At 38.4% G+C, this 135,453-nt stretch overlaps 8 protein-coding genes across 10 annotated transcripts; 6 read left to right on the top strand and 2 right to left on the bottom strand.

Annotated features, from left to right (window-relative positions):
• The first annotated feature begins 12,762 nt into the window (after window positions 1–12,762).
• On the top strand, window positions 12,763–13,722 carry LOC120766411. Its single transcript, XM_040091862.1, has one exon. The coding sequence runs from the start codon at window positions 12,814–12,816 to the stop codon at window positions 13,615–13,617; it is 804 nt and encodes a 267-aa protein (XP_039947796.1). The 5' UTR covers window positions 12,763–12,813; the 3' UTR covers window positions 13,618–13,722.
• Window positions 13,723–15,469: 1,747 nt separating this feature from the next.
• LOC120766410 (dynein beta chain, ciliary) lies at window positions 15,470–41,001 on the top strand. Its single transcript, XM_040091861.1, has 25 exons — window positions 15,470–15,604; window positions 17,609–17,782; window positions 17,854–18,113; window positions 18,544–18,883; window positions 18,951–19,213; window positions 19,273–19,843; window positions 20,136–20,248; window positions 20,308–20,599; window positions 20,795–20,948; window positions 21,025–21,479; window positions 21,545–21,917; window positions 22,243–22,517; window positions 22,579–22,755; window positions 22,819–23,028; window positions 23,088–23,252; window positions 23,316–25,415; window positions 25,474–25,806; window positions 27,425–29,097; window positions 29,151–29,370; window positions 29,929–31,967; window positions 32,029–32,167; window positions 32,219–32,385; window positions 32,515–35,277; window positions 35,350–35,544; window positions 40,709–41,001. Exons 1-25 carry the CDS (start codon window positions 15,470–15,472, stop codon window positions 40,806–40,808), a joined length of 13,686 nt encoding a protein of 4,561 aa, XP_039947795.1. The 3' UTR covers window positions 40,809–41,001.
• A 3,707-nt stretch (window positions 41,002–44,708) lies between these two features.
• LOC120778329 (dynein beta chain, ciliary) lies at window positions 44,709–96,345 on the top strand. Its single transcript, XM_040110125.1, has 35 exons — window positions 44,709–44,879; window positions 45,835–46,500; window positions 48,058–48,146; window positions 53,507–54,148; window positions 54,209–54,497; window positions 55,738–55,953; window positions 56,067–56,347; window positions 58,102–59,174; window positions 60,356–60,672; window positions 60,741–60,844; window positions 63,840–64,867; window positions 65,693–65,913; window positions 72,771–72,947; window positions 73,009–73,383; window positions 74,018–74,191; window positions 74,256–74,528; window positions 74,595–74,624; window positions 81,259–82,707; window positions 82,839–83,105; window positions 83,167–83,529; window positions 83,593–84,275; window positions 84,347–84,539; window positions 84,870–85,205; window positions 85,272–85,732; window positions 85,802–86,557; window positions 86,618–87,209; window positions 87,329–87,577; window positions 88,896–89,372; window positions 89,426–89,790; window positions 90,919–91,057; window positions 91,160–91,326; window positions 92,368–93,558; window positions 93,685–95,274; window positions 95,611–95,805; window positions 96,104–96,345. Exons 1-35 carry the CDS (start codon window positions 44,709–44,711, stop codon window positions 96,201–96,203), a joined length of 15,699 nt encoding a protein of 5,232 aa, XP_039966059.1. The 3' UTR covers window positions 96,204–96,345.
• Window positions 96,346–105,550: 9,205 nt separating this feature from the next.
• LOC120771514 lies at window positions 105,551–106,268 on the top strand. Its single transcript, XM_040099572.1, has one exon. It carries the CDS (start codon window positions 105,571–105,573, stop codon window positions 105,847–105,849), a length of 279 nt encoding a protein of 92 aa, XP_039955506.1. The 5' UTR covers window positions 105,551–105,570; the 3' UTR covers window positions 105,850–106,268.
• Window positions 106,269–106,393: 125 nt separating this feature from the next.
• On the bottom strand, window positions 106,394–110,248 carry LOC120771505 (adipocyte plasma membrane-associated protein). Its single transcript, XM_040099562.1, has 4 exons — window positions 109,971–110,248; window positions 109,703–109,908; window positions 109,336–109,636; window positions 106,394–108,454 (listed from the first exon to the last, which is right to left on the bottom strand). The coding sequence occupies exons 1-4, from the start codon at window positions 110,084–110,086 to the stop codon at window positions 107,266–107,268; spliced, it is 1,812 nt and encodes a 603-aa protein (XP_039955496.1). The 5' UTR covers window positions 110,087–110,248; the 3' UTR covers window positions 106,394–107,265.
• A 338-nt stretch (window positions 110,249–110,586) lies between these two features.
• LOC120773598 (max-like protein X) lies at window positions 110,587–113,037 on the top strand. 2 transcript variants are annotated; one of them, XM_040102607.1, is made up of 4 exons: window positions 110,587–110,740; window positions 110,814–110,912; window positions 110,971–111,380; window positions 112,355–113,037. In XM_040102607.1, the coding sequence occupies exons 1-4, from the start codon at window positions 110,701–110,703 to the stop codon at window positions 112,562–112,564; spliced, it is 759 nt and encodes a 252-aa protein (XP_039958541.1). In that variant the 5' UTR covers window positions 110,587–110,700; the 3' UTR covers window positions 112,565–113,037. The 2 variants fall into 2 exon arrangements, with proteins under 2 accessions (XP_039958541.1, XP_039958535.1); XM_040102601.1 differs by having other exon boundaries at window positions 110,588–110,740; window positions 110,793–110,912.
• Window positions 112,830–116,979, bottom strand: LOC120773590. The gene is made up of 4 exons (XM_040102588.1): window positions 116,774–116,979; window positions 114,621–116,711; window positions 114,402–114,564; window positions 112,830–114,337 (listed from the first exon to the last, which is right to left on the bottom strand). Exons 1-4 carry the CDS (start codon window positions 116,858–116,860, stop codon window positions 113,187–113,189), a joined length of 3,492 nt encoding a protein of 1,163 aa, XP_039958522.1. The 5' UTR covers window positions 116,861–116,979; the 3' UTR covers window positions 112,830–113,186.
• Window positions 116,980–117,321: 342 nt separating this feature from the next.
• On the top strand, window positions 117,322–122,601 carry LOC120782729 (RING finger protein unkempt). Of its 2 annotated transcripts, none has more exons than XM_040115158.1 (9): window positions 117,322–117,394; window positions 117,494–117,703; window positions 118,428–118,847; window positions 118,918–119,120; window positions 119,195–119,317; window positions 119,389–119,626; window positions 119,701–119,917; window positions 122,070–122,210; window positions 122,298–122,601. In XM_040115158.1, exons 1-9 carry the CDS (start codon window positions 117,333–117,335, stop codon window positions 122,493–122,495), a joined length of 1,812 nt encoding a protein of 603 aa, XP_039971092.1. In that variant the 5' UTR covers window positions 117,322–117,332; the 3' UTR covers window positions 122,496–122,601. The 2 variants fall into 2 exon arrangements, with proteins under 2 accessions (XP_039971092.1, XP_039971091.1); XM_040115157.1 differs by having other exon boundaries at window positions 119,195–119,323.
• The last annotated feature ends 12,852 nt before the right edge of the window (window positions 122,602–135,453 follow it).

The raw sequence follows: 135,453 nt of genomic DNA, 5'->3' as shown, positions 1-135,453 counted from the left end.
AGTTAAGCAAGCAAATATTTTTAAATACAACTTGCCACATTCTAATGATGTAATGTTTTACACATATGATATGGTATTTATCACTACTTCTTTAAAATTAGAAAAAAAAAGGTTAATGAACAGAATTTACTGATTCGCTTTATTTGTCTGTGGATTCCATGCTATAATACATATATACAAAAACAACAACAATTTGAAATCAAGTGAATTTCTTGATTAAATTGCTACCTATTGAATTGGCAAAGGCACTGTGGGACCTTCAAGTCCAATTAACATTTTAATTTTCCGATTTTTTTTGTCGGTTTCAGCGCAGTTTTCTTCTGCGCTTCATTGCATCGTTGTGGTGAGCGAAATCAAAAAGCAAACGAAGACAACAACAATCAGTACACAACACTGAAGACAGTCACTGCAATCAACTCGATGCAATACCATTACAATTATCGCCTTAATGCATGGAGGATAATTGTTGGAAAGTGACTTTAAATGGCGGATGGACAATAGCAATGGCTGGCTTGGCTGAAAGCGCTGGAGAATTGTGTTTTTTTTTTTTTTGCTTACTTTATTTTCGTATTTGGCTTGAGTGCTGCACGAAATGAGAAAAGTGTGCAATTAAGTTGCATTTAATAAGGATGTGTTCGCGCTTACATACATATAGTATATACTGGCGAGTACACGTGTGTTGCTTTCGCTGGGAATTGACAAAAGATGTCATTGAAAATGTGGCTAAGAGTGGTAGGATATATAGTACTTGAGATATACATATACAATATAAATACAGAAGTAGAACCCAACAAAAGAATCGTCAACTAAAATGCAAAAAAAAAACAAAATAAGGATTAGAAAAGAGGATATACTCATATTGAAACAAAATTTAGAGTGGGCTACACAATAGCTTCGCTCTATGGGCTCATGAAAAGTTCCAAGAAGATCAGACGTTCTCATTTGGGACGAATAAGAACTGTAGAAATTCAAGAGCTGCCATAATTAGGTTTAGGAATGATTTCATATGAATAATCATATGTTCAGGTTCGAAGAAATATTTTTTCAAAACCATCAATACCTTTTTATTGCGAACCAAGCACATATGTATTTCATAAAATATTCATATTTTTTTGATATCCAAATGTTTATTAATGTTTATTGTTGTTGCTACAAGATTTTTGTATATAAATTTAATTTTTCTTTTCGTTAAAAATATACATATATATTTTTTTACGATATAGATGAATAAGCGACCGTTTTGTAGTATAATATTACTCTAGTTAACTTACTTAAATTCTTAGAAACCATATTAATTAAGACTTGCTACCCGAAATGTACCAAATGTAGTTCTTAGAAATGAAATAAAATTATTAACAGATTCATAAACTTATTGTACTCACCTTAAGTTTGACTCAAAACGTTGCGCAAATCTTCAGCCGACTAAGAGTACAAACGAAGCTGTTGAAAAAAATTAAAAAAGTATGGATACAAAATTAAAATTAAGAAAAAATCAAAAAAATATAAAATTTGTTCGCTTTAAATTTTTTTTAAATAAAATATTGCTATAAAATCTTTAGCAATCACAGCTAAGCCCTAACAGTGTAGGCAACCACTTAACTGCCGCCAGCAGAACGAAACACTAACCGAACCGCACAAACTGTCTAAACTTAATGTCGCTCGAGAAGCGACACCAGCAACTAGATAACACTCGAAAAATGTATGCAACACACCAAAATACAAAAATAAAAAATATTGAAAGAAATCAAACCAACACGTGCAGCCGCGAGCAGGCGAATAGGCACACAACAAACGAGCAGCGGTCAACGCGGCGTATACGTAACGTGTCAAACAAACTCCGCTGACAGACTGACCGCAACGCGTTTACACTTGCTAGCCGCAAAGCCAGACTAGCTCAGGCTGATTGCGGCGGTCGAAGCAGTTAGCCAAGCCGAAAATTGAACCAACGCAAATACAACAACAATAATAATAATATGAGCGACAAGCGGTCGCTTTGCAAGGATAGCAATAAAAACAAGAACAAAAACAATAAGAACCACAATAGAATGAGGCTAAATGGCTAACTTGAAGATTTATTGAAAAGGCGATGAGCGCAACACACACACAAACGAAGGCGAAAGTGTGTGTGTGTGTGGATTTGAATATGTTTGTTCACACATACAGACACACATGTGCATATTTGTTGCTGTATATAGTACACTATATTTGTTATTTTTACACTTATGCCGTCATGGAGTACATACAGCTTTGGAGTGTGTGCTTTTTTATTGTTGTTGTTGTTGTTTGCCACATTGGCGCTGCGCAGCGCTTTGCTTTACCTTAAGCGCCACTCATTTCTTGAAGTTACTACTTCGCTTATTGTCCCGTGCTTTGCTCGAGCACTCAGCGACCACACAAAAACAACAACAAATCAAATACAAGCGCATGCAAATAAACTGCTTCATACACACACACACACAAGCCGAGAATGATTGCGGCGGCATCAGCTGGTCCCCATTGAGCAAATCCGACCACAATGACCCGCAGCACCTTTCACCGAAGTCAACAACCGAGCGGAAGAGGTATTTCAACAGCAAATATTAAACACGAGCAACAACAACAAGAAGAGAAGGCGAACACTAAAAATAACGAAAAATTTTTGTGTACAGAGACGAATTGGTTGCGCCACTTTCGATTGTTGGCCCAACAGCGCGCTTCGACTCGAACTCCAACTCCAACGCCGGCGCGAAGGTGGCTGCGAACGAGAACGCAAAAGCGCCGCGTGAGTGTAGTCCACATTTCGGTCGCCGCCTCAGCGCGCGTCTTAAGAGCGGCAGCGATGCGGAAAAACAAGAATTAAATGCATGTAAATTTGACCTGCTTTCGCGTACTCAATTCCCGGCCACAAAATACTACGCGCGCAACGTAAGCGCCGGCATTTCCGCGCCACCAGAAGCGCTCGTTTGGCCTTAGGCCGCGCCGCTGCCGCCGCCACCACCGCGACGTGTGCTTCCGTTTGCCATCTTTGCTTGGCCCACATTTTCTGGCTTGGCACTCTTACTTTCTTGCACTTGCCACAGTGTGTTCTTTTGTTTTCGTTAACGCTTTCACCTGCCGCGCTCTCAACTACAAGCAACTACTTGCAATGCTGGCAGTAAAACGCTTAGCTTGCGTGTCGGTGCCGGGCGGCGTGGCGGATGCGAAGGGGACACGCTGAGGTGGCAGCTCGGCTGTGGCAAGTGATATTGAAATTTTCAACGGCAGTGGACAAAAACAAAGGCGCAGAAAGTAGCAGCGCATTGACAACTAACGGTATCTGCTGCGGGTAAAGTTGTGCAAGTGTGGCAAGCAAAACTTTTACTTTCGTCTCGATTTTTTTCTTCTTCCTTTTCTGCTTTCTATTTTCCTTAATATGCACATGAAACGAAAACTTGGCCGCCGTCGGCGTTTGCATGCCAGCGCCGCTCGTCGCGCAGAGCAGGTGACTCGGTCAAGCGAGTTTGCGACTACAACGAGCGTTTTTGCTCACATTCATAATTTTTTTCCTCACTTATTATTTTTCTGTTTTTGTTTTTGTTTGCTGACGACTTTCTTCAAAGTGTTTTCAATTTTCCAAGTGAATTTCTTACAACACTGCAGGTATGTGTATGTGTGAGTGAGTGTAGGTGAGTGTTTTTGTGAGCGAGTGTGCAACAGTGTCTAAGTGTTTGTGCGCAGAAAGGAATTTGAATCCAAACAGACTTTAAGGGATATCTAAGCACACACATACACATACACATTTTGGCTTGCCTATGTTGCTTGAGGCTTACAGCGTTTGGACCTGTTGTTGTTGTTGTTGCTTTTGGCACTAGCAGCGCATAACACACATATTCTAAATTTTTTATGTGGCAGAGAAAATGCACAACATACACATATGCAGATTTAAACCAATTTCGAAGCTCGTAAAATGCCTCAAACATCCTACTTAAAGGTGCCGTAGGTGTGTGTATAGGTGAGTGTGTGTGTATGCGTAAATGAAGTAGTCAGTTAGTGTAAGTCGGTTAAGTATGATGCGCTCAATTTTGCTGACGACATTGGAGTCTTAAATCAATTTCCATTTAACTTCATTTGTTACTTGTTAGCCTAGAAGGGATAGAGGCCACTACCGCTTTCGGGTAGGTTATGTCAGGTAAGGTTTAGAGGTCGACCAAAAGAGGAAGAGAAGATAGGTTTAATGGAACTCAAAATGTCATTTCTCCCAAATCGTTGGGAAACAGGGAACTTCCTAACCTTATGGATCTAAGAACTCATAAAGATCAACACCCGGATCTTTAAGCATTATTATACCCGAAACAGGGTAGTATTTTGAGTTTGTCAAGAATTTTGTAACACTCCGAAGAAATAGGAAGGATAGGAGATCCCATATTCAAAGTAAACCCCACCAGATGCAGTACACTTATATCAACGATTTTTCCAGTCCTCGAAACCTTCTTTTTATTTTCATAAGCACTTTTGTTCCTTTAGCAAATTTTGTTTTATCTCCTCGATCGACTAAAAACGGGTTCTACGGAGCGGCAATTTCCTTCTGAGGAACAAGAAAAATTCACAAATCTGGTGTATATGGCAGTTTATAGATCGTATTCATTTCGTTTTCAACTTTAAATTTGGTCACAATCGTAGATTTTGCGATGGTCCATGAATTGTTTTTTCACAATTCCGTCCGTTTTCGATGGATGTTCTGAAGCAAACACCTCAATACGGCCAAATAGAACTCCTTATAAACCATTTGTCCTTCCGTAACAAATTCATGATGCACAAAACCACGAGCATCACGCTGATTTTTGAGTGGCTTTGGCGTGGTTTGTTTGGTTTCGGCTCGTTTCGTTTCTCTCCATTTCGATGATTGTTGATTTGTTTGCACGTTAAACTCATAAACCCAAGTCTCATAAGCAGTTATAATACTCTCCATGAATATGAGATTGGATTTCGTACGATCAAGCATGTCCAAAGAGACCTGTTTACGATATTTTTTTTGACAAAAACAGCTTTATAGAGCAAGAACGCGTTTCATACCTAAAATATACACCAAAATCATTCGAATGGACTCACGAGATATCGAGCTTTCTTGCCATCTCTCTAACACTTGCCTGACGATTTTCAAGCACCATATCCTACACCTTTTTTATTATTTCGGCAGTTTAAGAGGTTGTTCAGAACGAGGCATGCCTTCAACGATCTCTCGAACGTCTTTGAAGGCTTGGTACCACTCTTAGGCGTGCGTTTTTGATAAAACTGAATCACTGTGATTCCGCACATAAAATTTGGTTAGAAACAGAAAATTTGAGACAAATTCTCTGTTTGATATTTTCATCCATTGTATTTGAATTTGGTATTATAGCTTCCGGTCCTAAAAAGTTATATAATATATTCAGGTAATTATAATGACGCAATAGTTTTTAAATAAGTTTTACTATAAAATCGTTAAATTCTTCGGATATTAAGAGGTGCACTATGTGGCTTCATATTCTAACGACCCACAACAGGGAATCAGAGCTACAGTTTGCTTAGAGATTATTGTCAATTCTTGAACCGATGACACACCGAAGACTGCCTGAGCATTACCGAACGTACCTGAATGATTTCAAACTTCGGATATAAGCAGAGATGCTTTTCGAAATGACGTTTGAGTGAATTACTATTAAAAGATTTTGAAAAATTATATACATAAACCACTGAGTAAAAATAAACAAAGGAGAATGTACATCTCGAAAGAAATTTTTCTCCCACCATAGCGTACCGAACTCAAGCCTACAAATAAAAGTGAACTTTAATGACTCTATTACGTTTTTTACGACATGCTTTTTTTATTGCTGTTGTTACACTCTACCTCCTTTTAACGTTCAAAGGTTGGCTTTCAACTTCAGCGCTCGCCAACACACGCGTGCACTCACCAGCGCACCGTCAATGCCAGCTCAGGCAGCGTTGGCGGCGTCGCCTAGTGCCCTTATCGCTAGGCAGCGCAGAAAATAATGAGTTTCGTTTGTGGGTCAAGCGGCAACAAATCAATGTGGGCCAACAAGCGAACAGGTTTCACCCCACACACGCTCTCACACACATATGTACACCTACGTATGTACATGCATATGTCGTTATGGTCAAGTAGTCAAGGCGATATGTCTACGTATGGTTGGTTGGACGAAAACAACAGCGCCGACATGAAAGTCAAGTAGCTCCTAACTTCTTGTCGAATTTCTAGTAAATAATTGACTTATCTAAAGGATTATTTGTTAGCCGTCCAAGTCAGTTTTAACCTACTTTCGTCACTTTTTATTTTGATATTGTATTTGTTGTTGCCAAGCAGTGATAGTTGGCTGCCACATAAGATTTTGTTGCAGGTTTTTGGTATTCTTTCGCTTAAAAATTGTTTTGCCAGCTTTAGGTGCGCCAATGGTCAAGCGAGTATAAGCTACTGGGCGCTGGTGGTAAGTATAAATGGTCGAAGCAAAGGCGAAATTTGATTATTGTAATTACATTGGTATGCCTCAGTTCGGCCATGTCAAGGTTGCAAATTTACTGCCCTAAAAGCCAAAAGAAAGAGTGTATGTAAAAAAGATGTATTTTTATTTAATCAAAATGCCAAATTATGCCCTGCGAGTTGGTAAAAATTCAGGGTGTGAAATTTGTTACGAAAACTGAAATTTTTTAAAAGAGAGGAATAACGGAAAAATAAATATAAAGTAAAGTTAATATTAACGATATAATAATAATAATAGTAATTCACTGTTAATTTTTGCACTGATAGAAATTTTATATGAAAAAAGTTGCCATATGCTTATAATTTAAACATTTTTTAAGAAATAAGAAAAATAGTTACCAATTAATTTTTCATGAAATTGTATTATTTATTACAAAGAAAAAAATTTTTGGCGTTGCCACTTATTTCTAAAAAAATTAGAAATTGTAAATTTAAATTCGGATGCTTGTGGGAAATCTTAAGGGATGAAGAACACATGCTACTAGATGTGCTTCACATTAAAAAATAGTATTTTTTTAATTCTTTTATAATATTTTGAAATAATAAAGCCATTTATGGCAATGAGAAAGAAAAACAAATGTCCTTCTTTTTTAGCATTTAATCCATTGCCAATTAATCAAGGCCAAAAGTTAAATCATTTCATAGTTTAATGGCATAATTTTTTAACCCAAAGCGTTAGAAGTTTTATAAGAAAAATGTTGCCAGATGTTTAATATTTAAAAATTTTAAAGAAAAACAATTAGCAATTAATTTTTATGAAATTACATTATTTTTTATTAAGGAATTAAAAAAAAACTTTTGGCGTTGCCACTTAATTATAAAAAAAGTCAAATTCGCAAAGTCCGGTATTCATGGGAAATCTTAAGGGATGAAGAACACTAGCCTGACAATAAAAAAATATTTTTTAATTTTTAAATAATATTTTGAAATTTAGCTTCATTTAATATTGTTTTTTTATTAACTTCATTTGTATGCCTTTCGTCCCAATAAAAACGCAAAACAATTATAATTTTTTCTTACTTTATAATTTAATCCATTGCCAATTAATCAAGGTCATAAGTTAAATCATTTCACAGTTTAATAGCAAAGTTCTTATCTTACGGAGCAACTTAATTTTCATTTCTAAAATTATTTTTCGCCTATATTTAGCACCACATTATCAGCTTACCAGCTTAATGCTTCCCTCATCTTAAGAAATGCTACTCCCTATGCAAAGAAACTCAATGCACTTAGTTGATTACGACACTTCACACCTTCAAATTACCGTTAGCACCTCGATATTACTCAATTATAAATAATTCACGAATGGGATTTATTAACGAACGTTTATGTGTCACTATTAACAGGATTATGACATATGTGTTTGCTCAACAAATATCGCGTGCGAATGTGTATGTGTGCTTGTGTGTAATTTGCGCTCAATCATTTTGTTTGCATTTACGAATGTAAATAGACTGTTTCTCGGCGCTCCTTTCCTCACATTTACAAATGCATTCACACTCACATACATATGTATAATGAGAGAGCATATAGCGTAAGATGACTGCTTGAACATATGGCGGCGCGACTATGAAATACTCACCCGGCACTTGCTGATTACTCAAAAGGCACTTTCATTTTATTTCTTCAATATTTAATAATAAGTATCATGCGATATTGTCACGCGACCCAAGATGTGTGAGTTTGCACCATTTTTATGGTCTTGAACTTGAACTTTAAAGAAATGAGAATGAGGCATGTGAATGAGGCGCGATTTTAAAAATACTCATTGACATACATACATATGTGAATTAATATATTTTAAGAACACACGGAAATTAGTAAAACATTTTGCACAAATGGAATTTGCATGAGTTTTTTTGCTTAGGATATAGCAGAGGAGGAACGTGTTTCAGACGAGTAAGGATTTCGAAGTCAATATTGGACCCTATTGAGTCTAAAATAATCCAGTTTTGTAGTCGCTTCCGAATTGACACCAACTATAAAACTTTGTTTCTAGTAATCTATAATATTTTCTCTGCACTACTGTATGGTGTACCTCCAGACTAATTAAGAATCAAGTGTATGACAAAATAGGAAGGAAAACTGAAAACTACAACTCGGGCTAAAAATATTTAAGAAGAAAACGTCATCGTGTTAACTTTTTTGGAAAATCTAGAGCTTTTGACGAGTTAATATTCTGTCAAGGCTACCGAACCGTCAAGTTTCTCAATCGCCAACAACAGAGCCGTCAATGTAGCCTTGTCCAGCCTACCAAGAAAAGAGGAGTAAAACGAGGTTGGTCTTATGGTGAGAGAAAGCAAAACAAAGTACTTGGCCGCACACAAAGGTTACTCTCGTCTTGGAAACTACGTCACTGTCGACAATTACACACTGGAAATAGTAAAAGTTTTTAAATTTTTCAGAACCATCATAAATTCTACCAATAGCAAGCGCAGAACAACTCTTCCCAACAGGTGCTACTTTGGAATCGGTAGATTTGAAAAGCAGATCCTTCAGCGGACGAACAAAAATTACGCTCTATAAGTATCTTAATAGAGGAAGGAGTCATGTGTTGAAGTTCGCGCAAGTGAGGAAAGTTCCCTCAGCGCCATTCACTTGGGAATGGTCAGAAACGATTCTTTTACATATGGCTCAAACAGCTCACGACTTTCGGTCTTAGACCAAATATTCTCTAGGTAGCCAAACAACATCAGTTTGAAGGCGAGCTAAAGTGAGAAGAGGAAACATCCCTCCACAGGGATGTGCGCTAGATTTTAAACCCGCGACGTCAAAAAGACCTCCTATGAAAAAAGCAAACAGCCTCGGATGAGAGACGAGATATACGACGTCATTGACATAGTTCGGCGAATTAAGAGGCAGTGGCTACGCTGGCTTGGTCATGTCGTTCGAATGGAAGAAAACTCCGGATTTGAGACACTTGTCGCCAAACGACGAAAAGGAAGAACGATTGGGGCGCTGTTGTAAACTCGGCTATAACCGCGTAAGCGTTGTCTGCACCAATAAAGAAGAAGAAGTCTCTCATTGATCCCATCCTATTATACGAGGCAGAAATATGGACAATGACGAACCGAGATGAGAACGCAATTGGAGCATTCGAGAGCACTGTTTTCGCAAGAACTTTGAAGACTTCTGCGTGAGCACTGCATATCAAAGAAGATGGAACCACGAACTATATGAGCTCTATGTCGACATGGATATAGTTAAGCGCATAAAAGTCCTACGAATGCGATGGGTAAACCATGTTCATGAGTTCATGAGAAGATGATGCTCCATCGATTTAAGACCCATGGGTGGACAATAGAAGCAAGAGCACCCAAACATCCTATGGAATAACGAAGTGTATAGCGACCTAATACACTTGGGAAGCAACTGGCAAAGTTCTGTGTTCTCGAGCCAGAGCCATACACGGTTATAGTCCCAAAGAAGAAGAAGACTTGGTAATAGAAAGTTACATAACTCAAAGGGTTAAAGTCGGATCATAAAAGGTAATGATGAAGAACAGCTAGCCGAAGAGAATACACAGCAACCCTACGCTGTCGGAGTGGGCGGTCCAATATACATATTTAAAGCTTTGTTGGCGATATTCGGTCTCTCATTCTGAGGAACAAATAAAAACACTTTCAAACTGGAAAAATAAGCTATTTTTTTTATTCGCTGAGCAAAAGGAAAGGTCAGGTGATGAGTAAGGATGGATCTGATGACTTCAAATATAGACGCAGTACTATTAATCGCCATGATTTTTATCAAGACAGTTTTCTATGTATGCAACAGTTAATTTTTCTTATATAATTCGTTGCATATTGTAAACTTATTTCAATTCTCTTTTAGTGAAAGCTCTAATTTTCGTCTTTGTTTAAGATTTTTCTTGTTGTAAATGAAAGCTAGCACCTTTTTTCCTATATTTGTAAGTTTGCATTCTTCATATACCTTTCTCTTCTCACATAACCTAAAATATATGCTCTAACCGTAGAATAGTTTTAAGAAGTATTTAGTTCATCTAATAAAGTATGAAAATTAATGGAAATATGTCAAACACAAAACATGTCAACAAATATTTTCGTTCAACTCAAGTGAACTTAATGAAAGGCTTTAATATGTATGAGCTTACAAAGCGTTTCACAAACACGCGTACATACATATGTACATATGATATTACTGTTGCTTTTGACCTTCTTCAGTAGCCAATTATTTCAATCACAGCCAATTGCAGAACTGACCTGAATTCTCAGTCAACAAATCTTAGGTGAAAACATTGAAGACAGCAACTGGTAGGCCTCATTTAGATTTGGATTTGTATAACTAACGATAAATACTAAAAAATCAAGGTCTGCAAATTAAAACAAAGAACGCAAACTAAATTATAATAAACCAATTAATTTGAGAATAAAAAGTAAGAGAATAAAATTACTCTGATATTAATCAGCGCCTCATCAGTGCAATTACGAGTTAAATGAGGTCAACCAATGGTTTGCTTACGCAGAGTTGCATGAAATTTCGGAATAATTTATCAATGATTAGCCACAGTTGTTTTTGTAAGTGATTACTAGACGCTCTTACTATGAAGTGGCATACAAATCCTAAAACAAATATAACGCAAATGAGCATGCCCAACGATTGGAATTTGGGTGTGCTCTGCCCAATCCACAAAAATGGAGACCCCACAATCTGCACCAACTACCGTGGGATAAGCCTCCTCAACATCGCATGTAAGGTTCTATCGAGCGTATTCTGTGAAAGATTAAAGCCCACCGCCAATAAACTCGTTCGACTTTATCAGTGTAGCTTTAGACCTGGAAAATCAACAACCGACCAGACATTCACCGTGTACCAAATCTTGGAAAAAACTCGTGAAAAGAGAATCGACACACACCACTTTTTGGTCAATTCTACAGCTGCTTTTGACAGCACGAAAAGGAGCTGCCTTTATGCCACGATGAGCAATACCAAAAGGTCCGTTAGGATCGGGAGGGTTCTCAACAAGCCGTTCGATACCAAACGAGGTTTTAGACAAGGCGACTCCCAATCGTTCTTTTTCTTCAATCTACTCCTGAAGAAAACAATTCGAGCTGCAGAGCTGTATTGAGAAGTTACAATCTTCTATAAGAGCGTACAGCTGCTGGCGTACACCGGACATATTGATATCAATGGTCTTAATAACCACGCCTTTAGTTTAGCTTTCTTCAAAACGGATAAGGAAGCGAAGCAAATGTCTCTGATAGTAAAGGAGGGCAAGACGAAATATCTACTTTCATCAAACAAACAGTCGTCGCACTCGCGACTTGCCTCCCACGTCACTGTTGACATGACATGACAACGTCGTAGAGAATTTCGCCTATCAGCCTCGAAATCCATCGAAGAATAACTCTTGCCGACAGTTACTTCTGACTGATTAGGAATTAAGAAGTAAAGTCGGCGTTACGAGTTTTAGAGAGAAAAGTCATGTGGAAAATTGATGGATGAGATATACGTATACGATGACATTGACATAGTTCAGCGAATTAATAGACAGCGGCTACGCTGGTTAGGTCATGTCGTTGGAATAGATGAAAACACTGCAACTCTGAAAGTATTCGACGCAGTACCCGCCGGAAGAAGAAGAGGAAGAGGAAAACCTCCACTCCGTTGGAAAGGTCAGTTACATTAGGTGGATTCTGTTGAATGAATGTGAATGTGCCAATTGCAGGAACATCTACAATCACGACGTCAAACTCTTAGCAGTGTTCAAATGTAAAGCTGTCCACTTTTTTTTACAGTATGATATGTCTCAAGCAACCATTGTTACCCAGATCAAATGTAACAGTATTGCCTTACCAGTTAGGCCCCATATTTTTACGTCAGAGTCCCAACTAATGTCATATTATTGTGTCTAAGTGACTTTATTCGTTATCTCTAGATCTGTTTTCTCATTAAAAACTTTTGCTGGGATGATGAGTTCCACTTAAGAGTTCTAAGGACGTCTCAGACTCTTGCTTCAGAAATCGGGCTAGAAAGACTCCATATTTTTAAAAAGGCTCTCTCAGTGACTATTTTGAAGCAAGCCTTTATTTTAGTCTAGTCTTCGTTAATTACTTAGGTTAGGCTTTGTGTCTACTTCATCCTTATAAAACTCAAAAATGCTCACGTCTCCTCTTGATTCAATTATTCAGTCACCCAATAGTTACCACCGAGCCATTGTATGTTCAACTGGGTAATTATAACTCTCCACAAACTACTTTATTTCGACCAATTCGTACACGTAGCAAAATTGTTGATTCGGCGTTAAACGTCAAAAATATTGAATATTTCAAAAATTTATGTAGTTTTGACAAAGATTGAAAATGTTAGAAAAAAATGCAAAAATTTCAGTGTTGCGAACAATGATCGGCTTAGGCGAAGAGATTGAACCACATTTTATCGTACCGCAGAACTCAATTTCGAATATTCGCCAAAAAATGGGACTCAGCGAACGTACAGGTGCACAAATGCCAACACTTATACCGTTGGAGAACTCACTGCGAAGCACACAACCGGCAACCGTCAAGTGTCCGCACTGCGAGAGCATGGCGAAGAATTTCCTCTACCTCGAAAGTCTCATACGCAACAACTACAATCCTAAATCACAATGCGGCCTCTGCTACTCATCGCTCAAATATCTGCAGTATGTGAACAAGAGTATTATGCAAGTCTTTGGCAATTTCGAGAGCATCGTCAATGCGGCCAACACATTTACTGGTAGCCATCGGCCACGCTCGCCTATCACCGCTGCTCCTGTACGCGATACGCGCGCGATCGCAGCCAAGTCACCCACCAAGCTCGCCACCAAAGTCGCTGGCGCCAAAAAGAGCTCAACGAAGAAGCAATTGAAGGAGGGTGGCAAAATCTCGCGTCCAGTTTTGCAGACAAGCGCCAAGAGCATGACGAATGCACGCTTAACGGGTGGCGCAAAGCGTGTCGGGAAAGCACGTAATCATCACGCCACCGCTAAGGCAAAAGCTAAGAATAAGAAAGCAAACACTGGACGTCTGCCCGGTGGCTTTGACGGTAAGCGCAAGAAGTCCGTACTCGCAAAGCCGAACAGCGGCAAGCAGAAGAATGCGAAGTCGAAGCGGAACAAAGTTACTGCGCCACGAGCTGGCAAATAATGTGCCGATCAATTATCGTTGGGCTGTCACTGGCTAGTTCTAGCAGAGTTTGAAGATTGGTAGCAATCGAGTTTTTATTTTTTAGTATGATTTTTTTCTATTTTGGATGGCAAAATTAAAATTCGAATGTGATTTAATAATTTTTTAGTATGTGAATATATTGAATAAATTTTATTGAAACAAACGATTTGTGGTTGTGAGCCATGGCCAACTGACCGATGCCGATATCGATAATAGTGTTAGAAAATTCATTAAGATTATACGACCTCAGTCTGTCTCTCAGTTTCCGGAGCAGATTATAACAAAAAAGTATTGCAAAATTAACTTATCGGAACAATCATAAAACAAGTATGTTCCAAAGTCTTATATTGTAGTCCCTCAAGAACAGGTAACAACGAGGCCAATGCGACAAGGACTTGCTGCATCTTCTGCCAAGATTGATCCTGCCTAAATGCGAGGATCTCACATTTTGCATGTTTTTATATTTACTCATTCACGGCACCATTACGTCGCGAGTGAGCAGAGAGACAAGAAACCTTCACTATGTTCCTTAATTGGTGCTTAAGGTACCGAGTTTGGCTTATGATATTAAAATCTTGACACAATATTTTGTCTGATAACATAACCAAAGAAATTTCTGACACAAAGCATCCGTCTATATAATCTAGACGGGTCTGACTGAAAATCTTTACAACGTTTTTAAAATATTATTAGGTAGAAGATGCTAAAATTGTGTTACAAAGAATTTTCTAATAGCAAAAGATCGGATTAAAAAATCTGTGGGTCCAATTTCAAATTATTTCGTAAGTCCCACCGAATACGAAGTAATACTTGGAATATATGAAATTTAAAATTACCAAGATTTTTAGATGACAATTTACTTCCAGGAAAGTATTCCAAACTAAAATAAAGTTAATTGTGAGGGGAATGAGGAACCAACTTTTAATGACTTTGCACTAATTTTTGTGATTAATTGCATTATGTTAACTTTAAAGTCAATGGTCTTGGCTTCTAACTGGGGAATGTTTTAGACGAATGACTCTCTTTCTCAAAGGTTTTTATGATTTAAATGTCTATATGACAAATATTTAAGAATTATTTAATAGAACCAAAGTTCTTTATTTCCTTTTTGAATTTTTGGCCATTCAATAAAATGTATATATCCGAATTAATCAATTTCGTTGATCTGTATACTTTTGACTCTAACAAAAAGCATTTGAAATCAAGCCTTCAAGCCCTAAAACAAACGACCGATGACTTTGAAAAACATCAAATAAAAGTAAGCATAGAGAAACAGCACATAAATATTTATTTCCCAAATTGTCAATATTATTGTTTACAAATTATGTAATAAACAAAATTTTCAAAAACAAACACTACAAGGTCAATGAGCTCTGGAAAAAAGTAAATATTATTGTTTTCACAAAAGTGCGTACTCAAAAATATTCAAACTGTACGAACACAATTTTTTCCCGTCAACGTACAGATTGGAGTCGCCCGTTTTGAAAAAAATAGAAAAAATGTCAAAACGTTATGACGAATAATTTTCAAACCGAAAAATTTTTCAAGCTGAACGGAAGCAAATTTGCTCCGTGAAAATATCAAAAACCTACAAGAACTAACACAAAAATAATAGCAAAGACTAAATATTATACATCTATAAAAAAAAAACAGTAAATAACTTAATATTATCCAATAACTATAAAAGAAGGAGAGAACCCAAAGGAACAAAAAGCAGTATCCAGCATATTCGAAGCTCTTGCGCAAAAAGTGAAAAGGAAAGCCATTAAACTACACGCTCGTACCACTAAAGTAAAAACCAGCTAGTGCAGGACCTTCCTCGTCCACCACCATGGCGGCACCCGAAGAAAAGGAAAAGAAGGAGAAAGTCGACGATCGCTTTGACTATTTCAATAATTATGTCATGAAAACGTTACGTTTGAAAAATGAGCGCTGGGTAAAACTAATGGGCATGCCCGAGTCGAAAGTAAGTGCTTGCGAACATGTTTATGTAAATTAATTTTTGTTGTTTGTAAATGTTTGATTTTGCAATGATTTCTTAGATTTTTTAAATTTTTAAGAGTTTCTTAGTGTTAAAAAGCAAAGGATAGAAAAAGTTGATTGAATTTTAAACATGTCGCTCTCTCACAGTCTCTTGAAAGAAAAATAGTAGTTTGGGGTCGATCTGCTTACTCTGAACATTTATTTTTGTAAAACTGGTCAGTTTATTTTTATAACGGGTTTTCTAATAAGAGCGCCACAAAAGTTTTTTTCTAATAAAACAGAAAGGGGTATCAATGAAATTCTTTACTCCTTTGAAAGTATATTTGATGCCATTGTGTATGGAACTCAGCGGTACTGCTGCAATTTAATCATCGATATCCATACGAAGTTGATCAATTGTTGCTGGCCTGTTGGCATAGACCATAGACTTGACGTATCCCTGCAGAAAATAGTCTAACGGTGTCAAGTCGCACGACCGAGGCAGCCTATAGACTGGGCCATTTCGCGAGCTAACACGTTCACCGAACTTCGTTTTCAATATATCGATTGTGAAATTCGCTGTATAGCTTGTGGCACTGTCCTGCTGGAACCACACATTGTCCAAGTCCATATCATCTAATTCGGGCCAGAAATATTCGGTTATCATTGAGCGGGAGCGATACCCTTTTACAGTAACGCGTCGGTCTTGATCATCACGGAAGAAGTACGGCCCAATGACGCCGCTGGCCCATAAGCTGCACCAAACCATATTTTTTGCGGAATGCAGTAGTGACTTATGGAGTACGTGTGGATTACTGCCTGTTCAATAATGCATACTTTGCTTACTGACGAAGCCATGCACCCAGAAATGAGCCTCATCGCTGAAGATGAGTTTTCGTTGAAAATACGGATCAGTTGTTGCTCAGCCCAATTCACGAACATTCGACTTTTCTGGTGGTTAGGCGGCTTAAGTTTTTGCGTCAATTTTATCTTCTAAGGATGTAGGCCAAGAGCTTTTCGCGAAATTCACCACAACGAATGCCCACAGAGATGCCCAACGCTTGAGAACGACATGTGAGAGACTGATTTCGGTCTTCCTCAATTGATGCGCTAGCGGCAGCAATATTATCGATTCTACGGGCACTTCTTTATCTTGCTGGCACGGGAATATTTTGTACTGTGCCTGTGGATTAAAATTCTTCCACTAAACGCTCAATTGTTGATTTGATAGGAGGATTATGACGACCATAAATTGGACGTAGCGCTCTTAAAGTTGAGGCCACTGACTTCGAATTTTGGTAGTAACTTTTAATGATTTGGACTCGTTGTTGGATGGTATATCTTTTCATGATAAAATGGCAAACCATACTAAAGAGAAATGACGAAAGAACAGGAAAAAATTGGTCGTCGTTTGCTGTCCTATGGGTCAACTTTTGTAGTGTTTCTATTGAAACCCCCACGGGAACATTTTGTATTGTGCCTGTGGATTCAAATTTTTCCACTACACGCTCAATCTGATCTAACAGGACAATTATGACGACCATAAATTGGATGTAGCGCTCTTAAAGTTGAAGCCACTTGTCGGATCGTATATCCTTCCATGATGAAATAGGAAATCTTATTAAAGATAAATGTCAAAAGAGCGGAAAAAATATGGTGTCATTCGCTCCATAATATCGATCTACTTTTGTAGCGTCGTTATTGAAAAACCTGTTATAAAGGAAATTAATTGTAATTACGTTTATATAAGGTTCAGCTGGTTATTAAATATTTTAAAGTGATAGAAAAATTAGAAACCGTAAGCTTTTAGCTATTAGTCAAATCGATAAACCATTTACTTGGCCATTCTTTTGAAAAAGTTTTAAAACATTCTTCTGATATTAACACAAGGATCACTATGTTGTACACCTTTTAATTTACAAGATCAAAACAGTTAGAATTTTCATTCCAAAATATATTTCTAACATAAATTTTACTCTCATTTCTCTTCTAAACTACCTTCAACCAGGAAGTAATCCAAGTATTCCTCAACGACTCCAGCCACCCGCGTTTGGTATTCTACCTGAATAACGCTTCTATTTTGGTGCCCGCATTCGACTTCCCCGCAAAGGCGCGCAGTAAAATTGTTTACTTCATGCGCCGCGAAATACCATCCGATCTGTCGTTGCAGGATATGGACAGCGTAAGTGGTTGCCACATTATTTGGTTCTTTATTTAACATTTCAATTATTTTTCACCAACAAAATCGCACAGAAACTAATGATTGGCGATATACTACCAAATGTGCTGGAAAACCTCTCGGTGCTCTGCGATGATGTTATCTTCCCTGTGGTCAATAATCCCGTAAATCAAGACGGTTGGACATCGGTGATAGTTAATGATATGAAAACCGAATCACAGGATTTACGCAACGGCATTGCACAAATGAAGGGCATCGTTATAAATCGTACAATTCTACCGTTACCCATTTGTATCGACGAAGTGATGGATTGCGCACCACAAATCGCAATCGGGTGAGTGTGGTGAGGTATTCAAGGTGACGTGTGTGTTAAAGCTATGGAGTATTTACAATCACGGTCGGTCCGTATACCAAGACTTCTTACAACAACAATCTTAATCCACGATATAACTAAAAGCAGAGAAGCTGATCAAACTGTCAGACAAGTTATATATGTAACTGTACTTTTTAGGCGTGAGAGAACATTATAAAATATAGGAGCATTATAGAATATTTCTAGACCAGATCTTTAAGATCAGAAACTGAAGAATTCAAATCAAGTGTTCTTTATACTAAATATGCTCTGCATTTAAAATTTCTTCGGTATAATCTGACTTGGTTCGTAATTCTTAGTCATCTGCTTTTAGAACTTGATCACGGTCCGTTTTATTCCATTTTAACCATCTAACTAACTTTCATTAACAAATATATATCCATTAACCCAGTAACTTGAACAACTTCAACAACCTGCTCAAGCATTCATTGGAATTCATGGTGGTGAAATGGCTCGACTCGGTTGAAGATTTGGTTTTGGTAAAGGCACGCGAACGCATCTATGCCAAGGAAACACATCCGAAGCCGGATCTCCTCTTCAGCTTCTGGGAGTCACGCCTAGAGAACTTAGAGAATTTAGCCGATCAATTAGGTGATAAGCGCATAAAAACAATCGGCTTTGTGCTGGAAAAAATAAATTCCGTTTTCGAGTCCACGTATCGTAAGATTGTGGAGCTGGTGCTGCAGTCATTGGCCGAAGCACGCGATATAACCAAATACTTAGCACCACTGGTAAGAGCTCAACAAGAATTGTGCATTTAGAATTGAGAGTAAACTATTGTACAAAACCTTTCCATAGCGCAAAGTTATCGACTCTTTCGAAGTGAATCGAATGGATGAAAATCGCGCACAATTGCGTCCGGTACTCCTGACCATCGGGCTGGTGTGGGGACACTCCAAATACTTTCACACGCTGGAAAATATGGTTTTGCTCTTCGAACTGTGGCACAATTCGCTAATCGAGAATGTCATCTTAACCATAGAACCCGAGAGCTGTTTCGGTGATGTCGACGAGGCCTATAAACGCACAATATTGAATATTGATCACGTGGCATACTACAAGTAAGTGATATAGTGAGCACAATTGACTAAGGAATCATTTTGAACATTTCATCGTGCAGGAAAACTTATGATCATTGTCGCTCGAGTTTGAAGAAATTTAAAATTGGCACACAATTCAATTCGCAAGACTGGACATGGCATCCGAAAACGATTTTCGATCGCTTAGATCGTTTTGTTGAACGTCTTTATGTGATGAGGAAAATTTTCGATACCGGCCGTGATTTTCTAAAGCTAGAAAAGATCACAGTTGGCGGTTTGAAGGGTCGCCAGATATCAGCGGCACTAACCAAAATTCTCGAGGAATTCAATAACAAGTATCGTGATTGGACGAATGGTGTGACGTACAACGTGCTCGACCCCGACGAGTCTGTTGAACAATTTCAAAAGGATGTCGAGAAATTTCATGACTTCGCCGAAAAATTGGAGCGCCGCATTGCATTCCAATTCGAATTGGCGCTGCTGGACTCACATGATCTGATGCTTTGCGGCAGCTTGTTGTTACGTCCGATTATCAAGGAGCAATTGGATCCGCATATGCATATATTGGTGGATGATTTGGCCGAAGAGATACATGCAGTGAAAAAGGATTTCAACGTTTTCGAGGACATTTACAGGAAATCCGGTGTTAAGGTGACTCAGATAAAAAAAATAAAATTTTAATGATCGAACATCTTAAAGAAATTGATTTTTTTATAGTGAAAAAGTGATTAGTCTGGCAACAATAATACTATTTTTAAATTCAGCCAAAAACCTACACTTGATGGCACCGTAATTGGTGTGCAACTTGACTAAATTAACTGATTAGGCCTAAATGTAGGCAACTTTTCTCCCTCTTTTGAAAAAAAATTTTAATATTTTATTATTTCCACATTAATTTTTTTATAATTATGATTTTCTAACTTCTGATGTACATTTGGTCTAGGCTCTTCCCACTGATGATTGCTTTCCCAAAGTTTCTGGCGCTATCTCGTGGCTACATAAATTGCGACATCGCATCACTTGGATCAAGTCCGACTACGAACTCTACGAATATCCGTAATTAATACACTTTCATGCACTTACTATTACGAAATTGTTTTCTCCTTAACTCTTAGACTCTTTGACAATGAATATGGCGAACAAACACTGGAGATTTACAATCAAATGCAAAATGAAATCGACGCTCTGAAGCAGGCGATACTTGAGGAATGGTATACAATGGTGCGTGATCAGATTGCCTTTGGCATGCAACAGACCCTTTTGAAGAAGGACGATAAAGGTGTGCTCTCGGTTAATTTCACACAAGAATTAATGGATGCTTTGAAGGATATTAAAGTATTGCGTATCATGGAGTGCGAAGTTCCAGATGAGCTGATAGAATTCTACGAAAGAAGTGAAGAGTTCTGGGTAAATACAAATTATGCTTTAAATATAAGTAGGTGTAGTATTGCCAAGCTTTCTTCAGAAACCGATTTATTTTCAAAATGTATACTGATCTTTCATGCTTTATTCATTAACCCTGCAATAATTTCTTCCATTTGGTCTAAAGTTATGATCACATAAAAGCTATAACTAAAAGTTTCTTTTCCTGTTCTCACACAGCAAGCGCGTCTCAAGCTTATGCGCATTGCCGAATGGTATAACGATATTAACTCGCGATCGCAGCCGAGTGAAATGAATTTAATACGAGCCGAGTTGAGCGCAATTGAACGTTATATGGAGCCATTGATTAGCGATATTATCTGGATGTCGTTCGGTAGATAGAATTAAGATTTCGAATGGTTATCTGACTAATTAAATCTTGCTCACGTTCTCTCTCCCAAAAATTGTAGATCAGCGTTTTATAAACAAAGTATTTGGTAAAATTAGCCATTTACAAAAGCGCATCGAGAAATGTCAAGCCAATTTGGATGCGATCAAGCAAAGCATCAACGCTTGGGGTAAAGTACCATTATTCCAACGCAAAGACCTCAATCCAAAAGCACTGCTGGGAGTCGAGCCCCGCGCGGATATTATTGCCAAACGTGTCAAACAAGCAAATAATACCAAAGAACTCATCGATAAGTTGATGTACGAGAATGCAAAGCTCTTCTTTGACATACCGCAACGGTATGTAATTGAGGAGAGCAGCGAGGCGTTCGAAGAGGAAGATGATGAAGAACGTCCCACACCAAATATAGCGGCTGTTAGCGCTGCAGTTACTGCTGCTGAGAAAGCTGTGCCAGAAGCCAAGCGGTTCACGCAACAGATGAACGAGGGCATAGAAGAGGCATCTTCGGAGGGAGAGGTTTGTAAATATATCCTATTATAATCCACAAGGTTGAAACTGTCATTATTTTGGTATTTTCGCAGATCATTACGCCGCAGCATCGTTATGATCTGCTGCAGACGCTAACCGAGACAGAACGTGAACAATTCCGAGAATATGAGAAATATGTGGATACACAAATCGCCTCAGAACTCCTGGATGCTGTTATTACAAGTATTACATACTTACGTATGGAAATCGATAATCGTTACGAAAATGATGCACCGATTTTTGAAATTCTCATGGAGTTGCAAGAACCACTAGTTGTTTACTTTTTAAATTTGGATCCCAGTTCACCGTATGGCTTTACAATGCATATAGATAATTTGATTGATGATATGTATAATATGATGAGCATGTTGCCGCGTGTGGCACAGGATCCACCACAGGAAGGCGAAGAACCCGAAAATTTTATGGGTATGTTAGATTATTTTTCAAAGATATTCTGAAATTTTTCTATCGACCTAACTTATCATAAACGTCAATGACACTCACCAAACACTAAGAATAATAGTAAAGTCTCTCAACAAAATTAGCTATGGAACAGATCAAGCTTTTTAAAAATATATTTTCGACTTATTTCTTTCCGGTATGTATATTGGTAAGAATAATCTAAAATTGCTTTAACCTCTAATATTCTGCGACTTCAATAACTGAACTGACACGGCTATTTTCTTTATCTCCTTTGACATTTATTCAGCCCCCTAGATCTCACCAATATTTCTTTAATTTTAACCAACAGATGAATTGAAAGATAAACCAGAACTCCAGAAGCAACGTAATGAAATCATGAGTAGAGTTAAATTCGCTTTGCAGCAGATTCGTTCGCACTCCAAGCTCTATATGGATTATTCGTATTTGTGGCTCTCAGACAAACAACAATATCTTTCCGAAGTTAAAAAGTATGGCCGACCGTTGACGGTGGCCGAGCGTGAAGCGGAACTCGAAGGTGAAGGCGAGTCAGGTTTGAAGCCGATAAAAGATGATTATCCACCGCTAAATATTTACAAAGAACAGGTAAGAGTGTCAAAAATACGTTAATATGAATAATCTGAGAAGTGATCTTTACATCTTACAGTTGGACAAATTCATTGCTTTGCAAAATGAGATCTCTCAGTGGGAATCCTTCATTGATTTCAATGTCTGGCTGCGTTTAAATAAGAAGGGCTTCAAAAATGCAGTGCTTAATCAGGTTTCTAAGTGGATAAGCCTCTTTAAACAAGATCTCATCGATCGCGTTATGAACTCGCTGCAGGTGACTTGGGATTCTATTTTAAAATTAAACTTTATAATAAATATTTGTTGATATTGAAAACAGGAACTGGAAGATTTCGTAGAGGAAGCAAATGAGGCATTGAAAATCGAACTCAATAAAGATGATTTTGAAGGTTTGCTCAAGATTCTTTCTGTACTCAATACGATCAATGAAAAACAATACACATACGACTATATGTTCGATCCGTTACGCGAGGTTGTGGATCTGCTGAAACAGTACAATTACGACTTTAAGGATAGCGTCTTGGCGCAGGTAAGTTGATGCGGCAGACTAAGCTACTTGCGTTTCATTTCCCCGTTCTCTCCTTACAGCTGAACGAGCTACCCGATAAATGGATGAAAGTGAAGAAGAATGCTGCGGCGGTCAAGCAAACTATTGCGCCCATACAGTCCTACCAAGTCGATCTTATTGAAAAACGTATTATATTATGCGACACGATGGCGAGTCAATATCGTAAGCGGTTTCTACGAAAAAAGGTATTTACACTAAATTTTGGTATTAAAGTGGAAGCTTTAATTTTTGCCGTCTGCCACCAACAGTTCTTCCACGTGCCATGCAGCAATCCATATGAGCTTATCGACGAAGCAGACTTGGAGATAAGCGCACTGGAGGAGCGCCAAAAGTCGCTCTCTGAATCTGCTGTGCTATTCGAATTACAAGGTCCAGATGCAAGTAAGATTGAACGCTGTCGCAAGGACTTGCAGCTGCTGAAGGTGATGTGGGACTTTGCAATTACAATACAAACCACAATCGACGAATGGAAGAAGACACCTTGGAAGAAAATTGACATTGAGTCGATGGATCAGGAATGCAAGAAATTCGGCAAAGAGTTACGTGGTTTGGGCAAAGAAATGCGCTCTTGGGATCCTTACATACACACTGAGAATCAGCTAAAGAATCTGATGACTTCATTGCGTGCGGTAACGGAACTACAAAATCCCGCAATACGCGATCGTCACTGGGTTGAGCTGATGACAACTACTGGTGTTAAATTCAGCATGGACGACTCGACAACACTCAAAGACTTGATAGATCTTAATCTGCACGAATATGAAGAAGAAGTTAAGGGCATTGTAGACAAGTCAGTTAAAGAACAAGCCATGGAGAAAGTACTTAAGGATTTGGCGAACACTTGGGCCAATATGGAATTCCAGAATGATATACACGAGCGCACGGGACTGAAGTTACTTAAAGCTTCAGAGGAAATGATCGAAACACTGGAAGAGAACCAAGTGCAGCTACAAAATATGGCATCATCAAAGTACGTCGGCTACTTTCAGCAGGAAGTCGCATTATGGCAGCAAAAGTTATCGAATGCGGATCAAATCATCGGTTCGTGGTTTGAAGTGCAACGTAAATGGCAATATCTCGAGAGTATATTCATCGGTTCGGAGGATATTCGTTCACAATTGCCCGAAGATTCCAAACGTTTCGATTACATTGATCGCGAATTCAAGCAATTACTGAATCAAATGAATGCTGATCGCAATGTGGTGCGTTCAACTAACAGACCCAACAGCAAACTCTACGACACACTCGAAGGACTACTTAAACAACTGACAATGTGCGAGAAAGCACTCAACGACTATCTGGAGACCAAACGCTTGGCATATCCACGCTTTTACTTTGTCTCCTCCGCCGATTTACTGGACATACTCTCTAATGGTAATAATCCTAAAATGGTTTGCCGTCATTTGACAAAGCTCTACGACTCTATGGGTCGTCTGAATCTCATTGCCGGCACAAAACTAGCTGTCGGCATGATTGCGAAGGAACATGAAGAGTTCGTGCCGTTCTTAGACAATTGTGATTGTAGCGGCAAAGTCGAAGTGTGGCTCAATCGTGTTACGGACCGAATGCGTGATACGTTACGTGATCACTTTCGGCGCGCTGTCATCGCATATGAGGAGAAACCGCGACACATTTGGATATTCGAATGGCCCGCACAACCCGCTTTGGTGACCACGCAGATCTGGTGGACAACCGAAACGAACGACGCCTTCGCAAAGGTGCAACAACGCTATGAGAATGCCATAAAAGACTACAACAAAAAGCAAGTGGCGCAATTGAATAATTTGATTAATATTCTACTCACCGATCTCACACCAGCCGATCGTCAAAAGATCATGACCGTCTGCACGATCGATGTGCATAGTCGTGATGTTGTAGCGAAAATTATTTCCGCCAAAGTAGAGCTGGCCACGGCATTTCAGTGGCAAAGCCAGCTGCGTCATCGCTGGGACTTGAAATTCGACGATTGTTTTGCGAATATCTGCGATGCACAATTTAAATACGACTACGAATATCTCGGCAATACACCGCGACTGGTGATCACGCCGCTAACCGATCGTTGTTACATAACCTTAACACAATCACTGCATTTGGTAATGGGTGGCGCGCCCGCGGGTCCGGCTGGTACGGGCAAAACCGAAACCACTAAGGATTTGGGCCGCGCACTTGGCATGATGGTCTATGTATTCAATTGCTCCGAGCAGATGGATTATAAATCTTGCGGTAATATACATAAAGGTCTAGCGCAGACAGGCGCTTGGGGTTGCTTCGACGAATTTAATCGCATATCAGTTGAGGTGCTCTCCGTGGTGGCGGTGCAGGTCAAATGCATACAGGATGCCATCAAAGTGAGACTCAAGTCTTCAAAGTAACCAGACTAGAATTTAACCTTACTTTATTTTGCAGGCCAAGAAAGTGATGTTTAACTTTCTGGGTGAAATCATATCTCTGCGCCCAACTGTGGGCATGTTTATCACTATGAATCCCGGATATGCTGGACGTGCCGAGTTGCCCGAGAATCTGAAAGCACTCTATCGACCCTGCGCTATGGTTGTGCCGGACTTTGCGCTCATCAGCGAAATCATGATGGTCGCGGAAGGCTTCCAGGAAGCACGTCCGTTAGCGCAAAAATTCATTACACTCTACACGCTATGCAAGGAGCTCTTATCTAAGCAGGATCACTACGATTGGGGTTTGCGCGCCATAAAGTCAGTGCTAGTAGTAGCCGGTTCACTACGTGTAAGTTTCTATAAAAATATAGCTATATATATTTAATTATCGACACACACACAGCAGCAACTGAAACGACGAAGTCATGTCCTTAGCTTAGCAAATTTCCCAAAACTTGGTGACAAACTTAATCGCGTATCGCATACGCCAGAGAGGCTCACATCCGCTATTTCTTGGCTTCCGCAGGCTTATAGCCTTGCCAAAAGCTTTACACACATTTTCAACTAGCAGTTAAACTTTTCCTGACTCGCAGTTGTGTCACAGAGTTTGGAGTTGCCCGTAGCCCCATTAGCAGCACGAGTTCATTTAAGACTCGCCAGTTTTCGCCTTCGCCATCATCGTCATCATATCCTGTTTTAGTTTATTGAGTGTACAATTGTTTTCGCCACTGTCGATGTCCTTGATTATGTCAACACCTTCATTTAGCTTGGCACTTTACTGCCAGCGTCACGTCCATGCCGATTGCATGCCTCAGCTCACAGTACCAACTAATACCATTAACCAGTTACCAAAGTTTCCGTTGCACAATCTCGGATGCAGCACAAATATACTTGTATGTGCATACATACATCCGAATGTATGGCTCCAATGTCGAAGTGCAGCACATTTTAATTAAAACTTTCGTGTGCACGGTAATGCGGAATCCACATTCGCTAAATTAGTCCATGGCGACATAAACGATGTTCGACTCGAAGCCAGTGTCATTAAGAGATACTGCTAATTTAGTTACACATTTTCTGTGCCGAAGAAAGAATGTGTGACATTGATCTTTTAGCAGCGAAGTGCTTTTTCAGTTGCAGCTGATTGACCGGATTCTCATATTCGTAGATAGAAAGGTCTCAGGCAAATACATAAAGTATTTAATCAGGCTGTGAGGGCCAGACCGCAGGCGGCGCCACCTAGACCATCATTAGACCGTTCAATTGGTCTAATAATCCCGGGTGGTAAGCTAAACAAAACCTAATCCAGCAACTCAGTGGACTTAGTAAAAAAAAAAATTGATTTTTTCCATCCCAGCTGCCCAATGTCTCTTAAGTTCGAGCATTGGGAGCCGTGGAATGTGCTCCGTCTCGTCCAGCTGAACGCTGGGCATGGGTATAGATAATGTTCCAGCCTCTCAACGTCCTTCGCGCATACTATATATTTCGCCGGCTCCACTTTTTCCATTTTTTGAAGGTAGAATCCTAAGCGTAGGTAGCGTACAATACTAATAAGGTCAATTTGGCCTAGAAATAGGAGCTTTTTGATCTATCCACAATCGACAATACCCCAGGATAACTTTCTGATATACCCAGTGTTGCTTGTGTTCCAAGGCGTTATTTGTTCCTCTAGGCTCCATTGCTTCAAGCAACCCTCGTAAGAGGTCTAGGGCAGCCGAGCCAGCCAACTCGTCTGTCTTTCATTTTCATTTCTTTCCAGATAATATCATCTGCTTAAAAAATTGCTCCGGTTGTGCGCAGGCATTGACTCATACTTGACTTATATGTCAAGAATAACTTCCAGAGCCTTTGTTGAGGTAGTTCTCATAGCGCCCGTAACCCCAGGAAGCAGGACCGTTGCACCTATTGCTCTGGTTCGATAATGCCATCCACCATCACTTATGTAACATATCAACTTTCTCTTCCAGCGCGATGATCGCTATCGACCTGAGGATCAAGTGCTTATGCGTGCACTGCGTGACTTTAATATACCGAAAATCGTCACGGACGATGTGCCGGTTTTCATGGGACTCATTGGCGATCTATTCCCTAACTTAGATGTGCCAAGAAAACGTTCATTGGAATTCGAAGCTGTAATCAAGAGATCAGCTGTTGATCTGAAACTGCAACCTGAAGATGGTTTCATCTTGAAAATCGTGCAGTTGGAAGAACTCTTTGCTGTCAGGCATTCGGTATTCATAATAGGTTTCGCCGGCACTGGTAAATCGGAGGTTTGGAAGACATTAAACAAAACATATCAAAATCAGAAACGCAAACCACACTACAATGATCTCAACCCTAAAGCTGTCACGAACGATGAACTGTTCGGTATTGTCAATCCAGCGACGCGTGAATGGAAGGATGGACTCTTCTCCATAATAATGCGCGATCAAGCCAATTTAGGTGGCACTGGACCGAAGTGGATTGTATTGGATGGTGATATTGATCCCATGTGGATTGAGAGCCTCAATACGGTCATGGATGACAACAAAGTGCTGACACTGGCAAGTAATGAACGAATTGCTCTAACGAAAGAGATGCGTTTGCTATTCGAAATTGCTAATCTGAAAACAGCTACGCCCGCTACAGTGTCGCGCGCTGGTATACTTTACATCAACCCGCAAGATTTGGGCTGGAGTCCATTCATACAATCGTGGCTGAATACACGTGCCAATCAAACCGAAGTGGCCACGCTCAATGTGCTCTTTGACAAGTACGTGCCGCCCATGTTGGATGTTTTTAATAAACGCTTGAAGCGCATCACGCCCATCTCTAATATCGCCATGTTGCAAATGACATGCTTCCTGCTCGACTGTATGTTAACACCACAGAATGTGCCCAACGACTGTCCAAAGGATTGGTACGAAATTTACTTTGTATTTAGCATAATTTGGGGTTTCGGCTCGACACTCTTCCAAGATCAAATCATTGACTGGCGTAACGAGTTCCACAAATGGTTCATCAATGAATTTAAGGCTGTTAAATTTCCCCCAGGCAACAATGTGTTTGCCTACTACGTGGACCATGAAACAAAGAATTTCCTACCGTGGACCAAATTGGTGCCATCGTTCGAATTGGATCCGGATGTGCCACTACAGTCCAATCTGGTGCACACTTCAGAGACGACGCGTCTACGATATTTCATGGACGTGCTTGTCGCTGATAACCATCCGGTAATGCTGATCGGCGCTGCGGGCTCAGGAAAAACTATTATAATGGGTTCAAAACTAAATGCCCTGCCTACTGAAAAATATGCCATACAAAATGTGCCCTTCAATTTCTATACGACCTCGGAGATGCTGCAACGCGTGCTGGAGAAACCGTTGGAGAAGAAGGCCGGTCGCAATTATGGGCCGCAGGGCAATAAGAACATGTTGTACTTTGTGGACGATATGAATATGCCGGAGGTAGACAAATACGGCACTGTACAGCCGCACACACTAATACGGCAATTTATGGACTACCATCACTGGTATGATCGGGTGAAGATGACTTTGCGTGACATACATAATTGTCAATTCGTCTCCTGCATGAACCCTTCGGCCGGTTCGTTCACCATCAATCCACGCTTACAGCGACACTTCTGCTCTTTTGCCGTCAAGTAGGTGTATTTTTTTCCATTTTATTACTCTTTATTAAAATTACTTCCTTCAGTGCCCCCGCTGCCGATGCGCTCTTCCACATCCTTTACTCCATACTGTCCCAGCACTTGGCCACACCGCACCTTAAATTCGACAAAGCCGTAATAAACTTGGGTGAACCGCTCGTACACACGGCCATCTCATTGCATCAGAAGGTCGCCAGCACATTCCTGCCTACGGCCATTAAGTTCCACTACAATTTCAATTTACGTGACATTGCTAACATTTTTACGGTAATTTTCTTTAGATTAAATTTAGCGGCATAAAGAGTTCGGTAACATTGAGATAATATAATGAAGATTTATTGAATCTCTTTAGATTTGCACAGCCCCTTGAAAAAAAAGACCCCTTTTCCTCCAATTCAAAAATTCCAATAAAAATCATTGCATGTGTCTCGGTTAATAATCAGTATTCGTAATTCCGGTGAGACTTAAAAGCTTTGAAGAGGTCCCGCGACTCTAAGGACTCTATTAATATCATTAGAAAGACATCGTTAATGAATACCCGATTAGATTGCGCGAATTATACGTTTCTCCTTTCCTTCTTATAATAATAGTACACAGAGATCTTGGAAGCTTCTTTAACCTCTATACTGAAACCTCTGATTTCACTTTAAAGCGCAAGTTAGCCTTTAAAGTATTTTTTTCACTCTCAATAGTATTAGCTCTTAAAAAATATTCTTGGAAACCTAACCCTTACATATTTCTAGAAACGTCACTTACGGTTTGTTACTATGCTTTCTCTTTACCTCTTTTTTAAACTTTTTGAAAACCACATGCTTTTCCGTACAGGGTGTTCTCTATGCTAATTTCGAAACATGCCCCAATCCCAATATGCTCTTACGACTTTGGGTGCACGAATGCAATCGCGTTTATGGAGACAAGCTCGTTGATCGCACGGATATGGCCAACTACCGCAAGCTGATCGGAGACATGGTGCGCAAAGGCATCGAAACCTTCAGCGAGGATATTGTTTTTCACCGACCACATATCTATTGTCACTTTGCGAAAGGACTTTCCGATATCAAATATATGCCCATATCGGACTGGGATCGACTACATCGGCTGTTATCGGAGGCACAAGAACGCTATAACGACTTTGTGGGTGCATTGAATTTGGTGCTATTCGAGGACGCCATGGCGCACGTCTGTCGTATCAGTCGTATATTGGAATCGTCACGTGGCTATGCGCTACTCATTGGTGTTGGCGGCTCGGGCAAGCAGTCACTAACGCGTCTCGCTTGCTTTATCTCTTCGTTGGACGTTTTCCAAATACAACTCACAAAAGATTACAGTAATAATGATCTGAAGGCGAACTTGTCGACGTTATACATGAAGGCAGGCGTCAAATCAACACCCTGTTGTTTCTTAATGACCGATTCAGAGGTGGCTAGAGAGCAATTTTTGGTACTTGTTAATGATATGCTTGCTTCCGGCGATATACACGAACTTTTCCCAGACGACGAAGTCGAAAACATAATCAATGCCATGCGCAATGAGGTCAAGCAATTGGGTATTATGGACACACGCGAAAATTGCTGGAAATATTTCATTGACAAGGTGCGCAGTCTCCTAAAGGTAGTGCTGTGTTTCTCGCCCGTCGGTGCCACGTTGCGTGTGCGTGCACGCAAATTTCCAGCGCTCGTGAACTGCACCACCATCGATTGGTTCCACGAATGGCCACAAGAAGCACTCGAATCGGTATCGGCACGTTTCCTCAACGAAATCGATGTGCTGCCCAAATATTTGTCCAACCCGGTATCGAAGTTTATGGCCTACGTGCACAAGACTGTCAATGATATTTCAGCAGTTTATTTGGCCAACGATAAACGCTACAACTACACCACACCGAAATCTTTCCTCGAACTAATCAATTTATATGCCAAACTGCTGCAGGAGAAAGTGAAGGCCAACCAAGATCGGCGTGTTCGTTTGGAGAATGGACTAATCAAGTTGGCAAGCTGCTCGAAGGAAGTCGATGCACTACAAGATGTGCTCAAAGTGCAAGAAGTAGAGCTAAAAGCAAAAAACGAAGAGGCCGATCATCTAATTAAAGTTGTGGGTGCTGAAAATGAGAAAGTGTCCAAGGAGCGCGCTTTTGCCACCAAAGAAGAGAAAAATGTGCGTCAAATCGAGGAGGATGTCACGGCTAAGGCCAAGCTGTGTGAGGAGGATTTCCGTAAAGCACAACCAGCGCTAATTGCGGCACAAGAGGCGCTTAATACACTCAACAAAAACAATCTAACCGAATTGAAGTCCTTCGGTTCGCCGCCAGAAGCGGTGGTCAGCGTGTGCGCCGCCGTTTTGGTGTTATTCGCTTCCAAAGGCAAGATACCAAAAGATCGCAGCTGGAAGGCTTGTCGTCAAATAATGGGCAATGTAGATAAATTCCTTAGCGATTTGGTGAATTATGACAAGAAGCATATACATCCGGATATTATCAAAGCCCTACAGCCCTACATTAACGACTCAGAGTTTAATCCCGAAAAAATCCTATCAAAATCAGCAGCAGCTGCTGGCCTCTGTTCATGGGTGATAAATATAAATCGTTTCTACGATGTATATTTGATCGTAGAGCCGAAGGAGCGCGCACTCGTCGAAGCCGAGCAAGAGCTGAAGGATGCGCGGGACAAGCTACAAGCGCTAAACGATCGCCTACTCGAACTGGAGGAGCAGTTGAATGTGCTGCAAATGGAATATGATGAGGCCTTAGCCAAGAAACAAAAGTGCCAAGATGAGGCTGACAAGACAGCTTTCACTATTGACTTGGCTAATCGTTTGATTGGCGGCTTGGCATCGGAAAAAATACGCTGGACCGAGTCGGTGAAGAGGTAAAAATATGCTATCCATTCTTTTTTTCTAGTTTTACACGTTCTTTAATTCACTTCAAAGCTTAAAAGAAGGCCAAATTACACTACCAGGCGATATGCTGCTCATCTCGTGCTTCATTTCGTACGTCGGCTGCTTCACGCGCCCTTATCGCATCGAGCTACAGCAAAAGATGTGGCGGCCCGCTTTCAAGAATAGCAATGTGAGTGTAATTTTTAATAGTTTTGTAGCTAAATTAAATCTTTCTTCTTAGCCTAAAATTCCTGCTACCGAAGATAGTGATCCTTTCGAAATGATTTGCGACGATGCACAAATCGCCGAGTGGAATAACCAAGGCTTGCCGAGCGATCGTATGTCTGCGGAAAATGCGGCGATTTTGGTGCACTCTGATCGCTATCCGCTCATGATAGACCCACAACTGTAAGTTTGAGTTATTTTCGCAATAATTAAATCGATGTACATAGATATTTAGACTGAGAGTGTCAAGGCCATAAAAATATATTGAAATCTCAAGATACATTCTCAATTCCGACTTCTATTTCTTTGCAGACAAGGCATAAAATGGGTGAAACAAAAGTACCAAAACAATTTAATGGTCGTAAGACTCACAATGAAGGGCTATTTAGACATGGTTGAGAAAGCTGTCTCCAATGGCAATGTTTTGCTGCTCGAGAATATTGGCGAGAATGTAGATGCAGTACTCAATCCGTTGCTGGGACGCATGCTCATAAAGAAAGGCACATGCCTCAAAATGGGTGACCGAGAAATCGACTTTAATCCCAAATTCCGTCTCATTTTACACACCAAATTGGCTAATCCACATTATAAACCGGAAATGCAAGCGCAAACCACTTTGATCAATTTCACAGTTACACGTGATGGTCTCGAAGATCAGCTACTGGCTGAGGTGGTGAAAGTTGAACGTCCCGATTTAGAGGTTATGCGCACGCGTTTGACGCAACAGCAAAATCACTTCAAAATCACGTTGAAGTTCTTGGAAGACGACTTATTGCAACGCTTGTCTTCAGCGGGTGAAAATGTTTTGGAGGATGTTACGCTTGTGATGAATTTGGAGAAGACCAAAAAGACCGCAGACGAAATTGAAGTAAAGGTGGCTGAGGCTAAAATTACGGCGGTGCAGATTGACACCGCACGTGAAGCTTATCGCCCGGCTTCAGAACGTGCTTCAATCATTTACTTCATACTCAACGATCTTTTCAAAATCAATCCGATTTATCAATTTTCGCTCAAAGCTTTTACCGTTGTCTTTTCAAACGCCATGCAACGCGCTGTGCCCGCTGAAAAACTTAAAGATCGTGTAGAGAACCTAATCGACTCCATAACGTACTGCAGTTTTTTGTACACGTCACGTGGTCTCTTCGAGTCTGACAAACTCATCTTTCTAACTCAAATGTGTCTGCAGATACTTATTAGCGCAGGTGAAGTCGAACATGCAGAATTGGACTTTCTCTTGCGCTATCCCTACATGCCGAATCAGACATCGCAACTATCCTTCCTCACCAATGTCGGTTGGGGTGGCATACGCGCTCTAAGCAATCTGCCAGCGTTCAGAAATCTAGACAAAGATATTGAGGGCTCACACAAACGTTGGAAGAAATTCGTTGACTCAGAGTGTCCGGAGCGAGAAAAGTTTCCGGGAGAATGGAAAACGAAATCAGCTATACAGCGTCTGTGCATTATGCGTTGTATACGACCGGATCGTATGTCTTATGCAATGCAAGTATTTATTGAAGAGAAACTGGGCAGCAAGTATATAGATTCAAGATCTATGGAGTTTGCAAAAACCTTCGAAGAGACCAGTCCCGAAACACATGTATTCTTTGTACTCTCACCCGGTGTTGATCCGCTTAAGGATGTCGAGAAGTTGGGCAAAGTTATGGGCTATCATGGTGATAATGAGAACTTCCATAGCGTTTCGCTAGGTCAAGGACAGGAAGTTGTCGCCGAAAACTCAATAGACACAGCATCGCGTAAAGGTCACTGGGTTATATTACAAAACATACATTTGGTCGCACGTTGGCTACCGACATTAGAGAAGAAAATGGAAGCATCGCTTATTGATGTCAATCCTAATTACCGGCTTTTCCTGAGCGCTGAACCAGCGGCTGATCCCGCTTTCCATATATTGCCACAAGGTATTCTCGAGTCAGCCATTAAGATCACAAACGAACCACCGACCGGCATGCAGGCTAATGTGCACAAAGCGCTGGACAATTTCAATGAAGAAACACTCGAAATGTGCTCAAAGGAAACCGAGTTCAAAGCGGTACTATTTGCGCTTTGCTATTTCCATGCAGTAGTAGCTGAGCGACGCAAATTCGGACCACAAGGCTGGAATCGGGTTTACCCCTTCAATGTGGGCGATCTAACAATTTCGGTTTATGTGCTGTACAATTATCTTGAAGCGAATACGCGTGTACCGTGGGAGGATTTGCGTTATCTGTTCGGCGAAATCATGTATGGCGGCCACATAACCGACGACTGGGATCGACGTCTTTGTCGCACCTACTTGCAGGAATTCATGCAGCCGGAACTAATCGACGGTGATCTGGAGTTTTGTCCTGGCTTCCCTGCGCCCGGTATACTAAAATATCAGGGCTACCATGACTACATCGATGATGTTTTACCACCCGAAAGCCCCACCTTATACGGTCTACATTTGAATTCGGAAATCGGTTTCCTAACCACCGTTTCGGAGCGACTTTTCCGCATTGTCTTTGAATTGCAACCACGTGTTGCTGGCGCTGAATCGGGTGGCGGTGAGGCGCAGTCACAAGAGGATGTAGTCAAAGCCATGATTGAAGATCTACTTGACAAGATACCATCGCCTTTCAATATACCCGAACTAATGGCACGGGTTGAAGACCGGAATCCATACATTATAGTCGCCTTTCAGGAATGTGAGCGCATGAATATTTTAATGAATGAATTGAAGCGTTCGCTACATGAACTCGAGTTGGGCTTGAAGGGTGAATTAACGATTTCGTCCATTATGGAGGGGCTCATGCAATCACTATTTATGGATCAGGTACCCGAATCGTGGACAAAACTTGCATATCCCAGCCTCTTAGGTCTACAGTCGTGGTTTGCGGATTTGCAAATGCGTTTGCACGAGCTAGAAGGTTGGGTAGCTGATTTTCGTATGCCATCGTCGATTTGGCTTGGTGGTTTCTTCAATCCGCAGAGCTTACTAACCGCCATTATGCAACAGACGGCGCGCAAAAACGCATGGGCTTTGGATCGTATGTGCCTCAATTGTGATGTGACTAAGAAGACTAAGGAGGAAATTAAGTAGGTTCAAAGTCATGTTGTGCTCTTATGGTTTTCGTGAGACTATAAAATATTAAAATTACGAAATTTCAGTGCACCGCCTAAGGAGGGCTCCTATGTTAACGGTTTGTTTATGGAGGGCGCACGCTGGGACATGAAAATGGGTACCATTGCTGATGCTTTTCTGAAGGAGCTATTTCCCGCCATGCCTGTGATGTTCATTAAAGCGGTATTACTCGATAAACAAGATACGAAAAACGTCTATGAATGCCCTGTCTACAAGATACGGTAAGTTTGAATTTGCTCTTGTATTTTTATCTGTCTTTTTTCTGAAAAAGATACTCACCTAAAAGTTTTTCTGCAACGAAATTCACGTAGCATGGGTTTGACCAACTTCAGCATGCACCGAAATGTAGGCAACGAATACATATTTAAAAAATCGTAATCTACATCTAGGCGCAATGATAATTAAAATGACGCTTCTGTGTTTCCTTAATGTTATCGGAGTTCAATTTCTACTTTAGCCCACTTTATGCTCTCAGCACGGTTTATCTACAAAGCGAACTGATGATTAATTAGTGCAGAAGTAGATCTACTTGATTGCACAATTATACATTGCTAATTGTTATTTTGGTGGAGATTCCCAAATATTTCCGGGTCATCCGGATGGATGAGCTTCCTAATTGTGTGCAACATATGCAGTTTGCGGTTGAATATCTTTTGCACAAATACTCGCCTGGAATGCATGCAAATGCCGCACTGTGGGTCATTCTCACGTGAAATTGTTTGCACATAATATGAAGTACAGATTTAGGTTATTCCCGTCAGAGTGGACGAGACACAAACCTAGAATTACAGTTTCTTGAAAGAATATCGACGAAAACTGTGCCTTGGTTAGGAAGAAGTGATGAAGCAGTTCTGAATTTTTTAAATTTTTGAGTATCCAATAAACTACGGTTGTCCTGATTACTTTTGACTTTCACAATCCTGTCTTAACTTTTTAGTTAAATTAATTAGCTTTTCATTATCCATAACAACCACTTAAAAATCTCTGATTAAAAATCCATCCATTTTCCCTCTCTAATCGAAAATTGTATAAATTGAAATTGAAAATTTTCAACAAACTTTTTTTGCAATCACACCACTGTGCTTTGACATAAAACACTCGAATGCAAAGCTAGACCCACCCACCCAGTCACAGGAAACTAATATGCCTTTGCATGCCTTTCTAACCGCCATATGTCATCTCAAATGGTTAAGCACAAGCCCACACATACATATATGAGCTCGCAAGTATGTAAGTATGTTGGTTGCCTTGCTTGCATGCTTTTTCCGGAAAATTTTTACTTTTCTGCCCATTGCAATCGACCGCTGCCTCGCACACTCTCTCCTCTGCCAGCTCACTTACCGCATTTGCCACAAATTCCTTGTGACTTTTCATTGCCCACGCTCATTGCTTTGGCACGTTTTTGCATTTCAATTTAGCAGAGTGCCAGCAGGCTTCTTGCTACATTTCAGTCGATCCCTTGTCTCTCACCTAATTCTTATCTATGCGTTGGATGGGCTGCGTTGTTGCCGAATATGAAATGAAAGTATGCTGCCCATCGGCCGAAAATATGCGGTTATTTTACGGTAATCCGACAAAGTGTTTGACGCGGAACGCGCACAGCATGCCTTCCGTATAGCCGCCGCGTAAGTTGGCATAGATATTTGAGAAGGCTTAAGAACATGTTAGCTTTATTGTCATCAGAATATTTCACTTCCGAATAGAATCAGACGTCAGTTTTCGGTCCGTTAGATATAAAATATCCGACGAGTAGAAATACGGATAGCTAAAAGATTTTCCAGGCTTAGTTCTCACTCAGGTCAGATATATATGAAAGGCCCTACTTTTATTAAAAGAAAACACAGAAACTTCAAATTTAATGTTGGATGTTTATTACCATTCGAAAGAAAATTCTTTGGCACTTATTTTTTGAAGATTGTCTAGGCCACGTGTCAGATAATTCAGGAATCAAATAGTCGGTTATCATGGCGTGATAACGGTCGCCATTAACAGTTGTGTTCTCACTGGCATAATTTTTGAAGAAATATGCACCGATAATATTACGGGCTCACAAACATTACAAAACTGTTGTAGTTTTCTGGATTAAATGGCAGCTCTTGAATCCTGTTAGGTTGCTCTTCGGCCCGATTGCGGTACTTTTGTTTATCTACATACCCATTGAGCCAGAAAAGGGCCTCATTGCTGAACAAAATTTGGCTCGAAAACGTCAGACCTTCTTGGAACTTTTCAAGAGCCCAAGCATTGTCGCTTGGGATGGTCGAGCGGCTTCATATCAACTTACGATTTTGGCGTAAAAAGCGCCAAATCGTTCCATACGTCAGTCCAAGTTGCTGTGAACGCCGCCGACTCTCCACGGTCTTCGTGTACACTCTCAGCTACGCCTGCTATATTTTCTTCATTGCGTGCCGAACATGGTCTATTCGGTCGAATATTTTCCAATAATTATTGCTGGTTCTCAAGATGGGTAATGCTTTTGCGAATAGTACGCAAAGTAGACAGAATATGTTGACCATAAGTTTAGCGAATCGCGCGAAACACATTCTTTACAGAACAATTTGTACACGTTGCTCAGGCATAAATCCTTTCGTGATGAAATGCCAAACAATACTGAACAAAAATTACATGACAGCTTGGCACTACCCATGCGTGATCTGTCAAAAAAAAACTATTGAAAACAGTACCTCTACTTCGATCAGCCGTTACATACATAGAATTCCCTTTAACTTCGATTGGGGCATAGAGCCAGTCATTTACATCTTCGTAATACTTCTTCACTGAAACCCATATTGAACCAGCCGTTTAATAGTAATTCTTGTGGCTTTAAATGCTTAACTTGTAGATGAACCCAACTAAAGAGACCTAAAGTCCTAAAGTAGTATGACAGACGCAAATATATGTGCCTTTCGAGACCCTTTAAAGTTTTAGCCAAGTGGAAGTAGTATTTCGCAATTGCTTTAAAGTTCGCATGGTCTTCCCCGAAGAAAACACTCAATAAGTCATTCATTAACAAAAGCTGCTTTTTAGGAATCTGTGCAAAGAATACCTACAATTTTGGAAAGGTGAAAAGAGTGTATCTTAATATCAGCATTAGCTAATCAAAGCGTGTTTAACTGAAGTAGCAGATCCTCCTTTTTAGAAGACTCATATTTTTGCTTGAAAGAGGAGGATGTCGTTCTCTTACAAGAAATTGAAATGTTTCTCTAAAAGTAATATATTATTCATGCAGATGGAATTCAAGGATTCCAAAGGTCTCATGGGAATAATACTTAGAAGAAAAGTCATAGGAAAGTTCCTCTGAAACAGTGATCAATGTCTAATTTAAATTCTGTATTGGGCTTATTGTTCGACCACCACTTAGCCTTACGAGTTTGGCCCGTTGGTGATCTCTAAGACTCATCAGCACACAGTTCACACCAGAAGAAGCTGTGTGAGTCTTTGAACCTTGAAGCAGAAGCTTCCTATAAACCTGTTAGTAGCTCTGGATTTCAGAATCCATTCTCTCTTGTTAAAAGCAATCCAGTGATTACTTACTGCTCTTTTGTTTGACAAAGTATCTTCGTATCCGTATACTCGAGCACACAAATAAACATAAGTACATTTACGTATGTATGAGTAGAGACAACTAAACGCTTTTACGTCTGTACGTGCTTTAAAGCGCCGCAGAGTCTATGCTATGCCAGTGTTTACTTTTCGCTTTTCCTACACAGCTGCTGTTTCCGGACTACTTTCAGTTATCCCTCTTGTTGTTGTCGACGCTTTTATTTGTTTTTTTTTGTTTTTGCTTTTGCTGTCGCCGACATTTGACGTCGATGATTTGTGCGTCTTGATGAAACTCATCTTCGAACGTCGTCAACACGAACACACTCGTTACGTACGCGGCATTAGCAGGAACAACAAAGACACCAACACGAACATGAAGAAGAGCAATCACGCGGAGTGTGTCCAGTGAATGGCGAATCACCAACACAATGGAAATTCCACTCTTCCACTGAAGCGTGTATAATTGCATGCAACTCGCCCCGCCTCTTCTCATCTTGGCGGCAACATGAACATCATCAGCTGTCCGGCACTTTGCTCGCGCTTCCGGAAATGGTTGGCCAAATTTCATACACCAAATATATTTCATAATCGATTTGACAGCTTTTTTTAACCACTTTACTTATTTGGGTTTTAATGCGATTTCATATTTTATATTTTAGTTCTTCTCACACATACATACAGACATTGAGGCAGTCATACTTAGCGATGTGCACACGTAATATTTTTATGCATTAGAGTGCTTTGCTGTGTCCTTGTACGTAGGAACTTACCATTGTCCAAACAATTTCGGGTATTATTTCGGTGAAATAAAAGAAAAGGGTGCTCGAGGCTAAGCTGGAAAAAAGTAGCAAAAAGTACAACTGGAGAAATTGGCGGGTCATAACGGAATCGTCGATAACCGTAAAGCCGGAAGGGGGCTTCCTTATCAAAATCCCGTTAGAATGATAACAAGCAGGCGTTTCCCTGTCGTCGTGCTGTCGGGCCTCGTCCTAGCTCAGCAAGCGTTGGTCAACAAGCAGCACTTGTGGGGTTCCGAGAGCCTTCTGACCAAGAGTGAAACGCAGAGATATATAGAACTACTAGCTCTTGGCAAGATTCACATGGCCGCAATGATTGGTGTCCTAACTGGACATTGTCCCATTGTCACTCATGGGTTTTGGCTAAAGATTATGGAGAACGCAACGCGTCAAAGTTGCATGGAAAAAGATGAGGCGGAAACATCTAGACACATTCTCCTTCGCTGTCCAACTTTAGCCAGAGAAGGTTGAAGCATCTAAGTTGCCATAAAACCCGACGAATTTTTTCGAGTAGATATTAGCCAGCGCAATATACTCATGGCTGGCTCTAGGCGCTTTGTAGATTTATGACAGTCGTTTCGATCCATACTTAAGAGTTCTAGGCATCACCACAGACAAGCGCCTCTACCAATCAAAGAGGTCTTCATGATCTCACGAATATCAATCTACTTAACTTAACTTATTTAAAATTGAAGAGGGTAAAAGGAAAAACGGTAGAAACAGGAGGAAATAAAAGGTGAAGAACCGAACAAATTAATAAGCCTCTAATATCTGTTCGAGACGTGAATATCCCGCTTTTCTTAAATAAAAATCTGACATTTCAAAAATCATTTTTGTTTGGTATAATAACCGCAAACATCTTTTCAAGACATACGACATTACTTACTGGAACTTTTACTTCATTTTTGTTTCTTTCTGAGATGCTCTAAAATTCCTAACCTCAAAGAGCCAGTCGAAATTCACTCATTTTACAAATAACTTTTAAACTCATGTTATTTTCACTGTTTTTACTTTATTTTATTGTATTTTTTTTGTTCTTTTTTTGTAGCATGCGCGGCCCCACTTTCGTTTGGACTTTCAACTTGAAGACGAGAGAAAAGGCTGCCAAATGGACGTTGGCCGGTGTTTGCTTGCTCCTGCAAATCTAAAATGTGTTTACACAAAAGTACAAAAGCCAGCACAAAAGGATAACAGCTTTAATGGCATTGAAAGTGTGTGCTTTTTCCACTGGATCAGCGAGTGCGCCGCTACTCACGATGTCCTTTTGACTCAACTAGGACATTTATTTGTATTTCATATTCCTTTTATTATTATACAGACATTATGGAATGTCAAACTTGAGGCTCCAATTTTAACTTTTTGAATATATATATACATCCTGTATATTTGTGACAAATTTTACAAAATTTTCGGTTTATTAAATTCTAGTCTTGATTCTAATTTTGTATTGAGGTTATAAATGAAGTTGCTCATTATTCTCATATACCTTAGAAAGCCTTAGAGCAAAGTTTAGCAATTTAAGATGCATAACAGGCTGGTTATTGTTGTTGTAGCGGGTTTCTGACTTCAGCTTGGATGGGAAGTTCCATATGGTTGCCATCGAAGTCACTTACCGGTAGACCCAGAAAACATGTTGTTTGACGGATTCAGAACATAGCGAGGGGAGTGTTGGATGAGTGGGATTCACTGAGCATGCAAAAATGTTATTACCGTCATGCAGGGCCTCATTGCACGCTTAACATATATTTGGTATGCCGTTCTGGATAAAAAGGAGTTTAACCTCCAGAACAAGTTGCGCAAATGTCACTCTATATTCTCATGGCACCTCGAGATCTTCGTCTGCAATGAGTACTGGTTTGACTCCTAGTACTCCTTTCACTGAGAGGTCATGCCTAACTAATACGATTATAATATTATTTTCGATCGCGGACTTTGAAAACCCCACGCCCCTAAAAAAAATTAACTCTTTTGAATACAGAAAAGTTTCACCCACAGACTCTTACGAAAACAGCTACATGATGAATAATTTGAAATATCTTGTAAGATCTCAAAATTTTTTGGTAAAAGCTTGTACTGTCCAAGTACAGGAAATACGAAAATCACTAAGAACGATGTGCAACGAAATTCACGAAAGGTCTGACAGGCGGATCAGGGCGAGATGGAATGTATTAAGTACATGCGGGATGCCCAAGATCATGTGCTAGAGAACCTTAGGAAAACTCGCTTGTTTCTTACTCACACGTCCTCGAAAAGGACTACCGGACGGCTGTTGGCATCTCGATAGGTCACAATCTACTGGCATCACATGCGAACCGGATAAGTGATAAGGATATATGCTGAAAGTGCAGAGAAGTTAACATGAAAGAGATAGTGGAATACCTACTATGCCCTTGGCCAGTACTATCAATAATGCTATTCATGCATCTAGAAGCTTCGAAGTTCAAAGGACTAAACAAAGTATCAAAGGTAGTCGCTCTTAAAGTTTGCAAAAAACATTGACGTCCTGTGTGACGAATTCTCCACCTCAATTTAAACTCAACCTCCAACTGGCATTACTAAGGATCAGTAGGTCTATGTATGGCGTGATAGCCGGCCAGTATAACCTAACCTTACCTTGTACTGTCCGGAGGAGATACTTGATGACAATATTTTTCTTCCGGAGATATCACTCTTTATTACTCGGAAATAATTCTCGCCTCATTTAAAAAACTACCACCTGAGGTGGATCGGTTTCAAACACTTCGGAACAAAAAAGAAGAATACCTTTATCGGTAAAAAAAAACGTAAAGGGCTCTAAAAGAAGGATCAAAAACGGGAAAGGACTTCAGATAGAGTTAATTTTTTACCCAAAAATTTTAAACTAATATTTAATGGTATGACCTTGGAAACACATCTGCAAGATATGGAGATAAAAGAACTTATGGCATAAGAAGTCGCTGTGTCCGAATATTCTTTTTGATAGCTTATTTTTTTTTTTCAGACAAGGTCAAAGCTTCGATTGATAATATTATCATTTGATTTAATACATTTTTTAATGTCAATATATTTAGTTTCTTCAAAGTTCATAGGTCCACCAAAGGCCTAGATACCATTAAAGTGAGTCTAACTCAATTTTCATTGTGTTACATCATTGAAAAAAATTGATTGACAGGTTAGTAGTAGGTTAGTCCTTTTTTATCCCTGGTAAAACATCAATGTCAGTTACGCTGCCACACCGAAATCAATAATCGTTCAAATTTTATTGTCTAACTTCTTTTATTTTTTATTGTTATTTATTTATTATCATATGTATATATAAATGACTACTCGTTATTATTCACCTTGCCACGCACACGCGCCACGACCAAGAGTTAGCAATGCGGCACAAGAATTTTGACAAGCGCTCCATCCATAGTATCGTCAAGGCGTCACATGCCACTGACAGCGGTGACTGACACCCGTTGATTCACTCGGCGACCGCTTGACATACATGCAACAGTAGTGGTAGTAGTTGCTAGCATTAGTATGTGGCAGCAGAAGTGAGCGTCCAGTTAACAATGCCCAACCGCAAATTACAACATTTGTGGTGAGCGCCCGCTGGCGTGCGACCTACAGCGAATTATATGGTTAGTTACCGGTGAAGGCAGAGAAAAGTTAAAAAAGAATTGAGCAACGAACAAATGGAAAACTAAAAGTATGTGAGCCATAAGCCATGAGCCCATATCTCAGCGAATATAAAACTGCAGCTGAGACTGCTGCCGTTGGCGGTTGGGATGCTACGCTCGTATGTTACCCATGCCATGCCCATACACAATTCACACTACCCAACTAACCAGTAGTGCCGCCTAGCGCGCCGCCACCAACCCTGCCGGCGACACTGTCGCTTACGTCTGCTCAAGTGTATAATTTATATGCATGCAACACATTTATAACCGACGCGGCATTGCATTTGCGGCGGCGCTGCCCTGCGCACCGCAACGCTAGTCGAGTTCATTTGGCACAAAGCTGGCGCTGGCATTTATTGTTGCTGTTTGCCATTGAAGTTTATGGCGCGCTTACGGGCAAAGTGCACGGGCTTATAAGTAGAAGTGTGTGCGCGCGCGTGTGTATGCATTTACGTTTGTGCCACAACTAGGCTGTCTGCATATTTGTGCACTTTGAACTTAACTTTAATTTGCGCGCATTTCTCATGATTCTCGCAATTTAAGTGCCACGCCGCACTTGTGGCACATAAAACGTGCCGCGCTGGTGCGGCATTGTGCCTTGCCGCCGCCAAACATAGAGCGGCTGATGCAACAGAAAGAAAAATGCATGCTTTGCGCTTGGCTTATTGGCATTTTCCATGCCATCAACCAAACTCCCGTCCAACTTCCGACTTCCGTTGAGTGTTGGCAATAGCCGGAAATTGCTTCAAACTACATGCGCATATTCACAAACACAAACACACTTTGGTGGCGTCACATGCATATGCAACATACTGCCAGCGTTTAGTGGCGCAGCAGCGCATTGTTGCCCCAATTACCTTGTAGGCCTCAATTCGTCAGCGCCGTCAGTTCTAAAATTCTAATTTCACCTTTTAACTGGCGCACTCGCATCCGATTACCAGCCCGTTTGCAGTGCACGCACACACACACACATACAATATGTGCTCACATAGTTTTCAAATTAAAATCTGAAGTTTGATCGATACTATTGAGCAACGCCAATCGCCGTTCCACCGGCGCTGCTGGCAATGGCGCGTACAAAGCCGCCGACAGCGTGCATTGGCGCCGTCCACCAAGCCGCAACCTCCCAGCCCCTCCCTCTACTTGGCGCTGCTGTTCCACATTTAGCTCTGACTAAACCACTTACACTCCCTGTGGCCGGCTCTCATGGGCGCATTTATGAGCCCTGAACTGTGAGATCTGCGCCGCGAGTCACTACCACAAATGGCATTAGCGGTCACTTTGCAGTTAACAGCTCACTTGGCAAGTGGCGCTTTTGTGTTGCGCATCGTATTTCACGGTGAAAAAGAAAATTATTCATATCAAGCGTGTGCATGTGTGTGTGTGTGAAAAGGAAAACCGACAATGTCCACCATCGATGAATTGGAAACGGACGAGGAGGAACGTCCAGCTAGCGCAATGTCATCGGTGCAGTCCAATGATCCACGCCTTGAGTTCATCAGCTCATTTACATTGAGTTCATTGCGACTGAAGCAGGACAAGTGGCAGCGTATGATGGCTACCGACTCGTTTCGTGTAAGTTTGTTTTTCATAATGGAAAAAATGAGACCTTAGATTACTAGTTAGTTTAGTGATCTGCTAATAGAATGAAAGTAGCTGTCGTTGTGTTGGGGCAAAAATATTTTATCTTAAGCTTTCGGTGACGCTATTGTCATTAAATCAGTCTATCAACTTTTTTCATTTGTTTCGAGCATAAAAGAGATCAAACGAATTCCTTTCCAAAATACTAGGTTAGAGAGTTTCACCATTTTCATTTTACATTTCACCATAGATCAAGAGCTTGTTGAACTCGCAGAGCTTCTTAGCTCGGAATACAGCCAGGGTGCCATTAGTCCTTTCTTATACCTTACGACTGCGCATAGTTAGATCAAAATGAAACCACTGAAATCTAGAAAGCTAGAGAAGTTAATGAAGAGTGAACCAGAAAAAAATTTCGTAGTAGGAATGTCACCAACACCTGGCTTAAACTCTTGGATATCTTTAAATGTATCTTTTAGCAGATTAGATGTCTTATAGACCAACTAACTTCAACCGAAACACGTTCAGCCGAAGTGATTCGTTATATGGTTGTGAAAAACACAAAACATCGGTACAAGGAAAGGGATACAAAAGTTCGCTAAACGAGAAACTAGAAGATGGCGATTTAAAGGTCTAGATAAAATGGAATGTTAGCTAGGCGTCTCACAAATAAAGAACTTCATATATTCTACAATTCGTTGCATTAAACCCAAGTTAGCTGCAACAGATACATACCTCCAAAAGCATTACAAAAACTGTCAACCTGTACAAACCCTCCGAAAAGCGGGGAAATCTTCTAGTAACCGATTTAGATATTAGCAGTTTCACGCCAAAAACTAGTCTTCAATCAGTAATTTATCATAGAAAGACATGCACAGCTTTAAAAATCCAAAATTTCACAAAAAATATTCCCACTTGAAGCCGCTAAGCCGTAGCCTTCACAATTTTCCAGGTCATTATGTTTGATTGGTTGCACAACGCGCAGCAGCGTCTCTTAGTTATGACGCTCAATCATAGCGGATATTTGGTACCGAAAATTGCGCTCAGTGAGTTGCACCACAATTATGCGGCGCAATCAACCTTGAGCTCCACACCAACGCCACCAACAACAGCGAGTGTCATATCAGCAACACCAACTGCCATCACGGATCCGTACGCCGCGTTAGCCAATCCAGTTGACCACACAATGGCTGCAACGACAGCAACTTCGGAGCCAACAGCTAAATCTAATGATGTCGGCCCACCAAGCAAAGCCGCCAATACAACAAGCTCGACTGCCATCGTTGCTTCGGCAGCTGCTGTGGCAGCCGCCGCTGTGCTGACGCTGCCAATGCCACCAGCTTCTAGCAGCTTCTCCACACTGGACGGTGTGCCGCGCGGCAAATGCGTTTACTTTGTGCGTCGAAGCGCGAACATACCGTTAACCGCAGCTAATTTCCGTACGCAAATACTCTGTGGCGATTTGCCGGTGCACAGCAAAATAGAAACATTATCGCTGCTGTTCGATGAAGTCTTTCAGCCTTTGCTCGAGTGTCCGCCGAATCGGAAATCGTGGCCGAAGCCGGTGCAAAAGGATTTGCAATTACACATTAAAGAGGTGCGCAACATGCTGGTCGAGGTGAGTAAATTGTAGTGGAGAGTATAAAATTTCGTATAAAATTTAAGTGCACATTAGATAGCGAAGGACAAGTACTTAGCTTTAATATATTTTCCAAAATGTAGATCATTTAAAAGCATTTAGCTTTGACATCGCGACGGGGGCAGCTCTCATAGGTGCGCTCCAAGCGCTCATTGAAGACCTCTTTGGTCACATCGTCGTTCTCTTCCAACGGGGCGTTGGCGGAAATCAGCGACATATTGAAGAACTTGGGGATTCTGGCTAGATGTTCATTCACCGGAGTGAATGCGAGGACTCGGCGAAATAGTCTTTCTTCCATTACATATCCCAAACGGAATTCGCGCTTGGACGTGATGTCAGCCTTTACTCTCACGAGAACATCAACCAGCCGGCACCTTCCCAATTAAGGGACCGTAAATCCTAAGCGCATGGCCTTAAATCGTAATCCTTTTAAGGATGCAGTGGTCGTCATCAAAAGGGGGATCTCTCATCCGAGGCTGTTTTGTTCTTTTCATTGTGGGGTGGTTTTTTACGTGACGGGTCCCAAATCCAGCGTTTGTGCGGCACCCACTTTGCGCAGAGCTTTTTCATACTCAATTATTCGTAAATGATATGCTGTACACCTACACTTGATATATTTAGAGTGCCTGCTATCTCGGACAATTTCACTTTACGGTCATGCAAACTTAGTTTGTGGACTTTTATGATATTTTTGTAGGTAACAACCTCCTTGCGTTATTGTTCCAGGTGCCTTCCTCTTTCCGATTACGTAGAGCCGACTATCGTGGGAACATTTCACTACATCTAAACTTCAGTTTGGTTCCAATCAAGTTGACTATGAATATAGGCAGGCCCCCTTTTAGCATCCTTGCGGCCCCTTTTAGCATCCTGACCCCCTGTAGTTTTCCTATAGTTCATACACATGTTTTATAGTCCCAGCAAACAAGGCTTGCACACAACCCTAATTTAACTAAAGCTTTAATAACCGGCAAGAACAAGCATGTTCCCACATTATCTATACGTTCGTTTCTTTGCCTCCATGTATGTGTGTGTATTTGCATTTTCATTAATCTAATTGAGAATATTACACACAATAGAGAAGCTTCTGCGAAAGGCGAGTATGAAAGGGGGGGTGAGACGGGCCATCGCACACTTGAAGGAGTTGTGTGCGTGTCTATTTTTGCTAATTGGCAAAAGTTTTCCTCACTGACTTTTATATTATACCCGTTATTGTTCTATGGTTTGCTTTTGCCGTTGATGTTGTTGTTGACGAAAGTTCGAGCTGGAACATATTTACACGGATGTAAAACTAGTCAAATGAGCAGCTGCCTGTGTAAGTGTGTATATGTGTGTGGGTAATAATTGTTGGTGTTCGTGGATGTATGACACATGAGGGTCTCCATAACAATGCCGTTATTGGGTCGAGCCATATAGTTAGCCTTCGCACGCACGTGCTTAAACTATAACTCACGCAAACGCAGCATAATAAGCTCAATTCGTACTTATTCTATTTCCATTATGTAATTTTTCATATCTTTTTTGCGAGCGCCTCCATAGATCAAGGGAAAGACCAACAATCGCACAATTTTATCATTATTAGTTGCGCCGGCAGTCATCGAAGAAGTGGCAACACACGTTAATCAGGGGTAAGTGAAATGCCAAGAGAGGTAAACACATATGGTGCCCAAAAAAGGTAAGGTACCACAATTTATTTCTGTTGTAAATATAATTCTTTCTATTTTTTATTTAATCTTCAACACTTTTTTAACGATTTTATGGTTGCTGTCGAAATTTAATATTAAGAATAGTATTTTTAGTATTAGTAATGTTGAGATTTTATTGCTGTAGAATCATTGTTGAGATCTGCAGCTGTCATCCTGGTCCCGAAAACAATAACATAAACAATATAAATAGGTTACCATATCTCTATAAAAAGAACCAAGTTTTATATCCGAAATTTGTTTATATTATATGGAGTAAAGTGAGAAGATGAATTTCCTGAGTCTAATTTTATAGCTATTAAGTTTTGCTTTTAAAACAGCTCAATACTGAAATGTAATCTGGCTTCTATAACAATACTTTTTAAGCCAATAAAGTCGTCTCATAAGAGATAACCTCTTAAATGCAAAACTCTCTACAGAAATGTTGGACCAAGAGGTAGAATGTATACTATCATTAAACTAAAACATGATCCATTTCGAGGTTCCCTACTTTTTTAAAGAAAAAGTGGGCATCTTTGGCATTTATTTCTTGAAAATTCTCTCTTTCAAATGTTGACCGCGTCTACGTCTTAGATAGCCCATCCATTGAGTCGAATTTTCGATGACTCGTTCGAGTATTTGGACTGGTAAGTGGCGAATGACACATGTGATGTTTTCCAAGGCCTAAATCGAATCGGGGTTGGTCGCGTATACTTTAGACTTTACATATCGCCACTCGAAAGAGTCTAACGGTGTGATATAACACGATCTTAGTGGCCAATCGACCGGCCCAAAACGTGAAATTATCTGCTCGCCTTAGTGTTTTCTCAATAAATCCATTGATTGAAGAGATGTATGTGAAGTGGCGCCGTCTTGTTCAAACCAAATGACGCCGAAATCACGAGCTTCAATTTCAGTCATCAAACAGTCGGTAATCGTCGGGTAACGTTCCCACCGGCACCATTTTTGAAAAAATGTGTACCGATGATTCCAACGGCCCACAAACCGTACCAAACCGTTGTTTTTTCTGGATGAAATGACAGCGCTTCAATCTCTTCAGGTTGCTCTTTGTCACAAATGCGGCAATTTTTCCTTGTTTACATACCAATTGAGCCAGAAATGAGCCTCATCGCTGAACAAAAACTTGGCTCAAAAACGTTGAAAACTTTTCAAGAGTCCACAAAACGAAGCGATGTCACTTGGGAAAATCGAGCAGCTTCAGTCCTTGCATAAACTGTATTTTGCACGCTTTCAATTTAAGATCACGACGTAAAATGCGCTAAGTCGTTCCATCCTTCAGTCCGAGTTGCTGCGAACGGCATCGAATCGACTCTTCATGGTCCTCATGTCCACTCTCAGCTTCGACTGCTATATTTTTTTTCACTGCGTGCTGGACGTGGTCTATTCGGTCGAATATTGTCCAACAATGAATGCTGGGTCTCAAGATGGGTGAGGGTGTTGCAAGTAGTACGCTGAGTAGTCCGGTTAAGTTGACTATATGTTTAGCAAAGCGAGCGAAACTCATTATTTGCAGAACATGTGCGTTCGTATTAAAGTTGAACGATTTGTAAACGTGCTTCAGGCGTAAGCCTTTCCATGAGGAAAGCCCAAACAATACTGAACAAAAATAACATGACAGCGTGACACGACTCACGTATGATCTGTCAAAAAAGACTATTGAAAAAATGACCACTACTTGGATCTCCCGTTTATAGAATGAATTATGTCAGCCATAAAATGTTTGTTGGGTTTTATTTATATAATCGTTTTGAAGTTAAGATTATCCCTAGATGAGATGTCGTCAAGCTTAAATTCATAAAGGGTTGCGTTGAGGTTTTATAAATTTCTATGGGGATTTGTTTTCCTTAAAAGAAATCCATGTTACAGCCGAAATGCAATTTTTCTGTGGTTTTAAAGTCTACCTAAGTGAGAATCAAATTCATTAAATTCCGCTGTTAGTAACTCGATTCGGTCGATTAAAGCGGCCGCCAAACCATAACTTCTTTTTTCTTAACTAAGTATCCAAACCGAATGTACCTTATAAGTTAAGAACCCTTTATTTCTAGAACAGCACCCAATTTTAGTCTAGGCCGGGCGAACCACATGCAAAATATGTAAAGGTAATCTTTAATTGCAATTAAGTTGTATAATGCAATATCTGATTATTATTTAAGTAGACCTTTTCAACAGCTCATTAAATGTATGTGCGTTATATTTACATAATATTTATCGCTTTGAAATTTAGAGCCATCTTCACTACACAATCGAATTACGTAAATTACTTAAAACTATACACAATTAATTTATAATGCGCCCAAAGGTATGCTATTACATAGATATTGACGAGTGACCGTGTGGATTTTATAAAACTGACACCGTGAGATAACTAAAATTCTGATTTAATTTTAAATTATAAATTACCTTCGGAAAGCTTCATACTACTGACGAAATCGGAGATTAAGCTTGCATTTGTTTTTCCATTTATGATAATAATTTTATTTTTTCTTTACCGTTTTGGCAAGGGTGGCCGAAAGCGCTTTACCGACAGATAAGGCAGAAAAAACTAAAATGCTTGCTGTCCTAAGCCCTTACTACTGCAACTTAGCGAAATTCGGACACCAGAAATGTAAATTAATTGTAAATGGATTACTTAAGCAGACCGGCGGAGAGGAATTCAAAGTAAAAATAACAACAAACTTTGTTGTGGATATTACGAATTCACTTCGAGCTTGTACTATGGGATGTTTTTATTTGATAAACACATAAAAAAATGAATTATTTCATTTTAGTTTAGAGAGCTTAGATCGCAGTTCCATAACTAAAATTCTTATATAATAAATCAGAAGGCTTTTACACATCGTTCTTTTATTAATGGCTTGAAGTTCTGTATCATCATTATAGTCACATTTGAATTGTATGAGATGGGGTTTGGACCTTTCTAATCGAAATGGCTTCAGAAATAAATTACGTATTATTCAGTTACCAATAAAATTTGCCATTTAATGGTGCTAATATTTATTATTCAGGAAAGTTATTATAAATATAAAAAGTTATGACTATACCAAGGGCTTTGACACTTAAATTTAAGATTTTTCAAAAAGTTTAGTTAATCGATGTGTGCATTGAGCCGCTCAAATATGTCTCCTATGGTCGAAGGTAAGGTTGCCGAGAAGCTTCATCCTCAGTCTTGCAAAGGCTGGACAATGGAAGAGAAAATACGTGGATATTTTCACCTCACCATCCTCCATACAGCTTTGACAACTTGCGACCGTCAAAATTTTTAGTTTTATTATTATTATGAATGCTTATTTGACAATGTCCTTTAAGAACCTCCACGTTGCGGCAAGATGAACTTTGATAAGGGCTAGTAGTTCAGAAGATCTACTTGTACTTCGTTCTACTCTAAGGCAACTAAATCCAGCCCCAATCTGAGCGGGACAAGGGTGCCCTCTCTCGTTAGCTCGTCGGCTTTGCAGTTGCCAGCATTGCCGCTATGACCAGGCACCCAAACGAGTCTGATGATGAAGTAGCTTGATGGTCTAGCTTTAGCACAGCACTAGTTTTGCCGCTCTGCTGTCAGGCATACATTATTATTAACTCAAAGATTGTTCCAACGCTACAGCTTTCTTATCCTGATGCTCACTGTTCTAACACTATTTTATCGTTATTCTTTAAAACACAATTTTCTTTAAAATTATTTGTTGACAAGAATCAGAATCCACGAAAAGCCGTAGCCAAAAAATCGACTACACTGAACATCAAGAAAGCCCAGAGAGGTCTTAATTCCCTTAACTTTACCTAGGAACGCAAAGAGACGTTTACCAAAATTCTTTTTCTGATACTACTGTTTCCACTCATTTATAAGACTATTGACCAAACGTACGTGAGAAAGAAAGTCATTTTTCGTTTTCTTTACTGCGTTCACTTCAAGTATAGATTTGAAAGGTTATAAATCTTATCTACCATACAATTACATACCGATACACAAGGGCTTTAAGAGAAAACCGCGGCCCTTGGAGGATATAGGAAGCTGGTCTCTGTTCCATCAAGTATTGGAGAAAAAATGTGCAAAAAATTGTTGATTCCCCTTCTCTCGGCTATTGCCGATGTCCTTAAATATTCCATCTTTCTATGACATATTTAATCGCCACAAGACAAGGCTCGTGCAGTTTTACCAGCTCTTCTCTTACCGTCGCCACACTGTGCAATAACTAATGCAAATTTTAGTATACACAACAACTTCTCCGCCGTTCGCAACTACAAGCAACCAGGCACAAACCGTTTTGTCGGTTCTGACCAACTTTTAACAATAACAGAAAAGCACTCAGCGCTACAGCTTTTGATTCCATTCCATGCTAATCCCTGTTCCAATATTTATTTTTACTTTATTGATTTGCTTGAAATTTAAATTTTGGCTGCTGACACTGAGCCAACGGGAAAAGTAGTCTCGAACCAGCGCTGCTTGATGACAGTTGTGTAACCATTTTGGGCGATTAGACGAATCCTCGATTGACGAAACGTGCCTGAGTATTGGATGAAATGCAAATCAATCGAATGAAATGGCAACAGCTTAACGTTTAAAGCCGCATCCATCCATGTCCCCCATTCCATGCGGCCGTTGGTCACTTTGCACGAATAAAACATAAACAACCTTAAATAGGTCAATGAACATTTTGAGTGTGTGCAGGTTACGAAGCGCGCATTGACGACGGGTTAAATGCGAAGGACAAAATGCAATAAGCCAAAGGAGCATTTTTGTGGAGCGTAAACGAAACAGAAAGAGTAAAGTGAGGCCGAAGTTGTCAGAGTCGGCAATGTTGACAAAGAACAAAGAGAAAAACCAAAACACAACGTTTTGCCGTTTAACTCTTGCCGAAGTGAAAGAAGTTTGGGCAGACAAAAAGTAATTAACGGAAGTCCATACGAGTTGAATGACAATGGCCTAGGGATGGTGTTACGTATATAGCTTGATTGCCGCTACTTACCATATTTGAATCGCAGTTGGGAAAGTTCAATGACTCGACTTGTTGTTCGCATGAGACAAGTCTTGTCTTATGCTAATGAGCTCATATTTGTACTACATACACTGTGGCTAATCAGGGAGTCTTCCTGTTTTGCATGTTGCGTAGATAGAAGTACAGGACTGATTTTGTCAATCCGTTAATTCTTTTAGGTGGAGGCCTTACTTAGAGAACATAATTTAAATCAGACAACGAAGAAATGCGTTTTTTTCTTTTTCCTTAATTAATTCAATTTCGCCCCAAAGTTAATTGCGGTTCCTTCTGCACATTTCATTACATTCATAGTAATCTTGCACCAGCCATCGAGCCGAAGTTTCGCACATCGCTCGAGGAGATGTACATTAACTGGACAACACAGATGCACGATATAATTATCGAAAGATCCGAGTGCCACAGTGCTGTTCAGGCAAGAAGCACCAACCAGCCAATCAAGAGTGTAGTGCTTGTGACGCTCCCCGCGCACGAAATCGCCTACTGGTCTAACCGCAAGCAAAATTTGCAAAATATTTACGAACAATTACGCACACCGACACACAAAACACTCACACACATACTGCAGAGCATCGATTCACCCTACTACGAGCCATTCGTGAGGGTCTTCAAGCGCTTGGTATGCGCCTGGCATGAGGCCGAGGACAACACGTTGTGGCTGCAGCCGTTACTACGTCAGACGGCCGCTTTTAACGCTGTCAATTTTCACGCCGCCGGCGAATTGGTGAATCCGCTCGTGCATGTGCTGCATCTCATTTGGACCCATGCGCGCTACTACCGCAGTACGCGACGTATGACGGTGCTGCTGCGTTGCGTTTGTCAGTTGTTGGTGCGGCGCGCCAGCGAGGATTTGGATTTCCCACTGCTCTTTCAAGGTGATGCTGATGAGGGTTTGTCCAAGATAACCAAATCGATGGAGGTTATGGAGCAGCTTAAGTAGGCTATTAGTTGCTGAATTTGAAGGTGAGCGGCAAGTGTACTTTTTCCTCATTTCAGGTCTCGTCTGTTGGAGTACAAGGAGAAATATTCCAGTAATCAGCAGTTGTTGCCAGCCATACCCAGCACATCCCGTATGGCCGCTTCAGCTTCTTCTGACAACAGCACGGAAGCTTATGAGATCTGGCGTTTCTCGCCCGACGATGTTTTTGGTTGCACACTGAACCGGTTTTTGGCGCAGTTGTGCGATATGCGCACACTATTTGAGGCTGCCGTGTCGTTTCAAAATCTCGAGAAAATAGAATTTGGTGGTCTGCGTGGCAGACAACTGAACGAGCGTGTAAGACAGGTGAGTTATAGTTTATCTATTCTTACCACAATTCTTACGTAATATGCCTATATTGCAGAGGCTGTGTAAGTTTAATAGCCAACGAGCTTATAAGGTCTTACCTGTCCGGTTAATTTCTCATTCCATTCTATAACTTTCACTCTGATCGCTGTTTGATAATAATTCTATAAGGCGTTTGAGCTTAACATTATCCGACTTAAGATGCACGCTTTGTTTGCTGTTACAGAAAGGCCTTTCCACCTCTGTCAGAACTATCCATAACATTTCATATACTTAGGTCTTTAAGGTAATATTATGATTTAAAGATTTTTAAAAGGATAGTCCTTAAACGAACGGACCGCAGAAATATTATCTATATTGGCTGAGCTTCGTCGCTCACTTTCAACACATACCAAAGATGAGAGACTCTAGTCATTCCCTTTTCTTCTTTATTGGCGTAATCTCCGCTTATGGGCCCTCCAGGTCCTTCTCCACCTGGTTTTTCCAACGGAGTGAAGGTCTTCCTCTTCCTCTGCTTCCCCTGGACTGGAGTGTTTTCGTCCATTTGAACGGCATGTTCTAGCCAGCGTAGCCGCGGCCTTTTAATTCGCTGAACTATGTCGTCGTATATCTCGTACAGCTTATTGTTCCATCGACTGCGGTATTCGCCGTTGCCAATTTGCAAAGAACCATAAATCTTCCGCAAAACCTTTCTCTCGAAAACTCATAACGCCGACTCATCAGATATTGTAATCTTCCATGCCTCTGCACTTTATCGAGAGAGGACTTTACCTCTCATTTGTTGACAAGAGTTGTTCTGTCTTAGATTTCGAGACAAAGTTATCTACGACTTCGAAATTATGACTATCGGCGATTGTTTGTTTGATGACCCGTAAAATATTTCAACTATCCCTCGTTCACTACCAGACACGGCCTATCACAGAAATTAGTCTATCTTGGCTGAAATAAAAGCACGTTGCATAAAAATAATTAACGGTATCAGATAGGGAAGGCATTTCAAGATTCAATACCCTAATATTTGGAGAATTAGTGTAGGAAATCATTGACTTTTTTTCCGTCCGCTCTGTAAGACTCCGAGTTTCTTCGACTGAAACTTGGGTCGGCTTCCGGCAGCCATCACCAATAAGCCACTTTCATTTCTAACATTAATTCTGATCACACCATGGACAGAAAAAGTAAAGTCGATGCAGTGCACTCACACTCTCACAGTGAATGAAACATGATATACCTCTCGACGCAGGTGCACACACAATTCAAGGAGTACTTTGAGCAATGGACTCTAACCGAATTCGGTGCAGCACAGTTGGATACGCAATTGCCGAGCAGCAGCAATTGGACGCTCTTTAAGCGACAGCTACGTAACTTCTTCGTACATATACAAGCGCTGGAACAGAAGTTGGCAACGATATTCGTGCAGGCGTACAAGGATTGCCAAAACTGGGAGCAATTAACTAAGGTGTGTCTGACTTTAATGTTCAAATTATTTGCCATTTCACTATTTCTCCCTCTCTCTTCCTCTTTTTTGCCCACATTTACACCCGTTCTCTGATATGTTTGTGTACTTCCCAGCTAACGGTAATGCTTGGCAGTGGCATCCTACAGCGAGGCACAATTCTACCGGAACTTCGTGTCATTGAGTCACATCTTCTTCATATCTACGACGAAGAGTTGCAGCAGCTGGAGGCATCAGCGCATAAAGTGCTGTTAGAATTTGAATTTCGTGGTGTGTCTGCCATACCGATTCAGTGGGGATTTCCACCCATCGCCGGCGCTCTAATGTGGTTGGAACAGCATATGCAACGCATAGACGCCCTGACATCGCGTGAACTGCATAATTTTATGAAGACAATGTGAGTACTCAGCACAGCTATAGCTACTATACATACATACATATTCGTATACGTATCTGAATATATAACTTGCTGAAGCTCAATGGGCTGATGCAATCGATTGAAATTTGCACTCATTCGCATCAACTGAGTAGGCAACTACTTACTTGCTCACGCGTATTTTCAGCTGCTGTGAGTTTCAATAGCGTTCACTATCAGCACGTTAAAGGTTATAACGGTAAACTGCGCAAAGCTGTTGTAGAGTTTACTTATAGACCTGCGTTAGTACATATGATATATTTACATTTACAGCAAGGACAGAAATGTGGAAGGTCATACTAGTTGTCTTGTTTACCGATCTTTCAAAGGGAATCCCGACCAACTTTTCATCATTTTCTTTATGTGTTCTTTGATGTCCTCCATCAACCGCATGAAGAATTTTAAGACCTTGAAGCGATTCATATGTCAACTTTCATCGTACAGTGATTTGGAGGTGTGCTTTCTGATCAAATTTAGCCTGCAAAATAGGCTCCCTTTAAGCATTCTGTTTATGCTAATTTTCTCTCTCGGCTGGGATGACATTCAGTGAATTTTGATTTTTTTCGGTTTCGGCTCTTTTTTCATTCTTACGAATGGCGAGATTGTTAGGCGGTCTGCTCGCTAGTAAGGGTTTTCAGCTAAGTTGTCAAGCTTCACTTTTACGTCTTCTACATTCCCACCAGTTTGGTGGGATGTCCGAAAATATGCGCTCCCAAATGTTTAGGCCTTGACCTCTCAAACGCGGAATAGTGAAGAAGAATGTGTTGAGATGTATTGAGTTGTTTTTACCATACAGCTTCTGCAGCTGTTGTCTAGTAGGATTCCCAGCCTTACTGCGAGAACGCCTATAGAACAATGGCCTATTAAAAGCTTCAAAACAATTGAGTGGCTAGCCTTAATGAGAGCAAAGAGATCACTAGGTCTCTTGCGATAAATCTTGGCCGCAAACCCCAGCTATCTGGTAGTAGAACATAAGAGCACCGACCCGCTTCCATTCTATCGATAGCGGTTCTAGGGAACCTTTTTTTGTTAGCTCATCAGCTTTACAATTTTCTGCGATTCCGCTGTGACCTGGCACCCATACCAGTCTTATCGCACTCTTTGACCAGCCCTGAACACACTGTTAATGAGTTCAAGACTAATATCGCCGCTGTCTGAGTGGATGGTCACAATGGCTGCAATGTCGACCCGGAAGACACTGCAAAAGATTCAGATCTTCTCCTCAGCTATCTCCTTCATGCCAACACGACAAATTTCAAATACTGTTTCTTTGATTTAGCGATCATTAACAGAGGTGGATGGACGTCGCGCATGAGGCAAGTTTTCGACGACTCCATGATCTTCACTGAATGCTTTGTGCTATTTCTGTTCGTAATAAAGTAGACTCCACAAAGGGTCCTCTTATTTCTAAACACGGCAGTGCTAAATTAATATTAATAGACGTTGCCTACAATTAGGTGTACCTCTCAACATTAGCGAAGTCACACACCCAATAATTTGTTAATATTTTCAATCAGGAAATATAAATCGTGATTTTAATCAAGCATAATGTCTGCCAAAACTTAGTAACCCTCCTAAAAGCTCATGCAATAATTTGGAAAATGTATTAAGACATAAATCAACGAAACAACAAAGGCATTGATATCAGTCTTAGGCTTGCACTAGATCCTCCTTTCGTTATTTCAACAATCTTTTTTAGCTTTATTCACAAACGATTAATACCAAATTTTTCGTAGACTCTTTAACGCCGACATTTCAACCGGAAGCAAGGAAACCATTAGCAACAGCAACAACATGGAATACAACGAAACTTGGCATGAAGAAGGTGTTGCCGATGAAGGGACCGTTAACTCAGTAAATGCCTACCGACGACTAAATACGCGACGTGATATTTTGACAACAAAGCTTAGCAATTTGCAGTTGAAAATCTGGCACAATTGGCAGCAGACCATATGCAAGAGGATAGCCGACGGACTTGATGCACGTGTGATGTCCCTCGGCGACAACAACAGCAACAGCCAAAGCAACAGCAGCGACGGCAACGGTCATTTGAGCGGCGCTAGTGGAAATTACACCTTTGGCGCAAATTTTCGCAGTGCAATCACCGCAGCGTTGGCACATTCACGCAATCACAATAGCCGCAACAACAAAACTGACAGGAGTGTTAGTAACAACAACAACAACAACAATGATAACAAACAAAACCGCAGCAGCATCAAAGACGCACCGAAATCGAGTGCAAAGGCAAAATCACTGCAAATGAATTTCTCATCGGATTTATTTGGACTTTTGCAAGAGGTCAAGCATTTGCTGGCAATGCAGCAGGTGAGCGGGGTGCGGCGCGGCAGCAACGACATTAGCGTCAACAATCTATCAACGTTTGAGGCTGCCGGCGTTATGGCAACCACTCAGGCTCAACACGAGCTTGAAAATCAATCAGCGACATTGCGGGAGGCGGAGGCAGCGGCTGGGGGATTTGAAGATAGCGACAGCATGGAGTTGGCAGCAGCGGTAACTGCGTCATTGTCAGCCGCTACAAATGCATCGTTAACACAGCAACAAGGACCGAATGCGTTGGCGAGCAATTTGCTGGATTTGTACGCCGAAAGAGACGAGTTTTGGCAACGCAAAGTGAAACTCATCAAAATCTGCGAATTCTACAATGGTATTCGTGGTCTGTCCACTGATGACGCTTGTGTTGGCGGCATTATTGGTAGCGCTGCCGAGTTGCAACTGATTCGCCATGAAGTGAATACAATTGACGAACGTGTGGAAGTGGCATGCGCTACGCTCACATGGCGCACGTATGGTAAGTGATGCACGGCAAAAGCGACAGTAAAAAAAATTGGTTAGATAATCGTTTCAAAGGGTAATTCGGTGAAGATTCTGAATGGAATTCAATTTAGTATGAAACGATGTATAAAGAGAAGACTTTGATGAAGAGTTTTGAATTATCGTCTAGGAAAGTGATTATTTTTGTAGTTAGTTGTGCGAGTTGGATTTGGATTGTGACTCCGCATTCAATAGTATTTTTTTAACTGATATAATATAAATCGGCCCATCATCTGGTCGGGAAACCCCAGTCTTACCTAGAGAGCCGAAAGAAAGTTATATTTGTTTTAGAATATGTTAAAAGTGGGCGTGTCAACTCCTTTAGTAGATTTAACAAAAATACTTCATAAGCTATTGATATCTCATAACATCAAAATCCGACGAAAGTATTTCTCTAGACACAATGTTTGAAAGATCAAAACCAAATTTTACACATACCATTTTCATTAGGTTAGGTTAATCTGGTAGACCAATCAGCCTTGCATAGACTAATTTTGTTCCTTTTGCGATACCAGTTGGAGTTTACTTACTAGGTCCATGAGGAGTAGTCATCCTTTAGTCCAACGCCTCACTATCGATACCGCCTCAAATGTATCAAATTGAGGGGACCCCATTTGCTAACAGCGTAGTCTTGCCAATGCGGAACAAGAGCACAAAAGACTCTCCATTCTTCCCCTGGTGCCTTGCTCTAGACGCAGATAATACAGAAGTCAATCTTTCATCAAATCTCCAGAACGTATTTCGCAAAATCACTTTCCAAACTTTATTTCCACCGGACAAAAGCGACTAAATAAATATTACCACTTGCTGTGGTTCAAAAACATCATGCAGCTTAAAGATCAACAAATTCTTATATGTGTTCGTTAGTCCCACAATTTCTGACCATATAGAAAACATAAATATTTCTTCCCATCAAGCAATTCATTAGAAACAAAACACTACATTAAGCCCTTAAAACAAAGACTAAAAAGCGCATAATCTAAATTGGGAACCTCAATAAAGCTAGCTGTATTAGGCAAACAACAAATTGCACTTGCACACATACAGACAGACAACTATCAATCAGTGGAAAACTCTACTCCTCACGCTCCTACTACATTCCGATATCACATTTCAGCGATTCACGATTCACTCCCTTCAAATTTGCTTTCCACACAGATACGGCATTGATGCATGAAATCTATGAGCGTTCCAAACGACTCTATAATCGCCTCAAGCAAACACAGCACAATCTACTGGCCATCATACAAAGTATACGCCGCTGGAGTCGGGAGCCACTCTACCAACGTTGCGCCTACGGGCGTAACCTATTAGACACACAACAGCAGCAGGAACGGTTACGGCAACGGCGCGTGCAATGCGACGAGACACGGCGTCTATTGAATCGACTGTTGATTGCCAATTTCTGTTTATTTTTCGATTATGACCAGCAGCGCGGCGACTTTGAAGGGCATGACGATCAATGCATACAGGAGGTGAGTTTTGTTTTTGTTGTGTGTGTGTCTGGAAGTTTTGCTCTTCTACTTGGCAATTGTTTTTGTAGTTCTTACGCAAGTTCCCCACTGCTCAACGACGCAGCTACAACAAGTATTTAGCCGGCGTGGAGTCACTAATTAGTCAGGAAGTGCGCATGGCTATTAAAGTCAGGTGAACAAATATGTCACATGCTTCAAATTTTGACACGTCACACCGTGATATAATCGTTGTCAATTTGCACTTTGACATCTTGTTCTATTGTGTCACATCAACTTCATGGGGTTTCCTTGCATTTTTTCACAGTAATAATAAGTTATCATCTGATATCACATAATCATTTCAACGACATGACTATTAAGTCACATCGTACAGATATAATCATAATAACAAATCATAATACCAACATCTAAACGTCGTGACTACCATATCACATCATGTTAGATTACGTGATATCAGCACTCATGTGTCTGATCTACCTCATCATGTCGGCAAGTCACAATATCTATTAATTATTTTTTAATCCAATTATCAGCATCGTATCACATCGCAACATTAGTCTGCGCAAAGATGTGTCACCAATGCCGTATCGTCATGTTAATTCAACTCGCATCTTCAAGATAATCACCATAATCACGTGATATTAAATCACATCATTACAATAAATCTCTTAATGACAACAAGTCACTTAATGTTAATTCAAATCACATCTCCAATATAATCACCGATATCACGTGATAATAAATCACATCACATCATGTTCCATCAAGATTATTATTACCACATTACAACAAATAGTTGAAACAATTTTAGAGTTAAGCAAAGCTATCATGATCAAATGGATAATAATTTTTTATGATATCACCACATCCAAGTCAAATCATTCACCTCTCACAGAGCTTATTCCCTATGCACTCGCAAATACTTCGATTTTCACTTTCATTTATACTTGTAGCTAATTCACTTGACGAATGTTGTAGAATAACACTACTAAAACTTGATTTTAGAAAGAAGATTTTATCCCTTATTTGAATTTTTGCATCACCTATTAAATATGTATTTTTATTAAAACTGGGTAAATCAAATTGACATGTTCAACGAAGGAAAACTATGTACTTAACGCAAAATATTTAACTATTCATGAATATTTATTTTTTTTCGCTTCAAAGTAAATTTCTCCAGATGTAGTACCCGTACATGTATCCCAACGATTTTTCCAGTTCGAAACACTTTTCATAAGCACTTTTTGGAAAGGCCTTCAGCTTCTTCAGCGAATTTTGTTTTATCCCTTCGAACGGCGCGGCAATTTCAGTTTGGGGAAACAGAAAAAATCACACTGAGCCAAATCTGGTGCATACGGTGAATATGTTGGTTGATAGATGGTAATCATTGCATTTTTGGCTTTTAATTCGGTCATAATTGGCTCGATTATCATTGCATTATCATGGTGTAACAACCATGAATTGTTCTTCCATAATTCCGGCCGTTTTCGACGGATGTTCTCACGCAAACGACTGGATATGGCCAAACAGAACACCTTATTGACTGTCTGTACCTCCGAAATAAATTCGTTATGCACAAAACCATGAATATCGAAACAAAACATGAGCATCACGTTGATTTTGGAGCGGCTTTGGCGTGTTTGTTTTTCGTTTCGCCTGTCAAACTCATAAACCCATGTTTCATCGGCAATTATAATGCTCTCCATGAATGTGAGAACGGAATTCGCACGGTCAAGCATGTCCAAACAAACCCATTTTTACGGCACTCTTTTTGAAAAAAAGCAATCGGTCGAGCCCTCTTTCCATCTCTCTAACACTTGCTTGGGGATTTTCAAGTACTATATCTTTCACTTTTTGAATATTTTCATCATTTGAAGAGGTCGAAGGTGGTCCGACTCGTAGGCTTGTGTTTTTGATAACTGCACTGAACTGAATCACCGTATGCCTTTTCTAATATTCACAACTGCTCGAAATACAAAAGTTAAGACTATTTCTTTGTTCGATAAATGTATTCATTGTAAAAATCGCAACACACTACTGAGATGCACCGACTTAAGCAGCTGCTGCAAAAAAACTGGTTGACAGATCGCATTCATATTTGGCATGGTAATTAAGGACAGATTTACCAAGTTCGATTCAAATCGGCACGGGTTATCATAATACTATATACATGATTCAAACAAATTAATAGGATATACAATATATACTATAAGAGTTTTCCGTCGTTTCCTCCTGGGTGTTATATACTTCATGGCAAACTCAATATACCCTCTTCAGGATGCAAAAATTAGTACTATATATGGCAATACATTGAAACAGAATTATTGGAGAAATTTGAAAAATATAAAGCGTAAAAGGTTAAATCTTGACTTGACTGAATTAAAGTAAATATTTAAGTCTTTCGATTCATATATATAGTTTAATCACAAGTTTTTCTTCCCAATAAACAATTTTAGAAACTCCCAGAAATAAAAAGTAGAACCGCTAAAAGACCAAACGCACAATTATTTAATTAAAAAAATAATAAATTTACACTTTTTTCTTATTTTTTATGGCATAATCAAACAGCCATCAAGCTATTAAATCGCTTGGGGACTTCAACGTACTCATTTCAGTTGAAGCAGCGAAAAGCGCTCTTCAATCACCGGCCACATTATTTCGCTTTATTACAGTACTGCCTCCCGTTGTTATAAATTTAACAAGTTCAACAAAAAGTTGCAAATGTCCTTGCACAAACACCCGCATTCAAAATGGTTGGCCGCAAAAACCCAAATATGCGAATGCCAAAGCAGCGCAACGACATGCAAGCATGCAGCCTCACCCGCACAGCCGCTATTCTATTGCACGCTGTTGGCATATTTCATTTGCCACAACACCCCCAACACCACCTCCAACTGCACCCACCGTTCGCCAGCACACGGCAAGCGCTGATGTATGTCGGGCGGTGCTTTTATTTTATTTTAACACACTTTAATGTTTTCACATTTAATGCCGCGAGTTTTTGCCAACATGCCACAACGCCGCCGCCGCCGCCGCCGCCACTATGTTTGTTTGCAACGCTTGCGTGCAACTCACTCTATATGCACTCAATTTAATTTGCACATCACTCATACGCTCCGTCGCACGCGGCGGTCGACCGCCTGCTCGCCCCTTTTTCTTTCGCACAGTTTGGCGTATTTTCACAACCGAATGGTGAACACCGCCAACGAAAATGAAGAGTTGTCAACTCGAGCAACAACAACAACACCGCCAACAACACACTACACGGCAGCAAACACGTCAACCGCCGGCACACCTGCGCAGGTTGGCGCTGATGATGATGACGGCGCTGACGCTGGCGTTGCGGGTGGCACAGGTGCAGGGGTAGAGGCACTGTACGCGTCTCATAAACAACCAGTTGCGGCAGCCGTTGGCAAACAGCGATCGTTGTTGTCGCCACGCCCGCAAACACCGTTGCCGACAAAACCTGCACTGCCAGTGGCAGCAACGCCTACAACAATAACAACAGCAGCAACAACAACTACGAGAGTAATGTCTGCAATCAGTATTAGTGGCAGCAACAGCAGTGCCGCTATAATGGCGCACCAACACCTCAACAGGCCGTCTGCCGTGTCGGCGGCAACCGCAATGCCACTGTTTGAGGTGAAATTAGTGTTGCTGCCGGCTGAGACCGAGACGCAGTCGTCGGTGGCAGAGACGGCGTCGGATGTGTGGCATACAAATACGGAAATACGCTTCGTGCCATCATTCAACGTGAGTGTAGAAAATAATTTTCAGCAAATTGTCGAGCAGCTGCTGGAGGACATACACCAGACTAGCCACGGTTGCATGCCGCGGCGAATTGTTGACGACAAGACGCTGTCTGATGACAATGAAGATGACGACGACGATGGCAGCGCCGAGGACGTAGTTGCACATAATGGCAACAACAGCAACAATAATTTAAATGATGACGATAGCGCTGTGGTAGACACCGTTGAATGCAGTAATAATGATTACGTGTTGCAAGCAGAAAACTTGCGAACCTTCGCGAGACTGCAACACGGGCGACGCACGGAAGAGGACCGAAAACAGCAACAGACACGAAATGCGAGTTTATCAACGTTTCATGAGGTGGCTGTGGCGAAGCGTCTACAGCTGCAGGAACTAGCGTCGAAAGCGGGACGATCGCAGCAGGGTAACGGAGACCAAACAGGTGAAAGAACTATGAATTTCATATCTGAAACCGATACTAACGTCTCAAGTTTGAGCTTGGTTGGCAAAGTTGTTGTGGTCTGTCTCGGTATTCATACTTCATATTGATATCTAAATAAAGTTAAGAATGCGAAATTAACAAAGATGTCGTAGAGCTTTAGCCAAACTTAATAACCTCAAAATTATATTAGGTGACCAGATGTCATGAAACTTGAGTGTTGATGGATTTATAAGACTAATTGATGGAGTAAAAGTTTCCCCTGATCTTCATAACCTCAAACTTACCACAAAATTGATTTTATACCATGACACTTGGGTCTAGGTAAATTTGATAGTTCACATGAACATGCAAATAGAGCTTACAAATTTATCAGAAAAAGAAAGCCTCTTAATTTTTGTAAAGCCCTCATAGCGGCGCAATAAAGAGCATCAATCTTTTATTTGCAATAATTGCTCGGGTGAAATTTCCGTTGTCAAAGCCAACAAAACTCTTTCTTTCCTTCTAACAGATCTACGTAAACGGAATGGTCCCGGGCTGAAACTGGACCAACGAAAGCGGAAGCATTCCTAAAAATTATTTGGGAATATATTTTGTCTTTCTGAGATCGAAACCCCAACATCAGTGAGCAAAACTAAAAGAAAAGTAAATGAATTTATGGATTCAATTTCAAAAAAAAGTTGTCTTTTTTAGACAAATTCGGTTCAAGACATATACTTGTACATAGATTTATATTTCGTGCAAGTGTAACCAAGACTCAGCTCAGCTTTGCGCACATCGCGCTCCTTGGCTAGACATGCTTATTAACTGCTTTACTTTTGTCCGTAGACATCTCTGCCGACGAACTGCGTCTGCTGAACGCCAACATACACACTGCACTCACAACAACCATACGCGATGCGCGACTCTTCGCGGCGCAATTCAACGCATACGCCTTTCTGTGGGAACAGCAGCGAGAGCAGGTGCTACAAGCCACCTTACAAGGCGCACGCGAAAAGGAAGCTGTCGCTGGTAAAGGTTACGCCATCATGGAGGCATTCAAAATGCAGGTGAGTCACTATTACACATTTATATATGTATATATGTCTAGGACGATGAAGCTTTCGTGGCGCACTAGACATTATGAAGAATAGAAATAACCAAGATTGTCTACTCACAAGATTGGTGCACAAAGGCTTTTAACCCCTATTATTCTTGGCATGTCAGCATGCTTTGTGTGTAGTGTTTTTGTTCTCCAGTAACAGTACTTGTATGCAATGGGCTGTCATCAATGGCAAATTGGCTGTTTTTGATGTAACATAACTTCTGCAGCTTGATAACCTCACATTATTTAAGAGATAAAAGTAACAAATCACGTTCAATATTTTCTCATTCTTTATTGAAGTAATGTGCGGTAAAATTGTTTGTATTGCCGAGGGATATTTTCCATTGAAGAGAGCTTGAAAACGTACTTAGATGAAAATTGTGAACACTTCTTAAGTATCTTAACTGCTTAAGTGGAAATGTTTATCCAAGAGATGAACTTTCAAAAGCCCGAAACTGTATCGTATTTTGCGATAGAAAGCATTTGTATAGTTAGGAATATATTTTGGACTTATCTTAACCTTGAATTCCTCAAAGTTTTCGAAGTATCAGGAACTGTAATATTCCTCATTCTATATAACTTGGAATCATTTTTCTTCTTCTTTTTTATTGGCGTAGACATCGCTTACGCGGTTAAAGTCGAGTTCCTTCTCACTGTTTGGCGCCAAATGGTCAGCAGGTCCTTCTCCACCTTCCTCTTCTTTTGCTTCACCCGGCAGGTTTTGCGTCGATCAGTGTTTCAGTGTTTGCGTCTTTTAGTGCTGGAGTGTTTTCATCCGTATAGGAAGACATGATCTAGCCAGCGTAACCGCTGTCTCTTAATTCGCTGAACTATGTCAATGTGTCGTACTATATATCTCGAACAGCTCATCGTTCCATCGACATCGAAAACTCGTAAGGCCGACTCATGAAATGTCGACATCGTCCATGCCTCTGCACCATCAAACAGGACAGGGATGATAAGCGACTTGTAGAATTTGGTCTTTGGTCGTCCGAAGTACCACCTGTTGGCATGAGTTATTCTGTGTTGGATTTCGCAGCTGACGGTGTTGTTGATTGTTGATGTTAATGCCGGAAATAGACGAAATTATCTACGACTTTGAAGTAATGACTGTCAACATTGACTTGCTTGTGCGACGACTGTTTCTTTGATGACAGGAGATATTTCAGCTTACCCTCGTTCCCATTTCATCTTTGTTCGGTTCTTTGAAGAATTCGCTCGATAGAGAGTCGCCTTGTCTTAAACCTCATTTGGCCTATGGAATGGCTCGGAGAGTTCCTTTCCGATCCTCACGGAAATTTTTGTATTGTTCAACGTCAGTTTACACAGCCATATTAGTTTTGCGGGGATATCAAATTAGCTTTGGACATCTACAACTGTTTTTGAACTCACTTAGCTCTTTTCGAATGAAAAATTTTCCAACTGAGAAATGCTGTGGCTTTCGAAGAGCAGTATATTATCTAAAATATGTAACGTTTTTGGCTTTCCATTTGTTAAAACATTCGTATATGCACTTCACGAGGCATCAGATGTTATGTCCGGGTCCGACACCTTAGTTGATCAGATTGCGCTTTGCTACTTTTAGAAACTGAAGATAATATATTGAAATAATTATAATGGTACTATAGGTATATTTTTAAAATGCCGGAAGGTCTCTGTCCGTCAATTAAGTAGTCTAAAATTTGGTGTCTGAAAGAAACAGTTTATATAGTATAGTTATAGCGATTGGACGTCTTCAACTGTAGTAAAGCATTAAAAAAGTCAAAAATCTATCTGGACTAATAGCATTACTTCCGCAACAATATCGCTTCCAGCAATTCCAGATTCACACTACTCCCTTACTGCAAAAATATGTCACACAAACCTACATACATAAATAAAAGTTTGTATATAATTTTTAAGCCGCCGGCGATCCTTAAAATAACTGAAGCGATTATGTTTAGCACATCAGCATAATCAACCAAGAGTGATGTTAACCAATTTTCCAATTATCCCCAAAATTCGTTTATATGCATACTAGCCTATAAGCATTCACGCACACATACACATACACACCAACACCATTGACTTGAGGGTCAAAAGCAGCTATGAACTCTCATAACCACAACACATCATTCATCGTCCCTTCTTATGCTTTTCTTTGGATTAGTTCAAAGACTAATACTAATACAAACAAACAGCTACTCGAATATGCCAGCATTTTGTGTAGATGGCATCCCTGTCACTTGTCATCTTGTGGCCCATTACTGTAAATTGGCCGAGCATTTATCAAATGTAATGGGTCATCTGGGTGTGACTTAACGAATGCTGATAATCAATATGAGTTCCTGCAAATTCCAAAAATAACATAACTACTCGTACATCTGCAGTAGAACTTACTTGAAGTCGTAAATTGGCATACATACTCGTATGTAACCAAATTAATTATAACTTGCTGACAACTTTACTTCGAATGACATTTTGATAAGTTAAAAACCTCAGTACCGTCTGAAAGCTTAAAGTAACGGAATTTCCTCTAATTTCTATTGCAGTTTTGTGTTTAGAATTCAACCAGTTGTTATTCGTAAAGACATAAAAGTTGATTGGTTGACATGGCACCAGAAACCCATGTAATACATAAAGTGTAATTTTCCTGCCCTGTACGGCGACCTTGATTGTAATTTTGATTCACAATTGGACCTGAAACCGGTTGATTTTGTCGCTGATTCTGCTGATATTCGCAATGTAGTTTTGTTGATAGTCAATACATATTGGTGAAAAGATTTCTCATTTCTTTTGAGACAAGTTCTTCACCAACCACATATTTCACCATAGTCTGGAACAAGTCCGGACTATAAGGAGGATGCATAAGAACCACTCAACCGAGCACTCAGAACTTCTGAAAATGACTCTCCTAGTTAGCCAAGCAATGGTACGAACCCTTAAGTTATTTCTGGATCTCAATCAATACCGAATGCTGCCAATAGATGATGATAAAAAATTTGGTAGACCGAAAGAAATCGAAATGAGCATATTTAAGCTGAAGAATGCTGCTTTCAAATATTCGTAGCCCAAGATCATTGCAATTTCGTAACACTAAAATAATTTTGAGTTAAATTTTTTAAGAGTTATTGAAGTGTTTGGCAAGAGGTGACTATACCTAATACAAATTGGTGTTGAATCCGAGGACTTGGAAAAACTATTGGAAGACACGGACAAACAAAGTAAAGTAATATTTAGATTAGGTTAAGTTAAACGATCGAACCAAAAATGGATTCCACTTGAACAGCTGAGAACGCCGGTTCATTTTGATTTTCCTAAATATTGACTCTAAAACATCTGTATCTGGATTGATTTTTTTTTTTTCATCGGTCGTGTTTTTTCACGTGGCGGATCCCAAATTCAGCGCAGAACCCTGGAGAGGGGATGTTTCGCCTTCTCACTTTAGCACAGGATACTTGGTCTAAGACCAAATGTCGTGAGATGCTTGAGCGCAAGTCAATAGCGCTCAGGGAACTTTCCTCACTTGCGTAAACTTCTACACATGGCTCCATTCTCCACTGGTATTGAATGAGGGCAAGACCGAATATCTCCTATCAACAAACAAACAGTCGTCACACTCGCGACTTGGCTCCCACGTCACTGTTGACAGTCATAACTTCGAAGGCGTAGATGCTTTCGTCTATCTTGGAACCAGTCGAACGAAATCCAATGCAGAATAACTGTTGCTAACAGGTGCAACTTCGGACTACGGAGAGGCATGGACGATGACAACATCTGATGAGTCGGTCTGAGGAGTTTTCGAGAGGAAGATGTGCGGAAGATTTATGGTCGACGTAGTACCCGCCGGGGAAACTCCGTTGGAAAGACCAGGTGGACCAGAACCCGACTACACTTTAAATCTCTAATTGGCGCCAAACAGTAAAAAGAAAGAACAACTGGCTTGCTGCTTTAAACTCGGCTGTAACCGTGTAAGCGGTGCCAATAAAGAAGAAGAAGAAATCTGATATCGAATCCGACTTAGGTTGAAACAGTCAAAGATATTACTACCGAGACCTCAACCTTGAGTCTTCCAAAAGTTCTATACAACTTTTTCATAGTCCGACAAACTTTTCTACATTAGCCGGAAAGATCTCGTAGTCACACAGGAGTGTGTTGTAGAGTGAGTTGTTGACCAGCGCCTGCTAAGCTCACAGGAAGTTCAGAGGTCCAGCACTAGAACGCAAGAGGATAACGGAGACCCAACTCGTTCACAATTCGATGTCCTCGCCGTGAAGCAATAGTAGAAGATCTTGATATGTTGCAGTTCACTCGTATTATAGTATGGTGGTTTAAAAAGACCGAATTTCTGACAGAAGAATTATTTAATTTTCTTTCTAATTTATCTTTATGTTATAGCGAAATGACACATCCTCCTCATCAGCAAAGTCAATTCGAACTCAACAATATATTGTACAATATATTTGAGCGTGTCTAAATAACAAATTACAGTACAAAATATGCGTGAAGTTTATTTATTATAACAACTATAACGCAAAAAATTGCATTTACCATAAGAAAAAGGAAACAAAAAAAGCCCAAGAAATATCGAAAAGTTGATAGGCACCGCAGGAGCCGCTCAAAGTGGTGACCAAAAGCACTACGCTCCACAAAAAGCAACTGTTTGCCACCTAATTTATGACTGGTAATCGGTGCGGGTATTGACTCAGCTGTTCATAATGCATGCAATTTTAGTTGGCTAATTTCTCAAGAGGTGATGAGTTGGCCAATTTCGAGTTGCTGCTGAGGCCAGCTGCTGCTCAGTGTAGGCCCATATCGCAACCGAGCCGGAACCGCATTAGTATGCGCACTAAAACCACGCAGCGATTACCAAAAGGCAGTTGGATTCAAGCAACAAACACACACGCACACATACATCATTACATAACCGGCATGCATATTTTCCCCGCTATCAACCCGGCAGCTTTTCTCATTTATTTGCTAAGCTTAGTTATTGCATTCGCCAATAATATGTGTGTATGTATGTATGTGTATGTGCACCACATTTATAACCAACGGTCATTGCTGTCGAGTGTGTGATTGCAAAATGTATTAGCTGCGTGCGCATTAAATTAAAATACCCAAATGAAGCGTCCATTCCTCATATAGTCAATTGGATAAGTTTGGTAGGCTCTTCCATTAGGGCGATATGCATTAAGTGCAAAAACGTAAAATATTTTATTATTGAGGGTTATTATGGAGGGTTGGCTTCCGATGTGTAGGCTCTTAGGTATTTGAGGGAATGTTTTGATCACAGACCATTTGACCGTTATCATTTAGCAATTGCAAAATTGGTAAGAAATGCAGTTGAAAAATATGAACTACATAGGATTCGAAACGGAACTAAACTCTTGCATTCTAATAGTAATACAATGAAAATATTCATCTGCTTCTGATTGAATATTCAATAATGATAATTCGACCGAACCTACTCTTAAAAATACAGTAAGACTTCCTTTGATACAATGGTCCAAAATTAACATCTTTGCAAGACCAGAATTGAGACCAACGGCTTTCTCGAACTCAGCTCGTTGACGATAGCCAACCAATATGAATTCCAATGATATAATATGTTGTACAAACATAATTACCCCACTCCAGAGTCTAGAATTACGGCATCCTGAAGCTGCGCAGTTTTCTCGAACTGAGATTGTCCACCAGTAGCTAGAAACTCTATTCAACGTGTGCTTTACTTACACTACCTACCCTATTAGGAGTAAACAGAGATTGCATGTGGTTACAACGGTAACAACAGAAAAGAAGTTTTATGCCAGTTCTGTTTATAACATCATTCAAGTGGTCTTCAAGAGTTCTTTTTAAGGAATTCTATGAACCCAAATTTTGAGTACTTTTTCCACTAAATCAAGTCGTATGTCAGGAATAGCATTTTCAGTATTGACTTCTAAAGTTTGAAGAGAGTCTGACTTATTGCCAAAGACCAATGACTTCAAATAATCCCAGTTTAATGGTGTTAAATAACAACTTCTTGGAGGTCGTTCAATGTCAAAATTTCTTGAAATAATCGAATTTCGGAAGCAAGAAATTATTCTTTTTTAAAATTCGTTAGGTTGTGGTTTGAGAGAGTCCCAATTCTTGAAAACGTCTAGGAATCGACAATTTGCCGTCTTCAGCTATACTTTCCTAAACGTGAGCAAAATTTTCATTACTTCGAGCAGTTTTTTGTCTCATTGGGACTTGGACATTATGTAAAGAAAATGTTCGCTCGAAATTTTCAACAATTTAACGAATAGCGGGCACAGATCGACGATTATTCGACCACAAAATGGCATAAGCGCACGAAAAGATACAATTGGAGAACAATCATGTTGATAACAAAATTGAATAATTTGTAAACGTTGTTCTTGCGTTTATCTTTCCATGATGAAATTCTAAATATTACTAAGTCTACAAGTAAGTACAATAAAAGGAAAATCAATAAAGTCCCAAAAAAGCTTGATCGATGCGACTACCCTAGTACACATATGGTCACACTTGCATGTGTGTAACCAAACAGTAACGGAATTGACCAGTCGAGCTGGCATTTTATTGCCTTAATGAATCGAGCAGCAGCCAAAGCAACTGTGTCACAGCACATTTTCACGATATATTTATTCTGTATACCATATATTGGATTTTCTCTGCTTCAATTGCGGTTGACGCAAACGCAGCTGCGTTCAGAGGGCTTTGGTTAAAGGCGACTGCCAAAATGAATTCGTTAACTAATTTATGTGCTGCTATATAGACTTAGTTACATAAATGTATATGTCTAAATACTGTAAAAATTCTTAATAATTCTTTTGCCAGATTGACCGCTACAATGAGCATCACGAGGCCGTTGAGCAACTAGCAGGACAACAGCGCATTAATGGTTGGCTTAGCATCGACCTAAATCCACTGAAGTATGCGCTACTAAACCACGTCTGCAAATGGTCACACCTCCACAAACGCTGGCTGCTGCAGTACGTGGAACGCACCTTGAATGTAAGCGTCATTGCATCGGTGAACCTCTTTGTATATACACTTATCATTTTCTCTACACCAGGAGCTCACCAACTTCATCAGTCATGGTCTGGCGATTCTCCAGCTGCCCGTTGGCTTGAGACACTTTCGCCGCTTGCTACGCGTACTCGCTGTTATGGCACAAATCCAGAAACACGTCGCCTATGCGGACAACATGTTTAAGCCTCTCAAGGACATTATGGCTTTGCTGAAATCTTATAATGTGGAGTTTGATCAACAGTTGCTGAGAAATATCGATCATTTGCCGTTACAATGGAAGCATCTGAAGGATGTAGCGGCTGCGCGTTCGGAAGCGCTGGAGCAGGCCCAAAGTTATCAGAAGGAGCGTGTTAATTCCATGATTGTCATATTCATGTGTCGCGTACAAAATTACGCCAAACAATTTCCGCGCTTGCCGGTGAGTAAGATCTAACAATGTTGTTATTTTATTCTTTAACCCACCGAACTTGGTACTCATCTTTATATGGTTTTCAAATGTCGATTGGAAGTGCTCCAAATTGAACTTCCAACAAAAGTTTCGACGAAAATGAACACTCTCCAAACTTTCCTTACTCGGATACTGGAAATCTTTTCCTAGCTTTATTATATTAGTATTCCCCTTTGTAGTTTTCTTCAATTCTAAACTGAAGTCAGTTCCGCCATCACATGGTTCAACCATTACAGTGAACATCTCTCCCTTCCTAAATTTAAGGGCAAATCTTCGAAAACTCTAACAAGCTTATCAAGATCTATAGAACAAAAGATCTTGCTTCTGTAAGTTTTCGATAGTAATAAGCAAGTCTCCTCAAAGCCAATTTCTTTGAAGTGGTATTCATCTTAATTTAGAACCGTGATACCTCAAATCAAATACTTCGTGAAGCTCATTTTACTTCATCTCTATGAAATCAGCTCAGGTGTGTCCTCCAAGCTCTTAATATACTTAAGTCAATTGTTTTCGAAGCCGTAGAAATAGGCAACCGAGGGAAAGCTCGGCACACAAATCGTTGATTTTTTTAATAGATTATCATATGTATGTCCATTCTTATTTGCAGTTCTTTTCCGTTCCCTGCGACAAGGTTTATGAGCACTGCGATGCTGTTTGTGCTCGTTTAGACCACCTTGCTTCACTTCATCGCCGATACCTGCGCTATTCGGTACTCCTCGGCATCGATGCTGCGGATCCAACAACACTACAGCTGTGCAGCGCCGAACTGAGGCGCATAAAGGTGGGTGTACACGCATACTTTAGAAGGTATTTAGGCCCACTTAACTTCTTGTCTCTGCTCATAGCAATTGTGGGACTATGTGCATGTGATTGAAGCCTCTATTGTGGAGTGGCATGCTACACCGTGGCACAGCATAGATACCGATGAATTGGAAACCGAGTGTAAGAAGTTTACGCGTGATCTACGCACTCTGGACAAATGTATACGCGATTGGGCGCCATACATATACATCGTGGACATACTCAAAGAGTTGATGGCTTCATTGCGCGCCATCACCGAACTACAGAATCCGGCTATTAGCGAACGGCATTGGCTCGAGCTTATGCAAGCAACCAAGGTAATTTCGTGACATATGGTTCACTTAGCTATTTACCAACTTTCTTTGCTTTTATTCGCTCAAAAGTTGACTCAGACGCATACCGTGGAATATTTGGTGAGTTTTTTTTAACATTGCTTATAAACATTAGTAATTACGCAAATCCTTAGCATCCCCTATAGATATAGTTCTTATTACTGAGAACTTACATTCGAAATGCCTCGAGAACGAAAAATTTGGAAAGTAATAGTAGTCCTTTGAAGTGATATTATCGATAGCAAACCAACCAAAATGGGTATCATACAATTCTTAAGTAATTAAATGAGATAAAGTGGCCAAGAAATTTTGAGAGCAAGACAATAAGCAAGTCTATCTATCGCTCTCTCTCTCTCTATTTGCGAAAAACAAAGATATTCTCTGAACAAGTCTAAAAGTAAATAGATCTATATCTCACTCTCCCTGTCTCTTTAAATGCCATTTCCTCTTTTTATCTCACCTCTTCAATGTCTCTCTCTTTCAAAGTACGTCGCTAACTTTATTCTTTTTTATTGGCGTAGACACCGCTTACGCAGTTATAGCCGAGTTTACAAAAGCGCGCCAGACGTTCTTCCTTTACACTGTTTGGCGCCAATTGGAGACTCCAAATGTAACCAGGTCCTTTCCCACCTAGACTTTCCAACGGAATGGAGGTCTTCCTCATCCTCTGCATCGAATAATCTCACAGCTGGAATGTTTTTTATCCATTCGAACGTTGTGCATCTTGTACAATGCGCAAAGCACAACCAATTTTCCGCACAATCTTTCTCTCGAAAACGCGTAACGCCGACCCCTCAGATGTTGTCATTCCTCTGCACCACATAGCAGGACTGGTGACTTGTGGAATTTGGTTTTTATTCGTCGAGAGAGGACTTTTTTCTCAATTGCCTACGCAGTCGAAAGTAGCATCTGTGGTGGACTACGAAGCTGACGTTATTGTTGGTGTTAATCCTGGTTTTAAAATATACGAATTTCTCTACGACTTCGAAGCTATGACTGTCCAGACCCAATTGCTTCACATCTTTGTCCAACCTATAGAAAGCAGAACTAACAGCGCGGGTGCCAGCACTCTCGTACGAGATTCTTCTCTATTGCGATCTGCAGCTCGAATTTTTTCAGGAGTAGATTGAAGAAGTCGCACGATATGGAGTCGCCTTGTCTGACACCTCGTTTGGTATCGAACAGCTCGACGTCTCAACGACAGTTTACTTAACTGTATTACTTTTGCGAAGATATCAAATTCAAACATGGCGGCATAAAGGCAGCTGCTTTGGGTGGTGCCAAAAGCTGCTTTAAAAGCGACATAGTGCTGGTGTGTGTCGATCCTCTTTTCACGGGTACTTTTCAAGATTTGGAATTGTTGGATTTTGAACATGAATCAAATCTACAAAAAATTTCGATAGCAAGAGACTTACTCATCAGAGTTCTTAATACAGGTATTTTAGATGGTACCATGAAGCTTAAGAATCCACATGAAGTGTGATCTCTTTAGGCGTAAGCAAGCTGAAGAGTTTTGCAAATAAAAAATTCTAATATTCAAATTCTAGACTTATGAATTATCAACTTTGACTGTTGTGTAGGGTAGCCACCCTGTGCCCGTGTTTTACTTTGTCAATTGATGGATTTATTTTCACAATTTGTTTGTGTCCAAACTTGATTAGGATCAAGTGCTTGCTGCACTGGGCAACGAATTGCGTAAGTTGCATGCGTCCGTTGCAATGATTGAACATGGACATGTACATTTAATTCTACGAACGAGAAAACAGAGTCCATAAATTCCGAGAACATATACGACTAAGTGTGCATATGTGTGTGGGCGGATGCAAGCGCAGGCGAGATTGAGTTGCATACTTTGCTCAATCTATATAAATCTGATCTATAATGCAAACTCAATTCAACTATCGTACCGAAAAGCCTCATTTACGCACACCCACACACACAATTTCGCCTTTGACATTAATATTTACATGAAAATAGTTTGTAAATTTGCCATCTATATAGGTGTGTGTGTATGTGTGTTTTACGTTGTTGTGCCCATCTGGGACTGAGCTCCAATATTAGCAAATAATTGACAAGTTAAAATTACATTTTCAATTAAAGACAAATTCTGAAATCACAGTCACGAAATTAGTGGCTCATTCCCCTTGTACACAACGCACTAAATTTATGGAAGGAACTTGCGGATGCAAATATGTGTATGGTATGTGAGTGTGTGTGCGTGTGTTATAGAGCCCGAAATTACTCAGACAATTTATTTGCTTGTCAAATTAACCAACCGTATCGCTGACTTGATTGCAAGTACAGTTATACGGGGAAGTACAAGTGAAATATTCAGAAGGGCTTATGAGGCACGCACACACACAAACACAGTGCAAGAGTTGTTATATGTATAATTTTATTTGTTATACTTGCTATATATATATTTCCATTTGTAAAATTTATAGAAAAATTAATTCGAATTTTCCGTTGTCATCTACTTGAATGTATAATAAGCACACACTTTTGGTGTTTTGTGCATTTTCAGTGGAAAATATGTTGTGTAGCCGATAATGAAAATGGAAACATAATTTAATACTCCAAAAAGGCACCATATGCTAATAGAAGTTTATTTTTGTTCTGCAAATTATTATTTTTTGGAAGCAATATATTCGAACATAAAATCATATTCGCTCGAAATTCATTCGACATTATAGGGAGATGAAAAAAATTGTATACGAATTTATTTGTTCAATTTATTTCAAACCGAGACTTTAAAATATTTTCCAGTTTAATTGTTTAATACAAGAGGCGTTCCAAAGTAAACAAGACTAAAAAAAAAAAAGAACAAATGGCTTTTTCGGCAAAATCAAATTATTTTATTCAAAATAGTCTCTTTCTGCTTCAATACAGCTTTTTGCACGGTCCAAAAGCATGTCGAAGTCTTTTAGCTCTTTGGCCGCTTGGCCGCCAGGCCGCCAGTATGCCGGTGCAAGCCTTTTGAATGGCCGCTACGTCTGCAAAACGCTTTCCTTTCATGGACAAACGCATTTTTCTGAAAAGGAAAAAGTCGCACGGTGCCATATCAGTTGAATACGGGGAGTGGTTAATGGTTAAAATGTGATTTTTGGTCAAATAATCGGTCACAAGCGTCGAATCGAGTGTTGGATTCTGAGCAATTTTTGGTCGTTAGTTAATTTGTGCCGAACAAACCGTGCACACACCTTTCGTAAGCCCTAAATAATCGGTAAAAATGCAATAAATCGATGTTTTGGAGATATTCAATTCCATTTTCATGAATGTCAATGATGATTTCGGCTGATTCTGATTCACTAACAATGTGAATGGAATTTCCGGTGATCACGGATTTTGATTGTTGATCGTCATTTATGTCCTCACGACCACTTTGAAAACATTGAAACCACTCGTGCAGTCTGCTACGGGATAGGCAATCATCGCCATTAAAAGTTTTACCAATTTTAAACAAAATTTAATGTTGGCTCTTTGTTCGAAGTTCATTTTCGCACCGATAACACAAACATACAGACACTTAAAACGCAATAACTTCACTTCCAATCTACGAAATGTCAAGAAATTCTCACTGGACAATCGATAAAGATAGCAGATTCTAACGCACCAGTCGACATATAGATGGCGCCACCAGGGGGCGCTAGAACGCACCTTGTTGATGTGTAGTTTCGGCAATAATTAATTTTTCTGCATGTGTTTTCAGGTTAAAATTATTTTCTCTCAATAATTTAAAATTTTTTATTTATTCTTCAAAATCTAAGTTATCTCCCTCAAAGAAATCACCCTTAGCTAAATCAGGCGAATACGGTGGCACGATATTGGTTGAAAATTTAGAGAAAAACTCACGAAGAATCAATAGAGTATGCGACGGTGCATTATCGTGGTGCAAAAACCAAAAGATGTCGGCTCATAATTCCGGCCTCTTTTTACGAATAGCTTCGCGCAAACAACGTATAATACTCAAGTATTATTTCATGCTGACACTTTAACCAGTCGAAAGGAATTCTCAGTGCTCGATAATCGAAGAAAATCTTGATTTTTAACCTGCTTCAACTAGGTTTTTTCAGCTTCGGCTCACTTTTGCCACGATATTCGGCCGATTGGTCATCGGTTTCAGAGTCTCAAGCATGAATCCAAGACTCATCGCCAGTATTAATACGTTTCATTACATCCTGGTAGTCGGAAAGCATTGTTTCTCAGACATTAACACGACGCTGTATTTCTAAAAAATCTTGTGATTTGGAAAAAATTATGCTTTTACTTTACTTAGGCCCAAATGATCACTTCCAAAATGGTTTTCACTGATTCTTCCGATATTCTAACGATGCCAGTAAGATCTCTGACTGTTAATCCTCGATTTTTAAGCACCAATTCCTTTATTTTATTGACGTGTTGATCATTAGATGGTGTTGATGGCCGTCCTGGACGCCGTTCGTCGTCAACGCGTTCTCGACCATTTTCGAATAATTTGTACGAATGAAAAACACTTGCTCGTATCAAACAATTATCACTGAAGGCCTTTTCAAACATTCAGAACGTTTTAGCACCTGAAATTTCATTCCGCACACAAAATTTAATGGAACTTCTTTATTGAATAATTTCTCTTATCATAAAAATCCCAGAATGCACTTTATGTACTTCAGAAAGACAGACGTATACTAGACACTAATGATTATTTTCATGTAACATTTGGCATTTTTTTTCCACAAATTCTGTCCTTTACAAGGAACTAAAGTATTTCACAAAGACGCCTCAAAACGAGCAAGTAATATTCCTTATTTATCATTTGACCCTGTGAAATGAATTCTGGTTGAACCACATCACGGTAATCAAAGATCGGATTAGAGTCTCCATGACTTTTGAACGACTTCAACGACATTTTTTCGGGTTCGGGTTCATTTTTGGAGCACCATTTGTTAGATTGTTCAACAGTTTCAGCGTCATATTCATATGTGAGAATTCATTTAGAAATGTTCAGCCAAAAACTTTTCAAACGACCCTGATAAGATTTTCTTTAATTGTCAGTCTTTCTCTGAATTTATAGTTGAAATATGCTTTAGTACCAATACCCCTAAGTATTTTGTACTTATTGTGTCTGAACTCCACTGCGTATGAGTAATATTATAATTAATGAAAACAAGCAACATACTTACATATTGACATTGATCAGTATATGGAATATTTCTGTATCTGATAAATGGCTGAGCAATTTTTTGCTTTGCACCTGTCATTTCACAACAAATAATAATTAAATTGAAATTAAATTGGTAAATCATGCTGCAAATCAGTGTTCATTACCTAAGGCTACGTATGTGCTTATTTACTTTGTGCTTTCAATCTTACGAGTATATTCAATATTTACAAATTTATTATAAGCTTTGCAACTCATAAGTATGCGTGTTTATGTATAACACAAATCACAAAGCATTAATGGCTGTTAAGTTTTGTAAGTTTTCACTGCTTCAAGTATTTTGTCTTGTCGGACTTTACCTCTGTTTTCGGAGAAAATTGCCCTCTAACTACTTTCTGCTATCAAATAGGGTTTTCAACCAAGTTTGTGGATAATTTAATTTGGCTTCGTTAGGAATAGATCCATAATTCGAATAGGGAGTCTCAGGAACCTAACCGTTGGGGGCAGAGACTAATATGTTCATATATCCGATATTCAAAATATCCACTCTGCGGTGGAATCAGCATGTTGACCTGACCATGGTCAAACCTACTAAAGCACTAATGTTGTGCAATCGACTAGCTGGTAAATTGTCAGGTGGTTGTACACTATGATACATACACCATGTGCCTCAAAAGCATGCCAAACTTCGGACTTCAATTATAGAAGCTGCAATGACTTGCCTGCATCTGCGTGTTGGGTACTATACGCACATTCCCGACGGCAGCATTTGAAGTCAGACTGCTTCAAATGACAGCAGAATGGTTAGGCAGAGGTAAGATAATTCTCATTCATTTATGAAGGACTTAAGTGGTGAAGTACCATTGGCTCTCCTCCCAAGAGACAGCATTACCTAAAGAGTAAACTTCACTAAGGAGTTCGAGATCATCCTTAGCAGTAAGGCGGAATGAAATGATTCCACTCTTCAGCTACTGCCGACGGCTCGAAAATTCGGAGGGAAATAGTACAGGAGTCGCAGAGCCACGCACCAAACTCTGCATACATATGAGAAGTTTTCCGAATAGTCAAGCAGAGGTCTTTGCCATAAGTCGGTACGTAGAGATAAGCTGGAGGCAACTATAGCAACATACTTAGCGACAGTCAAGCGGTACTTAAAGCGATCTCTGCCTACAAGATCAAATCAAGTGCACTTTAACTGGGTGCCTCGTCACAAAGGTATAACCAGGAATGAGCAGTCTGAACAGAAGTCTCAAGACACAAGATAAAGGCCCTTGGATCCATGTAACCCAATAGGCATCACATGGCCTCAATGGTACCCAACAGTATATTGGAATTTATCAAAATACTGAGGCTAAGTGAGTCGTTGTGACTTATGAGAGGGCACAATAGACCTTAAGGTCGCGGGGCAATTCTTATTTATTTATTTTCATTTATTTAGCTCATCAAAAAATGTTTAGCTTTTGATGAGCTAGAATAAGCTTATTTAAGAATCTAACTTAACTCTCTCACTCATACCTCCAACTATTAATTTGTAATTTCAAACCCTAGTAATTAAAAAATCTATATTATCCCATACAGCTCTCTTTCAAAAGCAATAAAAATGCATCGCTGGAGCAACTACTTCAATTGCAGCTGCATCAGCACGAAGAGGAAATTAAGAATACCGTCGATCGCGCAGTCAAGGAAATGACGGTGACCAAAGTGTTAGATGAAATCAAAATCACCTGGACGCGCATGAGCTTCGAAACGGAGCAACATCAACGGCGCACAGAAGTGCAATTGCTTAAAGTTTCTGAAGAGCTAATGGAAACACTCGATGATAATCAAATGCAGCTACAAAACATCGCCACTTCGAAGAATATTGAGTACCTGCTAGATAAACTAAGCTACTGGCAGCGTATTCTCAATGATGTCGATGCGTTGATTGGCAGTTGGTTCGAGGTGCAACGTAAATGGGTTTATTTGGAGGCGATTTTCATTGGAACTGCCGATATACGTGCGCAATTGCCCACCGACGCAGCAAGCTTTGAGATTATTGACAGCGAATTCACACAACTGCTAGATGAGGTTATACACATCGGCATTGCCATGAAGATCGTGCTACAATGCCAGCATATTTTCAAGACGTTAGCGGCATTACAACAGCGCTTGGCGGTATGTGAGAAGGCTTTGAATGATTACTTGGAGACGAAACGTTTAGTCTTTCCACGCTTCTACTTCATATCCGCTGTGGATCTGCTCGATATACTATCAAATGGCAATTGTCCGCGCGTAATTGACCGACATCTCATTAAACTGTTCGATTCCATACTGCGACTGGAATACGAGCTGGACGCTGAAGACGAACCATATCATGCGATTGGAATGTTTTCAAAGGAGAATGATGAATATGTACGGTTTGCAGCTAGGAACGAAGACGCGCCGCATGTAAAGTGTGCCGAGCGTGTGGAGTTATGGTTGAATGGTGTCATCTTTCAAATGCGCAGCACTTTGCATGAACTCTTTCGGCGCGCCCTGCATGCACAAGTGAATCGATCACGTGAATCGTGGCTACATGAGTGGCCCGCACAGGTCGCTTTGTGTTGCAGTCAAATAGCTTGGGCAGCCGATGTAAATCGTGCTTTTGCATGGATAGACGAGGGTTACGAAGCAGCCATGAAGGAGCTCCATAAACGACAGATGACGCAACTGAATTCACTCATCAACTTACTGTTGGGCGAACTCACACCCGGCGATCGTCAGAAGATAATGACCGTCTGCACAATCGATGTGCATTCGCGTGATGTAGTCGGTAAAATTATACAGGCTAAAGTAGATAATGCGCTGGCTTTTCAATGGCAAAGCCAGTTACGACATCGCTGGGATGATGCTATGCTCGAGGCAGAGCACCGACCAGCAGCAGCTGACGAGGACTGTTTTGCGAACATCTGCGATGCGGAATTCCGCTATGCCTATGAATATCTCGGCAATACTTCGCGTTTAGTTATTACACCGTTGACGGATCGTTGTTACATCACTTTGACGCAGGTAAATGGATTATAGATTAAGAGGAACTGTCAAGTTCCCAATAAATTATATTAACAAGAAGTTTCAAAAAAAATTTTGCGTTTATATTTCGTTTTTGAACAAAGATTGAAATCAAATCTTTACACTTGCAGTCATTGCACCTTGTGATGGGTGGCGCTCCCGCTGGACCAGCCGGCACTGGCAAAACTGAGACCACCAAAGATTTGGGGCGCGCACTTGGCATGATGGTGTATGTGTTCAACTGTTCCGAACAAATGGACTATAAATCATGTGGCAACATTTACAAGGGTCTAGCGCAGACTGGAGCGTGGGGCTGTTTCGATGAATTCAATCGTATTGCGGTGGAGGTGTTGTCAGTTGTAGCCGTACAGGTGAAAACTATACAAGACGCAATCAAGGTATGGCTTTTCTGCGTCAAATCAAGCTAAACGATTTTAACTGTGAGCTCGCTTTACACAGATGCATCGCAAATGGTTTACGTTTATGGGGGAGTCCATCGCTTTAGTACCTTCAGTTGGTATCTTCATTACGCTCAATCCTGGTTACGCAGGACGTACTGAATTGCCTGAAAACTTGAAGACGCTCTTTCGCCCATGTGCTATGGTCGTACCGGACTTTGCACTCATTTGTGAAATTATGCTTATGGCAGAGGGGTTCCAAGATGCCCGCATACTCGCACGTAAGTTCATAACACTGTATACCTTATGTCGGGAGCTCTTATCCAAGCAAGACCACTATGATTGGGGACTGCGCGCCATCAAATCCGTGCTGGTGGTGGCAGGCACCTTAAAGAGAGACGACCACAGTCGTCCAGAGGATCAGGTTTGTCCCCCTTTTCAGAGTTTTCACAACTTCTTTTCTATCAGTTTTACGCTACTTTTCAAGGTACTTATGCGTGCCTTGCGAGACTTTAACATACCAAAAATTGTGACCGAAGACGTTTCCATATTCATGGGACTTATTGGCGATCTCTTCCCCACGTTGGATGTACCACGTAAACGCATCTTTGACTTTGAAAAGACTATACGACGGGCCGTCAATGAGAATAAGCTACAACCTGAGGAAGGCTTTCTGATGAAGGTGGTACAACTGCAAGATTTGTTGGACGTACGACATTCGGTCTTTATAGTTGGTAACACTGGTACTGGAAAAACAAAAATTTGGCAAACGCTACTTGAAACATATCGCATACAGAAGTTGAAACCCGTCTGTAGTGTGCTCAACCCAAAAGCTTTATCCAATGACGAGCTGTTCGGGGTCGTAAACTCGACAACACGTGAATGGAAGGATGGATTATTCTCATCCATAATGCGTGAACAGACAAATTTACCGGCAGGCAGTCCTAAATGGATTGTGCTCGATGGCGATATCGACCCAATGTGGATAGAAAGTTTGAATACTTTAATGGATGACAATAAAATATTGACGCTTGCCAGCAACGAACGGATTACACTGAAGCGCGAAATGCGTTTACTCTTCGAGGTTGGGCACCTTAAGGCAGCCACACCGGCTACAGTTTCTCGTGCCGGCATTTTGTATATCAATCCGCAAGATATGGGTTGGTCACCGTAAGTAACACCAGTCTAGAGAACTATATATTACCAAATGTGTGGAGTGTTACTGTATAATTTTTGCTTAGGTATGTGCTCTCTTGGATTGAAACGCGTAACGACCCTATAGAGCGAGGTACTCTAACCACTTTGTTTGAAAAGTATTTCCCCAGCTTAATGACTAGACATCGTACATTCCGACGTACAACGCCGATTAGCGAAATGGCTATGATACAAATGACTTGTCATTTGCTCGAGAGCCTGCTACTTTTGCTTAAACAGGTAAATTGTATACCATCCGAAATTAGTAAGGAACGTTATATCTGAATTTTGGACTGAGTCTCAACTGACATAAGCAAAAAAAGTAGAACTCTCCGACTACTTCGGAGGAAATAGAGACTCAGTATGAAATACAGATTGTAATGAAAATTGCTTGGAAAGACTTTACTCCCTTTCTTTCCCAAGCAATATAGAGGAGGTAACGAACGACGTATCTTTTATGCTTTAAATTGGAGCCATTCACATATGCTAATAAAACTAATGATGTTACTTAACATAATATGAATTTGGCTTCCGCTTTCACTAGCGCAATATTTTCATATTTCATTGCAGGCTGATAAACTGGCCGAAGCAGCAGTCGACGTCACAGCACATAACCTTGTGAACCCCAGTGAAACCACAAGCGGATCCCTTGACCTCTCAATTGAATTGATATTCATCTATGCAACAATGTGGGGCTTCGGCTCAGCTTTGCATCAAGACCACATCATCGACTGGCGACGCGAATTCCATAAATGGTGGATAAGCGAATTCAAGGATGTCAAATTGCCGACACAAGATTCCATTTTCGATTACCAACTGGATGTGCGCACAAACAAATTTCGTCGTTGGACGGAATTGGCGGCAGAGCGAAAAATCGAGCCAATAGATACTGAAATGCCAATACAGGTACGCACTGCACATACACACATACAAATACTGGTTGTTATCACAATTTGGTTTCGTCTCGCGCAGTCTTTGCTCGTGCACACGGCGGAAACAGTGCGATTGACATACTTTCTGAAATTGCTCATCGAACGCAGATACCCTTGCATGTTGGTGGGAAATTCTGGCTGTGGGAAAAGCGCAATTTTTCGTGAACTTTTCAGCCTGTACGAAAATGAGCTCGGCGCGAGCGATGTTGATAGTTTAATGGAAAGACAAGCGGTGGGCGTAAGACGGCCGAAGCTAATGTCGAGCAGACCTCGAAACATAGCTGTGCAGACGACATATTTCAACTACTACACCACTTCGGAGATATTTCAAAAAATCCTCGAACGTCCATTGGAAAAGAAGACAGGACGCTGCTATGCGCCTAGTGGTGCAAATCGTCACCTGATTTACTTCATTAACGATCTCAATATGCCCGAGGTGGATGTGTATGGCACGGTGCAGCCACACACGATAATACGACAGTTCATGGACTACAGACAGTGGTGAGAAACGTGTCAAGAATAATACTAAGAAAATTATATCTTAATCCACATGTTTGCTAACCACAACAGGTACGATCGTCAGCGTCTGCAGTTAAAGGATATACGTCACTGCCAGTTTGTCGCCTGCATGAACCCCACAGCTGGCTCCTTCACAATCGATCCACGCTTGCAACGCCACTTCTCAGTGTTTTCCATGCCCACACCCAGCGAGGAGACACTGCAACGCATTTTCGGCACAATTTTACGCAGTCACTTGGAGAACCCCTACAACTCGTTCAGCAAGGAGCTCAAAAGCATCGCGGAATTATTGGTGCAAGTAGGTATCGCTTTGCATCGTCGCGTGGAATATGCTTTTTTACCGACCGCAGTGAAATTCCACTACGCTTTCAATCTGCGTGATCTCACTAACATATATCAGGGGCTAATGTACAGCTGCGGAGTACCAACCGACCAGGCCAGCAGTGTAATGTTGGCTAATAATGGCACAATTTGCAGCAAACCCGCCGACTTGATACGTCTTTATGTACACGAGGCTTACCGCGTCTACCACGATCGTCTGGTGGATCAGTATGACATCAAAGCCTTCAAAGCAACCATACGCGATATCTTCAAGAAGGATTTTGAGGATTTCGATGAAGACTTTGTATTTGCCGAACCACTTATCTACAGCCATTTTGCACAATCGCTTGTGGATCAGAAGTATATGCCGCTACGTAGCTGGGATAAGCTGCATCAATTACTAATGGAAGCTCAGGCAAACTACAATGAGATCGTAGGCTATATGAATTTGGTGATGTTCGAAGACGCTATGATACATGTTTGTCGGTATGTCTTTAAAAGTTCGAAATTCTCTCATGAAGTAACTGTATTTACACAAATTTTCAGCATTAATCGCATACTGGAGAGTCCACGTGGAAATGCGTTGTTAATCGGCGTCGGTGGCTCGGGTAAACAGACACTCGCACGACTCGCCTCATTCATTTCATCGCTGAGCGTATTTCAAATACAACTTAAACGTGGTTTTGGTCTGCAAAATCTGAAAGAAGAGTTCGCCACTTTGTACATGAAAGTTGGTCTGAAGAATGTGGCCTCGGTGTTTCTAATGTCCGACGCGCAAATACCAGAAGAATCTTTACTAATGCTCATCAATGATCTCTTGGCCTCGGGCGAGATACCAGAACTCTTCAACGAGGATCAACTGGATACTATTGTCAATGGTATACGCAATGAAGTGAAACAAACCGGCACACTCGACACCAAAGAGAACTGCTGGCGCTTTTTCATCGACAAAATCAGACGGCTCTTAAAAGTAGTGCTCTGCTTCTCACCTGTCGGTCAGACTTTACGTGTACGTGCACGTAAATTTCCGGCCATTCTTAGTCGCGCCAGCATCGATTGGTTCCATGAATGGCCGAAAATAGCCTTGGAGTCGGTCTCGCAGAAATTCCTCAGTGAAATCGAGCAGCGCATTTTACCTGTAAGCTCAAATACTACAACACACATAACATATTTTCCATTTAACTCTTCACTTTGTCTCTTAACTTTTATTGATTTTCCTTCGGCATCCCCCCAATGTCGACATGTCGCACATTGCAGCGCAACATGGTGAAGCCTATCGGTTGCTTTATGGCCTACGTTCATCACACAGTCAATCAGATTTCGAAAATTTATTTACAAAACGAAAAACGTTTTAACTACACAACACCGAAAACCTTTCTCGAATACATTTTCCTCTATCGCAAATTGTTGGTGGCGAAGAACAGCGAGCATGCAGGGCGCATTCAACGCTTGCAGAGCGGCATGTCTAAATTGGCGGAGTGTGCGTGTCAAGTGGACGCACTGAAGGTAGGAAAGTTCACACAGTTTACACAAACACACACACCCTCATACATATACGATCTCACACGCTTTCACAAAGGCGACGCATAAAGAAAAACACGAATGCGTGTGAAATTGTATGCTTTGGACAGCCAGTTGAGTGGACAATCGACCGTCCGCTTTTCAATTAGTCCTCGTAATTGAGTTGTCTACGCGACTAAGTGCGATGTGTAACGTTACTCTCCAACATTTTTCTATGTGTGAAATCCGTTGCGATGTGTAGTTGGAAAAGTGAATTGGCCATAGCGGCATGATACGGTAAATAAATTTGCGTTTCAACGTGGGCACGGTTTTCAAAACGGAACTTGTAGGGTATCAAAGATAAAGTGATGAAACATTAAAGAGTGTGAATGCCTCGTATGATCTGTGTGCTTCTCTATTAAACTAGCGAGCTCCACTTTATGTGCTTGTCATTATTTTTTGTTACATTCTAAGGGAAACGAGTCGAATAATATTTGCCAGAAAAGCCGGTCTCAGAAGCATTTCCATAAAAATTGTTCTTGAAAATTATATTAGGAACGAAGTTAGAAATTTCCTCTAGAACGGTCTTAAATTTAAGACACACTATAATACTCGTAACGGATATACCCTTGAAGGTGTATGTAGTATAAAAGCCGACAAAGCATTTCAAAAAATCAGAGTTTTTTCTACTTTCAAATGTGAGTAATTTACTCTCCTCAAATACGAAGCTCGGAAATTGTTTACATTATTGTCTTGGGGCTTTTCCACGATATTTTTATAACCGTTTGCATCGTTCTATCTCCCATCGGGAATACAGGTAGTATTGAATCAATCGTTCTAATACAATCCCTAATCGAGCCGGAATAGTTCGCATTAGACTTTGCACGTCCCCTCAGGAAAAAGTCTAACGATGTGGTATCAAATGGTCTTGGTGGAAAATCGACCAGCCAAAAACGTGAAATTATCTGCTCAACGAGTGTACTCTCAATAAATCGATTGATTGATATGATGTGTGGGAAGTGGCGCCGTCTTGTTGAAACCAGATGTCGCCAAGATCACGAGCGTCAATTTCAGGCATCAAATAGTCGGCTATCATGCCGCGATATGCGTCGTCATTGACGGTTACAATCTTACCGGCATCATTTTTGAAAAAATGTGGACCGATGATTCCATCGGCTCACAAACCACTCCACTTTTTGTGGATGAAATAGCAGCTTTAAAAGATACCGTACGAGTTATTTTTAATACCTCTGACGAGAATAATTTTTATATACAGCACTTAAATATATTTTATTTTTTTAACCACTTAGTCTTACCTTGACAGAATCAACTGGCTATTCAAGAGGTTCAACTGGCTGCAAAGAATGCCGCTGCTGATAAACTGATCGTCATTGTCAGCGCCGAGAGTGAAAAGGTGAAGCGCGAGAAGTCGACAGCTTCTGAGGAGGAACAACGCGTCAGAATCATTGAAGAAGACGTTTGCATGAAAACCAAATTATGTGAGGAGGATCTGCGCAAGGCGGAGCCAGCGCTTGTTGCTGCGCAGGCCGCACTAAATACTCTAAATAAGAATAATCTTACAGAATTGAAATCATTCGGCTCACCACCGAAGGCTGTGGTAAATGTGTGCGCTGCTGTTATGGTTTTACTTGCTAAAAATGGTAAGATACCACGTGATCGCAGCTGGAAGGCGTCCAAACTAATGATGGTACGCGTCGACCAGTTTCTATACGACTTGGTGAACTATAATAAGGACAACATACATCCAAATATTATTGAAGTGCTGCAAGAGTACTTGAAGGTAGGTACACGAGTTTTGCATTTCAATAATATGTATATAATTGTTCTGCTTAGGATCCCGAATTCAGTCCCGAGAAGGTAGTACAAAAGTCGGTAGCTGCAGCTGGTCTCTGTGCCTGGGTTATCAACCTGCATCGTTACCATCAAGTATTTCTCATTGTCGGTCCCAAGCAACAGGCTTTGCAAGATTCGCAAAAGGAATTGCAGGAGGCACGTGAACGCCTGCAATACTTAAAGTTTAAAATCCAAGAATTGGAAATGAAGCTCGCCGAGATACAGGCAGAGTTCGAGGAAGCGATAGCAGCGAAGCAGATGTGTCAACGTGAGGCGGACAAAACGGCATTCACTATAGATCTGGCGCATCGTCTCATCAACGGTCTGGCCAATGAGAACGTACGTTGGAAGGAATCGGTGCAAAGGTAGGTTTCTACAGTATAGCCCCACACTAGTAAGGAGAAGTAAACAAGACAGCTGACGACTTTACTGTACTGCCAGTTTATTGTTTACGAAAAACGTTGCATACTTTTAGGATACTACGAAATGCTAAAATTTTGCTGAAATTATTTTAGTTTTGAACTAGAAGTTAATCTGACTAATTAAATTTTCAGAAATATATCTGCACACATATATGACATTACCAAAAGCACTGCTTTCAGTATACCTACGTTTAATGCTCATCCAATGCAGCCGCTATCTAAGCGGAGCTAACTGAAGTGACGAAAGCGTCAAGTTGCTGTTTAATGAAATAACTTACGAAATTTTAATTAAACCAAATCGAGCATCTTAAGAATATTAAAATACATGTTTATTCGAAACGATTTTGATTAAATTTGATATTCCTTATTTGCTGTGCTCAGTCAAGTGCTCAACAGTTTCTTTGCTCGTCTGCACACGAGCCGGGCTGAGCATAACTTTGGCGTCGAAATGTCTTAGGCTGTAGCAGATTTTCTCTATGAGTATATATACATATGTGTGTGAGTGCTCAGATGACTCGAATGCACACGACAACGTTTAAATTAGAAGTTAAGTCAATAAACACTAATAACAACACAAAAAACTTCAAATAATTTATTATCAAAGCTTTGCTTTAATAAAATTCATAAATCAAAAGCATACATGAAATATCTCTTCAATGGCAATAAAAGCGCTGCTTCAAAGTCTTTATATGCATGTGTGTGTGTGCGTAGATTACACGAAAAATGGTACATAGAGAAAATGCATTCATGCAAACTTGCAATATTGTATCCAGTGCCAGCGCTCACGAGCAGCCATCAGCCATCGTCCATCAGCCATCAGCCGTGAGCCGTGAGCCATGAGCCATTTGCTTAAGGTGCAGGTCATTATTTTTTCAATTTCCCTTTGCTTAAGCGCATTAACTTTGACTTCCGTCTTCGTGGACGACACTTTTCTTGACTTTTATACATGCATATACACATACACATACACAATATATATGATGGTTTCATCCTTTTGCCTTGCCTTACTCTTCGTGCGCCTGGCGATCGCTGACGTTGACGCTGACGCTTTTTGTCGTCGTCAATAAGCAGCTTACAAGCGAAAATCGGTACACTACCTGGCGATATCTTGCTAATTTCCTCCTTCTTGTCATATGTTGGCTGCTTTACGCGACGCTATCGCGAGGAGCTGCAGCAGAAGATGTGGATGACGAGTTTTGCTAAAATTGAGGTAAGAATGTGCATGTTGAAAAAATGTTCGCGTATATGAAGGCTTGTAATTGTGGCACGTTCTGATTTTTGCGTCTTTTTTATCTTTGTTACTCCCTAATAGTCCACGGTGCCGTACACAATTGGTGTGGATCCCCTGACACTGCTCACCGACGATGCACAGGTCGCGACTTGGAATAATGAGGGACTGCCGGTGGATCGTATGTCAACGGAGAATGCAACAATTTTAACACATTCCACGCGCTGGCCACTTATGATAGATCCGCAGCTGTGAGTACTAGTAAAGGGTGATCCATTTCGAGGCTCCCTACTTTTTAAAGCAAAACACAGACACTTCAAATTTAATAGAAAATGTTATTATGACTCGTAAGAACACTCTTTGGCATTTATTTTTTGAAGATTATTTCATTCAAATATTGACCGCAGCTACGTCTCAGATGGTCCTTCCGTTGAGTCCAATCTTCGATGACTCATTCGAGCATTTCGACAGGGACGACAGGTAACTTTCGAATGACTAGCGTGATATTTTGTTCCAAGGCCTGAATCGAAGCGAGATTTACGTATCCCCACAGGAAAAAGTCTAACGGTGTGATATCACATGATCTTGGTGGCCAATCGACCAGAAGCAAAACGTGAAATTACCTTGTATCTCTTCCTCATCTCTAAACAAAATTTGGCTCGAAAACATCGGATCTTCTTAGGACTTTTTAAGAAGCCAAAGAGTGAAGCGATGTAGCTTAGGAATATCGAGCACTTCAGTTCTTGCAGAAGCTGTATTTTGTACGTTTTCAGTTTAAGATCTCGACGCAAATGCCTCAAGCCGTTCCATACGTCAGTCCGAGTTGCTGCGATCGGCGCCGAATCGACCATCCGCGGTCTTTGTGTACACCCTCAGCTACGGCTGCTTTATTTCCTTCACTGCGTGCTGGACGTGATCTATGCGGTCGAATATTATCCAATAATAAATGCTGGGTTTCAAGATAGGTGAGGGTGTTGCAAATAGTACGTTCAGTAGGCTGATTATGTTGACCATAAGTTGAGCGAAGCGCGCGAAACGTAAACTTTCTCAGGCGTAAGTCTTTCCATTATAAAATGCCAGTCAATACTGAAAGAAAAGAATATGACAGCTTGACACGAGATCTGTCAAAATAGGCTGTTGAAAAAGTACCTCTACTTGGATGCTCCATTATAAACCAATTCCCAATATCTATGTAGATTGCTAAATTCGAAATACAATACAACTTTTTTCTGAAACATTAATATAGACAAACTCTAGAGTCCCATGAAAGATAATCTTGTATTTATTCACAGTCAAGGCATCAAGTGGATAAAAAATCGATACGGAGACGCACTGGTCATAATACGTTTGAATCAAAAGGGTTTCTTAGATGTATTGGAAAAATCGATGAACAACGGCGATACTGTTTTGATAGAGCAGATTGGCGAAACAATCGATACTGTATTGGAGCCGTTACTTAGTCGAGCTTTAATTAAGAAGGGACGCTACATACGCATCGGTGGCAAAGAGATGGACTTTAATGCAAACTTTCGTTTGCTGCTGCACACAAAACTACCGAACCCACATTACAAGCCTGAAATACAAGCACAAACCACACTCATCAACTTTACCGTTACACCAGATGGGCTGGAAGAGCAGTTGCTCGCTGAAGTTGTTAAAATCGAACGACCCGATTTGGAGCAAATGAAGATCGACGTAACGGTACAGCAGAATAAGTTCAAAATTTCACTGAAAGCCTTAGAAGATGAGCTCTTGGTGCGTTTAGCCACAGCCAGCACGAATGTATTGGATGACCATGCACTTGTGATCAACTTGGAGGCGACCAAGCACACGGTGGACGAGATTGAACTAAAGGTGCGCGAGGCGCTCATAACGAGTGCGCAAATTGACGAGGCGCGTAATATGTATCGTGCAGCTGCGAAGCGAGCCGCCATACTTTACTTCGTGCTGACTGATCTGAGTCGCATAAATCCGATTTACAAATTTTCGCTTAAATCATTTATGAATGTTTTCAAGAAAGCTATATCCACGGCACCAAAGAGTAAAAATCACGAACGACGAGTTCAGCACCTGGTAGGCGCTATCACGCTGCAGACGTTCGTCTTTACGATGCGGGGCCTCTTCGAAGCCGATAAATTGACATTCACCTCGCATATGATATTGCGTATTCAAAGCGCGGCCGGACAAATTTCCAAAGATGAGTTTGATTTCCTTTTACGCTTTCCACATGATCCAAACTCACTGTCCCCTTTGGACTTTGTTAGTCGCAAAGCTTGGGGCGGCATAAAATCATTAGGCGGAATTGAACATTTTTACGGTATTGACAAGGACTTGGAGAGTTATCCGAAGCGTTGGAGTAAATTTCTTGCGAGTGCGGCGCCTGAAAGAGAGCAATTTCCTGGCGAGTGGAAGTATCGTTCGCCACTGCAGAAGCTCTGTATTATACGAGCTCTGCGTCCCGACAGGATGCTGTACGCAATGAGGTAAATATACCAATCTTTACAGGCTGACATCTTTTATTTAATAGATGGGTTATTTATCTTTAATTTTCTTTAATATAACAAATTTCACGCAGTTGCACGACATGTTAAAAAAAATTTCCTCTACAGGTTATTTGTGGAGCTGACGATGGGCAAGGATTACACTAAAATACCGACAGCAACCTTTACCGAGATTTACAAAGAAATCAATGCCCACACACCGGTCTTATTTATACTTTCACCTGGCGTTAATCCCATACGCGATGTGGAGCTTCTGGGCCAACAGTTAGGCTTTCGCGCCGATAACGATACGCTTATTAATATATCCTTGGGACAAGGACAAGAACAATTAGCGGAAGCCGCCATAATCAACGCCTTGACCAGCAAAAAGCATTGGGTCGTATTGCAGAATATTCACTTGGTCGTCAACTGGCTACCTTCACTGGAAAAATTAATCGAACGTATTGCTATAGAGAACGAGACCAACGATGACAGCGATGAATCCAGTTTTCGTTTATTCATCAGTGCCGAGCCAGCGCCAGATCCCGAGTACCATGTCATACCACAGGGTATACTTGAGTCGTCGCTGAAAATAGTGAATGAACCACCGTCAGGAATGGCGGCCAATCTGCACAAAGCTTGGGATAACTTCTCACAGGAGACTTTAGAAACCTGCACACAAGAAGCCGAATTCAAGGCTATACTCTTTGCGCTTTGCTACTTTCATGCCGTTTCAGGTGAGCGTTGTAAATTCGGACCACAGGGCTGGAATAAGTCCTATCCCTTCAATATCAGCGATCTTATGATATCCGCTAATGTCTTGCATAATTATTTGGAGGGCAGTTGCCGCATACCGTGGGAGGATCTACGTTATCTTTTCGGCGAAATTATGTACGGCGGTCATATTACTGACGACTGGGATCGTCGTCTCTGTCGCACATATCTCGAGGAATTACTGCAACAAGAATTGATCGACGGCGATTTTGAATTATGTCCGGGTTTTCCTGCACCACCCAATCTCGACTATCAAGGCTATCACAGTTACATCGATGAAGTGTTGCCAGCAGAGTCTCCCGTTCTTTACGGATTGCATGCAAATGCCGAAATCGGTTTCCTAACGAGTGCATCCGAGCAACTGCTTAAGACAATATTTGAATTGCAACCACGTGAATCTGAGCTTAGCACGAATTGTAGCGCGCCACGTGAGGAGCTTGTCAAAATCATGAGTGAGGACTTTCTGGATAAAATGCAAGATGAATTCAATTTACAGGCTTTACTGAATCGCGTAGATCGCAAGACGCCATTCGTCGTGGTCGCGCTGCAAGAGTGCGAACGCATGAACGCGTTAATATTTGAAATAAAGCGATCGTTACGCGAGCTGCTGTTGGGCTTGAAGGGCGAACTTACCATAACTCCTGACATGGAACGACTAGATCATGCGATTTTCTACGATACCGTACCGTCAGCTTGGACGCAATTAGCTTACCCCAGTATGTTAGGTCTGCAAAGTTGGTATGCTGATCTTCTACATCGCATAAAAGAATTGTCGAGTTGGCTTAACGATTTTAAGCTACCCTGCACCATTTGGATCGGTGGTTTATTCAATCCGCAAAGCTTTCTCACAGCCATAATGCAAGAGAGTGCCCGCAAGCATGATTTGCCTTTGGACCGAATGTGTCTAAGTTGTGAGGTGACGAAGAAGGAGAAGGACGACATATCGTAAGTATAGTTAGAGAAAAACAATTCATTTAAAAGTAAAAACAAATAGTGATAACTAGCTTAAATCATGATACTGGTCTGAAATTTGACTAGCATACTTCTAACTTAAGATAAAAAGTAAATCTCTTGGCTACCTATGCTTTTTACTGAATATAAAGTAAGTAGACAAGATATAAGCCACAAAGCTATAATATTACTTGTAATTTAAAAATAATGGAGGTCTTCTCTATTTGTAATAAAAAAATTGCTTTGTAAAGAGCTATTTAGTTCTCTCATTTCATTCACGAGCCAACAAGTTTGTCATTTTTATACGCATTTTCATCGTCTTCTGCACAGATTACCCCCAGTTGAAGGTGCACTCGTGCATGCTCTCTACCTGGATGGTGCCAGTTGGGATTGCCAGCTTAATTCTATTGTGCCATTGCCGCCGAAGGAGCTGCTCTGTGCCATGCCGGTCATTTATATAAAATCTATTGTGCAGGAGAAACAAGAATCGCAGCGTTGTTATGAGTGTCCGTTATACAAGACAAGGTAAAACATATCTACACATATTTTGAGGTTATAATCGTACAAATATATTATACATATAGTAGTGAATACTGACAATGTCAAGAGATTAATATAGATTATAGAAATATGATTAACATTTAAAGGGTTTAAGTATATTGTGAAAACGGTCGTTTGCCGGCATTAAGTGAGTTGGGTGTGCGACTTTACTATATTTTAGGTGTGGAAATATGATAGATTTTGAAAAATAATATTTTTTATTTGAATAAAAGTTTTAACTAATTTTTTTATTAATTTTAGAATTTTTTTTAATTAATTACAGACTACGTGGCAGCACCTATGTGTGGACATTTAATTTAAAGACCCGCGAACGGCCAGCCAAATGGATACTTGGCGGTGTGGCCCTATTACTTCAGCCATAAAGTAGGAAGGCAGTGATAATGAGTGAAACCATTATAGAGGCTTTTTAGATACGCTTAACATTGTTCAATAATTATCAGCACTGTGTTTTACTTAGAGTGCACCAAAATACAATTTTTGAGAAACTTAATATAATTATATTATTATAATATATATCGAATATACTTATTATTTGAAATTGAAATGGGGGACACAGTAATGCACAATATTGAATTCAAGGTATTCAAGATATCAAATAAGCAGTGTTTTTTCGAGCCAGCTTTCCTAGAGGGATACCTTTCACACCAGCTGTCAAGCTGTTATTTAATGTGTTTGACATTTAAGTTTAGCATTATGTCATACTATCTCGTACGTACCCAATTGGGAATTAAGTGTTATATCCAGCTCGGTGCATGTTTTAGAAACGTGATTTGAATGAAGCATGTTGCGAAAGAATTAGAAAGTGATAAGATTACGAACGGTGCTATCATTATCACGACAAACGCATATGAATGAACTTAAGTATTTGGTAAGTCAAGTGGAGGATTTTAGGCGGCGACTGTAGATACTTGAAACTTGAAGAGTCATTAATTTTTGACTGCCAGGGCTATAATTAAAAATCGTTAAAAATATGTTTATTGCGAAAGTAGTATTCCACCGGAAGATAAAATATTTCCGACACGTGTTTGTCATCATAACCACACGATCAATTTAAATTGACTCAATGACATTGTTGCAAAAAGAAAGAGATTCAATTTGGAATAGCTTCAGAGCAGAGAAATGGTTTTCTTAATATAGATCTCATGATATACATATATTTATTCGATGAGACCATGAACCATATAAGCGTCCTACAGTCTCGACAACACGAAATGTATGCATGTTTTAGCAAAAAATTCCTTTTTATTTTAGAACGATGACATAAAAATGAGACCTAATTCCTAGCCTAATAAAAACGGGGAATTTTTCCAAATTTATGTTTATGTATAGACGCGAACACAAAAGAACCATGAATCTGTTGCTTTAATGCCATTTTGTTGTATGTGTCATATTATTTATATACAATATACAACAATAACAATATTTAATCCATACCTACATATATAACGGGTGATCCAAGTAGAGGTACCTTTTTCAAAGGGTTTTCGACAGATCATACGTGAGTCATGTGGTCAGCCGAATATCTCGAGAAGTATTAATGATAGCGATTTTGACCTCGGACCTTTTTTGTAGCAAATAAAATTTCCTACAAGTTAGTCATGCACATTTTTTCTATAGCTCTTGTCATTTACGAGATATATACAAAAAATGCGAATGTGGAAAAATCTGGTTTAGAGCCCCGTACTACCTCGCCGGTGCGAGTTTCGACTTTGTCTCAACGGGCACTTTTGTAGAGTATTCAATTATGAGGAATATGTGTCTAAAGTCAAAGCGATTCCGTAAAATGCCTCTGAGCTAAAGAAATTTAAATTAAAAAAATCACGAATGTTTTGTATTTTCAATGGAAAATTTTTACATGCCTTGGTACAGTCCTTAATGTTAATATTAAGAGCTCAAATTTTCAGGAATTTTTTTAGAGAGAAATTTCCTTGGAAATATTTCATGATATTTAAAAAAATGAATAGTTCAAAAAAAAAAACATCCTAACCATCACCCATCTTTGGACGCGGCCATCATTATTAGATAATATTCGACCGTATAGACCACCTCCAGCACGCAGTGAAGATAATATAGCGGCCGTAGCTAAGAGTGTACATGAAGACGGTGGAGAGTCAATTCGGCGACGTTCGGACACGGACTGACGTATGGAACGACTTGGCGTATTTTACGTGCTCGAACTTTCTAAGCGACATCGCTTCACTCTATTGGCTCTTGAAAAGTTCCGAAAAAATCCGACGATTTTGAGCCAAATTTTGTTCTGTAATGAGACCCATTTCCGGCTCAATGAATATGTAAACTAACAAAATTGCGGCATTTGGGTCAGAGAGCGACCTGAAGAGATTCAAGAGCTGCCATTTCATCCAGAAAACCAACAGTTTGGTGTGGTTTGTGGGTCGATGGAATCATTGATTCATATTTCTTAAAAAACTATTCCGCTGAGATAGTAACCGTCGATGGCGACCGTTATCGCATAACCGATTATTTGATGCCTGAAATTGAAGGTCGTGGTCTCGGCGACATTCGGTTTCAGCACAATCATCACACATATTGAGAGAATACATCGGTGAGCAGATAATTTCAAGTAATACCGGGCTATTGCCTACCAAGATATCGGGATATGTAAAGTCTAAAGTATATGCAGATATCACGCACGTTATTCACCAGTTACCAGTCGAAATGCTTGAACACGTCATCGAAAATTGGACTCAACGGATGGACCATCTGAGACGTATTCGCAGCCAACATTTGAAAAAGATAATCTTCAAAAAATAAATGCGAAATAATGTTCATTTGAGTGATAATAAACATTCTCTATTAAATTTGAAGTTTCTTTGTCTTTAAAAAAGAAGGGAACCTCGAAATGGGTCACCCTTTGCAAATATACATTTTTTGTGTGATCAACAAGTAGTGACCAAGTTCTGGCGGGATATACTTATATATTTATAACCTCTAATATACTTGTACATACTCATATACACTCACATTTAGCGAAACACAATTGGGGCAACGAATTCTTATTCATTTATATACTATAATATTCGATTATGATATATGTAGACACGTATCTAACTATTTATATATATGTACACTATATATACATATGTATGCATATAGGTAGGTTCCTCTCGAAAAATTTAAAAATCAGTTTCAGTCCCTTTAATAGACTTTTTTGATATCGCCTTTTCGGTACACTTGTTGTAAGTATCGAACGTGGTGGTCTTTAGTTTATTAAATTTGCCTTTCGAAACTCTCTTTACTCCACTCTTCGCTTGTTTTCCCTACAAATTCTCTTTAATGGAATCGTGCTGATATAGCACATAGAGACTAATCTACCTAAGATAGCCATATCTAATGGCTATGTTTGGTTAGGTTAGGTTAAGAGATCGACCCTATCAGAGATCTCGCTTGGATAGTTTAGAACGCCGATCCGTTATAAATAATGTCAACTCAATGTTCTTTTGTAAAAAACACAGATCTCCTGTCTAAAGTCTTTGTAGTCTCTTAAATGTGCAGGTCGTAACCCCACGGCATACTGTACATACATATATACAAGTACGTATCTGTATGCTCCGAATCCGTGTACCAACGTTGTGAAAGATATAGCTGTGATTTCATCACATTCAAAAAAATTCAAGCGAAAAGCTTGTTCCGTTGTGGAGTGACTAAATCGGGGAAAAACTTGTCGTATTAAAAAGATTACATTGTAAAAACGTGACTTGGCGTGAGCTAAATAATTTCTAGTAAGTTTTCTGATTTTCTTCCCCACTGCCAGCTCCGAACACGCAGCCAGTGGTCATCTGGCGAAGCTGAATGGGTTAATAAGTAATGCATATACACATACATACATATCAGTGAATGAGTACCCATTTAGCTTCGCCTCCACTACAAACTGCAATACGCACATATTTAAAAATATTCATCAATAAGTAGTTGAAACCAGCTATTTACAGTACATAGACGCCAGTCATGTACATTCAGCCGAGTACATAAATTCGCTAGTCAAATCTTTTGTCGGCAAATATGCAAATTCAGGCGCGCTAAGTCATCGCACTTCCCTGGCTACCCGCCAAATGAATATTTTTTTGACGAACTTGTGAAATCGCATTTGCAAAATAGCAACAAAATTATGTACAACCGACACTAATAAAAATATATACAAATAACGGGTACGATTTTGAAATATGTTTATAGACAGTGAGTACGAAAAATGTGTGTACGCTTATCAATTAAAAAAAAACTGAGAAATGTGAAAGAAGCCTTGTCGAGTTCTTCTAAAGGAAGTTACATTTAGTGACGTCAGAAAAGCATACAAATTTTTAGCAAAAGCGTTCAGAGGCAATTTTGGGTATACAAAAATTGCGAAAGTCATATCAAGGAAGTTGCTGCGATTGAGATCAAAGTTAATGTTGAAGCTTGAAGGTTTTATGATCTCTTATAGAAGTATACTGAACTAGAAATACATAAAAATCCATTTGAGACCCTAACAATGTATTTTTACCGCCTATATGTTCCTTAAAATTCAAGTCAGCGATCAATAGAAAATGAAACCACTCCGTTATATTTCCAAGGTAAGTAAAATCGGTGTAGATTTCTGTTGTTATTATTGTACGACAACCGACAACATTCATGTTGAAAGAAACTGCTGAGCTGACCACAAAAAATTCGCGTCTATTCAAGTTTGACGGACCCGAGTGCCGTGGTCTTAAAAAATCGTATGGTTTTAGATTTATTTTCTATTAGTGGGGGTTTCAATAAAAGCGCTACAAAAGTTTTTCTAAATAAATGCCATTATGTATGGAAATCGATTTCTTTTGCATGGCCACCAAGGGCACACTTGCAGAAGTCCAGACGCTGAAGCTAATTTTCGACGGTTTTCAAGCATAAATCGGCCGATACTGCTGCAATTTCACGTTCGATATTCGTTCTATATTCGTACACAATCATCGCTGACTTGTTGGCATAGACCATAGACTTGATATAGCCTCACAGGAATTAGTCTAATGGCATCAAGTCAACGACCGAGGTGCCAATTTACTGGGCCATTTCAAGAGATAACAAGTTCACCAAACTTGGTTTCTAAAAAATCGATTGTGACAATCGCTGTGTAGCTTGTGGCGCCGTCCTATTGAAACCACATATTGTCCAAGTCCATATCATCCAATTTGGGCCAAAGATATTCGGTTATCATTGAGCGGTAGCGATTTCCATTCACAATAACGTGCTGGTCTTGATCATCACGGAGGAAGTACGGCCCATAAACCGCACAAAACCGTAATTTTTTCGGAAGGCAATGGTGACTCATGGAGTACATTTAAATGGCTGCCTGACTAATAACGCATATTTTGCCATTCAGCCAGAAATGGGTCTCATCGCTGAAGATTATTTTTCAATGAAAATCCGGATCATTTTCAAGTTGTTGCTCAGCCCATACGACGATTCTGGTGGTCAAGCTTCAATTCTTGTATCAATTTGATTTTGTAAGGATGTAGGCCAAGAAATTCACAGCTCACAGAGATGCCCAACGCTTGAGGACGACGTGTGAGAAACTAATTTGCGTCTTCCTCAGCAATATTCTCTACACTAGGAGCACTTCTTTGCCTCACTCGCACGGGTCCCTATCGGTCTACTTTTGTAGCGTCCCTATTGAAAACCCCTTTGTATAAAAAAAAAAACATTAATAAACTACTGCATAGCCTTTTATCATCTATTTTATTTCCAAAACATTGCTCACGTGCTTATACAAACTTCTGCGTATGCATAGTCTTTCAAGGCAGTGTAAATCACACAATCGCCATCTGTGTAGCAATGTATGCAGGCGCTAGACCAGCGAGCATTTCGACTGAATGTTGTGTGTTCGAAGCGTGAATGAATTCTCTTGTGATAAAGGTAAATAGTCAGCTGATCCATGCCGAACTTATAGCAATCGAAAAACTTTCCGAAAAATTTAATCAATTCTATGTAGAATCTTAAAAACGCCGACGTATCAAATCAAACAGAAACTGGAACCCTAACCTCACGGGGTCATATGCGTCAGTTTATTGCCAGTAATTATGAGCTTTCAAGTATTAGTTTCTAGTGACGTTATAAAGACATAACTAGGCGACTGGGTACCGTGCGCAGACCGGACGTACACAGCTGCGTATTATGTACATAGTAAGTGTACGTGAATATGTATGCATAAATATAGAATTTTTCATTATCAAGGCAAACGGAATTCACATGAACGCACGCATTGGATGCGTGCCCCTTTTTAGCCCACAAAGAAATTGACTAACGTGTTTTAAAGGTGAAGTGGGTGGAGTACACGTATGAACATGACATAGAAAAATGATAAAAAGCAAATGTACACTTTGTACAGTTATTTATATAAAACGACAGATAAACTATTTGTTTATCTAAAGCTAAATAAATACACCAATCTATGTATGTGAATGTAAGTGTGTGTGTGAGTAACAGCAATACACTCACAGTATAAAGCGGAAAAGACCGGTATGTCAAATGCCTAAATACATACATACATAGATACATACATATGTACACATAAAACAATATACAGTTTCTAGATGTAAAAAATAGAAACTTTCTTACCGAACGCTTATGACTCTAAGAAAATTTCCATAAGCACGCTGACGACTGATATGAGTAAGCTCTCAACACTTTCGCGTAACCATACAAATGACTCGCATAAAAACCTCTCTCCAGCAATATGTGACTGGGCCAGCTAGTGCTAGACCAAAGCACGATTCGCCGTGTCACTTCTACGGAACAAATTCCAAATGGTTTTTGAAGCACGAGATTAGTTCGCAGATTGTGCGCCAATAGTTACATACATACATATGTACACACACACATATGTACACACATACATATGTGCATATATGAGAGAAAGAACAAAAACGCGGTAGCATGCTCAGGGTTAAATATAAAAACATCGCGACAAATCTGCACATTAGTTATATGAATACTGGCGCAACCACCTTCAGCGCCGTGAACGCTCGCGCAGTGCACTCGTCTTCGTCGCCTTTCGGCAAACATATAAAATTTGAATATAGTACGGAATAATTAATAAACATATTATATAGAGTTGTTGGTGTACAACAACAAAAAGCAATAAAATTACTAAACAGCGATACTAGACAGAGCGATTCTGCAATAATTGCAGTTAAACAAAAGATACACAGAGATAATAAAATCAAAAAGGAAATTATATAAAGAAGTAAAAACGAAATTTAGCAAGTAATTTTGAATTTGCTGCGGTAGCAACGACCACGCTTTGAACGGCACATTTTAGTAGCTAAAAAGATTTCAACAAAAAATAACGTGTGGCCCAGGAGAGCAAGTCATTCGGCCAAGTGTGGAGCGTTAATGAGTCGAGGTAAGGTTTATGGAATGTATGGTGAAGAAAATTCGCTAAATTTATTGCATAGAGACAGACAGAAAATAATTTAAAAAAACACCTGACAAAAAATTTAAATAAATAAATGCATGGGTAAAAGAAAAGTGGTAAAAATGCAGATGCTATTGCTAAAAATAAAATAAATAAATATATTCAATAAATAAAATATATTAAAATAATAAAAAATAATTTTTTTAAAAATAAAAGAAAATATAAATAAATATATATGTATGTACATACATATGTATATGAAAGATAAATTAAAAAAATAAAGTTAATAAATAAGAAAATGCAAATTAATTATTTATATAAATTAATGATTTATGCTGTTTAAAATTGTAATACATTACCAAAAAAAAACTAAATAAAAAAATATTAAAAAATTAAAAAAAAATATGTGTAAGTACAATAAAAGTTTTAAATGGATATGTATGTACATATGTATAAAAAAATATTTATTAACAAAAAAATAAAATAAATTATTAAATCAAACAAGCCGGGTCCGGTAATATTCAGAAATTTGCGGAGCCAATCACAGATAAAATATAAAATAAATTAAAAAACAACAAAAATAACACACAACTATAATTAAATTAAAATAAACGAATAAGTAAAAATAATATATAAATATAATAGATATAAGAACAAAAAAAATACAAAAATAAAACCTTAAATGGTAACAAAACAAAATTATAAAAAAATTAAATTAACAAAAAAAATATTAAACAATTAAAACTAAATTATTATTTTACGAATGGTAAATAATAAACAACAATTAGTTTAAGGAAACGAATTAACTAAATAAAAACAAATTAAATGACGCTAAAAAAAAATATTTTGACTTGTACTATGTAAAACTTCAAAGCCTATATTAAAACAATAGAAACAATAATAACAACATGGGCTACAACTTTAAAAAACAAATATAACTTAAAAAAAATTAGTTAATTAATAATAAAATAAATAATAATAAATATTAAATTTTTAAAGCCAATAAAATCTGCTGAATAAAACAGGTGCAATAAAAATAAAAGAAAAATAATAAAATAAATTAAAAATAATAAAAGAAAATAATTAAAAAATAGAAATGAAAAAATAATAAGAAATTAAAAAGTAAAAATAACTATCAGGCTAAGTCTTAAAAAATCAATAAAAATCTGTTAAACAAAGGAAAAGCTAATAAAGATAAAAGAAAAATAATAAAACATATTAAATAATTAAATAATAATAAGAAGAAAGTAATCAAAAATTAAAAGATTAAAAATAACTGTTAAGAAAATATATAAAATTTTAAGCTTCAATCAGATCAATCATGATCTGTTCACTAAACAAAAGCTAATAAAAAAATATATTTCATAATTTAAAACAACTTTAAAACTAAATATAAAATTAAAAATAAAAAGTAAAATATTAAATAAAAAATTAAAAAATATACAGATAAAAGTAAAATATAGCAATAAATAATTAAACACAAAATCAATAAACAATTATACGTCAAAAAAATTAAATATTAAGCATACATATGTATGTATGTATGTAACATAAAATAATAAGTCAGATATTAAAAAATTAGACACTAAAAAGAGAATGATGAAAGCATTTCAAAAAAAGAATAAACAATTGTATGTACAAAGCAAACGCCATAGTTGTTGTTGTTGTTGTAGCCACAAAATCTATTTAATCGCGGAGGAGAAAACTATAAAAGCAACAAATCCCTGTTAAAAATATGACCGGTTCCATTATTTGTTCCCTAGCAACGTTAAAACTTATCAAATATAATTTTGTTGTTGTTGTTAAAGCACAAAACATGCCCCAGATGTTCAACCGCTGCAGAAGCAACTGCTTTCTTAAACTTAACGTGAGATAACCGCGATGACAACCGCCAATTTCATAACACCACACGGGTTTTGCGTAATTGCTACAACAACAATAGGCACGTTTATACAAAACATACATACAAGCAGTTAAAAAACAACAAACACGTACAATTTTAACAAACACATGGCTTTTATTAACAACTTATTTACACTAACATAAACTTTTATTCACTTAAGGCTAAAAGCAATAACAACAAAAACTGTCTATATAATGTACATAACACTTGAATAAAACTATTTTTAACATTTCCATTACAGCAACGCCGTTAGAGATTGAAGTGTACATTGTTTCAGCACGCTCAACAGCGATTGGATAACCTGAAACCAAAAGCAAAAAAAACATAGATAAAGGCACACACACACGTGTGCAAATAATTAGCGAATATTAGTTGCAGACAAAGTACACCCACTTATTACTCACCTGATCGCACAGCTGTATCACTGGAACAGCACACAATGGCAACAGTGAAGAAATCAACACATGAAAATACTGCCGATTATGATGGCGAACCCGGCTGCGACACATTGCACGAGGTTAACGCCATGTTCCGTCACTTCTGGGACCCTACAAAATATTGGACATGTGAGGAACAAGGGCGTCCCGCTAAACTACAACGCTGTCCACAATCGCATCTATATATGGACTCGCAAAGTAAATGTGTCATGTATACTGATTGGCATTGGACCGACCCCGCTGAACCGCCAAGCCGTCCGAGAAGCGCGAAAAGCACGTGAAGCTTCAATGGAATGAGTGTGATTTGCACAGCAAATAACCGAAACGATAATAGAAACGTGATTTTAACGCGCACAAGCAGACATGCTTGAACGCAAACCCATATGGATATGTACATGAGTATATACATATGTATAAGTATGTATGTACGTATGTATATATCTTTAATGTGTAGTACTTATGTTTAATGGAGTGCGCTAGCGTAATTAAGTGTACAATATGTAGTTATGTAGGTGGGTTTGTTGATAAGATTTTAATTTGGCAACAAAACTCAATAATTGTTAACAAAAAAATGTATGTACATACATACATTGTATGCAATTATTTATAGCCTACGACTGAAAATTTGCTTTAAGAAATTTGTGGCTGTTTTAGTTTGTACTGTTAAAAAAATAAATAAATAAATAAGAAAGAGTGAAAACTGCCAGCTTTAAAAGTTTGTGGAGAAACACTTTAAGCTTTATTTAATTTTAAAGAATTATTTATGAATGTAAAACTGAAATGAAAAAAGTAACTCAACCGCTTATTAAATAAATTACAAAATAATTCAAAATCAGTACAGGACATTTATTTCATTATGTATGTTTAACAGTCAAAGGTAAGGAAGGGTATACATAAAATTACTACCGTGATTTAGTTATTACTTTAAATAGGCTATTTACCATGACCAAACAAAGTTTTTATAAATTATTTTATAAAATTCGTTTTTTTTATAAACTTTGTGCAAACACCAAACTAATATAATCGATGTAGAGTAAAAAATATAGTTAATTTTAGCGGACATTCACAAATTTTTGTTCGAGCAGTAATTCGTTAATACATTTGTTTATAGAGATCCGCACTAGTTTCACACTTATAGCTAACTATTTAAGCTCGAATATAGAACTATTTAAGCTAACCAAGGAATAGTCTCCATTATAGGCATTTTTACAACGTTCAAATGAATTTAGTACGAGATTTAAATTAAAATGTGCACATAACCACCTTTTCCTATAAACCGTAACTCCGCGTAATGTGAGCTTCAAGTGAATAAAGTGTTATAAGTAAATGCGAAAAGTGCACATAAATGATAGTCAAATCAGTTGGAATGTAAATTGGAATGTATTCGTTGAAGCAAAAATTTCGTTTGTTTGTTGTAACTGTATAAAATATGCCGCAATAATATCTCAAGAACTGTACTGTCGTAACAGTACACACCCTATTTCCGCCAAATCTTTCTAATATGTCGTAGGTATTTACTAGATTATTGCTATGTTGCATTTTAACATGAAATTCGTAGCGTTGCATGCGCTCTTGTTACATGCCTACGTATGTTTATGTTGTTTTAGGTTATGTTCGAACGACACCTCGGATAATAAAGGAAAGTAATAATGCTATATAGGTATATATGTTTGCAGTTAGCTTGTTAGTTAGCAGCTTTAAAATTCGAGATGTTCGCCGGTTTTGGTGATCACTTTAAGCTTGTCGAATTTGGGTGGTTTCGTGTCGTTTGGTATTTCCTCCTTAATCGGTGCTGGCTCCTTTGGAGGCACACGTTTCTGCTCGGCAGCTGGAGGTGCTGTTGTGGTGCTTGATTTTGCTTTCGGTGTGGCCGTTGATGGTTTTGGAGGAGCTGTAGTTGGTTTTGGTGTTGTAGTTGTTGTTGTGGTGGTGGTAGCTTTGGGTTTGGCGGTCGTCGTCGTTTTTGGTAGTCGTGCTGTTGTTGTTGTGGATGGTTTTCTAGTTGTTGTTGTCGTTGTTGTTGTAGTAGTGGGTGGTCTTGTTGTAGTTGTCGTGGTCGATTTAGGTGTGGTTGTGGTTGGTCGCGGTGTAGTTGTAGTTGTCGTCGTCGTCGTGCTTGTTGTTGTTGTCGGTGGCGCAGTCGTAGTTAGTGGTTTAGTAGCGGCAGGCTTTGGCTTGCTAGTAGTGGTAGTAGATGCAGTTGATGGCTTAACAGACGCTTCTAAATTAGCGCCTTCATACCTGACATTCCGCACTTTCACCTCCGGCTGGCGACCGGCTCTCGGTGATTTCACACGCGCCAAAAACCGATTGTACGGCGAACCCAAGTACAAGTAATCGTTAAATTCCAATACATGCGAAACAGCGCCCGACGACTTATCGGTACCGTGCAACGAACCCACAATATTACCATTCCAATCTAATCTCACAATGGTTGAACGTTTGGGTGACAAGATCATCATACTCTCGCCATGGCCGATGAAGTGAATAAACCTTTGGGCCAGCTTATTGGGGAAGGCGTTGTTAATTAGACGGAAGGGCAACTCGAAAAGACTAAGCAGACGTGCCAAGAATAAACGTATGCTGGGGAAGTTGGTGAACATATTAAAGCCATTTGGATGTTCGCTATCTGCTGCCATCACGAGCGGTACCCATATGCCTTCAGCATCAGGTGTCAAATTGTCGGGTAAACCAGGCAAACCCTCTACAAAGACTTCACTCTGACCGGCTTTGGCGCCCTTTAAATAGTACTTGGTCAAACGCATCGCTCCGGTCTCGGCGACAACAATGAAATCTTCATCGGGACTTAGGGCCAAACCATTAGCAAAGAATAATTCGTCCAATAATACTTTGCTAACATTGTTAGCACGATCATATTTGAAGAGTCTGAAAACAAATTTTTTAGGTGTCAAATTTAATTACATTTTTTAAAGAGTTTTTCATTTTTTATAATCTTAAGTGTAAAGTTAAAATATTACTTTTATTCAATTCACCTCCAATAGCAAAAATTATTTTTTTCTGTCAAATAAGAAAGTTTTTTAACGAGAAAAATCCGCTGTTCAGTGTATTTAACAGCAAGCATATATGTATATATATTTATAAACGCATATGTACATAGATACAAGTACTTGATATTAGAAGGAATTTTCTATCAGACATATTATAGCTTTGTTTATTATCTACTGATATTATTTCAATAAAAAGGGAAGTAAACAGATCGGGTTGGAAGGTTTACAGTGTGAGAGTTTTGCAGAAAACTAACAATTTCTTAAAAACATTTAGCTGAAAATCACATTTGTTATGGTAAAGAAAATCGCACGTTCAATGAATATGTTGCTGACTCAATAATAAAAAAAAAAAAACAGGTTGAAGGCTATTTAAGCACAATGGTCTTATAGCACAACAAATAGTTTAAAAAAAATTTTAAACTTTTTGTTGCTGTATATATAAAATTAATTTTGTAATACATATATGCCATATAGATGCGATTTACATGAAAAGTCACACAAAACATATACATAGGAAGTATTTATTAAAGTCTATGACGTAGTCAAAAAGCGTGATGAGATTGTTATTTAAGGAACAGTTGAAACGTGCGTGCTAGCTGGCAACAGTCCAATGTGAGACAACACTACTAAAAACTAAACACACATACACGTATGTAAAAAACCAGTTTCCATTAACACACACAATATTGTTGTTAATTTATGCATAAATTTTAGAAACTTTCTTTGCATTAGGTCATATAGAGTTGAAAGTTTACTTACCGGCCAGAGGGGTTTGCCAAAGTGCCGAATACCAAATCGAGCAACACAAAATCTGATTCTGAATCTGTCCAATAAATGTCACCTTTCTGATCTACGGCAACCGAGTTGAAAATTTTAGCTTCACGTGGAATATCTTTACCAGGTTGTTCTTGTTGTGGCGACACCAGCAATTTCTTTAGATTTGTATTAAGATCTATCAGCCAAATGCCATAGTATGCGTCCGCCACAATCAAATTATTACCCTGCGTATCAAAGGCAAGGCCCAAAGGTCTTCCGCAACGAGCTTCTTCAAATATTTCTTCTAAAAAATGAACAAAAGTGTACGTAGAATTTTATAATAATTTTTTCCAAACCGAAAGCAACATACCACAAGGTTGTCCAATTTTTGCTACGTGTGTAACATGATCGGCAGTTAGTTTAATTATCTCACCACCATGTATGCCGGTGTATACCTCATTTTTACGTGCAATGAGACATTCTGGGCCATAGACACGCCCTTCGAGGAGGCGTTCGGCACCATCTAAGTGCTGATTAGGCTCTAAGGCTCCCTTCAAATCTTTAGCAGGTGTCACACTGTGAAGAAATACTATTAAGTTGACTTGTTTTTCCAACAAAGGACAATACTTTGGACTTACACAAATGCTTTGAATGGAAAAGTGGTACGCGGTGGCAGACCCGGCAATAAAATTACAATTAGGAAAAACACCATAAAATTCATTACCCTAATACCAACGGCGTGTAACAGACCCATTTTGATTTTCCTTTCTTTATATGCAAGTAGTAGGGAATGTTCTAAACTAAAATTCTTTAAATAACTATTTTAGTTGAACGACTAGTAACTAAATTAACAAAATACAAAATCACTTTGAGTTAACCTACTCTGCAAAATTATTCGGCCAGCGACACGAAGGCAATTTCAAGTGCAATGTTGCCTTATCGCCCAAATTAGTAGTACACCTTTATAAATGATACACTGTGCAACAAATAAATATAATTATTTAACACAAAATACTAAGTTGATAAAATTATTTTCTAAACTTTCATACTAAAAATATTAGTAGTACTTTAAATCAATAAAAAAAAGTTTCATATTTTCTGATATTATTAATAGTATCTATTGACGCCGTTTTAAGAAAAGGTAATATTTTGTTAATGAAGGATAGTTTATGGCAGATATCTAATTGGAAGTCCGACAACTCTGCACATATATAATCGAACAAGTCTTTTGCATATTCCTTTGACACTTTGATAGCTTGTATTCGTTTTGTATACTCTCTTACGTGAATTTACATATGTTCTGATAATTTGATAGCTGATGATTTTGTAGCGCTGATATCATATAACACGAATTTATAAGTACATTTAATGATGGCGGAAAATCGTGGCGCCGCACAAACCGAATTTGGTAAATTTATATGACTTGTATATATTTAGCTCAATACACGAAATACTAACAGGTAATAATACGCGCTCAAAAGACGACTACTCCATGACAATGGACCACGATGCGGACCAAAATACGCAAGAGAGTCGAGATGATAGCACACATACACCAAATTCATCAGCTCACAACACAGGTATATGTCACGGAAATATTAATATAATTGGCTTTGTTACAAAACTTTGATTAATTAGATGAGGACGATGACAGTGGTGATGGACGTAGTAGCTCTGCGCTGGCTTCATCGTCAACCTTAAGCTACAAAGAAAGGCGTCGCGAAGCGCACACGCAAGCTGAACAAAAACGGCGTGATGCTATCAAGAAAGGTTATGATAGCCTGCAAGAACTAGTGCCTACATGTCAACAAAATGATTCAGCATCTGGTTATAAATTAAGTAAAGCGCTCATTCTGCAAAAATCAATTGACTATATAGGTTACTTAAACTTACAAAAGAAAAAGCAAGAAGAAGAAAGTGCTGCATTGCAAAAAGAAGTTGCAGCTTTACGCATAATACAGCACAGTTATGAGCACATGTTGCAGCATCAGCAAGCAAATCCTGGGCCCGAAGAAGCGCGTCTAACCGACGAGGCAAAATTTCAAGTGGTCAGTATGATTTTAAATGTCTTTATAATGTTTGTTATTTTTTATCATGGTCTAAAAGCTTTAATTTCAATAAGTATTTTATATATTTATGCTCGATTATATAATACAAAAGACTGGTTTCGATGTTGTATTGTAAGTTGGCATTGTTATCCCGTGAAAAGGTATTTTAAGTTTGTCACGAAATTTGTAACATCGGAGACTATAAAAATATATTTAAATGGTCTGCATGTCGAGTTGAGACGCTTTAGACATGTCCGTCTGTCTGTTTGTACGCGAACTAGTTCCTCAAATTTTGATGTATCGATCTACAAATTTGCACACTCCCATTTCTAACCAAAAAAGGATCAAAATCACCTTTCATGGAAAACCTTTTTATTTAATGAGATAAATTTACTTTGAATTATGGTCCAAAGGAAAGGTACAATTTCCGAAGAAACTTCTCGGATCGGGCCACTATAGCATATATGTTGCTAACCTACAAGCTGAACGATCAAAATCTAGTCCTCGTATGGAAAACTTTTTATTTGTGAAGGGCATTAATATATATACATATGTATGTATATAGTTTTATTTGCGTTTTAAGAAATCTGACCAAAACTTTTCTCAATTATGTATCAGATCTGACTATTCTTAAAATTCACTATACTTTTCTAAATTGACAAGTGAATGTTGTTATTTTGAATAAGTACATCAAACTGCAATAAGCATTGTTTTTATTTTTTTATATAGCAATGTCTCTAAAATAGACAAAATATCGTTGTGCGGTATTTGAAGCATTCAGAGAAGTCTACTTACGAAACTATTGTGAAATAAATAATATTATATTAATAAATAAAATATTCTAATGTAATAATATCAATATCTACCAAAACTATTCAAACTCACAATTACTGGTCAATAAAATCTTGTCTCTTAGACAAAATTAAAATGAATCTTAAAAAATTGTAATAATAAAATAATTTGTTTATATGTAGTTCCAGGCAATTATGGACGAGATGTTCGAAACATTCCAGCATATACCAATGGATAACTTTAAGCAGCTGACAACCGGCGTAATACCGTGGTTAGAAGAATACTGCAAGCCACATATTTTGCGCAACATTCTCAGTCGGACACTGCAACAGATGTCTCAAACGCAAGTCCAGGAGAAACAGAAGCAGCAGGATAACGAAGGTTTCAGCTGATTTAGTTGTAGCTGCTGTATGTGCTTCGGATTTCACGAATATCTAGCTACATATACGTTGCTTATAATTATCGAAACTTATTTTGTTTGTATTAGTGATATTTTACTCCGGGAATCAAATTAGTAGTGGAATTATTTTTACAAAAGATTGCCATTTTTTAAGCCAAATAGTAAGCCACTTATTTTTTATATTTTAATTTAGAAAATTGTGCGTTACAATAATTTTAATGTGACTTCATAGCATTATGTTGATAAGAACAAAGTAATGGAATTTAGAGCACTTTATTGTTATTTCTATGTTTAGACTTAACTTAATGGGTTCCCATGGTTGCGGGTATAGATAGTAATCATTTTATAATTGGGGTGTTTCTTTTAAAATTTTAGCATTATTTTTTTCAATGGGCAATCGAAGACTTTTATACGAATGTTTATGTAACATAAAATATTCTCAATTAAAGTGTTGCCTTAAACTGACATATTTTGTCTAATCAATTTTTTCGACTTAGTCTTAATTAATGTCAAATTTGTACAATAAATTAAAAACAAACTAAATTTAAAGCCTCTTAACTATTTAGCCCATTACTACTGAAATCTTTGATTATAATAATTTTGTGTAATTTAATTTACGATTTGCACATAAACTTTTCAGCACACTGCTGCCACACATCATAGCCAATAGCAGCTTGGTCCGCAGTTGGTGCACGTAGCAATTCTTGCACAATGTTCACCTGTGCATCAAAGCCAACTAAGAGAAAAATATCTAACAGTTTGCTTATTGAGTATGGCTTATACTTATTCGTGAGTTTCAAGTTGGCCAAAGATGAACGTAGTCGTTGCATAAAATCTTTATAAGCCCCATCGTTAATGTGCATACTTTCATGTTGCATACGCAGTATGCCTTCCCCAACCGTGGCGATGAAACCCAGAAACAAATTCTCATTGTTTACATTACCGAGTATATTGGAAATGTTTATTAACGCTTGGGGTAGTTCTAGTCTAAAGTCGTGGGCGCGTACAAAACAAAGCGCAGCCAACTTACGCACACTTTCACAGCGGTGCGCCAATAGATGCCACATTAACTCGCGTATGCGTTGCAAGAAACTGCATTCATTCGCCCCAATTTTTTTGGGTAAATGCTTAACTTTAGACAGGAAGCCCAGGAATAAAACGGTGGTGCGTGTGTCGGTATTCAAGTCTTGCTTGCTGGCAAAATAGTTGAGTATGTAATCACAGGCCGTTGGCAGTTTTCGTATGATTTCGTCATATGTAATATCGTTGTTTTCATTACCAGCTGCTGCATCATAATCCTTGGCCAGTGTCTGTCCAACAATTTTCGGTATTAGTGCGCCAAAAAGTTGCAACGCTGCATTGAATTCCGTCCACTCGGGATGCTCGATGCGTTTCAATGTTACTAAGAGTATTTCATTGTAATAATGTGATGTGGCCTCACGTAACTCAGTATCGCGCACTAAAACACCTAGGTAGTGCAGTAGTAAAGCCTCCAAACGATCGAATTTCTCAACATGCGAGGCGTAATTTGCGCAATAATTCTTAAGTAATGCGATAGTTCTATCCATTACGGACTTGAGTAGTGGTCTGGTGCGTTGCTGTTCATTCTTCACGATATGTAGCATCATGATGGAGTAACCGGCACCCCGACGTGTAACGCTCACCTGCTTTGTATTGTCGAACAAAAGCTCCAAGCAGTTGTCTAATAAGTGGTACACCGCCGAAGTTGTAGAGCAATGAGAAGTAATGCTTTTAGTTAGTTTGCCTGCCGAATAAATAAAAATTGAACGTAAAACATTTTTTCTCTTAAGTTATGAGTAGATACGCACCTATACTTACGCCAGCTGCTTCGATGGCACCTTTGTGTCTACAACGCGTTAGCACTGTTACATTTATATCCAAGCAACGCTTCAATATCTGGCAATCAGTGGAGTTATGCTCAGTTGTTGCTACATATCGCATACCAATTTCTGTGGCCAAATCACAGGCAGCCTACAATATAAACGATTAATTGAAAGTAAGTATCGCAAGTTCTTAGTTTATACTACCTTTAATGTTAGCCAAAATGACATTAATAAAAATTTACGAAATTTTCCATGATCTTCGACTTTGTAGGCGCTTTTCTGCACCAAAATTTCCAAACTCTCGTCCATGTCTTGGAAGCTCGCAGCATTACTAGCAGCTTGCAAGGGATCAGCTTTGCATACATTCAGTAAGTCCAAAACTAAATTCAGTACTTTTTCTAAAAGGTCAAGTATTTCGTTCAGTGTTTCCGTTTTTAGGCAAATATTGCCTTGAACAACTTCTCCAACTATATTTATAAAGCCAAATAAGTGATTTCGTGTCTTGCACACAAGCAGCGGATCTTTTTGAAAATCTTCCTGTTCTTCCTTCAAAGAAGTTATAGCGAACTGAAGTAAAATTGAGATCGCTTCTTCATCGCCTGTACTTTTGCAGCAATTTAATGTAACTCTAGCATACAGTGTACTTAAAACACATTCGTCTACTTCGCAGTGGCGGCTAAATTCTTTGCATAAGCGCACGCTTTCGTCCACTTCGGAAAATTTGATTTGTTGCAGTAAGCGCATTATCAATTCTAATGCATCATCAAATCCCAAAGGATCGTCGAGTAGTTTAAAGAGTGCTGCTGCTACGCTAGCAGATTCAAATACCTTTTGTTCAACCAAAAAGTTACCAAGTTTTTTATTTTGCGTTAAGCAGCAATTTTTGGCATTCTTCTCCAAATTGTCAGCATATAGTGATTTTAGTAAAATCTCTAAGAGACGCAACGAAAATACTTTCGGTTGATAAATGTTGCTACCAATGTCGTCATCAATTAAAATATGCATATGCTTGAAAAATGTCTCTATACTGGTCTCAAGCGTGGTTATGCCACCAGCATAATGCAATTTGCTAAAGGTTTTTGACACATAATTAACGATTGCTGGAATTTTACCCAAAATTTCATTACGATACTGAGCATTTTCTATGCATTTATGTTCCTTTATAAATGCAGCAGTGAATTCCAGGCAATCCTCAATGGCAAAACTAGCCAAATTGTCAACAATGAATTTGAAAATCAACATTTGCGTTTCCAATTCGAATTGGAAGCAGTTTGTTATAAGTTCTGTGCTGATTTTAAAAAAGTGAAGCTTTGAAGCTTCAAATATTTGCCGTGAAAACATGCTAAAGATTAAGGTTGAACGAAAATAGTCCTGTTCAATGGAACCATCGATAGTGTTTTCGAGAAAATTTACTATTTCCGGTTGAGTTTGCAAAAATTCGAATAATCTATCTTTTTGCTCTATACGTCCATACCATTGCGCGTAAAAATTTTTGATTTCTTTAACTGAACCCCTTGTGAGTATATCAGTACTTAGCTGTAGTAGCTCATCGGAGTTTTGTGCACTTAACGCTTTTACTAAATATTGACTAGCGGCTAAAAGGCTTTTATGACTTAAACTTAGACGTACACCAGCGAAAAATTCACTCACTGAGTGGTGTGCACTCTGCAGATATTCAATTAAATTGTGCGATTTCAATATGCAACTAATTAAATAGAATTTAAAGCGGTTTGACCAAGACCAAAACTCTAAAATAACTTGAAAATTTTCAAATGCATAATCAATTTGCCGACAGCAATTCGAGAAAAGATTCAGCGACTCTTCGCGCATGCCATATTGGTTGCATTGCAGGCAATAGTAGATTTGTTGGAGTGGTATATTTACGTTGCACTTTGGAAATTTGCACAATAATATATTCAAGACTTTAAGTATGTATAGCAAGCTAGCGCAGTCATTGTTGATGGCGTCAGTTAATGCTTTAGTGCAATCAATAAGTAGGGTCTCAGGATCGAAAGTCTGCGCATGCTGATCAGTTAATAGCATGGCGTATAATAACTGGAAGCCAACCTCCTCGGTATACAATAATTTCGGCTTAGGTAAAGCGTTCAAATGTATCTCTGGCAGTTTATGTTGTTGTAACAATTGGAAATATGCACGATAAGCTGTATTCAAAACAACCTGATTGGTTACATTCGATGTTTGCGATTTTGAGAAAATTTCGAACTCTATTACAGCCACAATATGTTGAAGTAGACATTCTGCCTCATCTTTAGTTTTTGCTTTTGTCGCAATTGACTAAAATTAAGAAGTCATTATAATCAATTCTTGTATTGTTTACATATTCATATATAACTTACAGGCAAATATTTTATATACTCATCGGATTTGGTAATATCTTTTACACACTTTGGAAGCGTACTAATATCTGGAATTGCAACCGCCATGTCGTTGTACACACTTAAGAACGACTTTATTATTTATAATTAATTTTTAATTAATAAATTATTGCTAAACACGTATCCTTAAAATTAAGAGAACATTTATGGGTGGCTTCCGGCCACAATTTTTGACAGCTGTTCTTATCAACCGTCTGCTACAGTGGTTTAAACAATAAAATACTATTCAAATATTTATAACACAAATATGCGTTACATGGTTTAATGCAGTAAATTCTTAAAATACGCAATTGAACAAATAAAGGTTAATCAACAAACTGTCAATAGGTTTTATAAAGTATATGCTAATAATTTTATACATATTCAAGTTACTTTAAATACCTCTCCAAAATTAAAACCTTATTGGAAATACGTAATTAGTGAAAAACGTGGCAACATTTATTAAATTGCCATATTTGCGGTGATTTCTGCTCCGCTTCATTTTTGTTCTCTACGCTTTGCGCATTTCAAAAGTGACAAAATGGCGAATGAAGCAAGTAAATTGCTCCTTTCTACACAACAAGAAAAACCAAATCATTACACGTAAATAAAATGAATTAATTTGAAAAATTGTGATTATAAGTGCTTATCAATATATTGGGAACAATTTGCTTCATATTTATTCAACGTTGTGTCTTCCAGGTACTTAAAGGAATTTCGGGTCGAACAGTGTCAGTCTTTTCTGCAACACAAATGTAACCAACATAGACCATTTGTATGCTTCAATTGGCATTTCCAAAACCAACGCCGCCGTCGCCCTGTCCGCAAACGAGATGGTACTTTCAATTATAGTGCAGATAATTATTGCACCAAATACGATGAAACTACAGGCATATGCCCCGATGGTGACGAGTAAGTATCCTCCAATTATTTTTTTTTTTTTTGGGCATAGCTCTGCAACCAGAAACCATGTTTAGTCTGTGCAACATACGCTAATATCCTTCACCACCACCCATCTACAGTGGTTACAGAAATTGCGTTTCCATTATTTCCTACACCTTTTGGCTTTATACAGATCCCTAACATTTGGCTTTGTTGCTTACGTGCTTTCGTCATTATCAGCCATTTCTTTTATGTTTGCTTTCTTTGTTTTTGTTTTATTTTTGTTGTGTGTTTAGCTCTATTTTGTGTTTTTGATGCAAATTCGTTTATGTTTTACTAGAATTCCACTGACTTTTGTATCAACACATATTTTTTGTCTCTGTCTCACGCTTTCGCTTTTATGTTTATTGTGGACATTCCCTTATTTTCGGCAGAAACAAACTTGATACCTTCTCAAAATGTAAATAAATATACGCATGGGCGTACGCTAGGGAGGTGCTATGTTACATTGCATGTGTACATATGTAAATATTTACATATATGTACATATATAAGAATAAGTGAATAAATTATAAAGTTATCATTTCGAATTAATTTCTCAGTTTTTATTTTTTGCTTCTAAGCTCCACTTATCATTGTGTATGTAATAAGGCTTTTTGTTGCTATGGTAAATTTATATTTTAAAATAAATAATTAATACTTATGTTTATAAAAAATTACAAATAATTTCTAAATATTTAAATCGTCATTTCAGCTGTCCATTTCTTCATCGCACCGCGGGTGATACTGAAAGACGCTACCATTTGCGTTACTACAAAACCTGTATGTGTGTACATGACACCGATAGTCGTGGTTATTGTGTCAAAAATGGGCATCATTGTGCCTTTGCGCATGGCATACAGGATCAACGTCCACCGGTATATGATATTAAGGAATTGGAATCCTTACAAAATGCAGAGCTGGCTCTCGACGGTACAAACGCACAAAATGCGCTGGATAAAGAACGCAATCTTATGAATGAGGATCCCAAATGGCAGGATACTAATTATGTTTTGACGAATTACAAGACGGAACCATGCAAACGTCCACCGCGACTTTGCCGCCAAGGCTACGCTTGTCCACAGTATCACAATAGTAAGGACAAACGACGAAGTCCACGCAAATTTAAGTACAGGTAAATACAGTTGAAATATTAGTGAATATAGATAGAAGTATTTATTAATGCACTATTTTCAATTTTGCAGATCCACACCATGTCCCAATGTAAAGCATGGTGAGGAATGGGGTGAGCCTGGTAATTGTGAGGCTGGCGACAATTGTCAATATTGTCACACACGTACCGAACAACAATTTCATCCGGAAATTTACAAGTCAACTAAATGTAATGATGTACAACAAGCTGGCTACTGTCCACGTAGCGTCTTTTGTGCTTTTGCACATGTGGAACGTAAGTGTGGACACCTGTTTGAATATTTTTTCACATTTATATTTACATTCTTTGTTCGTTACTTTTACTTCTAGCTTGCCCAATGGATGAATTGCGTGAGAATGCACTCTCTGCCAGTTTGGCCAACTCAAGTTTATTATCACGTTCCTCGGCGCCAATTAACATTCCTAATTCTACACTAAACAACTCCATGAACGGTGAGTGTAAGTTTATCGCAAAACATCATAGAGAATACGATGCAAAACTAAAAACTTTGTTATACATATAGATTACAATTCTGCCGGATTTTCCGTCAACATTCCAAGCAACTCGCTAACATACAGCCCAACCAGTCATAGCAACCTATTTAGCGTATCAGATGCATTTAACTATAGCGGTTCCAATACAAATAAACTAAGTAATTCACTCTCAGCGGCCACGCAAAATGACAGTAGCAGCTTGTTTTTCCCATCTCGCATCATATCTCCAGGTTTTGCTGATGGTTTATCAATAAGTCCCTCCGTTAGGTAAATACCCATGTTCAAAATACTCGTATACATATATGTTAACTTCAAATTCAATGATAATTTTTACATTGTAGAATTTCCGAACTAAACTCAATACGTGATGACATCAACAGCAGTTCTGTTGGGAATATGTTGTTCGATAACACTTTGTCAACCACTAAAAATGCATTCTCACTGCAATCACTACAAAATCAAAATAACTCTGATGTTAATCGCTTATCAACAGAATTAATGACGAAAAATTCACAAATTGTAAAGCTAACGAATCGAATTGATGAGACAGCTAGAAAGGTGATTTTTGTCCAATTAGTATATATTTCAATCAGGGTTGCAAATAATGCTTTTAAAAAATTATTAATTAAAAATAATTAGTAAAGTTTTAATTCCAAAAAAAATTTTTTCTCAAATTACTGAATGAAAAACAAAGTTTTATGCCAAATATCCGGTATATTATTATGGAAAAAATTCTAAATATTGGAATAAAAAATAAAAAAAATATCCCAAATACCGGATTGAAATATAAAAAAGAAATGGGGTTACAAGCTTTTAGATTAAAATTACAAAAACGAAAAGTAATTTTTATTAGAATTTATTAGTTTGGTTACCTTTTAAAATCTATTTTTTTAATACTATATCAATATAGTTTACCTGTTTTGTCTTATTTATATTCAATTGCTTTTAATTATAGTGTTTCAGTCAGAAATATGTTAGTCCTTCCTTTTTGTGCTTTTAATTTGAAAAATATTTTTATACCCTGAACAGGGTATATTAAGTTTGTCACGAAGCTTGTAACACCCAGAAGGAAGCGTCGGAGACCCTATAAAGTATATATATATAAATGATCAGTATGTTGAGCTGAGTCGATTTAGCCATGTCCGTCTGTCTGTATATATACGAACTAGTCCCTCAGTTTTTAAGATATCGTTTTGAAATTTTGCAAACGTCATTTTCTCTTCAAGAAGCTGCTCATTTGTCGGAACTGCCGATATCGGACCACTATAACATATAGCTGCCGTACAAACTGAATGATCGGAATCAAGTTCTTGTATGGAAAACTTTCACATTTGACAAGATATATTCACGAAATTTGGTATAGATTATTTTTTAAGGAAACAATGTAATCTCGGAAGATATTGTTCAGATCGCATTACTATAGCATATAGCTACCATATAAACTGAATGATCGGAGTCAAATGCTTGCATGATAAACTTCCTCATTTGACGATATAACTTCACGAAATTTGGTATGAGTTATTGTTTACAGAAATAAAATAATATCGAAAGAAATTGTTCAGATCGGCTCACTATAGCATATATGTAGCTGCCATATATACCGAACGATCGGAATCAAACTTTCGCATTTTACTGCTTAAGATAATAATATAATCTCCGAAAAAATTGTTCAGATCGGATACTGTAGCATATAGCTTCCATTCAAACTGAAAACGTAGTTACTAACAGAAATGCACCTGTGAAGGGTTGTTGTTGTTGTTGTTGTTGTTGTTGTTTTAACGGAGATTCAATCCCCGTTGGGATGGTAAATATCATTTGAGTTGTCGTCGAGGTCATCTAACGGTAGGCCCAAGAAACGTGCTGTTTCGACGGGGTCGGACCAAAGGGAGGAGGGTGTTAGATGGGTAGGGTTTGTGGGGCATGCAAAGAGGTGGTCAGTGTCATGCGGAGACTCGTTGCATGCAGGACATACATCGAGTATGTCAGGGAGGGCCCGGAGGAATTTTTCTGCTGCGTATGCGCAAAACGGCTCCATCCAAACTCCACCTCGGTCAGGTGTAACACATGCAATGGATGGAGCCATCTTAAGACCTGCTCAGGCCTTAAGACCCATAGGGAGTGGACCACGCGTTACGTGGCCCCATGTTGCCTGCGCAATATTGCGACACAAGCCTCTACGGCTGTGCAATCCGCACACAGTTCGCGCGCCGCGCCGCCACCCAACCTGTGAAGGGTATTAAGCTTCGGTGCAACCGAAGTTAACGTTTTTTCTTGTTTTTTATTTGTTACGCCAATTTTTAATTTAAAAATTCCAAAAAAATTTAATTACAAATTAAACTATCAATTTCGGTCTCAAAATGAGTACTAAAAAATTTAAAATTTAACTTTTAGGCCAAATTTTTTTGAATTATTGATTTCAATAACATATTTTTTAATTTTTGGTTTTTTTTTATTTTTTATGTTATTTTTATTTGTTTATATTGTTTTTATTTTTTTTTATATTATTTTTATTTTTTTTTATATTATTTTTATTTTTTTTATATTATTTTTATTTTATTTTTTTACTATTTTTATTTTTTTGTTTTATGTTTTGTGATGCTGTAATTTTGTCTTATCATTAGTAACATGCTTTTTTGATGTACTATATATACCATATATCATCATATTTTTACTTATACTAAATTCCATCAATTTTATTGCCATTTGACAGTTAAATTTAACGGAATTGCAACGTGACAAAGCCAAGCAGGAGGCTATCGAGTGGAAAGATCGTTATGATTTAGCGCAAACGCAGCTTCATTTGTCTACCGAGCTGCGCAATTTATCGATACAAAAGCTAAAACAACTGCAGGTATTATTTACTACTATAAAAAAAACATTTTCAATAACTAATCTACACTATAAATACATGTTATTTATGTTGACATCTCATTTACAGTCGAAATTACGCACAGATTTAGAGGAGGTAGAGAAGGTTTTGTACTTGGAGAACGCCAAGAAATGCATGAAATGTGAGGAGAACAATCGTACTGTCACCTTAGAGCCATGTAATCATTTCATACTATGTGATTCTTGCGCCTGTTCAGTGACGGAATGTCCCTACTGTCAGGTGTCCGTAGTCACAACACACACTTAAGTAAAACAAAAACAAATTAAATACGATCGCATAAGAAAAGGGCGTAGAGCATTAGTATAAAGAAATGTTTAGGTATATTTGCTCCAATCAAATTATTTATTAAAAATGTAAAAAATAGGTTCTCAAATAACAAAGTATTGAGCAAACAGAGCTGGGTAATAGAAGTATTCATTATAAAAGTTATGAGTTGAATTGAAAAGTTATGTAACGCATACATACTAACATAAATTGTGTTATTCGCACAATTAGCGAATAATTTTAGGTGTCAAAAATCAGTGAAATTATATATATATACATACATATGTATATAGCGTATATTTGATGAAATTGTGAAAATAGTTCTATGCGAATTTTCGTAACACTAACTTCCAGTTAAAAAGTGAAAAGCAAAAAAGCAATTAATCAAGAAGCAATGAAATATGTTTCTTTTACATTTTTTGCACTTAAAACAAATAACTTATCCAAGAGTTTTATTTAATTGCATACATATTGATAGCACTGTCACCTATTTTATAACATTTTTTTTTTTAGCATTTTTCCATTTCGTTTTCAAGGCAATTGCATATTTTAGTGTAACATAATGTTTAAGTTAACAAATGCAAATTTGTATAAACTAATGAAGTAATATCCATGTTTATAAATATTTTTTTTATTTTAAGCCGTCAGTATATTTACATTTTGTATTCGAATTTTATTTTTAAGTTCATAAACATTACAAGACACAAACAAAAAAATGTGACAACAACAACAAATATGGTTACACAAGGATTTACACAAATCTACTATTATTTATAATTTATTTACGATAAATTTTCATTTAGGCAAACAAAAAACTGTAAAATTAGTATTCCATATTCACTTGCATAGTATTAAATTTAGACTTTTACCAGTGCATCCTTACAGCCGTTTACATTAATATGTACTAATTTAGGTTAAATAACAAAGTTTTCGTTCTACACATATTTAGCAATGCAGTTTTAACGCTTGCATTGCAGTGATTTTTCATGATCATTAAAACTTAAACATAATTTGTATTATTTAAAAAAAAACGCATTGTTATTTGGAGATTGCTAACGGCATAGCAAATTTGGGAAATATGTTCTTATTTTTTTTTTTTTTAATTTCTGAAACTTCTACGGCAGTGAGATTTACGATCTGTGTGCAAGTTGTCAAGGTAGCTTAATCGATTCCTTTGTTAATGGGTTACGTTTTATTATGTTCTTACATTAACTTGAGTCACTTGTGGTTGAGTTGCGAACATTCCGTCACTTAGTTTGTGTTACGCTAAGTCACATTTACTTGGTTTATGTTACGTTACGTCACCTAAACCTAAGTTACGTTATGTAACGTCACATAAATTTAAGTTATGTTGCGTTAAGTCACATTAACTTGCCTTTTTTAACCCTACGTCACATTACTTTAGATTATGTAACGTTACGTCACTTTAAGATGCGTTATGTTACATGCACCTAAGTTACGTTACGTTACATTAACCTAATATATGTCACGTAAAGTCATATTAATATCCAAATAACGTTAAGTCAACTCAATTCTACTTAAGCTACCTCAAAAACTTATCACAGTTGTATGTACATACATATGAATATGAAGTAATTACCAGGACAAATGATAGTTCTAATTAAAAAAACAAAATATTACAGACCACTAGCCACTCTCTTTTCGATTCTCATTATTTCCTCTAACGCTGAATGACTTAAAATACTCAATGTGATGAAAATTATTCATCCTACATACATATTTTTGTTAGCAACATGTAATTGCCTACTTTTAGGCACTTGGTTTACTTGTCACTTTCCACTCCTATTTATTTTTTATTTTCTTTTAAGTTTTTTTATTATATTTTTAATTTTCTATTATTTCTTAATTTTTTTTATTATTATATTTTTTAATTTATTTAATTTTTTTTATTGTTTTAAATTTTTTTAATTGTTTTAATTTTTTTAGTTTTAATTTTTTAGTTTTTTTTTTTTAAGCTTTACACATAAATACTAAATATGTTTCAGAATGTACACAACTATACATATGTATATTAGCTTTTTGTATTATGGCTCCGAAATTAATTGTATTTGTGTTTATCGCTGCAAAATTCTGAAATTGGCTTTTATGCGAATTTAAATGAAACTCTTGAACCAGTGAGAATTTATATATATTGCATATATTTGTATACATACATTCGAGTTCGAAAGTCCAATTTTTCAAATTTTGATATCCTTGAAAATTTTAAGAAACTATTAATATGTTACTTGAAATAATTATTTAAGTAAGTAGTTGTATAACTTCATTATGCAATTAAACTGGCGATTAATAAATGATCGTTAATGTATTTTTTGAAAAATTTTTAAGAAAAGTAATTTTTTTGTAAATTTTTAAAAATGTGCTTTTTTTTTGAAAAATTTTGTAAGTAAACTAATGTTTTTTTTATTTTTATGTAACGGTAGAAAATTTTCGAATTTTGTGCGCTATGAAAAAATGATTTTCATATATACAAACAGTAAAAAATATATTTTCTAAAGAAAATTTATTAACCCCCGATTTGTAAAAAAAATAAATATTTTTACTTATATTTATGTATTTTCCTATAAAACTCTTTAAAATAGTACAAGATTTTCTAAACAAAAATTTAAGTGAAATATTTAATGAATTGGTGTGATTACAGTAACAATAATTGTCAACTCAAACAGCGAAAAGTGGTTTTAATTAATTAAAAACGAAACCAAAAAATTTAAAAATTGGATGTGTCGTAATTGGAAGCTCAAAATTGAAGCGAGGCATGTTTAATTTGGCATTGTATTATTTCAAAGTTAAGAAATTGTTAAAATTTGGCTTAACTTTTAAAAATAAAATCTGTCAATTGCTTTTGTTGCTTGCTCTACATGCTTACTTCTCTTTTGCGAGCTATAATTTGCAAATAAATGCTAATAATGTTTGCTATAAAATTAATTATGGCACAGGAAACTATGAAAAATGTGAAGAGTCTAAATTGTAAAGGCTTGAATAATTTTAGAATGAACGACAATGTGATTTGCTTATGTGAAAAATCAATTATAAATAAGCATAATAGTAATTACAACAAATACAGCAAGTGAATGCAGAAGTGTTAAGAATTAAGAATGCGACCATGAGCGCAGCACGGCGAATGTGTATTGATGATGTATACGAATTATTTTGTCATATTTTATGCAAACAGCAAACACACTAGTTAGCACTAGTCAATGCTGGATTAAGTATAAATATAATGTATGTCGGAGCTTTCTAAGAAAAAAGGCAAAATTAAGAAGTTTTATAAGTTAGTGCTAAATCGCTGCTTCTTTGAGTTCAATGCGTTCGAAGTTGAATTGTTTGCCGAAGAAATTTATGTAACTTGAAAAAAGTAATACTTAGTAAAAATTCGAATAAAAATCTCTCATATTTTTTTAACCACAAATAATATTTTTATACAATATTATTTTACTTTGCTTCCAATTTTTAATTTCGTTTCAAGAATTGATGAAAGTTTATTTCTAGCATTTTTATGACATTATTTGAAGCTCTCCAAAAGTTTGAAAATTTGTGAAATTATTCTCTTTTATTTTTATATTATGTGGTTCATAATTATAAATGATTTGGTTATTAATCAATTTTCTTTACACTTTCATGGCACAAAAGACATGCGATTATAGAGTGGTAAATTAGTTTTCGAATTTTTTTATATACTTTTTTGCAATAAAAATTTTCTTATTGATGAAAAGAATAAATAAAAAATGGAGATTTTTTTACCTTTTTAAAATAATAAAAAAATAACTTCAATTTGTCGTTTTTTATTTTAAATTACCCCTTTTATTCTGCCTTTTTCATTTTAAATATTTTTTTTTTAATTTTTTTTTTTAATAATAAAAATATTATTTAACTTAAATCGGTTCTTTGTTTATTTTAAATTATCTGTTTTATTTTAAATTATATATTTTTTAAATTATTTTTTTGTGTATTTTAATTTTTTTTATTTTAATTTAATTTTTTATATACATTATATTATACATACATACATATATGTATGTATGTTGATTTTATTCGACTTTTTTTCATAGATAAAAGGTAATTTTTTACACAAAACTTTTTGTCAATTTGGAACCATTTTTATTTATTTTTTACTAAAATATCTACATTAGACTTTTCAGTTACTATCTTATAAGGTTCGGAGTGAGCAAATTTTGTTATTATTATTATTTTAATTTTATTTTGTATAATTTTATTAAAATATTGTAAAACATATAATAAGTATATAATGTAATTCGATTAATTACATTTTATATTATTATTTTAAGATAAATTAAAATATTTTCCTAAACTTTATTCAAGTTATAAATTTGAGAAATGCAATACTAAATTTAATAACGATTTTGTAATTAGTTTTTCACATAGACATAAATAATTTTATTATTTTTATAATTTAAATTAAAATAATTTTATTTGTTTAAATTTTTATAAATTATTCTAATTTTGTTTTAAATATTTCTTTTTAATTTTTTAGTATTTTCCTTTTAATTTTTTTGTATAAATTTTTTATATCTATTTTATTATTATTTCTTTTTTATAATTATTATTTTTAATTGTTTATATATTTTAAGTGCTTAAATTTTGATAAATTATTTTAATTTTGTTTTAAAATTTTTTTAATATATTGTTTTCTTAATTTTTTTTTTTAACTTACTTTTTATTTTTTTAATCTATTGTTTTTACTTTTTACTTTCTATTTTTTTAATTTTTTTAATTTTTTAATTTTTTAATTTATTTTTTAATTTTTCTTTTATTTTTTTTTTTTTAAATTTTTTTAATTTTTTTTTTATTTTTTTAACTTTTCCTTTTTTTATTTTTTTATTTTTTTATTTTTTATTTTTTATATTTTTATTTTTTTTTTTATACTTTATCACTTTTTATTTATTTATGTTGGGAATGTATTTCTTCTTACGTACTGTATTCTACAAGTATTTCATAATTTGTTGCATATTTCTGGGAGTCTCCTCTACCTACTTCTAAGAGCTTAATCAGAATTCGAATATTTTCATCTCTTTGTTTTATCCAAAAAATTATTTTTCATATATTTAGCACTAATTCATAAGTTGTTAGTTTGACATATAAAAACGCATTGGAAGTGAAATAAAAATATAATATCTTAGTTTTTCATATTAAGTAACAAAAAATCTTTACATACTTTAATAAATCTGTTCTGCGCTTTAATACTCATTTAAATTTAAAAATATATTTAGTGCTGAAAAAACTAAAAAAAAAATAATAATAATGAAAACGGTATATGTACATGCCTGTCTGTAAATGTGGTTATCAATTAGAAAAAAGAAAAAAACTGTCGGAGAAACTCACCGATATTTGCTGCTTTAAATATAGAATTTTCAAATTTCAAAACAAATAGAATTTCAATAAAAATAAAAACTAAATAACATAACAAATAGTTAGTGATTTGATAGTTAACAAAATAGTTACAAAAGCAAAAAACAACAAAATAAGTGAATAAATAAACAAGCACAATGAGAATAAATAAATAAAAAAGAAATAAATAAGAAACGCAAAAATACATGAAACAATCTTAGAACAATAAAACAATAACGCAGAAGGCTTGAAGATTATACGAGTATCAATGCAAGATTATAGCTGACACTTGATAAAGCAAGTTCAGCAAAGAGAGAGGGAGGAGTAATATGAAAGAAACACTAAACAAATACGAAAGAAATAGTTAACTTAATAAGTAGTGCAAGCGTTTTATAAAACCCACTGAATCTAGTAACTACGTAGAACCCACAAAAGCAACAATTAATAGTGATGAAATAGCGCCGTTCACTGGTAAGCGCGCGACGAAAGAATACTCGCTTAGATAGGAAAAGCTGAATGTAATTATCGCGCGCAAACTATTGCCACAGAGGATAATAGTTTTGTTTTTAACCAGAGTTGCCAATTTGGTTTAGGAACAAATTCACCCAACACCAACAACGAACGAAATGGAGAGAGGTTGGGTTTGATGCTTTCTCCTACTTGTGCATTCTTTTGTCACTCGCTTACAATAGACTGGCATAAAATTGAATATTGCAAATACAAAAAAAAAACAGAAAAAAACATAAAACAATGGTTGAAAACAATCTCCGCAACAGAATGTTTCAGGTTACTACTAAAACTAACTGAGAACACCGAACAGGAATTTTTATATTGGTACAAGTGTATTTTTAAGAAGCGGTATAATCAAACTAAAGAACCTATTAAAAACCAACGCTAATAATGAAACTTAATATTGTTTAAAACAAAAAACATTTTATTACTTTTATTATTATTATTATTGATATTTTTTAAAGGCGCTTGGCTACCCTTTGGCTGAGCAACAACTAACCGATACAAATCCACAAAGAGCATTTACCAACTTTTAGGTGATCCAATTGCTTAGAATAACAGTAAAAATAGTAAATTAAAGAGCAAACTTAATTAATTTATTAACAAATTGCAACTGTAATAACAACAACAAGCATAAAAACGCAAAAAATTAAGAAAAGAAAATTATTTGGCACTTTAGATATGTATTATATAAATTATAAAACTATATATGAAAAAATGTTAGCAGCCTCGAGAAAAGTAAAGAAATACTTAGTTGAGTTATCTACCACTAACTAACTAACTAATTGAATAATACTAAAATATATATCGATACTATTTACGAGTATTTGCCGCAGACACGGGAAGCATACAAATTTACACCTTTTTATACTAATTTTTGAGTGGTTTTCGTTTTAATACAACAGCAAACACACTTAAGTACATACATATATATACACATGCATATATGTATATATGCATATATTTGATATATAAAAGAAGCTAGAATCGTGTTCGGTGTGTTAGGCAAATTCAAAGCAATTACAAATGTGTTAGCTAAACTACAAAAAAATAATTGGAATAAAATGAAAAAAAAAAAACAAAAACAACTAAAAATAAAGATAACGAAATAGGAATGGATTTTTAATTTTTACAATTTTAGATACACCAATGAAACAAGAACAAAAAAGTAACAACAACCATCAAGTAGATATCTGTGAAAGTAACTGATAATGAATTGAACGTACGTTAAAGTTGACAATTTGCAAAACAAAAACAACAACAATTGAAAATAACTAATAAAAAAAATTTATGAAATTAAAAGGCTATAAAAGAAAGTAATAATAATAATACAATTATTGCATATGTAGTCGTAATTAATTTTTTGTGTATGTATGTAGTTAAAAGTATTCTAAAAATATGAAAATAAAAATGAAAAAAATAGAAAACAACTTGAGTATGCAATTTTTACAAACCACAAACAAATAAAAACTTAGAGAAACTTTCCATAAATGAAACTAAACTGAGCTGAGATAAGAAGAAGAAGAAACAGAGCGGGCGTATAGTTGTATGGGCTAATAAATCTAAATAACACAAGTAATGTTAACCTATATTAGATAATAATAATAATAAAGTTATGAGAAATAATACAAAAAACACAGTTAGCATAGGAAATAACAAGAAAAATATGAAAACAATAACAAAAAACTACTTAAAACATAAATGCATGAATAGCCAACTTAGGAACAACTAAATAATCAACTTCTAAAATATGTTTGTATGTCTGTACAGAAATAAGTTTTAACAAATGGGCAACACAAGTAAAACGCCAACTAAAGTGAAGAAGAAGAAAGCAACAAAATGCAATAGTAATATTAAACGATGCATTAATAAAGAAACATTATATATACTATATATATACATAAATATACTAATAACTAAACCTATGTATTATCGAATTGGAGCATATATGAAGAGTGAATAAAATATATATATATACATAAATATATATATATATATATAATTGATTACATACAAATAATTATTTAAAAGAATAAAACTTATTTAAAAAATGTGTTAAATTCCGTGTATGTTATTGTTGTTCTCGCGGTGTACGGCAACCAAGTCCAACTAGTAGCCAATAATATTCAGCTTACAACTGGAAAACCGGCACCAGCTCAAAACAACGCGCCAGTCGTTCTTTCTTTTCGATGTTTGTCGTCAATTAGAGATTCCAAGTACAGCTAGATCCTTCTCGGCCCGGTTTTTCTAATGGAGTGGAATTTTTCCTCTTCTTCTGCTTCCACCGGCGGGTACTGCGTCGAATGCTCTTAGAACTGAAATGTTTTCATCTATTCGGACGATATGACCTGGCCAGCGTAGCCGCTGTCTCTTAATTCGCAGGAATATGTCAGTGTTGTCGTATATCTCGTACAGCTCATCGTTCCATTGAGTGCGGTATAGCCCTAGCCAATGTGAAAAGGACCATAAATCTTCCGCAGAACCTTTCTCTTGAAAAGTCGTAAGTCGTAGCCGACTTATCAGATGTCATCGTCCATGCCTCTGCACCATATAGCAGGACGGGGGTAATAAGTAGCTTGTAGAGTTTGGTCTTTGTAGTCGAAAGAGGACTTTACTTCTCATTTGCCTACCCAGTCCGAAGTAGCACTTGTTGGCAAGAGTTATTCTGCGTTGCATTTTGAGGTTGACGTTGTTGATTGTGTTAATGCTGGTTCCGAGACAGACGAAATAATTTACGACTTCGAGTCGCGAGTGCATGTTTGATGGCAGGAGATATTTCGTTTTGTCCTCGTTCACAACCAGACCCATACGCTTTGCTTCCTTTTTCAGTCTGGAGAAGGCAGAACTAACGGCGCGATTGTTGAGGCCAATGATATCGATGTTATCGGCAGACGCTAGCAGTTGTACACTCTTATAGAAGATTGTACCTTCTCTATTTAGCTCTGCAGCTCGTCCCCCGCAATAAATTGAAGAAGTCGCACGATAGGAAATCCTCGCTTGGTATCGAACGGTTCGAAAAGTCCTTCCAGATCCTAACTCACCTTTTGGTGTTGCTCAACGTTAGCTTACACAGCCGTATTAGCTTTGCGGGGATACCAAGTTCAGACATAGAGGCAGTTCTTTTTCGTGCTGTCGTAGGCAGCTTTAAAATCGACGAAGAGGGGGTGCATGTCGATATTCTTTTCAGGGGTATTTTCCAAATGTAGTCGGTTGTTGATTTTCCAGGTCTAAAGCCACACTGATAAATTCCAATCAGTTTGTTAACGGGCGGCTTCAGTCTTTCACACAGTTCGCTCGATATGCGATGTTGAGGAGGCCCACGGTAGTTGGCGCAGATTGTGGGGTCTTTCTTTTTGTGGACCGGGCAGAGCACATTTAAATTACAATCGTCGGGCATGCTTTTGTCAAACCATATTTTACAAAGAAGCTGATGCATGCTCCTTATCAATTCTTCGCGCCCATATTTTAATAGCTTGTCCGGCAAACCATCGGAAATATCGCCAGCATCGTAAACAATCAGCTGTCAAACACACGCTAATTAACACAAGCCGGTACGTTGTCAATATGGTAGAGCACTTTTGCCTCGCCAAATTCTGTTCGGCGTCCAATCGGTTTAGTAATTCGGTATGGTAGAGCTTTGAGTCCGTTTCGTCCGATTTTAGATAGCCAATATTGATCACACCTTGTAAATCACCGAAAATGGTATCCATATTCGAACTATTCGGAACATGTTCATCAGGCGAAGTCTACTGGTTCCTCGGAACTATGCTTTCTCAATTACCCAGAAGCTCCTTCGAATTGCACTTAAACAGCGTCAAACTGGCAGCTGGGAGCAGAGTGGTAGAGCTTTTTCTAGCGCTTTATTATAGCTGCTTGAAGTTGAGTTTTGAGTGCGCCAAGCGCTTTTACCATACCACTGTAAAAGTCCTCGGAGGGCCAACAAGACAACAATTTGACAGTATTTTTATTCGCAGTCTATTTGTCTATACTTCATTAACCACAGGTTGCCTTTATATTAGGCGCCTTTTAATGCACTCACTTCCCCACAAATGCGATGACACAACATTTGAAAATCCGGTGCTCACCTTAGTTACTGCTACAAGCATATATTTGTAAATATGTCTGCGTATATGTATTGGATTACAATAAATACAAATTCATATACAAGTATATCCAGCGAAGTATTGCGGAGCCGCGCGAGTGGCAGGCACTCCACTACCATAAGTGTGGCTGTGCAACATTTGTGCAGCTTCCTTCCGTGATTGCGGTAACATAGTAACTACATGCCCACATACATACACACTTACGTCTGCAGCAATTGGCGTTGTCTTCTTATTTTTCCCTTTCTATCTATTTCCCACTCACTGAAAATTTGCAAGCATCACACAAACATACATACCTACGCAATCACATACGACGTCACACTCACAGTCGCGACCGCTGAGCCATGGGAGCTTCCAATGACCGGTCTCACGTTGAAAACCATTAAAATGAGGAAAACGATGTATGGGAGCTGCCGCCGTTGGGGCAGCGGCGCACACTTTAAGTTGTGGCAATAAAAAATAAAAATTCAATAAAAACCGTGTTTAAATGTGGAGTCGAAAGAGGGCAGCCGCAGAAAAAAATCAAATGTAAACCACAACTAAAGCAAAGCGACGCGATGCGACACGGCACGGAACCGCACGTCAATGCATGGCAAGGCGAGCACGGTTGAGAAGTGCGTCACCCGGTATTGGCAGAGCCTAGTCGGGTTAGCACGCGCAGACACATCACATGGCTTGGGAATGGGGAGCTTTCTGCATTTGGGCACATAACAACAACAAGAAAAGCAACCACAGCAAATTCCGGCTTATGTTAAGTATTATTAAAGGGATAATGAGGGTTCAAGGTCCCCAAGAAATGGAGTCGGCTTGGTGACACGTCCCTATAATTTGTCTAAACAAGCGTTTTTAAAACATTTTGAGTCTTAAGAAGCTCATCTAAGTAGTCTGAAAGTGTTAAGAAATTCGAATCGAATACAAAAAATTAGGTTTCATCAAAGGCAGGAATCACAGCAACAGAGGAACCTTTCTTTAACGCTAAAACTCGAAAAATATTCGACTAATCAAAAATCATGCATAAATATACCGTTATGTACAAATATACACTTAATATTTTGAAACAATTTCTACGAAATAATTTATCTTTTAATATTCAAAAATCGCGTTTTTAGGCTGTCTTACTTGGCTTAAGTCTAAAGCCTGCTTCGACCGCCTGCTCTTTTATGATTTTAACTCCCCACAAGAACCTAAATTGCCTCCCAATGATGAGATATAACACAAAACTATTAGTTGGTGCTAGTGTTTTTTTGGAACCCTTCGGTATTCATACCACCAATATCGTAATCTCACCACCAACTATTTTTTAAGCTCAAATAACATGAAGCAAAACGCCGTTGTTTCTACATCCTATACATTAAACTCAAGAGAATCAGAAGAGTCTCGAATAGGAATGGGATCAAGACAGATAAGCGTCTGCCATCAAAGGAGTTAAAACCAAACTCTTCCTAGAATAACAGTATTCGCCCAAGCTTGAGAAGAAGAATAAGAAGAGATAGGGATTTTAAAAAGTCATGAAAAAAATTTGCTTAGCTAGACTTTTAACAGTTCTAATGAAAACATGAAAAATGTCTGAAAAGGGTTGTGAAGAAAATCGTTAAAAAGTAGGTAAATTAACATCGTCGTATATTCGTGAAATGGGCTGAGCAACAACTTAAAAATTATCTGGATTTTCATCGAAAAATCATCTTCCGCGATGAGGCTCATTTCTGGTTGAATGGCATCGTCAATTAGCCTCCATGAGTCACCATTGCATCCCAAAAAAGTTCGGGTTAGGTGCGGTTTATAGGCCGGCGACGTCATTGTGCCGTATTTCTTCCGTGATGATCAAGACCGGTACGTTACTGTGAATGGGAATCGCTAACGCTCAATGATAACCGAATATTTTTGGCCCGAATTGGATGATATAGAATTGGACAATATGTGGTTCCAACAGGTCGACGCCTCAAGCCACACAGCAAATGTCGCAAACAATTTATTGAAATCCAAGTTTGGTGAATGTGTTATATCACGAAACGGCCAATTCTGTATTATCCAATTGGTCGCCTCGTTCGTGAGATTTCAGGTCGTTAGACTATTTCCTGTGGGTCTACGTCAGGTCTATGTTCTATGCCAACAAATTAGCGACAATTGATGAAGTTCGTACGAATATCAAACGTGAAATTGCAGCAATATCGGCCGATTTGTGCTTGTAAACCGTCGAAAATTGGCATATATCTCCCATTAGGGGGCGTGTTCTGCCGCCTAATTATATGCTAACATTTTTCTAATTTCTTTCTGAGAACCCTACAATTCTTATAAGACACATTTTTAGTCTAGTTAACTCAATTCTAATCAGTAATCGCTAATTAGAAGCCAATAATAACGTCAACAACAATTACACAAACATTTGTAAGTAAACCCTCCACAGAACATTGCTGCCGGCGAACCTGCTCATTAGTGTTCGTCAAAGCATTAAAATGCGCTCAGATAAAAATGAACAACGAAAGCAAAAGCCATAATAACAATAGCAATAACATGGACCTTAACAGCATCGTTCAGCCACTTCTGATGGCATCGCTGGAAATGGGCAAGCTTACATACCAACATGCCCACAAACAGACACACGTACGTACATACATTAATGTTTGGCTCTATATAGGTGCATGTGTGTGTACGTATTTATAGGCAGTGAAGTGATGCTGTTGTCGCGGCGCAAAATGAAAAGGGTGCACCGCACCGTCAACTCCAGGCCAAAGCAGGTCGTCCCGTCATGAAGGTTATAGGTATACCCAATGTGTTGGCCGTTTAGCTTGGCTAGCTCGTGCATTGATCGCCGGGACCACACACACATAGGCACGCGTTCGCTGACAGAATAAAAATTGTTGCTTTGGCATTTAACGCGTCCGCGTGTGCGCAATACAGTGGTGGCGGTGGCACCCGGCTTTACAAGCTGACGATATGAGGACCAAAACATACAGCAGGACAGG

The sequence above is a fragment of the Bactrocera tryoni genome, chromosome 1 (assembly GCF_016617805.1).
Source record: "Bactrocera tryoni isolate S06 chromosome 1, CSIRO_BtryS06_freeze2, whole genome shotgun sequence".
In the NCBI taxonomy this organism is placed as follows: Eukaryota; Metazoa; Arthropoda; class Insecta; order Diptera; family Tephritidae; genus Bactrocera; species Bactrocera tryoni.
This window is presented reverse-complemented; position numbering and strand designations above follow the sequence as displayed.

Bases quoted from the DNA above. Each gene is read 5' to 3' on its own strand.
- LOC120766411 (XM_040091862.1), top strand. From the start codon at position 12,814: ATGTTAGAAAAAAATGCAAAAATTTCAGTGTTGCGAACAATGATCGGC.
- LOC120766410 (XM_040091861.1), top strand. From the start codon at position 15,470: ATGGCGGCACCCGAAGAAAAGGAAAAGAAGGAGAAAGTCGACGATCGC. The intron at 31,968-32,028 runs GTAAAAATATGC...TTCACTTCAAAG, and splicing joins TGGACCGAGTCGGTGAAGAG to CTTAAAAGAAGGCCAAATTA. The intron at 35,545-40,708 runs GTAAGTTTGAAT...CTTTTTTTGTAG, and splicing joins TGCCCTGTCTACAAGATACG to CATGCGCGGCCCCACTTTCG.
- LOC120778329 (XM_040110125.1), top strand. From the start codon at position 44,709: ATGTCCACCATCGATGAATTGGAAACGGACGAGGAGGAACGTCCAGCT. The intron at 60,845-63,839 runs GTGAACAAATAT...TCTTTCGCACAG, and splicing joins CGCATGGCTATTAAAGTCAG to TTTGGCGTATTTTCACAACC. The intron at 89,791-90,918 runs GTAGGTTTCTAC...GTCAATAAGCAG, and splicing joins TGGAAGGAATCGGTGCAAAG to CTTACAAGCGAAAATCGGTA.
- LOC120771514 (XM_040099572.1), top strand. From the start codon at position 105,571: ATGGCAACAGTGAAGAAATCAACACATGAAAATACTGCCGATTATGAT.
- LOC120771505 (XM_040099562.1), bottom strand. From the start codon at position 110,086: ATGGGTCTGTTACACGCCGTTGGTATTAGGGTAATGAATTTTATGGTG. The intron at 109,637-109,702 runs GTATGTTGCTTT...TTCATTTTTTAG, and splicing joins AAAAATTGGACAACCTTGTG to AAGAAATATTTGAAGAAGCT. The intron at 108,455-109,335 runs GTAAGTAAACTT...ATTTGTTTTCAG, and splicing joins TTGGCAAACCCCTCTGGCCG to ACTCTTCAAATATGATCGTG.
- LOC120773598 (XM_040102601.1), top strand. From the start codon at position 110,701: ATGATGGCGGAAAATCGTGGCGCCGCACAAACCGAATTTG. The intron at 110,741-110,792 runs GTAAATTTATAT...AAATACTAACAG, and splicing joins CGCCGCACAAACCGAATTTG to GTAATAATACGCGCTCAAAA. The intron at 110,913-110,970 runs GTATATGTCACG...TTGATTAATTAG, and splicing joins TTCATCAGCTCACAACACAG to ATGAGGACGATGACAGTGGT.
- LOC120773590 (XM_040102588.1), bottom strand. From the start codon at position 116,860: ATGGCGGTTGCAATTCCAGATATTAGTACGCTTCCAAAGTGTGTAAAA. The intron at 116,712-116,773 runs GTAAGTTATATA...TCTTAATTTTAG, and splicing joins AGTATATAAAATATTTGCCT to TCAATTGCGACAAAAGCAAA. The intron at 114,565-114,620 runs GTAGTATAAACT...TTTATATTGTAG, and splicing joins CATTTTGGCTAACATTAAAG to GCTGCCTGTGATTTGGCCAC.
- LOC120782729 (XM_040115157.1), top strand. From the start codon at position 117,333: ATGGCGAATGAAGCAAGTAAATTGCTCCTTTCTACACAACAAGAAAAA. The intron at 118,848-118,917 runs GTAAATACAGTT...TCAATTTTGCAG, and splicing joins CCACGCAAATTTAAGTACAG to ATCCACACCATGTCCCAATG. The intron at 122,211-122,297 runs GTATTATTTACT...TCTCATTTACAG, and splicing joins AAAAGCTAAAACAACTGCAG to TCGAAATTACGCACAGATTT.